Below are 108397 nucleotides of genomic sequence, written 5' to 3'. Positions count from 1 at the left end.
GCTCTATGGCCCAGGCTGGAGTGCAGTGGCGCGATCTCGGCTCACTGCAAGCTCTGCCTCCCGGGTGCAGTTCACGCCATTCTCCTGCCTCAGCCTCCTGAGTAGCTGGGATTACAGGCGCCCGCAACCATGCCTGGCTAATTTTTTTGTATTTTTAGTAGAGACGGGGTTTCACCGTGTTAGCCAGGATGGTCTCGATCTCCTGACCTCGTGATCCGCCTGTCTCGGCCTCCCAAAGTGCCGGGATTACAGGCGTGAGCCACCGCGCCCGGACTATTCTTGAACTTTTAAAATTCCAGTCTGACAACCTTTGTCTTTTTTTTTGAGACGGAGTCTCGCTCTGTCGCCTGGCTGGAGTGCAGTGGCATGGTCTTGGCTCACTGCAACATCCGCCTCCTGGGTTCAAGTGATTCTCCTGCCTCAGCCTCCCAAGTAGCTGGGATTACAGGCACGCGCCACCATGCCCAGCTAATTTTTGTATTTTTAGTAGAGATGGGGTTTCGCCATGTTGGCCAGGCTGGTCTTGAACTCCTGACCTTGTGATCCGCCCGCCTTGGCCTCCCAAAGTGCTGGCATTACAGGCGTGAGCCACCGTGCCCAGCCCAACCTTTGTCTTTTAAGTAAAGTATTATATTCACTTTTATTCGATGTGATTACTAATATATTTGGTTTTAAATCTATCTTTGTTCGTTTCTGTTTATCTTGTCAATTATATATACATATATATTTTTTTCTCCTTGTTTTCTTCAGGAGCTTTAATAATTATGTCGTTTATGGTTACTAGCTTGGAAATTCCATATATTATTTCTATGCTTTAAGAATTACCTTAGAAAATACCATGCATAACAAAATCCATCAAAGTCTAAAACAGTTATGTCAAAAGCGCAACACAGTGATTACGGTCGACAAGAATTTATTGTGCATTTAAAAATAAAAGAGTATAATTGGGATGTTTATAACATAAACAGCAAATGCTTGATGTGACAGATACTCCATTTACCCTGGTGATTATTATGCGTTGCATACCTGTATCAGAATATCTCATGCACCCCATAAATATGTACACCTACTAGGTACCCATAAAAATTAAAAATTAAAATTAAAAAGTTCTGTCAACATAAAAAGACATAGAGACGAATCGCTAAGTAAAAGGTTTTATTTGGGAATAATATACAAGAAGTAGAATTGCAATTCAGGACATACATAGACGCGTGGTGTCTGGTATGTCTAGAGAACAAATGAAAAGGTTAGAGTTTATTGGGTAAAGAGGAGGTTATGTGAGTTGTTTTTAAATAAGATTTACTTGGCTGAGCACAGTACCTCATGCCTATAATCTCCCAGCACTTTGGAAGGTTGAGGCAGGTGGATGCTTTGAGCCCAGGAGTTTGAGACCAGCCTGGGCAACTTGGTGGAATCCTGTCTCTTCTAAAAATACAAAAATTAGGCTGGGCTCGGTGACTCACGCCTGTAATCCCAGCACTTTAGGAGGCTGAGGCAGGTGGATCACAAGGTCAGGAGTTTAAGACCAGCCTGGTCAATATGGTGAAAGCCCCTCTCTACTAAAAATACAAACGCTAGCTAGGCATGGTGGCGAGTGCCTGTAGTCCCAGCTACTTGAGAGGTTGAGGCAGAAGAATCGCTTGAACCCAGAAGGCGGAGGTTGTGGTGAGTTGCACTCCAGCCTGGGTGACAGAGCAAGACTCCGTCTCAAAAAATAATAATAATAATAATAAAAACCCAAAAAACAAAAAATAGCTGGGCATGGTGGTGCATGCCTGTAGTCTCAGCTACTTGGGAGGCTGAGGTGGGAGGATTGCTTGAGCCTGGGAGGCAGAAGTCTCCCACTGCACTGCAGCCTGGGTGACAGAGCCAGACTCTGTCTCTAAATAAATAAACAAACAAACAAATAAATAAAATGTATTGGTGCTGGCAGTGTTTTACAAGAGCTGGAGAGTTCTGATTGGTGTGCGTCATTAGTTGCCAGGTAGGATTTGTAATCTCAGAGTAATGTTTAGGTCCTTGCTGTTTTGGATTGGGTTTGTGAGCCAATTTTGAAATAGGCAAGTGTTTTTGTATAAGCAGGTAGCTGGGCTTGTGTGACTCATGAAGTAAGCTGCAGTCTGGAAAAATTTCTTGTGAAATATTTGCCTGTTATCAGTCAGATTGTGTGTGAGAGCTCTCTCTTTATGGCCTTCCCCTGGCTTAATTTGCCAGGGTTTGACACAAGTGACCCTGTTTTGAATCTCACAGCTTTCGCAGTTCACACCTTTATTCATTCCCACGACAATAGAAAGTACTTAGGCTACTCTAGCTACATGTATTCACCTACTTTCAATGTGGATTATTGTTCTCTTGTATTTTTATTATCTCTTTCTCAGGCATGCGCCACCATGACCAGCTAATTTTTGTACGTTTTGTAGAGATGGGGTTTCTCCATGTTATCCAGGCTGGTCTTAAGCAATCCTCCTGCTTCAGCCTCTGAAAGTGCTACTACAGATGTGAGCCACCGTGCCCAGCCAATATTATTGCTTTTTATAATCAATATTTATTCACATTTGCCCCCATAATTCCTAAATTGCTTTCCATTCCTTCTTGCATAACAATATTTCCATTTGACATCATTTTCCTTATGTCCATTGATGAAACTCTACATTGGGCTTTTTTTTTCCAGTACATTGAAGCTATCATTTCATTCTTGACTTTTATTACTGCTATGAGAAGTCAGCTGTCAGTCTAATGACTACTTTGAAGGTAATTTATCCTTTTTACTTTTGCTGCTCTAAGATTTTCTCATTATCTTTGGTTTTTCTGCAGTTTCTCCATGATGGGTCTAGGTTAAGAGATTTGAGTCAATGGTTTAGGGACTTTCATGATCTTTGGAAATTGTTCGGCTATTGTTTCTTCTTCTTTTTGTTTTTGAGCCAGAGTCTCGCTCTGTCGCCGAGGCTGGAGTGCAGTGGTGCGATCTCGGCTCACTGCATCCTCCGCCTCCAAGGTTCAACCAATTTTCCTGCCTCAGCCTCCCGACTAGCTGGGATTACAGGCACGCACCACCATGCCCAATTAATTTTTGTATTTTTAGTAGAGCCGGGGTTTCACTATGTTGGCCAGGCTGGTCTCGAACTCTTGACCTTGTGATCCACCCACCTCGGCCTCCCAAAGTGCTGGGATTACAGGCGTGAGTCACCGTGCCCTGCTAGCTATTGTTTCTTCTAATATTGATGTTTAATTGGAACTCCAACTAAAAATATGTTTGACCTTCTCACTCTGTCCTACGTATCTTTTTTTTTTTTTTTTTTTGAGAAGGGGTCTCACTCTGTCACCCAGGCCAGAGTGTAGTGGTATGATCATAGCTCATTGCAGCCTCTACCTTCCGCCCCAGCCTCCTAAGTAGCAGGCATGCACCACCATGCCCAGCTAATTTTATTTTATTGTATTTTAGTTTCGTTTATTATAGTTTATTTAGAGATAGGGTCTTGCCATATTGCCTAGGCTGGTCTCAAACTCCTGGGATCAAGCAATCCTCCCACCCAAAGTACTGGGATTATAGGTGTGAGCCACTGCATTTGGCCAGCATTTAATTTTCATTATTGTACTTTTCACATATGAAAGTTTTATTTGATTCTTTTGAAAATCTATGTCATTTTTACAGGTCCCTATACATATCTTCTTCTTCTTCTTCTTCTTCTTCTTCTTCTTCCTCTTCCTCTTCCTCTTCCTCTCCTCCTCTTCCTCCTCCTCCTCCTCCTCCTCCTCTTCTTCTTCTTCTTCTTCTTCTTCTCCTTCTTCCTTCTTCTTCCTTCTTCTTCTTCTTCTTCTCCTTCTTCTCCTTCTTCTCCTTCTTCTCCTTCTTCTCCTTCTTCTTCTTCTCCTTCTTCTTTTCTTCTTCTTCCTTCTTCCTTCTTCCTTCTCCTTCTCCTTCTCCTTCTTCCTTCTTCCTTCATCCTTCTTCCTTCTTCCTCTTCTTCTTCTTTTCTACTTCTTCTTTTTTTGAGATGGAGTCTCGCTCTGTTGCCTAGGCTGGAGTGCAGTGGCACAATCTCGGCTCACTGCAAGCTCCGCCTCCCTGGTACAAGTGATTCTCCTGCCTCAGCCTCCCAAGTAGCTGGAACTACAGGCACCCACCACCACACCTGGCTAATGTTGGTAGTTTTAGTAGAGACAGAGTTTCACCATATTGGTCAGGCTGGTCTCGAACTCCTGACCTCATGTGATCCACCGCCTCGGCCTCCCAAAATACTGGGATTACAGGCGTGAGCCACCACACCTGGCCTCTCGATACACGTTTTAAGGAGATAAATTCAGCACTGACCTTTATGCCTCTTCCTTTCCATGTTTCCATGTTTTGAGGGAGGGGAAAAGTGACAATTTCTAAGTCTCGGGTTTTTAAACTTTTTAAATTGTAAGAATAAAACATAGATATAGAAAAACAAAACTATAACATAAAAATATAGCCAAATGAATTGTTACAAGACGAATACCTGTGTAACCAGAACTCAGGTCAAGAAATAGAACTTTGCTAGATAATCTAGAAGTTCCTCTGTGTTCCCTGTCCTCAAAAGTAACCAGTTCCACTCTCTTTTTTTTTATTTTTTATTTTTTTGAGACAGAGTCTCACTCTGTCGCCCACGCTGGAGTGCAGTGGCACAATCATGGCTCACTGCAACTTCTACCTCCGGGGTTCAAGCATTCTCCTGCCTCAGCCTCCTGAGTAGCTGGGATCACAGGCATTCGCCACCACACCTGGCTAATTTTTATATTTCTGTTAGAGACGGGATTTCGCCATGTTGGCCAGGCTGGTCTCGAACTCCCAACCTCAGGTGATCCACTTGCCGTGGCCTCCCAAAGTACTGGGATTACAGGCGTGAGCCACTGAGCCCATCCCTCTCCTAACTTTTATAGTGATCACTTCCTTGTGTTCCTTTATAATATTATTATCCATTTGCACATCCCTAAATGCTTTTGCCTTCCCTTTTTTATTACTTGACATGTCTTTTAAGTCTTTTAACCAACAAGAGTCCCTGACACTCATATGTTGATAAAAGTATTTGATTTTGCTATGCTGGATATAAAATATTTGCCATATCTTTTCTTGCAGTGAGTATGTAAAATATGTTATTCTATTTTCTTTTCTTTCTTTTTCTTTTTCTTTTTTTTTTTGAGACAGAGCGTTGCTCTGTTTCCCAGGCTAGAGTGCAGTGGCATGATCACGGCTCACTGCAACCTCTGTCTCCCAGGTTCAAGCAATTCTCCTGCCTCAGCCTCCCAAGTAGCTGGGATTACAGGAGCTCGCCATCAAGCCAGGCTAATTTTTTTGTATTTGTTTTTTAGAGATGGGGTTTCACCATATTGGCCAGGCTGGTCTTGAACTCCTGACCTCAAGTCATCCGCCCACCTCAGCCTCCAAAGTGAGCCACTGCACCCGGCCTGTTACTCTATTTTCTACTTACTATTTACAACTGTCAGAAGGTAAATGACAACCTGATTTTTGTTGCTTTTTAAGTCACTTATACCTCTCACTAGTGATACACATCTTTTTTATTTCAGAAAATGTTTTATTATAATTATAACATTTTAGTATTTGTTCTTTTCTTTTGCTTTGGCTTCATTCTTTAGAAACTTCTATTTATGTATTTGATCTTCTTGAACTGTCTTCTATGTTTGTCTCTTTCTCTCAGGTCTTTTTTTTTTTTTTTTGGTCACTTTCTTCATTTCCATCCAATTTTAGAAATGATCCTCATTTTGGCCTGGCGCGGTGGCTCACACCTGTTATCCCAGCACTTTGGGAGGCCGAGGCGGGTGGATCACGAGGTCAGGAGTTCGAGACCAGCCTGGCCAACATGGTGAAACCCCGTCTCTATCAAAAATACAAAAATAAGCTGGGCGTGGTGGTGGGTGCCTGTAATCCCAGTACTCAGGAGGCTGAAGCAGGAGAATCGCTTGAAACCGGAAAGCAGAGGTTGCAGTGAGCCGAGATCTGCCACTGCACTGCAGCCTGGGCGAAAGAGCAAAACTCCATCTCAAAAAAAAAAAAAGAAAGAAAGAAATTATCCTCATTTTTCAGTTAATGAGTTTGCTCCAAACAAAAGAAATTTTCCTCATTTTTACCTTCAGTTTCTCTTAAACATTTGTTGTGTTTATTCTTTGTGGTGGTCCTTTTAGTTTAGTTTTCATTTCTGAAATGATTTTTATTTGAATTATTTTCAGAATTATTACCTCATTTCCCAGATTTTCTGATTCTAACTGATTTTGTTCTTTCATATCTTGTATCATTTTGTTAATGAAATTTTAGCTCAGTCTGAAATAGCAAGTTCCAGTTCTGATCTCCTGTGGGCATGGCTTTCTGATATGCTTTTATTGTCTGGAGGAATGTTATTGTGTTCCTTATTCTCTCTTTTAAATTGTAACTCTTAGGGAATTCATGCTTGATACTTTTCTGTTGTTTTTTAAAAATTTTATTAATTAATTTATTTATTTATTGAGATGGAGTCTTGCTCTGTCGCCCAGGCTGGCGTTCAATGGCACGATTTCGGCTCACTGCAACCTCCGCCTCCCGGGTTCAAGCCATTCTTCTGCCTCAGCCTCCCAAGTAGCTGGGACTAAAGGCGTGTACCACCACGCCTTTTTGTATTTTTAGTAGAGACGGAATTTCACCATGTTGGCCAGGCTGGTCTCAAACTCCAGACCTCGTGATCGGCCCACCTCTGCCTCCCAAAGTGCTGGGATTACGTTTAATTTTATTTTTTAAGACAGAGTCTCACTCTGTCACCCAGGCTAGAGTGCGGTGGTGGAATCTCAGCTCATTGCAACCTCCACCTCCAAGGCTCAAATGATCCTCCTGCCTCAGCCTTCCAAGTAGCTGGGATTTAGTGCACCACCATGCCCATCTAATTTTTTGTGTGTTTGTAGTAGAAACGGGGTGTCACCATGTTGGCCAGGCTGGTCTTGAACTCCTGACCTCAAGTGATCCACCCACCTCAGCCTCCCAAAATGTTGGGATTACGGGCATGAGCCACCATGCCTGGCTGGTGTTGCTTATTATTTATTTATTTATTTAGAGATGGAAAGGAATTTTGGCTGTCGGTTTTAAGAGCTGTCACAGCGAAGAGTTCACTGGCCCCTTCAGGTCTTCCCTCGCGGACCACTTGCACTCCCCTCCTGTTGGTGTAGGAAAAGCCTCAACCCCTCTCTGCTGCTGCTGTCAGCATGGCCCTCTGTGTTTTTTTGTTTTGTTTTGTTTTGTTTTTCGAGATGGAATCTTGCTCTGTCACCCAGGTTGGAGTGCAGAGGCACAATCTTGGCTCACTGCAACCTCTGCCTCCCGGGTTCAAGCGATTCTCCTGCCTCAGCCTCCTGAGTAGCTGGGATTACAGGTACCTGCCACCATGCCCAGCTAATTTTGTATTTTTAGTACAAAATATTTATTATACTAAATATTTATTTAGTACAACAGGGTTTCGCCACGTTGGCCAGGCTGGTCTTGAACTCCTGACCTCGTGATCCGCCTGCCTCGGCCTCCCAAAGTGCTGGGATTACAGGCATGAGCCACCGTGCCCAACCCCCTCTGTGTTTTAATACTGGTTTTGAGGCTCTTCTGTTTTCAGATGATTTCAGATGCCCCATCACTTCCCTCGGCTGCCTCCTTCACAGATGCTCAGGTCCACCATGCAGGTATTGTGATGTTTATGATTGTTCTCATCTGCTTATATTTGGGGGCTCATGGGGACATTTCTTTTATTAGTTTGCTGGTACTGCTGTAACAGATTACCACAGCTGGGTAGCTTAAACATAACTTTATTTTCTCACAGCTCTAGAGGCTTTTCGTCACAGATCAAGGTGTTGGCAGGTCTGGTTTATCCTAAGGCCTCTCTCCTTGGCTTGCAGACAACTGCCTTCTTGCTGGATTTTCACACGGCATTTATGCTGCGTGTGCACATCCCTAGGGTGCCTCAGCATATACAAATTTCCTTTTTTAAAATAAGGACACCAGGCTGGGCATGGTGGCTCACACCTGTAATCCCAGCACTTTGGGAGGCTGAGGCGGGTGGATCACCTGAAGCCAGGAGTTGGAGACCAGCCTGGGCAACATGGCGAAACCCCGTCTCTACTAAAAATACAAAAATTAGCCAGGCATGGTGGTGCGTGCCTGCAGTCCCCGCTACTTGGGAGGCTGAGGCATGAGAATCATTGAACCCAGGAGGTGCAGTTTACAGTGAGCCAAGATCAAGCCACTGCACTCCAGCCTGTGTGACAGAGTGAGACTCTTGTCTCAAAAAAAAAAAAAAAAAAAAGATAAAATAAGGACAACAGTCATATAGGATTAGGACCCACCCTAACTACCTCATTTTAGCTTAATCATCTCTTTGAAGGCTGCACCTCCGAATACACTCACATTGTGAGGTACTGGTGGTTACAGCTTAAACATACGAATTTTGGAAGCATGCAATTCAGCCCATCACATTATCTCACGTAGTTTTGTTTGAATGCTGTCAACAAGCTTTTGGTTTTGCTGTCTGATTGCTCTATTTTTATTTGGGGATTTTGGAAGATTCAAAAACTACTGCTGGAGGCACAATTTTTCTAGAATCTTGGTGCTTCTGTTTTTGTTTTGTTTAATCAGCTTTATTGAGGGAAAATTTGCATGCAACAAAATTTATCAATTTTAAGTGTACAATTTGATGAGTTTTGACATACATGCAATCATGTAATTATTACCAGTGAACCTCGAAAATCTGAGAGCGGTCTCAGTTAATTTAGAAAGTTTATTTTGCCGCCGGGCACGGTGGCTCACGCCTGCAATCCCAGCACTTCGGGAAGCCGAGGTAGGCGGACCATGAGGTCAGGAGTTTGAGACGAGCCTGGCCAACATGGTGAAATCCCGGCTCTACTAAAAATAAAAAATAAAAAATAAAAATAAATAAATTAGCCAGGCATGGTGACGGGCGCCTGTAGTCCCAGCTACTCAGAAGGCTGAGGCAGGAGAATCGCTTGAAACCGAGAGGCAGAGGTTGCAGTGAGCCGAGATCTCGCCACTGCACTCCAGCCTGGGCGACAGAGTGAGACTCCGTCTCAAATAAAAAAGAAAGTTTATTTTGCCAAGGTTGAGGACATGCGTCCGTGACACAGCCTTAGGAGGTCCTGATGACACATGCCCAAGGTGGTCAGAGCACAGCTTGGTTTTAAACATTTTAGGAGGATATGAGACATCAATCAATATATGTAAAATGAACATTGGTTCGGTCCACAAAGGTAGCACAGGTCACAGGTAGGTGAGAGACAAACGGTTGCATTCTTTTTATTTATGGCTTTTTTTTTTTTTTTGAGACGCAGTTTCACTCTTGTCTCCCAGGCTGGAGTGCAGTGGCATGATCTCGGCTCACTGCAATGTCTGCCTCCCGGGTTCAAGCGATTCTCCTGCCTCAGCCTCCTGAGCTGGGATTACAGGTGCCCACCACGACGCCCAGCTAATTTTTTTGTATTTTTAGTAGAGACAGGGTTTGGCCATGTCTTGAACTCCTGACCTCAGGTGATCCGCCCGGCTTGGCCTCCCAAAGTGCTGGGATTACAGGCATGAGCCGCCGTGCCTGGCCATGGTTGCATTCTTTTGAGTTTCTGATGAGCCTCTCCAAAGAGGCAATCAGATATGCATTTATCTCAGTGAGCAGAGGAATGACTTTGAATAGAATGGGAAGCAGGTTTGTCCCAAGCAGTTCCCAGCTCGACTTTTCTCTTTACTTTAGTGATTTTGGGGGCCCAAGATGTGTTCCTTTCACAACCGCAATCATGATATACAGAACTTCCATCAACTCAGAAAGCTCCCTCATGTCCTTTTTTTTTTTTTTTTTTTTTTTTTTTTTTTTTTTTTGGAGAGTCTCACTGTGTTGCTCAGGCTGGAGTGCAATGGCATGATCTTGTCTCACTGTCCCACTGCACCTTCTCTCCCCACCTCCAGAGTAGCTGAGACTACAGCGCCACTGCGCCCAGCTAATTTTTGTATTTTTAGTAGAGACAGGGTTTTACCATGTTGGCCAGGCTCCTCTCGAACTCCTGACCACAAGTGATCTGCCCACCTCAGGTTCCCAAAGTGCTGGGATTACAGGCATAAGCCACTGCACCCAGCGCCTCATGTTGCCCAGGCTGGAGTGCAGTAGCACAATCTCAGCTCAATGCAACCTCCACCTCCCAGGTTCAAGCGATTCTCCTACCTCAGCCTGCCAAGTAGCTGGGATTACAGGTGTGCACAACCATGACCAGCTAATTTTGTATTTTTAGTAGAGATAGGGTTTCTCCATGTTGGCCAGCCTGGTCTCCAACTCCTCACCTCAGGTGATCCACCTGCCTCAGCCTCCTAAAGTGCTGGGATTACAGGCATGAGCCAGGGCGCCCGGCCACTCTTGCACTTTTGCAGTCTGGCTCCTCCCCAATCCCTGCCCCAGCCCCTGAAGGCCACTGTTCTGCTTCCTGTCCACAATAGTTGTACTTTTTCTAGAATTTCATATAAATAGAATCATACAGTATGTAATCTTTTATGTAAAGCTTCTTGTACTTAACATAGTGCTTTTGAGATTCATTCATGTTGTTGCATATATCAGTAAATTATTCTTTGTTTTCTGAGTAATATTGCATTTTTTGGACATCTTCCAATTTGTTTATCTGTTTACCAGTGGACAGAGAATGGGTAGTGTCCAGTTTTTGGCAGTGTGAATGAAACTACTATGAACATTCAAGGACAAATCTTTTTTTTTTTTTGAGACGGAGCCTCACTCTGTCGCCCAGGCTGGAGCGCAGTGGTGAGATGTTGGCTCACTGCAACCTCCGCCTCCTGGGTTCAAGCGTTTCTCCTGCCCCAGCCTTCTGAGCAGCTGGGATTACAGGCATGCGGCACCATGCCCACCTGATTTTTGTACTTTTAGTAGAGACAGGGTTTCACCATGTTGGTCACACTGGTCTCAAACTCCTGACCTCGTGATCTGCCCACCTCAGCCTCCCAAAGTGTTGGGATTACAGGCATGAGCCACCGCGTCCGGCCAATAATTTTTTTTTTTTAAAGGAAAATAAGTGCTAGTAAGACTGTAGCGCAATTGGAACTATCATACTTTGTTTATGGAAATGTAAATGGTGTAGCTGCTGTGGAAAAAAGTTTGGTGGTTACTCAATAAATTAAACATAAAATTACTGTATGACTCAGGAATTCCATATATATATATATGCTTTGTGCATATGTGTGTATATATATATAAATATGCTATATATTATTTTTTAAAGACTTCTTTTTCTTTAAGACAGAATCTTGCACTGTTGCCCAGGCTGGAGTGCAATCTTGGCTTACTGCAACCTCCCCTTCTTGAGTTTAAGTGATTTGCATGCCTCAGCTTCCCAAGTAGCTGGGATTACAGGTGCATGCCACCATGCCCAGCTAATTTTTGTACTTTTAGTAGAGCAGAGTTTCACCATGTTGGCCAGGCTGGTCTCGAAATCCTGGCCTCAAGTGATCTGCCCACGTCAGCCTTCCAAAGGCCTGAGATTACAGGTGTGAGCCACCATGCCTGGTCCACTTATATATATTGAGTATATACCTAAAAGAATTGAAAATGAGTGTTTAAACAAAAACTTGTCCACAAAGTTTATGGCAGCAATATTCACAATAGCCAAAAGGTAGAAACAACGCACTTCTATCTACTGATGGATCAACAAAATGTGGTACATTCATACAATGGAATAGTATTCAGCTAGAAAAAGAAATAAAGTATTGATGTATGCTACAGCATGGATGAATATTCAAAACATGCTAAGTGAAAGGAGTCAGACATAAAAGGGCTCATATTGTATGAAAGTATCTAGAACAGGCAAATTCATAGAGACAGAAAGCAGATTAGTAGCTTCCATGGCTGGAGGAAGTAAGGAATGGAAAAAAACTTAGAAGATATGTGGATATATTAGTTCGTTTTCACATTGCTATAAAGAACTGCCCGAGACTGTGTAATTTATAAAGAAAGGAAGTTTAATTGACTCACAGTTCCGCATGGCTAGGGAGACCTCAGGAAACTTACAATCATGACGGAAGGGGAAACAAGCACGTCTTACATGGCAGCAGGTGAGAGAGAGAGTGTGCAGGAGGAACTGTCAAACACTTTTAAAACCATCAGATCTGGTGAGAACTCACTCACCATCACAAAAACAGCATAGGGGAAACTGCCCCTATGATCCAATCACCTCCCATCAAGTCCCTCTTTCAACACATGGGGATTATGGGGATTACAATTTGAGATGTGATTTAGGTAGGGACACAGAGCCGAACCTTATCAGTGGCTTTTATTTTTATTTTTATTTTTGGGGGGGTGGTGATTAAATATTCTGGAACTAGATAGTGGTGATGAAAGAACACTGTGAATTCAGCCGGGCACGGTGGCTCACGCCTGTAATCCCAGCACTTTGGGAGGCTGAGGCAGGTGAATCACGAGGTCGGGAGTTCAAGACCAGCCTGGCCAACACGGTGAAACCCCGTCTCTACTAAAATACAAAAATTAGCTCGGTGTGGTGGCGGGCACCTGCAATCCCAGCTACTCGGGAGGCTGAGGCAGGAGAATGGCTTGAATCCGGGAGGCACAGGCGGAGGTTGCAGCGAGCCAAGATCGTGCCGCTGCACTCCAGACTCCAGACTGGGCAACAATGCAAGACTCTGTCTCAAAAAACAAAAACAAAAACAAAAAAACACTGTGAATTCACTAAGTGCCTCTAAATGTTATGCTTTAAAAATGCTTAAAAATGGTGACTTTTTATATTATGTATATTTTGCCACAATAAAAACATTTTTATTGCTTTCCTGGTGTTATGACATGGAACTTTTAACTCCCGCTCACCCATCCTTTATCCAGTTCTACCCGAGCACCACAGCCCTCTTACATCTTATGTCCCTGCTGACTTGGCTCTGTCTTATTAGCCCCATGGCTAAAGCTCTCATCCTGCTGGTCACCAACTCTCCTTCATTACCTTCTCACAATAGACATTTCTTATATCTTCAGGCTATCCACAATTGTGACCCCACTTGTAATCAAATCCACAAAGGTACAAAAGATACAAAAGGGAATCTGGCATACAAGAACTATAAGTAAGACCAGCTGGAATTGAGAAAGAGATTACTGTTCCCTGAACTCATTGCTGTTCCCTGAAGGGTGGAAGGTGGCCTTTTCCTTGGCTTCAGGGAGATATGTATTGTGTGTTACACTGAGTAGACCATGAACCAAGATACTTAGTGTGTGGCTTTTTTGGCATAGAAGTTTTTGGAATGACTATCAGCAAATAGCATCCCAGAAAGAGACTTTCAGTTCCAAATGATTTAATTGAAAAGTTCTACCAACTCATTCAGGTTAAGAATAATTCCAATCTTACATAGTAAACTTTCCCAGAGAATAAAAAGGCAGAAACAGTGACTTCTTTAATGAAAATATGATCACCTGTAATCCCAGCACTTTAGGAGGCAGAGATGGGTGGATCATGAGGTCAGGAGTTCAAGACCAGCCTGGCCAACATAGTGAAACCCCGTCTCTACTAAAAACACAAAAATTAGCTGGGCATGGTGGCATGTGCCTGTAGTCCCAGCTACTCAGGAGGCTGAGGCAAGAGAATCTCTTGAACCCAGGAGTTGGAGGTTGCCATAGGCTGAGATCATGCCACTGCACTCCAGCTTGAGCAACAGAGAGAGACTTTTTCTCAAAAAAAAAAAAAAAAGCAAAGAAAGAAAATATCACCTTGATTTCAAAATCTCTCAAAGACAGTATGAGAAAAGAAAATTACGGGGCAGTTGTATTCATGAAGGTAGATGCAAAGTTCTTATCTAAATCATTAAGGAAACAACTTTATTAATTTTTAGCCAACTAGATTATGACCAATTTGAGATATTTATTCCAGAAATGCAAGTTTGACTTATTATTTAAAAATCAGTTAATATGATTCCCCACATTAACGTATTAATTTAGAAAGAACCCCAGGATCATCTCAAAAGATACAGAAAAGATGATAGAATTTCAAATCCAATCATCATCAAGCCTCTTGGAAAAATAGAGATACAAGGAAACTTCTAAGAAAGGATATCCAGGGAGAAATTTAAGCGCATTTTTTGATGGGCACGGTGCCTCACACCTGTAATCCCAGCACTTTGGGAGGCTGAGGCAGGAGGATTACTTGAGCCCAGGAGTTTGAGACCAGCCTGGGCAATATAGTGAGACCTCATCTCTACAAAAAATTTTAAAAATTAGCTGGGTGTGGTGGTGCTTGTCCCAGCTACTCAGGAGGCTGAGTCAGGAGAACTACTTGAGCCTAGGAGTTAGAGGCTGCAGTGAGCCCTGATGGCACCATTGCACTCCAACCTAGGCGACAGAGGGAGACCCTGTTTCAAAAAACCAACAACACATTTTTTACTTAATGATGAAATGCCGAAATCTTTCCCTTTAAGATCAGGACCAAGGCAAGAAGGCCTGCTACCATCACTGCTAGTCAACAGTGTACTGGCTGCATCACTTGGTGACCAAAAAAGGCTCTATCATCTGCAATGCTTCTCGTTCTGTGCTAATAATAAAATGTTACTCCAGCTTCACACTAATAAAGTCATTCCAGTGTGAAGACACTGGTTGAGTCTGACATATTAATGTCACATGTCTCTTTCTGGAGGGTCATGTATTGTGAACTCTTTAGTGATAAATGGAGGTGAAGACAGGAGAACAGGTCTGGAGGCAGGGAACCTAAGGCCATTCCCGCTGACTTCTTAGAACTGAATCAAAAGGAAAACCCCGTCTCTCCACACCCAAGTAACAAAAGGATCAGAGGCTACTACCTTTGCACTGTGTCGCAGATGAAAAATAGAAAGTACCTCTGATTGGTCCCCTCCTGCAATCAATCAGACATTTGCATAGGGCGTAACTTTGTAACTACCTTTTAGTCTCTGATTGGTCCTGCCTTCTGCAACCAATCAGACTGGTTGTGGGCCACTCCTTCATTTACATAGGGTATAACCAAGTAACCAATGGGAAGCCTCTCGAGGGTATTTAAACCCCAGAAAATTCTGTAACCAGCACTCTTTGAGGCTTGAGCCTGCTCCCACTCTGTAGAGTGTACTTTGATTTCAATAAATCTGTGCTTCTGTTGCTTCATTGTTTTGTGGCTTTGTGCATTTTGTCCAATTCTTTGTTCAAAACATCAAGAACCTGGATGACTACCATGAGACAAGAACTTAGCTTAAATCCCTACTACACTAATAACAATTACTAGATTTCTCTACCTCTGTAAAGATTTCAATTGCTATAAAAACATTTACATTTCTAATATACAGCTTTTCTCTTATGGAGACGCTTTGGTGAGTGTAAAGATTTGACTTTCAATGGAAACATTTACCACACAGTAATATGTGTATGGCTTCATTTTTTCCATACTCTGCATTTATTTGGTTCCTTCCCTGTGAAGACTTTTTGAGTATCAGGAAGCATTGATTGAAAGCCAAACACCTCAATACATTTATCACATTAACTTAGTTTTTCTCCCATCTTGAATGGATGAGAATTAAGCTGTTTAAATTTATTATATATAAAACATGTATTAGGTTTCAGACTGATGTGAACACTCTGTCTATCAAGGCTTGACACTGATAAGTACATTTCTAAAATGTCATTTAATTTCCAATTGCAAATGTCCCCAGTGTTATCTCTCTTAGGTATTTCCTCTGTGGCCTCTCCGGGCGGCTACCTTGTGTTTTGAGGAGATTGCTGTGCTAGATAGAGGCTGTAACTAAGCAACTTGTCTTTACCTATATCTATGGGAAAATTAAGTTACATGTATGATACTTTGTTCAGAGATTTCTAGTTTACTAATTTTTTTTTTCTTGAGACAGAATCTTTCTCTTGTCTTCCAGGATGGAGTGCAATGGCATGATCTTGGCTCACTGCAACCTCCGCTTCCTGGGTTCAAGTGATTCTCCTGCCTCAGCCTCCCAAGTAGCTGGGATCACAGGTGCCCACCACCACTCCTGGCTAATTTTTGTATTTTTTGTAGAGATGGGGTTTCGCCATGTTGGCCAGGCTGGTCTCGAACTCCTGACCTCATGATCTGCACGCCTCAGCCTCCCAAAGTGCTGGGATTACAGGCGTGAGCTACTGCGCCCGGCGGATTTTTTTTTTTTTAAATGACAAAGACATGGCTTTAATGTTATCCAGGAGACAGCTGATTCACATAGGGTTATTGAACACTAGAATCTGATCTTGACTCTCTCATGTCAACAACAGACAAATGCATTACAATTTAGGGAAAGCTGTTTTCTGGGTACCTCCCAGGTGTTTGCAGAAGAAGGCTAGAATTTGCTGCCAGGCATCTACCTGGGCCTTAGAATGAGCCCTGGCTCCCCAACCCACATCATGTGTTTGTTCAGTAATTTGTGAAGGGAAGCTGGGCGCAGGGGGAAGTAAGGAGGCTCAGTGTAAAGCCCAGTCCCAGGGTAACAGATGATCTGGGGTTTTTCCTTTCCATGGGCCTGTAACCTTTCAGAGACTGTTTGGGCATACAACTCACTCTTCCAGTTATGGTCATCCTGACCAACAATGAAAAGGATGGGGCCCTGGGCCTTCTCTACTGAAATCATGCTGGGGTTCTCATACCCTCCTACAAGATCATTCCTTATATCCACGATGTCCACGAGGCCTGAGAAAGCTACCCTGATTCTCCTCAGGTCATAGCCCAACGGTGGAATGCTATTCTGCTTATAGTTTATGCCTCTGTTCCCACTGATCCCGGATCCATTGATGGAAACTGTGTCTGAGTCATTCTTCAAGAATGAGGCCATTGAGAGACAAATATCAGCTCCTAGAGAAATGCCCCAAGGCCCAATGCCTGGGCCTTTTACCTGGGGATGTTGACGCATGTAGCATAGGGCTTCTTCGAAGTACTCCAGGGGTATGTTGTCCACATTCTTGCGGAGATCTTCAAAGTTATAATAAGCTAGAGCGAACATGGCAAAGCCATGGCCAGCAGGGAGGCTGGCTCGATATTCCAACAGGCTCCCTCCAATACCAAAGATGCCAGTGATCCCTAGGAAGGGTCCAGGTCCTGGCGGCAGGAAGAGCGTGGCGCGCACCCGGCCCGCGCGCACCGAATCGCGCCGCACCCCCTGCGGGAGGAAGTCGCGCTCGTGCCGCGCCTGTCACAACAGCCGTCCAGGCTCGGGGTCGTGGCCGTCCAGCACCTCCAACTCCACGATAAAGGGAATCTATACCTCCCGCTTCAGAAAGCGCCAAAAAGGCTTCTTGGATTCCATGGCCCACAGCAGCCCCATGGACTCGAGCCCCACGAAGCTGCCGCCCAGCACGGGCGCGCGCTCCAGGTCCAGCTCGCCGCGGGCGTCGGCGCAGTAGCGCGCGTGGGCCCGGAAGAGCCCACCCTTCTCGTCGCGCAGGGACGCGCGCGCAGCGTGACCAGCTGCTCCGAGGCCAGGCCGCCCTTGGCGATGCGCACCGGCTTGTCCCGGCAGCCGCGGCCCGCGGGCTCCAGGGATCAGCGTTGCTGACATCTCGGAGCCGGAGCGGGGAATCCTAAGGTCAAGGTCCGAGGCCCGTCCAAGATCGTGGCAAGTGCGCCGATTGTCCAGAGGACATCCGGCGTCCCCTGGTGCCGGGAGCGGCCGGTGGCTGAGCAGTCCCAGAAAGCGCCTGGGACTTTAGACCAGTTAACCCGGCGCCCTGGACTCGTCTGAGGCAAAAGGAGCCAGACTCCTCTCCTGGGTCCTCTCCTTGGGCCCCGGGGAGCGCAGACTTTTTTTTTTTTTTTCCTTTTTTTCTTTTGAGACAGGGTCTCGCTCTGTCGCCCAGGCCAGAGTGCAGTGGCCGATCCATAGCTCACTGTAATCTCGATCTCACAGGCTCAAGCTATCCTCCTGCCTCGGCCTTCCGAGTATGTGGGACTACAGGCATGAGTCATCAGCCATCACGCCTGGCCTGATTTTTTTTTTTTTTAACTTGGAAAAAATATATACTTCACTCCCACAAAGTATTATTTTAGACTCCTGCCCCATTATTCCTAGAGAATTACAATTTCCAAGTAAAGTAAAAACAAAAAAGTAGTGAAGACAGAAGAGTATTTAACCATATCGCTGTAGAAAATTTTATTGAATATTCTAAGGCATGTACTTGTCCTTTTTGTGTCTGTTGGTAGAAAAAGAATAAACATTAAACTCAGCTTAGTATTTCCAAAGTAGTAAGAAACACTTTTGCACATAAGGATACTTTGGGAAACCTTGTTTCCCCCACTGTATTTACACTGAGTGAGTAACAAGGCTCTGTAAAGACGCAGGTGAATTGGTCACTAGCAGGCAAGGCAGACATCAAGCACTGTAAGAAATCAGAGACTGACTTCAAAGAAAACTCAGCGTTTACTGATAAATTGTGTTATTACCCCATCAATGGCTAGCCTTCATGCCATGAAAATGCATCCATGTTAATGATGTCACTGTCTTACCTAAATGCAGATGATAGCTGCCATGATATAGAAATGACATTGAACTTAAGGAAAACACTACACTGTGCAAAATCCTTGTTAAAACCAAACGTCATAAATGCATTTGAAGCAGAGTGTCTAAGCCACGTAAAATCAAACCCTTGATAGTTATTAGCTGGCCTTCTTCTATAAAGAAAGCTTTCTTTTTTCTTTTTGCTTATTTAATGGGGTACAATCAATTATACACATAATTGGTGGCATAGGGAAAATATTTCAAGTAGTTTTTAAACACTAGCTGTATAACTAAGAGGGACATATAAAAACAGGGATTGGCAAACTTTTTCTTTAAAGGGCCTGATAGTAAATACAGTCAATCTTCATTCACAGATTCTGTATTTGTGAATTCATCTACTTGCTAAAACTTTTTTATAAACCGATAGTCAATATTTGCAGCACCTTTGTGGTCATTTGTGGACATCTGAAGAGCGGTGAACATTTTTGAGTCCCTTAACAGGCATGTTCTCAGCCAAAGTCAAACAAAGTGATCCTCTATCTTCTTATTTCAGCTCTCATACTGTAAACAGGTACCCTTTTTGCAGTCCATTTAGTACCTTGGCCTCTCATATTTTTGCGCTTTTTTGCTGGTGATTTTGCTGTTTCAAAGGGACCCCAAATATAGTAGTGCTAAAGTGCTGTTGATGTTCCTATGAATGAGAAAGCGGTCATGTCTTATAGAAAAAATACATGTGTTAGATAAGCTTCATTCAGGCATGAGTTATGGAGCTGTTGGCCATGAGTTCAATGTTAATGAATCAATAATATATATTAAGATGTTTAAATAGAAACACAATAAGGCCATGCGCGGTGGCTCATGCCTGTAATCCCAGCACTTTTGGGAGGCCGAGGCGGGTGGATCACCTGAGGTCAGGAGTTGGAGACCAGCCTGGTCAACATGGTGAAACTCCGTCTCTACAAAATAAAAAAATCAGCTGGGCATGGTGACATGCATCTGTATTCCCAGCTACTCTGGGGGCTGAGGCAGGAGAATTGCTGGAACCCGGGAGGCGGAGGTTGCAGTGAGCCAAGATCCCACCACTGCACTCCAGCATGGGTGACAGAGCAAGACCCTATCTCAAAAAAAAAAAAAAAAAAAGAAAGAAAGAAAGAAAAGAAACACAATAAAATAAGCTTATGCATTCATTAGTTGACTAAAATGTGACCAGATGCTTACAGGAAACTAACCCTGTATTTCCCCTAGAAGCAGTGGAATGGTATTCACTAATTCCGTGTTTGCAGCAAGTTTATAGACCATAACTACTGTGAATAGTGAGAACTGACTGTATTTTAGGCTGCGTGGGCCATCTGGTCTGTGTAACTACTCGAGTCTGTCCTTGTAGCTCAAATATAGCAATAGACAGTACACAATCAAGCACGGCTATGTTCCAATAAAACTTTTATTTATGGACACTGAAATTTGACATGTATGATTTTCATACTTCACAAAATATTATTCTCCTTTTCATTGTTTCTACCATTTAAAAATACAGAAATGGAAAATTTAGGAACTGGCGTCCCCAAGTCTCCGGAGTCACACCGTCTCAAATCCCAACCAGCCACACCCAGTGAGAATCCCACCCAGGACCGCGCCAGGGACAGACTCGCAGCGCCGTCCTCGCTCACAGGGCTCCCTAGTTGGCACTATAGAGAGGCGGTCGCGGGCGCCCCTCTTTAACGCGCCAGCCATCTGTCCCCGCTCCCCTCCAGGCCCTGCCGCGCCGTCCCCAGGCGCTAAGGGACTCGAAGCGCAGCCTCGCTGGGACGGACCTAGCTCCGGCTCCGGGTTCACGCAGAGGTGGTGCTGCACCAGCGAGCGGACCCTTGAGACTGGCTGCGCCTGCGCACTCCGTGAGCGCGCCCGGCCCTCCCAGCAGCCTCCGCGCGCAGCCCTGCGGGGATTGTGGCCCGACCCGGCAGCGGTTCCCTCCGTTCGGGCATCGCTGTGCCTCGGGTTCGCGCCCCGAGTGAGCAGTCCTGGCCCGGAGCGTCGGTCCTGGTAATCCGTAGGAAAAGCACTGCGGCCCAGGGGGTAAGGAGAGGTAAGCGGGGCCACTGCAGTATCGCAGAGGGGCGGGAGCCCGCGCCTTAGGCCCGGGTGTGTGTGTCGTGGGCGTGACGGGACCGGGGCTGGGACGTGACGGAGTCTGTGCGGCTGACTTGGGTGCAGAGACTATTGTATGAGAGAAGGTTGTTGTGGCCGTGGAGTGCTTGACTGACCCCAGCATCCTCTGCCCACACCGGGCCCAGCTGTAGAGAAATGGCCCTTAGTCAGTTTCTGCGCGCCAAAGACTCCCAGCAGAAAGGCGCAGACTAGGCCGGACCAGGTGGCTCACATCTGTAATCCCGGAGCTCTGGGAGAGCGAGGCGGGAGGATCGCTGGAAGCCAGGAGTTCGAGACCAGCCTGGGCAGCAAAGCGAAACTCCCATCTGTACCAGAAATTTTAAAAATGAGCCGGGTGTGGTGGCGTGCCCCTGCGGTCCCAGCTACTCGAGAGGCTGAGGCGGGAGGATGGCTTGAGCCTAGGAGGAGGTCGAGGCTGCAGTGATCTATGATAGCACCACTAGTCTCCAGCCTGGGCAACAGCGAAACAAGGCTCAGACTCGACCTTGGGATAGGAATATTAGAACTGAACGAGCCCCGGCTCCCGCCCAGGCTTGCTCCTGGAAGGGACTCCCACACCACCTCCCCGCAGACCCGGACTCATGCACGTGCACTCACAGCTCTGAAGAGTCCAGCTGCAGGTTTCAGAACCACAGCATTGCTTCCAGGAAGCTATTGTGAACTCCAGTTCTAGCCCCGGGCGTCCATGACCCTGGCCTTTCTTTGATACTGGGAAGTGTTAACAACACCCTCTCTGCTATGTTACTCTGGTTATGTGTGGGTGGGCGGTGGGGGCATTGTGCCCTAATTTAACCATGCAAGGCTGGGCTGTAAGAAAAGCCTGGTCCCCTTCTTAGCCAGTCCTGCCCAACTCTTTAAGAAAAGAGGTCTGAGGGGGAGGAGGAATGAATTGCTGTTGCCTGTTTAAGTCAAGGTGGAGGCGAGTGGGTGTTTCTGCTTTCTTCTGTGAAATGCATTCTTATTTCTTAGGACATGAGAATATTTGTTTCATTCTCCATAAATGTCCTGTCCATTGAGCTGATACCTAGGTCCCCTCCTGAGAGCCTGTATGCACATACCCATTTGGTAGATGTTTTTCATTACTTCTGTGGGCCTTCTTTTAATTACTATATGTAAAGCTCTTAGAACAGTTCCTGAGACCTCGTTAGTACTTAATAAACATTAGCTATGTATTCTTAAGTGGTGATTTGGGGCAATTCTACATCAGCCTTCTATAGATGGGGGGAAAATGAAAATACTAAGCCAATTGTGATGAGTATTTCCTAGTAAAAAATAAATGAGCCAGATGCTTAAATAGTCTAAAACAGGAATTCTTTTTTTTTTTTTTTTTTTTTCGAGACAGGGTCTTGCTCTGTCACCCAGGTTGGAGTGCAGTGGCACAGTCTCGGCTCACTGCAACCTCCCTCTCCATGGTTCAAGCGATTCTTATACCTCAGCCTCCCAAGTAGGTGGGATTACAGGCCTGTGCCACCACACCCGGCTAATTTTTGCATTTTTAGTAAAGACCGGGTTTTACCATGTTGGCCAGGCTGGTCTCAAACTCCTGGCCTCAAGTGATCTGCCCGTCTCGGCCTTCCAAAGTGCTGGAATGACAGGCATGAGCCACTGCGCCCAGCCTAGAACAGGAATTTTTTTTTTTTTTTTTTGAGACGGAGTTTCGCTCTTGCTGCCCGGGCTGGAGTGCAATGGCGTGATCCCAGCTCACCACAACCTCCACCTCCCAGGTTCAAGCGATTCTCCTGCCTCAGCCACCCTAGTAGCTGGGATTACAGGCATGTGCCACCACGCCCGGCTAATCTTGTATTTTTATTAGAAACGGGATTTCTCCATGTTGGTCAGGCTGGTCTTGAACTCCTGACCTCAGGTGATCCGCCCGCCTTGGCTTCCCAAAGTGCTGGGATTACAGGCATGAGCCACTGTGCCGGCCATAGAACAGGAATTCTTAACCAGAAGTAATTTGAATTCATTTGAGGCTTTCAGGGGACCAGACACTCTTTGAAATTGTACATAAAATTGTTATAGATACCTGTTAATATGCCACTTTTATGGGGAGAAAATATGTAATTTAATGAGATTATCAAACATGACCCATTAAGATTCAGATCTACTGGCCTAGAATCAAAGTCTGTAACCTTTGAGAATGTTTTTCAATATTAGACACAAAATTAGTGTCTAATAGTAGGAAACGATTAAATAAGCCACACTCCATGTGATGCAGCTTTTTGCCATTAATAAATACTGTTAATTATGAGAAGAAAAAAAGCTTGTGATCGATGTTGTCTAAGCAATAGTTTTGAACAAGATGACTCACGAAACCTTTAATCATGTATGAATCCCTTTTGATAAGCTAGAGATTTATAAAACATTTTGCAAGGATTATACATAATATAAAACTAGTTTCTTAGTGGAGAAAAAAGATAAACTGTTGTTTACCACACTGTTCTGTCTGCTTTGGTATACTTTTACTGAATTTAGGAATGTTGCTTGATTGTGTTCATTCATAGAAGAATCTTGATAGTGAAAATAGCCCATCGTTTTGATGAAGAATAGTTAAAGAACTGATGGGTGTTACTTATTTGTGCCACAATGTTGTTTATTTTCCCAAAACCCATTCATGTCACAGGCTTATAGAATCACAATTTTCTTAACAACTAAAAGATATTCCCTCTTCACAACTCTGTTTTTAATTTTATTTGTATGAAAATAGTTTAATTGGCTGGGCGCAGTGGCTCACACCTGTAATCTCAACACTTTGGGAGGCTGAGGTGGGCGGATCACCTGAAGTCAGGAGTTTGAGACCAACCTGGCCAATATGGTGAAACCCTGTCTCTACTAAAAATGCAAAAATTAGCTGGGCATGGTGGTGCATGCCTGTAATCCCAGCTATTTGGGAGGCTGAGGCAGAAGAATTGCTTGAACCTGTGAGGCAGAGGTTGCAGTGAGCCGAGATCCTGCCATTACACTCCAGCCTGGGTGACAGAGTGAGACTCTGTCTCCAGAAAAAAAAAGAAAGTCCTGGTTTAAGCTGCCAACTATATTTAGTACTATTCAGAACAGATTTTTTCCATCCCCTACCACCCAGTCATCTTCACTCTATAAGAATAAAATTTAAGTTGCCCATAATCTCACCATCCAGAATAAATATTACTATTCTAATGTTTGTTTTTCCATTTTTTTCTGTGCACTTGTGCACATGTGTTTGTTTTCCAAAATAGAATCACAACAATTGATCATTTAAGGAGACAAAGACTCTCCAACACTTTGTTTGAAAAAGGAAAAAGAGGTTGGGCCTGGTGGCTCACGCCTATAATTCCAACACTTTGGGAGGCCAAGGCGGGCAGAGAGTTCCAGACCAGCCTGACTAACATGGTGAAACCCTGTCTCTACTAAAAATACAAAATTAGCCAGGCGTGGTGGTGCATGCCTGTAATCCCAGCTACTCGGGAGGCTGAGGCAGGAGGACCACTTGAACCCGGAAGGTGGAGGTTGCAGTGAGCCGAGATTGCACCATTGCACTCCTGCCCGGGCAACAGGAGCGAAACTCTGTCTCAAAAAAAAAAAAAAAAAAAAAGTATTTAATATGATACCTTATCAAAGCAAAATTCTTTAGCTGGTTTTATGATATGGAATGGTGTCCCTTTGGAGCTACTAGGGATGGAAAGTAACAGGGGCCTTGCTCTACTTTTTGATTTCTGTGAATCCTTTTTTGATAACATTATTAAGAAGAATTACATAGGCCAGGCGTGGTGGCTCATCCCTATAATCCCAACACTTTGGGAGGCTGAGGCGGGCAGATCACGAGGTCAGGAGATCGAGACCATCCTGGCCAACATGGTGAAACCCTGTCTGTACTAAAATACAAAAAATCAGCCAGGTGTGGTGGCATGCTCCTGCAGTCCCAGTTACTTGGGAGGCTGAGGCAGGGGAATCGCTTGAACCCGGGAGGCAGAGGTTGCAGTGAGCCGAGATCGTGCCACTGTATTCCAGCCTGGCGACAGAGCAAGATTCCGTCTTCCAAAAAAAAAAAAAAAAAAAAGAAGTAGAATTACATTTTCAAGCCTAGTTCTAACATTTATCAATGTTTTAAGAGCAATGCTGAAAAATCTCAAGAAGTTTTTAGAGAAAGGGACTACTATTAAAATTGTTAAAGATAATTTATCAGGAAATACCAAATTTTTAAATTGAAAATTATTGAAGATAATTTTTAAAATAATGGAATGAGGGGTATGTAATGTTTTTCACTGAATTTAGTGCTTACAGTAAGCCATTTTAAGTGCTTTATGTATTATGTTCTTAACCTTCACAACAACCCTATAAGGTAGGTACTGTTGATTCCTTAATTTATCTCTGAGGAAACTGAGACACTGAAAATTAATGCATCCAAATTCTCACAGTTAATAATTCTCAGAGCTCTGTTCATATCCTGAATCTTGATAACAAAGCCTGTATTTTTAATAACTGAGAGTCTGCCACCTCCCAACATTGTACATATTCTTTTAGTCTGACTCCCATAGCTAGTAATTTGTCATGAATATCTTCCTTCTTTAATTAATATGGCCCAATGCCATCATTAATAATTGCATAATATGCTATAATATAGTGGAACATCATTTATTCAACTTGTTGCCTACTGTTAGGTATTTGATTTCAGGTTGTCGTAAATTATTCTTTCTTTTTTGAGATGGAATCTTACTCTGTTGCCCAGGCTGAAGTGCAGTGGTACAATCTTGGCTTACTGCAACCTCCGCCTACCAGGTTCAAGTGATTCTCCTGCCTCAGCCTCCCAAGTAGCTGGGATTACAGGTGTCTGCCACGACGCCCAGCTAATTTTTGTATTATTAGTAGAGATGGAGTTTCATCATGTTGGCCAGGCTAGTCTCGAACAGCTGGCTTCAAGTGATCTGCCCGCCTCCGCCTCCCAAAGCGTTGGTTACAGGCATGAGCCACTGTGCCTGGCCAATAAATTATTATTTGTTGAACTCTCTTGCGATACATCTTTGTATACTTTTACAAATATTTCCTAATGATAAATTCCTAAAAGTGGAATTTCTGAGTTGAATTATGAGACATTTATAAAGTACTCACAATATGCCAGATCCTGTGCCAGTCCTTGGGGGAAATACAGTGACCAAAATGACATGGTTGGTATCCTTAGGTTGTTTGTTATCTTTCAAGATAGATAAGCCTATGCAAGAATAAGACTGAGATAGGTGAGGTAAAGGTCATTGAAGAAGTCAGGTGGCATGGCTTGAGAGGTCATGGGAAGGAGACAGCTGATTGTAGCAAGCATTGTCAGGTCACGACCAAATAATACCAAACTCATGGGGTTCCTATGGGGTAATGGATTTTATGTAATAAGCATGTGCCTTATAGTTTTTATTCTCATGATGTTGATGCAAATGAACGGGACAAGAAGATTCAGCAGCTCCTAGGAGGGCCTCATGGCTAAAACAACTCTTTCAGAAACAAAACAAAAGCTTGGTCAAGAAGTCATGAGAAGTAGCAGCAGTGAAACAAGGCATTAATTAAAGATGTTTAGCCATGTTTATATAGGCAGAACTCCGACATACATGAACACACTTAGAAATCATAGAGTCAGTTCAGATTTTGGGAGCTGAAATCAACAAAACCAGTAAAAACATAGCAGCTGCTTTTAGGATATTGAGTTTTTTTCTCCAAGTTCAAGGGATGACTACTTTAAAAACTATCTCTTTAACCTATTTAAAGAATGTTTTCCACTATGCAAAGTTAAAATATATATTTCAAGTATATATGGTCATGTAGAATTATGAAATAAATGTAAGCAAAAAGAAAATTAAGATCACTATCTATTGATGCCTGTCAGTGTTTCTTTGTGCTGATTTGTATGTATACTTTACAGATGTCCTCATAATGTTCATTTTATTTTTCTAAGAGATTATATATCTTGAATATTTTATATGTCCTTGTATATTTTCTAAAACTTAGCACTTAGAGATTAATACACACACACACACGTGCACACACACACACACTCTCTCTCTCTCTCACATCTATTTTGCTGTACCTTAACAGGATCATACTACTCACAACTGTTTGCTACTGCACTCTTCACTCAACAAACTGTACTGAACATATTTCCATATTTCCAGTTAAAGAGCTACATCATCATTTTTTAAATGGCAACAGTTTGTTTCACTCTATGGATGCTTTATGATTTATTTAATCTGTTTTCTTTTTTTTCACCTCCTGGGTTCACGCCATTCTCCTGCCTCAGCCTCCCGAGTAGCTGGGCTTACAGGCACCTGCCACCACGCCCGGCTAATTTTTTGTATTTTTAGTAGAGACGGGGTTTCACCATGTTAGCCAGGATTATTTAATCTGTTTTCTATTGAAGGACATTTAGGTTCTTTCCAGCTTTTTTCCATTATGAACAAGGTCAACATACTCTTACACATATCTTTGATCATATGTACAATTTTTTTTAATCCCCAAAGTAGAATTTCTGAATCAAAGAGTATGAATGGTTTAAATGCTGCTTGTACATACTTTAAAATCTATGCAGTCTGCAGTATACTGGTTAGAATGTTCATTTCCTCTCATGCTTGCTAATATGGGTATCGGTACTCAGATACCTGTTGGTGAGCTGATGTGTTATTTTTATTTATTTATTTTTTGTAAGTGAATCATGCATGCCAGTTTTCTCTCACTGGAATAGAAATTCTGGGTTTCAGAGACAAGAGCTAGAGTTGAAGGAAAGCTGACTCTGTGGTTAGATAAATGATTCCAAATGCAGGTTTGCTAGTCACAAACTGCATTTCTACAAGTGATTTTATTTCCTTTTTTTTTTTTAGATGGAGTCTTGCTCTGTCTCCCAGGCTGGAGCGCAATGGCGCAATCTCAGCTCACTGCAACCTCTGCCCCCCCAGGTCCAAGCGATTCTCCTGCCTCAGACTCCCCAGTAACTGGGATTACAGGTGTCTGCCACCACACCCAGCTAATTTTTGTATTTTTAGTAGAGACAGGGTTTTACCATGTTGGTCAGGCTGGTCTCGAACTCCTGACCTCAGATGATCCACCTGCCTCGGCCTCCCATAGTGTTGGGATTATAGGCAAGAGCCAACTCGCCCAGCCCAAGTGGTTTTATTTCTTTTCATGTGAATTTCTGATCCATTGCATGGATAGAATAGTTATTGTGCTAAAGAGCAATCCTGAGGATATAGTTAATATATATAAAACAGGCCGGGTACGGTGGCTCACATCTGTAATCCCAGCACTTTGGGATGCCGAGGCGGGTGGATCATGAAGTCAGGAGTTTGAGACCAGCCTGGTGAATATGGTGAAACCTGGTCTCTACTAAAAATCTAAAAATTAGCCAGGCGTGGTGGCGCGTGCCTGTAGTCCCAGCTACTCGGGAGGCTGAGGCAGAAGAATTGCTTGAACCCAGGTGGCAGAGGTTGCAGTGAGCCAAGATCATGCCACTGCACTCCAATCTGGGCAATAACAGTGAGACTCCATCTCAAAAAACAAAAACAAGAACAAACAACAACAACAACAACAACAAAAAATATATATACACACACACACACACATACATATATAACACCCAACATACGGGAATTCTTGATAAATAGGCATTTGTTACTGTCAAATGACCGACAGCATGAATCCATGCCTGTTCAGGCTAGGTTGTAAGAAAGAGAATGGCAAATGAATTCATTCCAGAAAACAATGTGGATGATTCTGATTCTGACTGGAAAGAGAGAGTGATGAGCCCAGAGGATTTTGAAAGTTGTTCTGGCTGCAAGCAGGGCTTCCAGTGCAGCAGTTTTGTGGTGGTAATGGCTGCCAGGCTTGGTCTTTATGAATTTCTCTCTTTGTGTCTGGTGAATCTAAACAGGCCTATGAAACTTTAAAGGAGGAAGATTGTGGTTTAGATGATACAGCCCCTTATCAGCCCTGGAATTAGCAAGGGATTAGACTCATCCAGACTCCCTCAAATTTCTCTCTCTCTCTCTCTCTGCCTGTGTGTGTGTGTGTGTGTGTGTGTGTTGGAGGAGCTGTGGTGGAGAGATCAGAAGAGAGGGGAAAGGTCATAGTAACTCAAGTCATTTGGGGATTTCTGAGGTCCATCTGATCTCATGGCCTTGTTTTCCTCTCCCTAGATCAGCCTCTGTGGACTCCGTGCTTCTCCTGGCAAGTAAACCCCAAGGAGGACTGACCAGTTTTTGAATTTCTATACCATGGCCCTTGTAAGTTTTTTTCTCCTTCTGGGAATACTATCATGTTAAGGTTCTGTGACCATTTTTTTATTCTGAAACTTCCTAACTATCAGAGCTCCATCCAAGAACCTTCTTCCAATTCTTCCAAATCCAGTGGCGGGTGAACCACAATGCTTGTCCTATGAACACTCTTTATTCTAGTCATTGTTCTTGTATTTGTTGAACAAATTATTCAGCATCTCCTATATGTGCTCAGTCTTCTGCTAAAAGCTGCGATGGAGGAAAAATGAAATCTCTTAAATATTTGACCATGGGCCCATTTAGCCACTCATAGGAAAACTGAACTTTGAGTTTTCCAAGTATGTAAGATAAGGGTCATGGCTGGGCATGGTGGCTTGCACCTGTAGTCCCACCTATTCAGGAGGTTGACATGGAGGATTGCTTGAGCCCAGGAGTTTGAGGCTGCAGTGAATATATGGATGTGCCACTGTACTCCAGCCTGGGTGACAGAGGGAGACTCCGTCTCAAAAAAAAAAAAAAGTTAAAAAACAAAAAGGTAAGAGTTACTGTTAGTTGACCTCAGCCTCAGTATATCATAAGATCTCATGCTCTGTGAGGCTTTTAGGACTCAGTAGGGGGTGTGGCTAGGTCTTACAGAGAGATCTGAGATCTTCTCTTGGAATTCCTGAGTTACACTCAGGAACAAGATTCCACTTTTGGTTGAACAGGATGTGCTGGTCTAGAATGACATCTTTATGATTCTGGATTATGCTGTATCAATATCCTTTAACTCAGGAACCCGGAAGGCATACAGTGAGGGATGGAAAGTGATAGCATGTGAGAAGGTAATCCAGGTACATAAGTAGTCATGTTGACTCCCAGAATTGAGGAGGATCTTAAGGTTTTGTCCAACCAAAATATCTAAGTATAGAAGAATGATTAAATCTCATATATGCGTTGTATAGACTATTATATAACCAATTCTTTTTTTTTTTTTTTTTTTTGAGACAGAGTTTTGTTCTTTCTGGCCAGGCTGGAGTGCAATGGCGTGATCTCAGCTCACCACAACCTCTGCCTCCTGGGTTCAAGTGGTTCTCCTACCTTAGCCTCCTGAGTAGCTAGGATTACAGGCGTGTGCCACCAGGCCCAACTAATTTTGTATTTTTAGTAGAGATGAGGGTTCTCCTGCTGGTCAGGCTGGTCTCGAACTCCCGACCTCAGGTGATCTTCGCACCTCGGCCTCTCAAAGTGATGGGATTACAGGCATGAGCCACTGCACCCTGCCTATACAACCAGTTTTTAACAGTTATAATTAGAAAAATGCTTATGATATGATCTGCTTCTAGGATAAACTTAGAAGACATTCTCTAATTGCATTTAGATCCTTTTCTAAGATAAAGATATTGTAGGGAGGGAGACTTTAAAAAAAAATCGGTTCTTTAAGAAGAAAGGGGCGGAAGAACTCACCTTCCTTGGGAATTGATGAGGGAGACATAGTAGGCAAAGGCTTATATACAGTATTTCATTTAATTGGAAAACTGATTTTTTTTTCTTTCCCAGGCATATCTAGATTATTAAGATTTGCCAGAGTATAAGAGTCTGTGTCTGTAGCAACAGGATCCTTCGGGAACCCAGGCACTTTGCTTCAGGCACACTCATTTCCTGACTCACTGTGTTGCAGGCTTCCAGCCCAAGCCTGTTTTCTTGCCATATGATCCACTTCCTGCAATATCTCTTCCCTCTTTTCTCCTTCTATCTTAAAATACATTTTCTTCCATTTCATTTATAATATGTGGTTTGTCATTTCAGCGATCAGTGATGTTCAGTGATGTATCCATAGACTTCTCTCCGGAAGAGTGGGAATACCTGGACTTGGAACAGAAGGACTTGTACAGAGATGTGATGTTGGAGAACTACAGCAACTTGGTCTCATTGGGTAAGGTTATCTGCTTCTAGGAATTTAGACTCTGTTCTCTGTAAATCAGCTTTTTCCTGTGGAAATTTCAAGAGTATCTTTTAGGAAGCTATCTAAATTTTTGCTCCGCTTTCTAAAGGGAACACTTTGAGCTTTATTTCATTGGAAGTGAGCACCTTCATTAAGCACATTCACCTTCCCCATCCTTAAGTAGCCCTTGGGCCTTCCTTAATAATGAAGGGGCTGGGTTTGAGATCTTTGTGATTTGTAGCTTCACCAGTGTCAAAGAAAACAAGTTTCACTTTGTGTTTGAATTCAGAATTGCTTTAGATGTTTTGTTGCTTGTTGGTATATTTTGTAAGGGAAATAGCTAGATCCTGTTTATTGAATTTGCTCTATCAAAATAATACATATGATTTATGTAGTGGTAAAATGGATCAACAGGATTTATTTACAATTCAAGGGAACTCATTACTTTCATTAATAAACAAACATATTCAGTTTTACCTACTTTTATGATTGAAAATTAAAAATCTAAGAATTGTGTTCATGTGTTTTATTGCACAGCAAGATGAGTATAGTTAATAATAATGTACTGTATATTGTATATTCCAAAATAGCTACAAGAGAGTATTTTTAATGTCCTCACTACAAAGAAAAGAAATGATAAATATTTGAGGTGATGGATATGCTAAATACCCTGATTTGCTAATTCCACAATGACATGTATCAAAACATCACATTGTAGCCTATAAATATATACAATTATTAGTCAAAAGACAAAATAATTATTAGTGAGTATATAGAAAAACTAGAACCCTCATACATTGCAGTGGGAATGTAAGATATTATAGATATGACCCTGTAATTCTTCTCTTAAATGTTTACTCAAGAGAAATAAAAACATGTGTCTATACAAAGATGTATAAGTATTCACAGCAGCATTATTCACAATATCTAAATAAATGGATAAATAAAATGTGGCATAGTCATACAACAGAATATTCATTGAAGGAATAAACTACTGATACATGTTATAGCATGCAAGAATATCAAAAACACTATGCTAAGTGGAAGAAGCCAGATGCAAAAGATTACATATTATGTGATTCTATTTATATGAAATGCCCAGAAAAGGCAAATCTATAGAGACGAAAAGAAGATCAATGGTTGTCTGAGGCTGGGAGTAGGAATGAGGATTGACTGCCAGTGACCAGCAGGGATATTTGGGGGATGATGGAAATATTATAAGTTTGGATTATGGTGATGTTTGCACAACTCTGTAAATTTACTAAAAATCATTAAATTGTACACTTAAAACAGGTAGGTTTTATGTTATATAAATTATATTGCAGTAAAGCTGTTAAAATCCAAGAACTTTACATTTAATTTAACATTGTTTGAATATCCAAGAAATAATAATACATGTCCTAGGAAGCTTACTTTTCCTCTCAGCAAAATAACAATAACCAGTAGCTAATGAAATATAAGTAGTGTTTGGTATATACTCTAGGCAATGTTTAGATACAGACATATATTAGTATAATCTTAATAATAATCATATAAGATAGGTACTATGATTATCCCTATTTTATAGGGAAGGAAAAGGTAGCATAGAAGTAACTTGCCCAAGGTCACACAACTAGGATGTGGTTCAGGCAGGATTTGCACCCAGCAGTCTGTCATCTCAACCACTATTGCCTCTGAAGAAGAAACACTTGCATGAATATAGATTTTAAAAAGATTTTTTCATTCCCTCTCTAGTCTCTATTTATTGTGTAACCTTAATGTAAATGTTTTTAAAACATCTTTCACGTATTTGTTTTGCCTTATTAATTACTGTTTTGACATATACTTTAACCAAGACTGAATCAAAGTAATTTTGATTTATTTTTTATTTTCATGTACCTTATATTCCTTTTCTTCTAAGCAGGATGCTTCATTTCTAAACCAGATGTGATTTCCTTATTGGAGCAAGGAAAAGAGCCTTGGAAAGTTGTGAGGAAAGGAAGAAGACAATATCCAGGTGAGGGCTAGTTGGGCAGGAAGAAGCCATCACCACAGGGAATCCCAGATCATTGGGGAAGAGGCACGTCCTTATGTTGTTTAGAAAGCCCTCTTGAAAGGTCTGTGGCCCAAGGAGGAAAGGTCTGTGACATGGGGAGCAAATTAAGGTCTTAGCTGGGGGATACTAAAAGAAGCACTTATTTGTCCCATTTACCACTCTTCTTTTTTATTATTGTTCTCTCTAGTTTTCCTCCTCCTTAATGGAGCTGAGGGGTAAGGTGGTGCTCTCTTTGGCTCACTGTTGACAACCATTGTATATTTTGATTCAGTTGCTTTCCTCCTTTGCATTTTTTTTTTTTTTCTGAGATGCAGTTTCGCTCTTATTGCCTAGGCTGGAATGCAATGGCACGATCTTGGCTCACTGCAACCTCTGCCTCCTGGGTTCAGGCAATTCTCCTGCCTCAGCCTTCTGAGTAGCTGGGTTTACAGGCACGTGCCACCACGCCCGGCTAATTTTTGTATTTTTAGTAGAGATGGGGTTTCACCATGTTAGTAGAGATGGGGTTTCGCCATGTTGGCCAGGCTGGTCTTGAACTCCTGACCTCAGGTGATCTGTCCGCCTCAGCCTCCCAAAGTGCTGAGATTACAGATGTGAGCCACTGTGCCCAGCCCCTCTTTTGCATTTATAGTCAGCTGAAGAATGACAAAGTTCATACATTTGGAAAGGAGAGCTTTATTTTTCATAAAGGATTGCAGCCTGCAAGGCGGTTATTCTGACAGACTGGGAAGTGTAGCCTAGGCTTCTGCCCAGAGACGGGCATTTCGAGGGAGGGAGAGGGTAAGACAGAAATGTATGCTGAATGTTAGCCAAGTATACATATTCAACAGGCTACAGGAGGAGCTGTGAATACTCAGGAAAGAGACTGTGCACATGCATATTAGGTTAACATAAGTCCTATGGCCACTTTAGGGTAGAGATTTAACATTTAAATACATTATAACTAGGACCTATGCATTAAAAGAGTAAATGTAGGACACAAGTCCATGATCTGTGTATCCTTGGGAGATCAGTCAAAACCAGTCCAAGGCTGGAAGTCGTTTATCAAGAAGAAGCTGTGGACTGGAATAGCTGTGATGTTGGAACCATAAAAACAGGAGTGTGGAGTGGTGGGGGAGTGTTCCGATGAAGTAAGCAAAAGGGTCTTTCAGCCTTTTATTTTCTCTAGCTGACTTTTGAGAAAATCTAATGATCAGAAAGGTGAAAGGGATTGGAAGCAAACGGGTCATGACCAGCCTTCTGTCCTGCCATGTGCCATGACTAGGAACTTAAAGTTTGGGGGTCTTTAGCCAAAAGAGGGTCCTTCAGTCTGTCGGGGTTTAGGACTTTTACTTCGGTCTTTAATAAATAGGTAGGTGGCCTTGGAGCTGGGCACTGTCATAGACACTATCAGTGCAGTGGTAAACAACCAATCAAGTTTCCATCCCCACTAAATTTACCTTGTAATAAGAGAAACATAATAACTATAAATAAATAGGAAATACAATGTCAGGTAATGAGAGTGCTATGAAGAAAAGTAAGCAGAGTAAGGGGATGGAGATATGTGCTGGGAAGACTATTTTAGTTATCAGAGAAGCCTTTTTTCCCCCAACATTTCTCATAAATTATTAAAGGGAAATAAAAGACTACAAAAATGATGTGCTTGATATTATAATCATATATGTTTTATCAGCAACTAAAGTTTCATATGAATTATTCTAGAAGATAGCTCCTAGTTCACAGAATATCATTCTTATTTGCTTTTTCTATCTATGTATCCATCTATCTTCACATTAAGAAGAAACATGGATATAATAGACTCTAGAGAGAATGATCTCATGATCTTTTGTTTACCTCGTCTGTGCTGTTTTCATCTCTCTTTGCAGCTCTTGTTTCAAAAGGTTTTTTTTTTTTTTTGCGACGGAGTCTCGCTCTGTCGCCTAGGCTGGAGTGCGGTGGTGTGATCTTGGCTCACTGCAACCTCTGCCCTTCCAGGTTTAAGCAGTTCTCTGCCTCAGCCTCTGGAGTAGCTGGGATTACGGGCGTGTGCCACTATGCCCGGCTAATTTTTTGTATTTTTTGTAGAGATGGGGTTTCACCATCTTGGCCAGGCTGGTCCTGGCCTCGTGATCCACCCACCTCAGCCTCCCAAAGTGCTGGGATTACAGGCATGAGCCACCGCGCCTGGCCTTTTTTTTTGAGACGGAGTCTTACTCTGTTCCCCAGGCTGGAGTGCAGTGGCGTGATTTCAGCTCACTGCAACCTCTGCCTCCCAGGTTCAAGTGATTCTCCTGACTCGGTCTCCTGAGCAGCTGGGATTACAGGTGCTTGCCACCATGCCTGGATAAATTTTTTTGTTGTTGTTACTGTTTTTTGTTTTGAGACGGAGTCTCGCTCTGTCACCCAGGCTGGAGTGCAGTGGCGCGATCTTGCTCACTGCAAGCTCCACCTCCCAGGTTCATGCCATTCTCCTGCCTCAGCCTCCCGAGAAGCTGGGACTACAGGTGCCCGCCACCATGCTCGGCTAATTTTTTTTGTATTTTTTTTTTTGGTAGAGTCGGGGTTTCACTGTGTTAGCCAGGATGGTCTCAATCTCCTGACCTCGTGATCTGCCCGCCTCAGCCTCCCAAAGTGCTGGGATTACAGGTGTGAGCCACCGCGCCTGGCCATGCCTGGCTAATTTTTATATTTTTAGTAGAGATGGGGTTTAACCCTGCTGCTGAGGCTGGTCTTGAACTCCTGACCTTGTGATCCACCCATCTCAGCCTCCCAAAGTACTGGAATTACAGGCGTGAGCCACCACACCCGGCCATAAAAGGTCTTTAAAAATGTTTTTATTCAGAGACATATGTTGTAATTTTGTATTTTGTTCTCTGTATATTCAGGTCTGGCTGAGGACACTTATTTTAGGGTACTAGTTCTTACTTTATAACCATAGGACCATTTCAGTGCCTACACTGTTTGTAATGTTCTATCTTCTGACTTAACCTTCTACCAAAAGAAAGAAAAACATGCTTTTTCCCTCTCATCCCTAATCTTTTTTTTTTTTTTTTTTTGAGATGGAGTCTCGCTCTTCTGCCCAGGCTGGAGTGCAGTGGCGCGATCTCAGCTTACTTCAAGCTCCGCTTCCTGGGTTCACACCATTCTCTTGCCTCAGCCTCCCAAGTAGCTGGGACTACAGGCGCCTGCCACCACGCCTGGCTAATTTTTTTGTATTTTTAGTAGAGATGGGGTTTTACCGTGTTAGCCAGGATGGTCTCGATCTCCTGACCTCGTAATCCGCCCACCTCGGCCTCCCAAAGTGCTGGGATTACAGGTGTGAACCACCGTGCCCGGCCTCCTAATCTATTTTAAAATTCACATTCAGGTAATTAAATGACATTTGCAATTATTAACACTCAAAATGTAATGCAGAGGTTCCAAGTGAATAAGATAATATCCATTTAGTCAGGAAGCATTTAGCCAAAATAATAACTGTTGGCTCAGAGTTAGACATTTTGAACAAGACCATGTATTTTTTTTTCTTTCTTTTCTATTCTTCCTTTAAGAAAGTTTGATTAAAGTATAAATAACATGCCTTCAGAAAAGGGGACAAATGACTTTCTCGAGGTGATATTTGAGAAGAGACATGAAGTAAGGGCTCAAGACATGTCATTTTCTGGGAAAAGAGCATTATGAGCTGATAGAAAAGGTCTGAGTGGGGCATTAGCCTTGCTAGTCTGAGGAATAACAAAGACGGCCGTTATGGTCAGAGCAGGGAAAGGGAAAGTAAGAAGTTGAGATCAGAGTTAGGCAAGGACCCGGTAATGTAATCACTAAGAGAAATTGAAAGCCACGGGCTGCTTGTATTCTAAAATGATTTCTCCGATTGAGTGCAAAAGCAGGAAGCACCAATACTGAGGCGGTTTCAGTTGTTGAGTTAGACAGGGTGGTGGTTTGGATAAGAATGGCATTGTTAGGAAGTAGTAAGAAGCTGTTAGGCTCGTGATGTGTATGAAGGCGCTGTCAAAAGAACATGCTGATAGGATTATAAGTGAACTAAGAACATGCTGATAGGATTATAAGTGAACTAAGTGGGAAGGAGTGATGTAAAAGGAGAAGAAATGGGTGTTGGCTTAAACAACTGGGTGAATAGAAGCAGAATTTACTGAAGTGAGGAAGATAAGAAGAGCAAGTTGGAAAGTTGACACTAAAAGTTTCTGTTTAAGATATTTTAAGTTTGAGATGATTATTATCTGTCCAGTTTGAGATGTTACGTAGGCAGTTGAATATGTACACCCGGAACTCGGAGCGATTACAGCCTGGTTTATGTTTGGCTGTCTTTATGGTTGGAATTTACATTCATGGGTCTGGATGTGACCAACTAGGGAAGGCAGGCAGGTAAAATAAAGCAGATAAGGAGAAGCGGCCTGAGAACTGACTCATGGGTCACTCCACCCTGTAGACCTTTGAAAGAGAGAAAGAGGGACAACAAAAGAGATAAAGAAGGAGCAGCCATTGAGATAAAATAAAAATAAAGGAAATGTTTCACCATGGAGGGAGTAGAGAATGAGGACTGAGAATTGACCCCAGGTTCCAGCAAGACGGAGAATCCTGGTAAGCTTGTCAAGAAAGATTTTCAGTGGAGTCAGGATGAAAGCCCGAGTGGAGTGACTTGATGTGAGAAGGGTTGGTGAGGCAGTAACGAGAATGAGTATAAGACAACTCTTTGGAGGAATTATGTATGAAGGGAAGCTGGGAAATAGGGTTGGCAATTACACTGGGGATATGGGTTAAAAAGCGGTGTATTTTATGACATTAGGGCATGTTTGTGTGCTCATGGGAATGATTCTATCGGCGGAGGAAATCAGTGCAGTAGAGAAAGGTCATAATTGTGCAGTAGAGAAAGGCATAATTGTCCTTGAGACTGGAGTGGGAAAGGATCCAGTGAGTAAGGGGGAATAAAAGGGAAAACAGTGTAGTTATGTGTGCAGGTAGGTTGCTCAGGATGGTGGAGAGAAGATAGCATATTCTTCTGTTGCTGTTTTCTCAGTGAAATAAGAAAGAAGATCAATAGAATGTGACAGCATCAATGGAATATTATTAGCATTCAGTATGGGCTTATTCAGGATGTGATTAAAATTGATTCTCCGAAGTACAGTTCCTTAGATGTCAGGTTTTACTATTTTCAGATCTTTGTACATTATCCCTGGGTTGAAATGCAAATAGGACCACCCTGGAACCAAATCTTCTATATCCCAGAACTTCTTGTATCAACAAAGTAAGATGGTTGATACAGTGCCCAAATAGAGTAAGTCTAAGTGATTTATATGACATTTTCAGTTTAATTAAAGGTGGTTCTCTGCAAAGAGGAATCACATTTATGATTTTTTATATTTATATATTTTTACCTGATCAAAAAAAGACTTTCCTATATTCTCATCAGAAGTGTTTAATAGACTAGAAATCCTTTGATCCAACAGATTTAGGACTGGTAATAGGTCTGTTAGTCATAAAAAAATTGGTCGTATATTTTATGTACATACCATAAAAGTATTATTTTAACTTAGAACATTCAATGTATGTTTGCCAGTATTTTTGATAGTGTCCAAGTCTTCCTTTCCATGTCTCATTGTATTTCATTTTTCATCTAAATCACACACATAATATGAAGTCTATTATTTCCAGTTTTATTTATTTTTAAAGTAGAATAGGAACCAAACTTGCAGTATGAGTACAGAATACGTCTTGATTGTTATGTTTTCTTTCATTTTTTACTATTGTATTTCCCACACTTAATTTTCGACAGCTGAGATTTTTAGCAATCTGTATTTATCACCAGTTTTCCAAAATGTTCAATTTTGTTTTCATAGAATCAATTGTTTTCTCATTGTTATTCATGAGTTTACACTCATGAATTTATTTAATATTTATTAAATTAAATTAGATACTTTCAGGAAAAAAGTGAAACGCGCCTAAATTTGTTTGGAACATACATAGTTGCCTCTTGTGAGGTGGGGTGCTTTGTCACCTGGGCCTGCGACTGTGGCTGTATCCCCAAGACATGACCAGCCACTGACCTGTCTCTGATACCCTAACCTCTTGTCTGTTGCCTCCTCTGGAGATAAACAGTAGTAGTTGCTGTCTGGCCTTGGAGAGGTAACCTGAGGGTTAAGTTTATCTGACCACTTTGAACACAGCAGTTACCCTGTGTTTTGCCACTGTCTCCACACCTGCTTCTTGCTCAGCAACTTCTTAGTATGACCACCCTTGGTGGGGCACCGTTAGCTTCTGTGCAGGAATCTCTTCCTTGTGATTTGGTGTATGATTTCTTCAATATACCCAATGCTAAATACTTCGTGAGTGTTTCTAAGTTTTCCTCATAAAGGTTATCCATATATTTTAAGTTTTTGTAAGTATTATGAATGAGATCTTTCCCCTCATATTTTATTGTTACATGTATATTCAAAGGATATTGTTGTTTGTATTTTGATTTTATATCCTGCTACCTTTCTAAATTTTGTTGCCATTTATAATATTTAAACCTTTGAGTTTTCCAATTAGACAGGGATATCCTTTGGAAATAGAGTTTTACTTCTAATTCTTCTGCCTCTGATTTTTTTTTCTGATTTTTAAATTATGTTGACTAATAACTAATACTACATCATTAATAGTAGTGGTAATGTTAGGCAAGCTGCCTTTTTGGTAAGATAATATATACTTTATCATTTAGGGAAGTATCATTACTGTTTCACTGAGCTTTTTTAAAAAAAATCAGGAACATGAAGCGGGAAGATTGCTTGAGCCCACGAGTTAGAGGTGGCAGTGAGCCGTGATTGCACCACTGCACTCCAGCGTTGGTGACAGAGGGAGATGCTGTTTCTTGGGAAAACAAATTCAGGAACAGTTCTGGTCTTTTTTTAGTTACCTTTTCAGCATCTACGGAATTGATTGTGTGATTGTTTTTTTTCTCCTTCACTCTGTGGTATATTGAATTGTCTTAATAGATTTCCCCGTATTGAACCATTGAAACATTCTTTTTTTTTTTTGAGATGGAGTTTTGCTCTTGTTGCCCAGGCTGGAGTGCAGTGGCGTGATCTTGGCTCATTGCAACCTGTGCCTCCTGGGTTCAAGCGATTCTTCTACCTCAGCCTCCCAAGTAGCTGGGACTACAAGCATGCGCCACCACACCCTGCTAATTTTGTATTTTTAATAGAGACAGAGTTTCACAATATTGGCCAGGCAGGTCTTGAACTCCTGACCTCATGATCCACCCACCTTGGCCTCCCAAAGTGTTGGGATTACAGGTGTGAGCCACTGCGCCCGGCCTAAAACATTCTTATAATAATAAGACCCCTTGGGTCTTATTTATAATAATAAAGACCCTTGGGTCTTTCAATGTGCTGTTTTATTAGATATTTAGAATTTTTTCCTCAGTGTTCAGAAAATTGGTGTGTAGTTTTCTTTTTGTGAGCAATCTTTATATCAGTATCACTTTATGAAAACAGTTTGGAAGTCGAAAAAGAATTTTGATAGCCTGTCTTTAAAGCTTAGATAAGTTTTGTAAAGCTTTATTCTTGGGAAAAGGGATGGTAAATCTGATCACATTCTCTATTTGCTCTATGGGAATCGATCTATATAAACATTTTATTAACATCTATCTCTTCCATGATCAGTTTTGATAAATTATATTTTTCTTAAAAATTATCCATTTTAGCCTGGGCACGGTGGCTCATGCCTGTAATCCCAGCACTTTGGGAGGCTGAGGCGGGTGGATCACAAGGTCAGGAGTTCAAGACCAGCCTGGCCAAGATAGTGAAATCCCGTCTCTACTGAAAGTACAAAATTTAGCCGGGTGTGGTGGCATGTGCTTGTAATCCCTGGGAGGCTGAGGCAGGAGAATCGCTTGAAGGTGGTGGGGCGTGGCGGGGGGCCAGCGGGTGGAGGTGCAGGTTGCAGTGAGCCAAGATTACGCCACTGCACTGTAGCCTGGGTGACAGAGTGAGACTCTGTCTCAAAAAAAAAAAAAAAAAAAAAAAAAAACCACAAGTTATCCATTTTAGCTGTGTTTTCAAATTTATTAGCATAGTCATCTGTCCTCTGTATTCATTATCATTTTCAGTTTGTTCTTTCTTATTTCTATGTCTGTGCTTTCTTGCTGTTTTCATTATCTTAACCATGGTTTACATTTTGTTGATTAAAAAATTGGTTTATGAGGCCAGGCTTGGTGGCTCACGCCTGTAATCCCTGCACTTTGGGAGGCCGAGGCGGGTGGATCACCTGAGGTCAGGAGTTTGAGACCAGCCTGGCCAACGTGATGAAACCCGTCTCTAGTAAAAATACAAAAAATTAGCTGGGCGTGGTGGCGTGTGCCTGTAATCCCAGCTACTCGGGAGGCTGAGGCAGGAGGATCGCTTGAACCCGGGAGGCAGAGGTTGCAGCGATCCAAGATCGCTCCACGGCACTCCAGCCTGGGCAACAAGGGCAAAATTCCATCTCAAAAAAAAAAAAATTGGTTTATGCTTTATTAATTCTGTTTCTGTATTCTAGCTAATTCTGCTTTTATATCGGTTAATATTTTTCTTCTGCTTTGCTTCAGCTTAATTTTATTTTCTTTTTTTGAGTGAGACTTTTAATGATGTTTTTCACTTTTATTGCTGTATTTTAGTTTGTAAATTTTCTTATAAGCACTATGGTTATGTTTTACAGATACTTATATGCAGGTTTTCAAAATGTAGGCTTAATTTTTTTCTTTTTTTTTTTTTAAAGAAACAGAGTCTTGCTCTGTCACCCAACCTAGAGTGCAGTGGCATAGACAGAGCTCACTGCAGCCTTGACCTCCTGGGCTCAAGCACTTCTACCTTAGTCTCCCAAGTAGCTGGGACTATAGCACACACTACCATGCCCAGCTAATTTTTTAATTACTTTATTTATTTATGTATTTTTTTTGAGACGGAGTCTCACTCTTTCACCCAGGCTGGAGTGCAGTGGCGCGATCTCGGCTCACTGCAAGCTCCACCTCCCAGGTTCATGCCATTCTCCTGCCTCAGCCTCCCGAGTAGCTGGGACTACAGGCGCCTGCCACCCCGCCCAGCTAGTTTGTGTGTGTGTGTGTGTGTGTGTGTGTGTGTGTGTGTGTGTATTTTTTGTAGAGACGGGGTTTCACCGTGTTAGCCAGGATGGTCTCGATCTCCTGACCTCGTGATCCGCCCATCTCGGCCTCCCAAAGTGCTGGGATTACATGCGTGAGCCACCGCGCCCGGCCAATTTATTTTTTTTAGAGATTAGGTCTTGCCATGTTGCCCTGACTGGTCTTGAACTCCTGGGCTGGAGAAATCCTCCTGCCTTGGCCTCCTCAAGTGCTGGGATTACAGGTGTGAGCCACCACACCTGGCCTCCCATTATTTTCAAAAAAAGAAAAGTACAGCCAGGTGGCCTGGCTCATGCCTGTAATCCTAGCGCTTTGAAAGGCAGAGGTGGGAGGATCACTTGAGGTCAGGAGTTTGAGACTAGCCTGGCCAACATGGTGAAACCCTGTCTCTACTAAAAATACAAAAAAAAAAAAAAAATTGCCAGGCATGGTGGCACATGCATATAATCCCAGCTACTCGGGAGGCTGAGGCAGGAGAATTGCTTGAACCCAGGAGGCAGAGGCTGCAGTGAGTTGAGGTCACGCCACTGCACTCCAACCTCGGTGACAGAGTGAGACTCTGTCTCAAAAAACAAACAAATAAGCAAAAACCAAAAATATTGTTTCAGATCTTATTTTCCTATTGACCTAAGAGTTATTTAATATAGACTTTTGAATTTTCAGGCAGATTTTACTTTTGTTTAATTTTGTTATTTCCAGTTTTAGTAGAAAATGTCTATATAATTTCAACCTTTTTTTTTTTTTTGCTAACTCCTAGTTGTGTGCCTAGATTTCAACTTTTTAATAGAGACCACCTTATCATAATTGAAAACCTCATCCTGTTTCTCTCTCATACACAACTCATTCAGCATGTAGATTTTCCTCTGGCTGTTCCTGTTGCTGGCTTGCCATCCTCTGGCCTACATGTAACGTGACTTTTGTTAGCAAGTCCTTCACATTCAGATGACTGCAGCATTTGAACATGCACATTACTTTTTTTCACATTTCTGAGTTACAAGCATATCCTATCTTTTTGTGCCATGAATTTCATAAGAACTTCAATAAGATAGAGACGTGTTTTCCTGTCTGAAAAATCACTGATACACGTTTCCTAAAAAAACAGGAATGGTCTTGACTATGAGGGAATGGAAAGGAGAAAACCTGAGCAATGGGAGGAAAGAACAAAACCAGTTGAACATTTGTCAAATGAATGAGTAATAGAATAAGTTGAAGGGGAGATTGAGTAGGTAGAACTCCTCAATACCTTTGCTATGGTGTAGAGACAAAGAAAAAGTTACCTATAGCTATGTGAAGGGGCAAATGGGCAGTGCACTGCATAGGTAAGGGCATAAGCAGTGGCGGATGCGTAGGAATATACAGCCACCTATTTCCATTCTTGTATTTAGCTGGGCTACCCTGGATGAATAAAGAGAATATTTAATCACTGTAGTAAGGCATGAGAAACTAGAGGCAGAGAGATACATTTAGAACAAGTATGTAGCTATGGGAATTAAATGAGTAAAACCTATTATATGCTTAGCATTTATTACTTAATGTAGAGTTAACTAGGGATTGTTTCTGTCCTTGAGGAGGTTTATAGGTAAGAATAGGCAGTATAACAATTGGAGAAGTTAATAAATATATAATTTTTAAATTGAGAGCTATTATAAAGGCAAGGAATAGAGAATAGCAACATGGATTTAGGTACTATCAATAGGGTCAACCTTAAAGGAAATGACTTTTAATCTAAGATCTCAGGATGAAAGGAGTCAGCCATGCAAAGAGCCCAATCAGGCGATTTGTGGGAGACAGAACAGACTGTGAAGAGTCCTAAGAGATGGAAGTAAGTTAGGATGTGTGAGGTCTGCAAGGAGGCCTCTCCAGGGAGCAGTAAAGGGAACACTGGTTTGAGATCATGTGATATATAGGTAAGCAGAGGCCTTCTTAACCACAGTGAGCTTGACTGGATTCTAAGAATGAAGAAAGATGAAAAAAATTTAAGTATAGATTCTCAACCTCTCTTCTTCATCAGAATTATCATGTAGAGAATATTAAATATCCTTCCAGGACTGCAGAGTCTGATCCAGGTGGTTTGGGTGGTGTCTAAACTTCAGTGTTAGTAACAAGCTACGTGGTGATTCTGATCCACACCTCAATATGAGAACCACTGACTTAAAATGTTTACTTAATCACCAATCTTGCTATTTTGTATGAACTCTCATTTTTCCTGATGTTCCCTTTGGCTTTTTTTTTTTTTCTTTCCAAATTGTATAACAATATTTTAGAGTTTGGTTGAGGATTACTTTTGTTGTCTTTTATTTCTACATTAGAAATATTGCTTCTTTTAATAAAAGAAAACAGCATGTGTTTGCTTTCTTGTTTTATTTTAGATTTGGAGACCAAGTATGAGACCAAGAAGTTATCTTTAGAAAATGACATTTATGAAATAAATTTATCCCAGTGGAAGATAATGGAAAGAGTTGAAAACCATGGCCTTAAGGGTCTCATTTTAAAAAATGATTGGGAATCCACAGGAAAAGTTGAAGGACAAGAGAGACCTCAAGAAGCATACTTCAGTAGTGTGAAAATGCCATCTGAAAAGGTGTCCTCTTACCAGAAACGCACATCTGTTACTCCACATCAGAGACTTCATTTTGTCGATAAACCCTATGAATGTAAGGAATGTGGGAAGGCGTTCAGAGTGCGCCAACAGCTTACTTTTCATCACAGAATTCATACTGGTGAAAAACCCTATGAATGTAAGGAATGTGGGATGGCCTTCAGACAGACTGCACACCTTACTCGACATCAGAGACTTCATTCTGGTGAAAAACTCTATGAATGTAAGGAATGTGGGGAAGCTTTCATATGTGGTGCAGATCTTAGAGTACATCAGAAAATGCATATTGGTGAGAAGCCCTATGAATGTAAAGAATGTGGGAAGGCTTTTAGGGTACGAGGACAACTTACTCTGCATCAGAGGATTCATACTGGTGAGAAACCCTATGTGTGTAAAGAGTGTGGAAAGGCCTTTAGACAGTACGCACACCTGACTCGGCATCAGAAGCTTAATAGTGCTGACAGGCTCTATGAATGCAAAGAATGTGGGAAGGCCTTTTTGTGTGGCTCTGGTCTTAGAGTACATCACAAACTTCATACTGGTGAGAAACCCTATGAATGTAAGGAATGCGGGAAGGCCTTTAGAGTGCGACAACAACTAACACTCCATCAGAGAATTCATACTGGTGAGAAACCCTATGAATGTAAGGAATGTGGAAAGACCTTTAGCCGTGGTTATCATCTTATTCTCCATCACAGAATTCATACTGGTGAAAAACCTTACGAATGTAAGGAATGCTGGAAAGCCTTTAGTCGCTACTCACAACTTATTTCACATCAGAGTATTCATATTGGTGTTAAGCCCTATGACTGTAAGGAATGCGGGAAGGCCTTCAGACTACTTTCACAACTCACACAGCATCAGAGTATTCATATTGGTGAGAAACCTTATAAATGTAAGGAATGTGGCAAGGCCTTTAGATTGCGCCAAAAACTTACTCTACATCAGAGCATTCATACTGGTGAAAAACCGTTTGAGTGTAAGGAATGTAGGAAGGCCTTTAGACTTAATTCATCCCTTATTCAACATCTGAGAATTCATTCTGGTGAGAAACCCTATGAATGTAAGGAATGTAAGAAGGCCTTTAGGCAACATTCCCACCTTACTCATCATCTGAAAATTCATAATGTAAAAATCTAAGAAAGTCTTTTCAACTTCTGTGTTATAGAACATTCTATGAATGTAGTAATTAATCTCTTTTGCTCCATACATGCAACTGACTTGGCATTAGAGGTTTTATACCATTAAAAGAGTGTGATAATGTATTGTATTCCATCATCACTCAAACCTGAAACTTCAGCACATTTGTTCTAAAAACTAATCCTGTTACAAGAATGAGAAAGACATTTACCATCATCCCTATCCCATCACTTTGTGTCATACTGGACAAGAGGCTTAACTGCTCTGTGCTATAATTTTTTAATTTATGACATGGTCGTATAAGAGTGCAGCAATGTGACACTCTTTCAATCAAGAGGTGGAATTTACATCCCTCTGTTGTATACAGGCAGACTCTGTGACTGCTTCGCCCAGTAGAATATGGTAGACGTACTGCTGTGCTGGTTTCTTGACTCAGACTTTACTGGTAGGGTTACTTCATCTCATGAAATGGGAGAACTGTCTTGTTACAAAGTCTGGCTACTTTGCTGAAGAGACCACATGAAGAGGCCCTGAAACTACGTAGAGAGGGAGAGGCACCTGCTGAACCCTGTCTTCTTGACATCCACCAAGATACCAGACATTTGAGTGAAATTTTGGATCCACCAGACCAGCCACCAGCTAAATGCCAGTGAGTGACTTGGTAACGTGAACCGATGCCATGTAGAATGGAAGAATTGACCAGCTGAGCCCCTGCCCAAATTTCTGACCCACAAAAACATGAGATATAATAAAATGGTTGTTGTTTTAAGCCACTAAACTTCCTTTTATTATCATACTTAATATTTCTTTTTAGATAATTCATACTAAAAGCTATGGGCATAATGAATATAGAAATGCCTTCCACCAACATTTAACCTTAATTGAACTTGAGATATCTTATTCTCATTAAAATATTGAAAGTAAGGAATTCCTTTCCAGTTTGTTCATTAAAAAACAGATATCCTAGACCAGGTGAGGTGGCCCATGCCTGTAAATCCAGCACTTTGGGAGGCCAAGGAAGGACGATTGCTTGAGGCCAGAAGTTCGAGACCAGCCTGTGCAACGTCATGAGACCCTGTCTCTACCAAAAAACTTTAAACATTAGCTGGGCATAGTGGTGCATGCCTGTATTCCTAGCTACTCGGGAGGCTGAGGTGGGAGGATCATTTGAACCCAAGAGTTGAGGCTTCAGTGAGCTGTGGTTGTACCACTGCACTCCAGCTTGAGTGACAGAGCAAGACCCTGTCTCAAAAAAAAAAAAAAAAAAAATCTACAATCAGCATTCTCTGGCCCCAGTCAGTATTAAAAATTGACAAAGGATAACATGAAACTTTGGAAATTAAAAGTCACCTGGATTATAAAGCCCCATTAATTTTTTTAATTACTTCATTGTAGTTTTTTAAAAATGCTAAATTGTGAATTTAGCATTTTGAGGCAGTCCCCTCAAATTGGCTCCTATGTCCTTTTATCATGACCACTCCAACCTTTGAGCTTTTTTTTCCTGAACCAAATGCATTGATTAGTTATGGAGCATACTAGAGCATTATTAACAAATAAAGGAAAAGAATGGAGTATTTACCTTGCCTATCCTTTACAAACTATATTTCAAGACAACCAAAAGTTGGTGAAGGAAAGTTGTTTATTATTAGAGAATTCCAACTGGTTAAAAGGTCAAAGGAGGCCAGGCGCGGTGGCTCACGCCTGTAATCCCAGCACTTTGGGAGGCCGAGGCGGGTGGATCATGAGGTCAGGAGATCGAGACCATCCTGGCTAACACGGTGAAACCCCATCTCTACTAAAAATACAAAAAATTAGCCGGACGTGGTGGCAGGCACCTGTAATCCCAGCTACTCAGGAGGCTGAGGCAGGAGAATGGCGTGAACCCGGGAGGCGGAGCTTACAGTGAGCCGAGATCGCGCCACTGCACTCCAGCCTGGGCGACAGACCGAGACTCCATCTCAAACAAAAAACAAAAAAACAGAACAAAACAAAGGTCAAATAAATGATAGAATTTGAAAACTACACTCTTTAATTTTACAAAATCATGGATTTTCGTGGTGATAGCAACGGATGCAAAGACCATTAGGTGAAAAATGGATAGGAAGCTTATAATGCATGGAGCAGAATGATAGGACACTAATCTACATTAACATCTCTAAATGAGGTCAGCCAGATGAACTTGATGTGATGAAACGGATACACACAGTGGACACCTGTGAAGTTTTCTTGGCCCCCCCCCACAAAACTGAGAAGTACAAGTTAGTCTCCAAACCTAATTACCAGTTTACAGGAAACATGGGGAATAAAAGAACAAATTAACAACACAAAGAAGCAAACAACCAAATGCACAATTTGGGAAATTCTGCAGAAGTAATGGCCTAGTTTTTTAACCAATACATGTCAAAAAAAAAAAAGACAAAAATGGAATCCTACATGTTAAAGGAGACTTAAGAAACGTATCCTTCAAATACAGTGTATGGAGCATTTTAGGATCCTTGTGTTAAAATGCGATTGGGATTTGTTTTAATCAATCATGGTGAGACAGGCAGACATAGAAATGATTGTCTGAAGGAAGAAATTTATACTCAGATCCCAGAAACGGGAGGCGTGGCATGGCATGCAGGGTCACGTAAAGAAGCACCCGGGTGTATCAGGAGGCAGAGGGGGTGAGGGCAGAGCATGGCCCAGAGCTTTTATTGGGAGTTTTCATGGGAAGGAATGGACAAGGCAGGGGTAGGCACGCTGGTAAACTTAGGATTGGATAGTTTGAGTAATTTTGTTGGGCTCTGGGCTCTGGGGGTGATTCCTAGTTGTCCAGTTAGGGCAGGGGAATATTGAATTGGTGTATGAGAGTTTGATAAAGGAGATAGTTGGGAGTATGGGCTCTGGATTGGTTGGTTTGTATATGAAAGGCATGCTTGCAGTGGAGTTTATCATCTATGCATTAGCTTGCCCTGGGAGGGGCAGTCTCCAGGATCAAGGCCCCAAGTGGCCAGAGCATCAGGAATACAGAAAATAAAGAAAACATAGTCAATACAAGATTTGAAGGAATAAAATGTCTCTACATATTGTACAAATGTAAACATGGATTGGTTACTAAATGATACGAAATAATTTATTGTTCATATGTTAGGCATGACTATGGCATTATGGGTATATGTGTGTGAGTCCTTAAGTGTTAGAGATTCATACTGAGGTATTTAAGGCTGAAATGTTATGCCTGTGATTTACTTTTAAATACTTAAAAACAAAAGGTGGGAGGGATAGATGAAACAAGATTAGCAAAATGTTGGTAAATGTTTAATCTGGATCATTTGGTACACAGGGTTCATTGCGCTGTTCTTACTATCTTTACATATATTTTAAATTTTCCATAATAAAGTTTTTTAAAGTAGAAAATCGAGTTTGGGCCAGACGTGGTGGCTCATGCCTGTAATCACAGTACTTTGGGAGGCCAAGGTGGGTGGATCATTTGAGGCCAGGAGATCAAGACCATCCTGGCCAACATGGTGAAACTCTGTCTCTACTAAAAATACAAAAATTAGCTGGATGTGGTGGCACGCCTGTAGTCCCAGCTACTCGGGAGGCTGAGGCAGGAGAATCGCTTGAACCCAGGAGGTGGAGGTTGCAGTGAGCTGAGATCACACCACTGCACTCCAGCCTGGCAACAGAGTGAGACTCCATCTCAAAAAAAAAAAAAAAAAAAGAAAATCAAGTCTGAAATTGTAGACTATTTAGTAATGAATGATCACATGTTGCCTACAGATAACTTGGGGGAAATCACCAACCAAAGCTCTGCTTGGTAGAAAATTTAAAGCAATGCATTTAGAACATCTGGATTGAGAAATAAGTATTTGTCTTATTCACCATTCTGTTCACACACCTACAGTGCCTGTCACATAACAGGCAATTTATGGGAAAAGATAAGGATTAACTTAAGCCAGAAATTTTTAAAAACTAAGGTGAATAACAGCAAGTAGTTTATATGATCAAATAAATTAATGGAATAGTTAATAAAATAACAGACTAAGGATATTCTATTTGAAAAGAACATTAATATAGAATTGGCAGTTATTGAGGGAAAAACATGACTCACAGCTTTATGTATGGAAAAGGTGAAATAGCTACATAATGAGATATTTTTAAAAATTTGTTACATATTACTATATACATATATTTATACATATATTTCAATGTTTCAGTATTACTATATACATATATTTCAATATGTTTCAATCTAGAGAAACCTAAATGATAAAAGTTGACTCCAGATACCAAAAAAACCCTGAACTAATCCATAAATAAAGGGAAAAATGTACAGTTATGATTTTGTTTTTTAAAAACTAGAATCTATAGATTTACAGGCAGTAAAAAGCTTTAAAGAACATATAACCCATAACAAAATTTTACTAGATCATTATATACGGCAAATATCCCAATATAAAATTAGATGAGGATAAATACCTCCTGAAAAGCAAAATGTGGGCCAATTTTACTTAAGATACATGTAAACATTCGCAAAAAAGTATCAGTAAATTGAACTCAATCGTCTATTAAAACAATTATAAAACATAAAATGATTTACTAGGAATACCCTGGGGCCTGGCCTGTTCTCATTTAAATATGTATCCAGATTTTAGGTTTCCTGACTTGAACAATGCAACAATGTTATAAAAAATGACACGATTCAGTCACAGTATCTTCTAGATGGTTTCTATTCTCATTTATCTTAGTTACATTGACTTTACAAAAGGAATGAACAATACATATAAAAATAGGAATTCAACACAAAAATTATTACCTTTTTTCTTAGTCTGTTTTGTGTTCCCATAAAAGAATACTGGCTGGACGTGATGGCTCATGCCTGGAATCCCAGCACTTTGGGAGGCTGAGGCGGGTGAATCACTTGAGGTTAGGAGTTTGAGACCAGCCTGGCCAACGTGGTAAAACGCCATCTCTACTAAAAATACAAAATTAGCCAGGCGTAGTGGCGCATGCCTGTAATCCCAGCTACTTGGGAGGCTAAGAAAGAATTGCTTGAACCTGGGAGGTGGAGGTTGCAGTGAGCTGAGATTGCACCATTGCACTCCAGCCTGGGCAACAGGAGTGAAACTCCATCTCAAGAAAAAGGAAAGAATACCACAGACTGGGTAATTTACAATGAACAGAAATTGGCTCGCAGTTCTGAAGGGTAGGAATTCCAAGATTTAAGAGGCTGGCATCTGATAAGGACCTTCTTGCTGCGTCATCTTATGGCAGAAGGGCAGAGAGGGCAAGAGGGAGCCCAACTCATTGCTGCATCATCTTATGGCAGAAGGGCAGAGGGGATGAGAGAGAGAGAGAGGGTAAGAGGGAGCCCAACTCATGTTTTGATAAGGAACCCACTCCTGTGATAATGGCATTAATCCATTCATGAAAGCAGAGTCCTCATGGCCCAATCACTTCTTAAAGGTCCCACCTCTTAATACTATTGCTTTGGGGATCAAGTTTCTCCCTAAAACTTGGGGGTGAGCATTGGAGGACACATTCAAGCATAGCGTGCTTTCTCTGGCCTCCCAAATTCATGTTCTTCTCACATGCAAAATACATATACTCCATTCTGATTGCCCCAAAGTCTTAACTCTTTCCAGCACAAACTCAGAAGTTCAATCTCATCTAGATCAGCTATGGTGAGACAAGGCATGATTTATCCTGAGGCAAATTTTCCTCCAGCTATTAGTCTGTGAAATCAAGCAAGATATTTACTCCCAAAACAACAATGGGACAGGCATAGCCTAGACATTCCTATTCTGAAAGAAATAGGGAAGAAAAAGGGGATAACTGGTCCCAAGTAAGTCCAAAACCCAACAGTGCAAACAACATTAACTCTTTTTTTGAGACGGAGTCTCGCTCTGTCACGCAGGCTGGAGTGCAATGGTGTGATCTCGGCCCACTGCAACCTCTGTCTCCAGGTTCAAGCGATTCTCCTGCCTCAGCCTCCCAAGTAGCTGGGATTACAGGCATCTGCCACCATGCCCAGCTAATTTTTGTATTTTTAGTAGAGATGAGGTTTCACCATGTTGGCCAGGCTGGTCTTGAACTCCTGACCTCAGGTGATCCACCCGCCTCAGCCTCCAAAGTGCTGGGATTACAGGCATAAGCCACCACACCCAGCCAAACAACATTAACTCTTAAGGCTCCAGAAGACTCTTCCTTAACTCTGTGACCCACTTGGACACACTGGGGTGGGGGCTGGTTCTCAGACAGCCTTGCCCCCATGGCTTTGCTGGGCTTATGCCCAGAGCATCTGTCACAGGTTGGAGTTTCACACTGGTAGGTCTTCAGTTCTGGGGTCTTGGGGATGGCCTCACTCCATTAGGCACTGTCCTAGTGGGGACTCTCTGCAGCGGTTCTGCTCACGGACAAATCTGACTGGGCCCCCAGGCTACCCAAGGCATCCTTTGAAATCTAAGTGAAGGAAGCCATGCCCCCATGACTCTTGCATTCTGCACTCCTGCCAAATTAGCACCACATGGATGCTGCCACCACAAGCTTACAGCTTATGCCCAGTGGCAGGTTGAGCCACACCTGAGCCAGCAGGAACCAATGGCTGGCGCAGCCAAGGGCACTCTACTGGCATGTGGGAAGCAGAGTCATGAGGCAGCACGAGCCAGTGAATGCTGTCTGAGATGGAAGGGGCAGCCTCAAAGAGCGCCAAAATGCCTTCGGGGTCATTCTCCCACTGTCTTGATAGCTCCTGGCTTCCTTCTATTCATACTAATCTTTACAGCAGTCTCTGGGGATACAACCTTGGTTTTGCGCTCCTAAACACATAATAAATGACCAGGCTGCAAATTTTCCATATCTTTTTGTTCTGCCTTCCTTTCAATTATGTTTTATCTTTAAATCATTTCTACCTCTCACATCTTACTATATGCAGTTAAAAGAAGCCATGTAGCTCTTTCAGTATTTTGCTTAGAAATTTCTTCCACCAGATATTAGTTCATTGCTCTTAAATTCTGCCTTCCAATAAAGCCCAAGGCATGGACACAAATTCAGCCAAATTCTTTGTTAATTTCTAATAAGGATGGCCTTTATTCCAGTTTCCAATACTTGTTTCTCATTTCCAGCTGAGACCTCATCAGAATTGCCTTTGCCATCCCTATATTTATCAACATTCTGATCATAACCACTGAAGTAATCTCTAAAAAGTTTCAGACTTTCCATACAGCTCTTCTGAGCCCTCACCAGAATCACCCTTTAACATTCCACCCACAGCAATAGTCTTTTTCTGACATCCAGTTCAGAACTTTTCAGCTCTTACCCATTACCTAGTTCCAAAGCCACTTCCACACTTTCAGGTATTCATTATAGCAACTGCGTACTTTTCCAGTACCAATTTTCTGTCTTAGTCTGTTTTGTGTTGCTGTAACAGAATACTACAGACTCAGTGATTTACAGCAAACAGAAATTTATTGACTCATGGTTCTGGAGACTGAGAAGCCCAAGATTGACAGGCTGACATCTTATGAGTGCCCTCTTGTTATGCCATCTCATGGCGGAAGGGCAAAGGGGGTGAGAGAGAGAGCAAGCCAGCAAAAGGGGCCAAACTCACCCTTTTATAAGAAACCCACTCGTGATAACAAACCCATTCCTGTGGTAACAGCATTAATCCATTCATGAGGGCAGACCCCTCATGGCCTAATCACTTCTTAACAGTCCCACCTCTTAATATTGTTGCATTAGGGATCAAGTTTATCCCAAAAACTTGGAAATGAACTTTGGGGGACACATTCAAACCACAGCACCTTCCACAAAATAAAAGTAAGTATTGCCACAACTCTTTATTTTTAACCAAATCTCTGTAATGTCACTCTATTCATAGATTAAGATTTGTACCTCCAAGTCCAGTTTGCTCAGATTGGGCAGATGTCATTAATTAGTCATTAATCATCTAGAATAATACATCTTGTCCACCCAAGATTTCAAATGGTTTTTAATTTGTAAACAGTAAAATGTAACACGAAGAAGGCTATTTTAAGTGCTATAATAAAATCAGGTTTTGCTAATAGGACAATGTGTTTCTCCTCTTAGGTAACATTTTCATATGAACAGAGGTCTTCTGGAGACAGTACATTTACTCAACATTTCTGAAACTGTGTTCCACAGAACACTAGTACTTAATCCTACTTGAAGGACATGATTTTCTGAAACATGTATGAGAGCTCTGTATACTATATTTCTTGGGGGAAAAAGTCACATTAAGTGCCTATCAACGTGAAAGAAAATGGAGTTTTATTTTATTTAACTCAGTGTAATTCAGACTTCACCATAGAACTCCCATTCCCAATACCTATTGCAGATATGATTCTACTTTGGCAGATGCTGCCATAACCAAAAGGACTTCGAAGATGAAAATGTCAGCATTATGGCAGATGTGTGGTTACTTGTATGGTGAGGAAAGCAACTCCCATCATGCTTTGTAACCAGCTGCTTGCTTTTTTTGAATGATGCTTTTCAATAGAATAGAAAGCCCACTAGCCCTATCTTTTATACATACACTATATGTATTTAAACTTTCTTATTGATCAATATTTAGGTGATAAGGAATTTCTCGCTATGAAAAATACCTTATTGAATAGGTCTGTGTTTATTACTGTACATAAGCAAGAGTTTCTCTAAGGTATTTATCAAAAGTAGGATTGCTCAGTCATAGTTAATATTTACTTTCAACTTCACTAGATACTGTCATAGAAGTAGAGAGCATCAGTATGCTCCCAGTGCACAATCCCTTCAACCAGTGAAATATGTTTTCCTTATATCCTTACTTCTGGTATGCAAAGTAATATTTTCCTGGTTAATAGTGAGTTGAGCATCTTTTCACATCTGCATATTGGCTAAACACTGTAACTTGCCAATTCATGTCTTTGCCTGTGTTCCTTTAAAAAAGCTTTTAAAATATAAGAATTATAAGATTCTTAAAAAATACAATTCTAGATAGCAGTCCTTTGTTATAAATGGACTTACCTTCTCCCATATTGTATTTATGTTGATACCGTCATATGAATACGTTAAATGTGGATACAATCATAGCTTTCATTACTACCTAATAATCTTTTAAATTTTATTTTTTACTAGACTCTTGGTTTTCTAGGCAATCAGGTGTGTCAACTGCAAATAGATATAATTTTGTTTTTTTCCTAAATATTTATAGTGATTATTTTTAAAATTATTGTTATTGTAATAGAGTCTCCAAAACAAGGTTTAGTATTCGTGGTGATAGCAGGCATCTGGTCATTTTCTCCAATTTAATGAAAATTACTTGGTGTAATGTTTACTCTAGGTCTGAGATAAATAGATTTTGTAGCTCAGTTGTCTCAGTTCTTGTTTAACTTTTTTTTTTTATTAGAAATGCCTGCTAAATATAGTCAGATGCCTTTTTGGCTCATTGATATGATGTTTTTCTCCTTGAGTTTGTTAATGTGACAAGTTGTACTGTAGTCATTAAGGCAGGTATGTTAGAATGAACCAGAATGTTCATTCATGTATGTTAGAATGAGCAAGAATGAACAAATAGACCAATGGAACAAAATAAAGAGCCCTGAAATAGATCTCTCTCTCTATATATATGTGGTTGTCTAATTTGTGATAAAGTTTCCTCGGCCATGTGGTTGGGAAATGGTGGTCTTTTCTATAAAAAGCACTGGATCAGTTGTGTATCTGTTTTGATAAAAAATTCATCTTGACCCTTACCTCACACTATACATAAATCAATTCCAGATGCATGAGTGATCTAATCATAAAAGGTAAAGCAAGAAGGGCTTCAGGAGAAAATGTAGAGTATCTTTCTAGCACTGGGGTAGCAAAACAAATTTTTTTCTTTTTTTTGAGAAATTTTGAGAAAAAAGCCAAATTTTAAATGATGATATTAAATTGTTTAAAAAACCGGCCGGGCGTGGTGGCTCACGGCTGTAATCCCAGAACTTTGGGAGGCCGAGGTGGGTGGATCACCTGAAGTCAGGAGTTCGAGACCAGCCTGGCCAACATAGTGAAACCCCGTCTCTACTAAAAATACAAAAAAAAAAAAAATTTAGCCAGGCATGGTGGCACGCACCTGTAGTCCCAGCTACTTGGGAGGCTGAGGCAGGAGAATCGCTTGAACCTGGGAGGCAGATGTTGCAGTGAGTTGAGATTGCGCCATTGCACTCCAGCCTGGGTGACAAGATGAAACTTCGTCTCCAAAAAATAAAAATAAAAAATTGTTTAAAAAACCAAGTGTGCTGGATATCATTTGTTGTTGTTGTTTTGTTATAAGTATTCTTCTGTGCCCCATGCTCTTTTTTGTGCTACAGAGGCTGGAAGCCTCAGCACTACAATTTTTAGACCCTCTTGCCTCTAGAATTCCAGATGTGATCTATGTTCTTCCAGTGAGATAAACTCATGCAAGATCAGGAAGACAGAAGAAAGCAGAAAGCAACAGCTTTCTCCTTCACCAGTGCTGATGGTGTGAGGTTTTGCAGCAGCTTCTGATAGTGCCTTTGCCATGAAGGTATTTCACAAAAGTTGAGATCATAAATTATACGATATTACCACAAATGATTAAAACACAAGGTTTGGTACATGTTGGGCCACTTTCTCAATCTGCAAACTTAATGTAAAGTACAGCCACAAGATATAGTTTTGGAATAAATGAAGGCTCCAGAAATATGTTGAGAAATAACATAGATTTAATTCCTGCTGAGGCATCTTTAGTTTTTATGATTTCAAATTTACTAAAATCATACATATATGATATATGTATGTGTGTATATATATACACACACACAAATATATATATGAAAAAAATTGAGTAGTTGGAATTACAGATGTATATCACCATGCCTGGCTAATTTTTGTATTTTTTTGTAGAGTCGGGATTTCCCCATGTTACCCAGGCTGGTCTTAAAACTTCTGGGCTCAAGCCATTTGCCTGCCTCAGCCTCCCAAAGTGCTGAGATTACAGGCTTGAGCCACCGTGCCTGTCCATGACCTGTTAATAAGAACAACAAAAAGGTTAGAATGACAGGTTTTAGAGGTACAATGGAAGGGTTTTTACAAAGGACACTGCTCTGTGTCAAATGATGGAGCATTTGACACGTGGGTTTTTTTTTTTCTACTAAGAGAAACTGTGGATGTCTGAGAGGCAACTGAAAACATTAATAGTACAGATTCAGATACTGAGAAAAGAAATGAAACTCTCTGAAAGAAATGCTCTTATTCTGCATGATTCTCATGAATTGAAGGTCCAAATCGCTTTTTTCAAACTGAACGACATGAGAAAATAAACAATCTGAAGAAAATCCTATTTCAGAAGGTCAGTGAGCATGATATTGGACCAAGTGCCCGATCATTTGACACAGAGCAGGGCCCTTTCCAAAAATCCCTCCATCGTACCTCAGTGCAGTCAGGCGTTAATTCTCTGGTGCTGTTGGACAAGGAAAATGACCTACAGTTAGTTATCTTCACCAGCAGTCTCCTCACCAGAGAGGGTGTGAAGAATTTAGCCCCTAGTGTCAGAAGGCCTCAAAACTTAGTCAAAACAAGGCCAAGTGCAGTGGCTCAAGCCTGTAATCCCAGCACTTTGGGAGGCTGAGGCAGGCGGATCACTTGAGGCCAGGAGTTCAAGACCAGCCTGGCCAACGTGGTGAAACCCCGTCTCCACTAAAAATACAAAAAATTAGCCGGGCGTGGTGGCAGGCACCTGTAATTTCAGCTACTCAGGAGGCTGAGGCAGGAGAATCCCTTGAACCTGGGAGGCTGAGGTTGCAGTGAGACAGTATTGTGCCACCACACTCCAGGCAGGGTGACAGAGCAAGACTTTGTTTCAAAAAAAAAAAACTTAGTCAAAACAGAGAATATGGAGGAGCTATTTTAATAATTCTTTTTATTGTTTTTTTAATGGAGTGTTGATTTCCTTACATAAATTTCATTGTAAACATGTACATAGGACCGTGATTTTGAATTAAAAAAATACTTTGGGGCTTCGGCCTTCTTAGTAGTTTGTTTTGTTTTGTTTTTGTTTTTGTTTTATACCGGTCTTGCTCTGTCACCCAGGCTGGAGTGCAGCTGCACGATCTTGGCTCACTGCAACCTCCGTCTCCCTGGTTCAAGCGATTCTCCTGCCTCAGCCTCCCGAGTAGCTGGGACTACAGGTGTGTGTCACCATGCCCGGCTAAATTTTTTTGTATTTTTAGTAGAGATGGGGTTTCACCATGTTGGCCAGGCTGGTCTCGAACTCCTGACCTCACGTGATCCACCCGCCTGGGCCCCCCAAAGTGATGGGATTATAGGCGTCAGCCACCGCGTCTGGCCACCTTCTTAGTAGTTATAAAGTAGCTCAGATTTTTCATTTATCTCCTATTTCATGCATATCCTATTCTTTGCAAAATGAAACAAGATTGCCGAGGTATTTTCAAATATCTTCCAAAGTTTTATATTCTTAAGAACAAATTCTTTCATGTATTAACTAATATATCAAAGAATTTGGGATACAGAAGATGCCTCAGGGTGGTCCCTGGTGGGCTTATCCCATTTCTTTCCTGAAGGAACACAGGACAGGACAAATTCAATCTCATCTGAGACAGACCTTTCCAGTTAGTCTTTTTCTTTTGAAACGGAGTTTCGCTCTTGTTGCCCAAGCTGGGGTGCAATGGCGGATCTCAGCTCAATGCAACCTCTGCTTCCCGGGTTCAAGGGATTTTCCTGCTTCAGCCTCCTGAGTAGCTGGGATTACAGGCGCGCGCAACCACGCCCGGCTAATTTTTTGTATTTTTAGTAGAACAATACATTCACAACTGCAGGAGATACGAGAGACACACACACACACACACACACACACACACACACACACCCCGAGACACACACACACACACACACACACACACACACCCGAGACAGAGTGGGAGAAAGGGAGAGCGCAGTGAGCACGAGCGACCTTTCTAGGTTTACGTCCTGCTCCAGGTTCTGGTGGGCTTTGAGAGTATTTTCATTGCATGCCTGATGTATGCCCACAACTTGCTTGGGTGTATGCAATGAGTAACTGGTAGGTGTTTAGTACACGTATTAGGCACATGCTGGTGCCAAAACTTCTTTCTAAATCCTCCGCTGCTGAGCCTGGTGGCTCACGCCTGTAGTCCCAGCACTTTGGGAGGCTCAGGCGGGAGGATCTTTTAAGCCCAGGAGTTCGACACCGGCTTGGGTAACATAGGGAGATGTGGTCTCTATAAAAATTTAAAAAATTAGTTGGGCGTGATGGCGCGCGCCTGCAGTCCCAGCTACTCTGGAGGCTCGGGTGAGAGGGTCGCTTGAGCCCGGGAGGTCGCGGCTGCAGTGAGCGCTAACTAATCACGCCACTGCACTCCAGCCTGGGCGACAGAGTAAGACCCTGTCTCAAGAAAATAAACAAACAAAAGTCTTCCTCAGCGACAAAAGCAAACGCAAGCCCGAGCTCGCCTCAGCCCCACGCAGCCTGGAGGGCTCCCCCGTCCCGAGCGCGTCCGGAGCTCCGGCGCCCGCGCACGCGCACGCGCACTGCGCGCAGCCCGTTGGGGCTGGAACCAGACCCTCCCATCGGCGGACTACATTTCCCACAGGCCTCCGCTCGCAGTTCTTTCCGGCTTCCCTGCTGGTGTCGGCTCCGAGAGGTGAGTTGGTCGCTTGCACCGAGGCAATGGGCGCGGGGGTGGCGGGGGGGCGGCGCAGACCTCGGTGTGAGCCAGGAGGCAGTAGCTGTGGAGTTTGTGGCGCTGACTGGGCGCCGGGTGCCCTGTTGCGTCCTCTGCCTTCCCGCTTCAGAGCCGCCCAGGTCCAGCGGCCCGGAATGGCTCCGAGTTAGATGCAGGAACCCCGGAGTGAATGAAGGCCCCCAAACAAAAAGACGCAGTCTGAAGAAGAACTGCAGATTGCACAGCTTTACCCGAGCTCCCTCCCATGGAAACTGCGGGGAACTCGGAGACAGATTCCAGCCCCGTCTTCGTGTACCTGGCCTTTCTCTCTGATACGGGAAAGGGTCAGCTTTATTCCAGGCTCCCGGTTATTTCCATCGGGTTTTGCGCGCAGTAGACGGAGGGAGCAAGTGCGCTAGCGGGGGTGTGTCCTGATCAGCCAAGGCCGGCTCCAGGAAAGGCCCGAGGTCTCAAGATTCACGTCTCCTTTCCCAATCCTGCTGTTCTTTAGGAAGGCAACGGGGAGAGGAGGAAATGATTGCTGTTGCATATAGACAAGTCAACATCCAGATGAGTTTGTGTTTCCTTTTTGTTCCATGAAGTGTAATTTTTATTTTTCTGGGCGTGGGGGCATTTGCTTTCCTCTTCTGTGGAGTGAAAATCAGCTCGGACTGAACAATGAAGCAACTCTGTCATTAATCAGGCTAGGAAGGAAGAGACAGATAAAAACCCAGTTGCAAAATTAATAGAAAACATGATTTCTCCCCAGGTGGTGCAGTAGTTGTAAAATGGCATAATGACTCCCTCTTTCAGAGATTACAGTTTTCTTACCAGTGATGTTCTAGACTTGCTTTGCTGTTTTCATTTTATTACTGGGGATACCCTCTTGATTACACTCATGATTGCATTCAATATCTCATTAATCCCTGCCTCTCCTAATCTCACCTCGGAAACAGCAGCCATTTCAGATCGCAGCTGTCATTAGATCCTCCTTAGGATCCTTCAGCTGGAACTCAACCGTTTACGAAAGAGCTTTTCTCCTCTCTCTCGTCCATCCTATTCCAACCCGTCCTGTGGAATTTTCTCCCTTTCTGCCAGTCAATAGATATGATTTTGTCAGACTATGCGGGCTTGTTCCAGTTAATCTTCAGCTGGTTAGGCTTTAACCCCTGAAATGTCCTGTCCACTGACCTGGTGCTTTGGCCTCCATTCCCAGTGAATGATGGGGTGATGAGGGTAGATTCCAATTCCTACCCCTTTCCAGTAGGGTTTTTTTTTTTTTTTTTTTTTGAGATAGAGTCTGGGTCTGTGTTTTGAGACGGAGTCTGGGTCTGTTACCCAGGCTGGAGTGCAGTGGCACGATGGGCTCACTGCAACCTCCGCCTCCCGGGTTCAAGCAGGATTCTCCTGCTTCAGCCTGCCCAGTAGCTAGGACTACAGGGATGAGCCACCACGCCCAGCCTCCAGTAGATATTGACAGGAGCATTTGGCAGTAATTTAGTTTCTCTTATGAGCTGCCTCTTTCTAATCATTTGGATGGTCTGGAAGTAAACCTCCTGAAGAGAAGCTAACTGCAGAGCTTTATTTTGTTACTTAAGTGTTTTTTTTTTTTTTTTTTTTTTTTTTTTAGAGACAGGGTCTCACTCTGTCCCTCAGGCTGGAGTGCAGTGAAGTGATCTCGCTCCCTGCAGCCTGGACCTCCCTGGCTCAAGCGATCCTTCCACCTCAGCCTCCTGAGTAGCTGAGACCACAGGCACGTGGTCCCACCCCCAATTTTAAAATTTTTTTGTAGAAATGAGGTCTCCTTATGTTGCACAGGCTGATCTTGAACTCCTGGACTCAAGGAATTCTTCCACCTCAGCCTCCCAAAATGTTGAGATTACAGGCGTGAGCCACCGCGCAGAACTTTCATTCGATGGTGATTAGTTGAGGAGTTTACAGTTTAGATGGAATTACACACTAGGTCTCTCTGATCCCCACCGCCCTGAGTTCAAAAGCAGGGAAAGGAGGTGGTTTGATTGGCGACAGGATCTTTTCTGCTTTTGAGGCTTTTAAGGAGTGACAATACGATAGGGTTTTTAGTGGAGAGGTCTGTGTTAACAAGGGAAGGGGTTATTAGAAGGGAAGGGAAGACAGTAGAAATTCGGAAAGTGGTTTGAAGTTTTTGACAGCATGAGTTTGTTTCAGGCCACGTATTTATCAGGTCTCATGAGATGCTGTTTAGTACAGTGACAGTCGTATGGGTTATGGAGCTAAAGTAGGGGGGTTCTAGTCCTCAACCTGCCACTTAGAGCTGCCTGAGCTTGGGGCAATTTATTTAATCTCTTTGTGCCACAGTTTCATCATCTGCAAAATGAGGATAATGATAGACCTTGCTATATAGGATGACTCTGAGTAGAGGAATTAATATATGCAAAACCCTTAGCTAATGCTTGGCACATAATTAAGTGCTCAGTAGATTTGTTACTGTTAGGTTGTAATTTAGTGCTTTTCCTCATCACCCAGATCCAAAAATTAGTATCCTATCACATTTGTTTTATCTATGTACCCTCCTTTTGTAAATTGTTGATAATCAAGAAGGATTGCCTATCAAGAGCAGGGCTGCGAAGAATTTTTTTTATTTTTATTTTTATTTATTTTTTTGAGACAGAGTTGCTCTGTCACCCAGGCTGGAGTGCGGTGGCACGATCTTGGCTCACTGCAGCCACCCGCCCCAGGTTCAAACCATTCTCCTGCCTCAGCCTCCCAAGTAGCTGGGGTTACAGGCATGCATCACCATGCCTGGGTAATTTTTGTATTTTTAGTAGAGACGGGGTTTCACTATGTTGGCCAGGCTGGTCTTGAACTCCTGACCTAAGTGATCCGCCTGTGTTGGCCTCCCAAAGTGCTGGGATTACAGGCCTGAGTAGAATTTTAAAAATAATTGTGGGAAGAAACATATGTAGTATTCTTCATCTTTATTAATATAGCTGACTTTTATGAAATGCTTATTTACTACTCTAAGTGCCTTATATGTAGTATCTTATTTATTTCTCATAACAGTCCTTTCAGGTAGAAACTGTAGTTCTCACCATTTCATACGGGGAACTGGAAAGTAACCTGTCTAATATGAAGAAAAAAAAGCATATATTGGTAATTACAACAGTATACCAAATATCGTCATTATGCGTACTTAAAAAAAAAAATCTGGCCGGGCGCGGTGGCTCACGCCTGTATTCCCAGCACTTTGGGAGGCCAAGGCGGGCAGATCACGAGGTCAGGAGATCGAGACCATCCTGGCTAACACGGTGAAACCCCGTCTCTACTAAAAGTACAAAGTTAGCTGGGCATGGTGGCACGTGCCTGTAGTCCCAGCTACTCTAGAGGCTGAGGCAGGAGAATGGCATGAACCCGGGAGGCGGAGCTTGCAGTGAGCTGAGATCATGCCACTGCACTCCAGCCTCAGCAACAGAGCGAGACTCCATCTCAAAAAAAAAAAAATACAAAAATTAGCTGGGCGTGGTGGCATGCGCCTGTAATCCCAGCTACTCGGGAGGCTGAGGCAGGAGAATCACTTGAACCCAGGAGGTGGAAGTTGTGGTGAGCTGAGATCATGCCCCTGCACTCCAGCCTGGGTGACAAAGCAAGACCTTGTCTCAAAAAAAAAAAAAAATTCCTTCCTGCTTTATTCAGCAATCTCATGATGAAGGGAAGAGATATCAATCTGATGATGGCGCACACTGTCAAGTTTTGTCCAGATTATACTGAAGCTACAGGGTCTTTATGGAGGTAACTGGGTTTCATACAGATGTATGCCTTACAGTTTTTATTTTAATGATGTTATATGCAAAATGAGACCGGTTGGTCAAGGAGACCCAACATCTGCTAGAGGGCTTCATAGGCATCTTAGCCAAAAGGACTGGTTCAGAAGCAAAATAAACCTGTTTGTCAGGAAGATGTGAAAGGAAGCAGCATGGGGCTGCCTTCAGTGCTTAGAAGACATCAGTCGGGGACTTTTTGCCATTCTTTTCTAGGCCATACTCCAACACACATGGGCAAATTAAATCATAGAGTTGGTTCATGAATGAGAAGCCGAAGCAAAAAAGCCACTCAGAAAAAACAGCATCTGTTTTTACAGTATCCTTAGCTTTTTTTCTCAGTTAAAGGGAAGACTGAAAGAAAAACTTGAGCCGGGAAAGTCTTATTTGAAGTATTTGGGTATTTCAGGCTCACACTCTGTTTAATGTGGTGGTGCGTGTTGCTGGCTGTGACTGTAAACATTTTAACTGGTCCTGCTAGGGAAACATGATTTTTTTTTCTGTCAAAATAGTTTCACACTACACATGCTGGTATTTTCTTTTTTTAACACACTGGCTTCACCCATTCAAAATTAAGGCAACATCATTTTTAATGGTTGTGTCATTTTCAATGGTATGAATAAACAACAGGTTATTGAATCATTCCAAAATTAGGTTCTTTTCAACTTTAATCCATTATAAACCATGCTGTCAGCATAGCTCTGCATAATCTTTTTTCTTTTTCTTTTTTTTTTTTTTGAGACACTGTCTCCCTCTGTCACCCAGGCTGGAGTGCAATGGCATGACGTCGGCTTATTGCAACCTCCGTCTCCTGGGTTCAAGCGATTCTTCTGCCCCAGCTTCCCGAGTAGCTGGGATTACAGGCACCTGCCATCATGCCCGGCTAATTTTTGTGCTTTTGTAGAGACAGGGTTTCACCATGTTGGCCAGGCTGGTCTTGAACTCCTGACCTCAGGTGATCCGCCCATCTTGGCCTCCCAAAGTGCTGGGATTACAGGCGTGAGCCACTGCCCCGGCCATAGCTCTGCATGATCTTTATGTACAGATACAAACAGTCCCTTTAGTGTCAGAAGTGGAGCTTCTGATTCAGAGTTTACAGGATTGAAATGCTGCTTCACATAGCTCTAAATGTGGACCGACCTAGTGTCGGTGTCCCCACGACCTTGCTACTATAGGGCATCATCAGTCTTTTAGGTCTCGCAATGCAGTCATTGTAAAAAGGTACATTTTGTTTGCTTTAACATTCATTTTTTTTCTTTTCTTTTTTCTTTCTTTCCTTTTTTTTTTTTTTTTTTTTTGAGACAGGGTCTTACTCTGTTGCCCAGACTTGAGTGCAGTGGCATCATCTCAGCTCACTGCAACCTCTGCTTCTCAGGCTCAAGCCATCCTCCTGCCTCATCCTCCTGAGTAGCTGAGACTACAGGTGCACGCTACCATGCCCGGCTAATTTTTTAAATTTTTTTGTAGAGACAAGGTCTCGCTGTGTTGCCCAGGCTGGTCATTTTCTTAATACCGAGCTTTAGTATTAAAATTATTTTTTGACAGATAAAATTATATGTATTTATCATGTACATCATGGTGTTTTAAAGTATATATACATTGTGGAATGTCTAAATCTGGCTAATTAACATATGAATTACCTTTTACGTAGTTACCATTTTTGTGGTGAGAACACTTTACAGGTCTTAGCTTTTTTCAGTAATACAATATATTGTTAACTATATCACCATGTTGTACAATAGATCTCTTGAACTTATTCCTCCTATGTAACTGAAATTTTGTATCGTTTGACCAACATCTCCTCAACCTTGCCATTTCCCCCCACCCCCAACTACCCCAGATTCTGGTAACTACCATTCTACTCTCTACTTCTATGAGATCAAGTGTTTTTTTTTTTTTTTTTTTGAGACGGAGTTTCGCTCTTGTTGCCCAGGCTGGAGTGCAATGATGCGATCTTGGCTCACCACAACCTCCGCCTCCCGGGTTCAAGTGATTATCTTGCCTCAGCCTCCCAAGTAACTGGGATTACAGGCATGTGCTACCATGCCTGGCTAATTTTGTATTTTTAGTAGAGACGGGGTTTCTCCGTGTGGGTAAGGCTGGTCTTGAACTCCCGACCTCAGGTGATCCGCCCGCCTCGGCCTCCCAAAGTGTTGGGATTACAGGCGTGAGCCACCACGCCTGGTCGAGATCAACTTTTTAAGATTCCACTTATGAATGAGATCACGTGGTGTTTATCTTTCTGTTTCTGGCTTATTTCAGTTAACATAACGTCCTTCCAGGTTCATCCGTGTTGTCACAAATGACAGGTTTTGTTTCTTTATCATAGCTGAATGGTATTACATTTTATTACATAGCAGATTTTCTTTGTCCATTCAAACATTGATGGACACCATGTGTTGGCCATCGTGAATAATGCTATAATAAACATGAGAGTGCAGAGATCTCTTTGACATTCTCATTTCATTTCCTTTGGATATATATAGTAGTGTGATTGCTAGATCATATGGTAGTTCTATTTTTAATTTTTTGAGGCCTCTCCATACTGTTTGTCATAATGACTGGCTTCCCAAAATGTTGGGGTTACAGGCATGAGCCATCATGCCCAGCCTGTTCAGATTTTTTATTTCTTCATAATTCAATCTTGGTAGGTTGTATGTGTCAGGGAATTAATCATTTATTCTAGGTTATCCAATTTTCTGGTGTATGTTTGTTCATAATAGTCTCTTATGTTTCTGTTGTATCAGTTGTAATGTCTCCTTTTTCATTTCTGGTTTTATTTGAATATTTTCAATATTTTCTGTTTTCTCTTGGTTAGTATAGCTTAGTTAGGTTTGTCAATTTTGTGGGTTTTTTCTTTTTTCAAAAAAACAACTCTTAATTTTATTGATTCTTTCTATTGGCTTTCTGGTCTGTGTCATTTATTTCTGCCCTAATCTTTATTATTTTCTTCCTTCTAACTTTGGGCTATACCTGGATACTTACCTTTCCCCAGGTTTGGAAAGTTTTTTGCTACTCTTTTTTTCTCTTTCCTCTTTCTTTTTTCCTTCCTTCCTTCCTTCCTCCTTTCCTCCCTACCTCCCTCCCTTCCTTTCTTCCTCTCTTTCTTTCTCTTTCCTCTCTTTTTTCTTTCTTTCTCCTTCCTTCCTTCCTTCCTTCTTTCCCTCCTTCCCTCCTTCCCTCCCTCCCTCCTTCCCTCCCTCCATCCCTCCTTCCTTCTTATCTCCCTTCCTTTCCTTTCACCTCACTCTGTTGCCCAGGCTGGAGTGTAGTGGCATGATCATAGCTCACTGCAACCTTGAACTTCTGGGTCTCAGTGATCCTCCTGCCTCAGCCTCCCATGTAGCTGGAACTACAGGCACATGCAACAATACCTGGCTTATTTTTAAAAAATTATTTGTAGAGAAGAGTCTCACTATGTTGCCCAGGCTGGTTTCAAACTCCTGGACTCAAGTGATCCCACCTTGGCCTCCCAAAGTGCTGGGATTATAGGCATGAGCCTCTGTGCCTGCTGTTATTTCTTTAAATAAGCTTTCTACTTGTTTATCTTTCTCTTCTCCCTTTTTAGCTCCTACTGCTCAAATATTTGCTATTTTGATGCTGTCCCATGAAGCCTATAAACTTTCTGCATTTCTTTTCATCCTTTTTTCCATCCAACTGTATATTTTTAGATAACTTGTCTTCAAGTTTACAGATTCATTCCTCTGCTTGGTCAATTCTGCTGTTGATGTTCTGTCTTGCATTTTCAAAATTTCCTTCATTGTATTTTTCAGCTCCAGAATTTATGTCTGATTTTAAAAATTATTTCAATCTGTTTAATTTCTCATTCTGATCACATATTGTTTTTCTCACTTTTTTAAGTTCTCTGTATTTCTTGAAGTTCACTGAACTTCCTTAAAACAGTTATTTGAATTCTTTCTTTTTTTTTTTTGAGACAGAGTCTCGCTCTGTCACCCAGGCTGGAGTGCAGTGGCGCGATCTCGACTCACTGCAAGCTCCGCCTCCTGGGTTCACGGCATTCTCTTGCCTCAGCTTCCCGAGTAGCTGGACTACAGGCACCCACCACCATGCCCGCCTAATTTTTTTGTGTTTTTTAGTAGAGACGGGGTTTCACCGTGTTAGCCAGGATGGACTCGATCTCCTGACCTCGTGATCCGCCTGCCTCGGCCTCCCAAAGTGCTGGGATTACAAGTGTGAGCCACTGCGCCTAGCCTATTTGAATTCTTTATCAGGCAGTTCAGACATCTCCATTTCTTTAGAGTCAATCACTGACACTTTATGTTGTCCTATTGGCAATGTCATGTTTCCCTGACTGTTGTTGATCCTTGTGACCGTGCACTGATGTCTGCACACTTGAAAGGACTGTGTATTTATTCCAGTCTTTGCAGAATGAGGTTCATCTGGGAAAGCCCATCAATAGCCCATCCAGTGATTCTGGGCAGCCTGTCTGGTTTGGTCCTTAAGGCTGGGGCTGCTATGGTGGGTATAGTGCTGGGATGCTCCAAAAGGCTGGAACCACATTCTCTGGTGTTGCACATAGCATGCCCCAAGCCCAGGGCCACTCTGGCTGCTGCAGTGCCGGGGCATGCTCAAAGCCTGAGACCACTGTGACTGGTGCCATACTGTTATGTGCCTGATTGCAGAGGCCACTGAGGCCTGCCTGTTGCTAAGGGCTGTTGGAGCCCAGGGCCTCTGATGTCAGCCTGATGGTGGTGGCAGCCTGGAGATGGAGTTCATCATGCAAGCCTGAAGCCTGGGCTGCATGATCTTTCCTGATGCCAGAGCAGGTCTAGAGGGTCAGTCTGTGGCTACTGGCCTGGAGTCTGCGGTTGGGAGTCTCCCTGTTGCTGGGTTTTACTATGGCAGGCCTGGTATTAGGGAACAGGCAAAGTTCTGTGCTCACTTCCCTGACTTTTCCCCAAGTGGGCAATACCTCTGTCTACACTGTGCTGCCTTGAGCTGGGGGAGGGGTGACATGGGTAATGTCGAACTGTCCTTCCTGCACTCTTCAGTGCTTCTTTTCTTATTATTGTGCTACCACCCAGTACTGCGATCTCTCACCTGGTTGCCTTGGCTATTATGAAGGCATTTTTGTTCATGGATAATTGCTCAGACTGATATTTCTGTAGGTGGACCATAGATGGAAAGAACTATTTTGCTATCTTCTGAGATTTAATATTTTTTGAAAGATTATTAGCTGGGCATGGTGGTGCCCACCTATAGTCCCAACTACTTGGGAATCTGAGGTGGGAGGATTGCTTGAGCCCGGGAGGTCGAGGCTACTGTGAGCCAAGATCATGCCACTGTAGTCCAGCCTGGGTAACAGAGTGAGACGCTGTTTTTGAAAAAACAAAACAAAACAAAACCTACTATTAGTTATTCCTCTTTTTTTTAGTGAATTGCTGATGATCGGCTTTCTCCTGGTGAAGCAGAAATCCTTGCTTCAGAGACAAATACCTGAGTTGAAAGAGAAACTGGCTTTTAGGCTGGATGTGGTGGCTCACGCCTGTAATCCCAGCATTTTAGGAGGCTGAGATGGGTGGATCAGTTGAGGTCAGGAGTTCAAGACCAGCCTGGGCAACATGGTGAAACCCTGTCTCTACTATAAATATAAAAATTAGCCAGGCGTAGTGGCAGGCGCCTGTAATCCCAGCTACTCAGGAAACTGAGGCAGGAGAATTACTTGAACCCTGGAGGCAGAGGTTACAGTTAGCCATGGTCGTGCCACTGCAGTTCAGCCTGGGTGACAGAACAAGACTCTGTCTGCAAAAACAAACGAACAAACAAAAAAAAAACCAAAAAAGGAAAAAAAGAAACTGGCTTTTTAGTTAGAGAAATGTAGATTCAAAACAAATGTCTGCAACTTAACTGATTTGACCCTTGGGCATTAGTTTCCTGAGCTATTAAAAGGAGAGCACTACATTGCAGAACAGTACCGAGGACAACTGACAATGTGTATAAAGTACCCAACACATAGAGGGGTGCCATACTGTTATGTGCCTGATTGCAGAGGCCACAACAATGAATGTTGTTGACCAACTGCAGGAATCATGAATCCCTTCCATCCCCAGCTTGCACACTAAAAGGAAAGTGGGGCTGGGCGCGGTGGCTCATGCCTGTAATCCCAGCCCTTTGGGAGGCAGAGGTGGGCGGATCACCTGAGGTCAGGAGTTCAAGACAAGCCTGGTCAACATGGCAAAACCCCGTCTCTACTAAAAATATAAAAATTAGCTGGGCGTGGTGGCGTGTACCTGTAATCCCAGCTACTCAGGAGGCTGAGGTAGGAGAATCGCTTGAACCCGGGAGATGGTGGTTGCAGTGAGCTGAGATCGTGCCATTGCACTCCAGCCTGGGTGACAGAGTGAAATTCCGTCTAAAAAAAAATTAATCAATAAAAGAGAAGGAGTGGTGAAGGATGTCATGGTATGGGAGGCCCTGATTGGAAAACTGGAGTGGCGAGCTTTCCTGGCTGGGGAAGGCAAGGGTAGCCTCACATTGGCAGAAGCTGCCAGGTTCAGTCTGTGTGGTCTTTTAGTTGCTGTCTTTAGGCAGTTCAGGCAGGATTCTAGGGGCAGGATTCAGGGCCCTTCTCAGTCCTGAAAAGTTGTCCTAGAGTGAGGAGGAGCTGCTCAGAACAAATCTGAGTAATCCAGTGTCTGGACCAGATCCACATTGCCAGAGAGCGACCTGGTCAGAAATCCTCTTGCAGAAGTAGCTAGGCTTCTACACGAAGTTCATCATTTGTCACCTATTTCTTCAGAGCTTGTATTTCTTTCTTTCTTTTTTTTTTTTTTGCTCTTGTTGTCCAGGCTGGAGTGTAATGGCATGATCTCAGCTCACCGCGACCTCCGCCTCCTGGGTTCAAGCGATTCTCCTGCCTCAGCCTCCCGAGTAGCTGGGATTACAAGCATGTGCCACCACACCCAGCTAATTTTGTATTTTTAGTAGCGGCAGGGTTTCTCCATGTTGGTCAGGCTGGTCTCGAACTCCCGACCTCAGGTGCTCCAACTGCCTTGGCCTCCTAAAGTGCTGAGATTACAGGCAAGAGCCACCGCGCCCGGCCAGAGCTTGTTTTTCTTTAGACTCCCTATACTTTTCCCCAGTTATATGTGGGTATAGGATAGGGATGGGCATAGTGGTGGGTAGTAGTTTGGAAAAGCCAATGGAAGTAGTTTGGGAGAAGGAATGGAAGAGAAAAAAGTTTTCATATTTATGATGTACATCATTTTGGGAGCTCTGTGGCGCAGCGTATTTCATGGTTTATTTTTCTTCTTTCAGCTCTGGCTTATCAGGACTCCGTAGTTCTCCAACAGAGAAATCTTGAGAAGGACTGACCAGTTTTTGCAGTTCTAAAACCATGGCCCATGTGAGTTAATGTTTCTCTGTCCTTTTCGAAATACTGTCAATTTCTGTATCGTGTATATAGATTCATTCTTTATTCTGAAACTTCCTGCTTACCAGAGCTTCATCCAAGAACCTGCTCCATGGCTGGGCGCGATGGCTCATGCCTGTAATCCCAGCACTTTGGGAGGCCGAGGCGGGCGGATCACTCGAGGTCAGGAGTTCGAGACCAGCCTGGCCAACATGGCAAAACCCTGTCTCTACTAAAAATACAAAAATTAGCCGGTGTGGTGACAGGTGCCCAGGAGGCTGAGGCAGGAGAATTGCTGGAACCTGGGAGGTAGAGGCTGCAGTGAGCCAAGATCACGCTATTGCACTCCAGCTGGGGCGACAGAGCAAGACGCCGTCTCAAAAAAAAAGAACCTGCTCCAGTTCTTTTCCCTCCTGTGAGGATTGGGACAGATAGCCCAGTATCCTATGTGGCTATCTCTCCTCCACTAATGTTGAGCATCTCCTACCTACAAAATCTGTCAATAGCCGTGAGAAAGCGGAAATGAGATGCCTTGAGAAAACTGAAGGCATTCTCTGCAGAATGTCCTCCTGTTAACATCTTCCAGTGGAACCACTTTTCATTTTAAACCTTAAACTCCAGAAAAAGTATATTTTTCTCAGCACAGTGATTTTTGTCTTAGTTTTACATAGGAAAAATAGGTGTCCCCAATACATAATATGACATTTTTTTTTTGAGACAGAATTTCACTCTTATCACCCAGGCTGGAGCGCAGTGGCATGATCTTGGCTCACTGCAACCTCCACCTTCCGGGTTCAAGCGATTCTCCTGCCTCAGCCTCCCAAGTAGCTGGGATTACAGGTGCCCGCCACGATGCCTGGCTAATTTTTGTATTTTTAGTAGAGATGGGATTTCACCATGTTGGCCAGGCTCGTCTTGAACTCCTCACCTCAGGTGATCCACCTGCCTCGGCCTCCCAAAGTGCTGAGATTACAGGCATGAGCCACTGCACCTGGCCACAATATGACATTTTTAAAACGTTTTTGAAATTTTTTATGGAGGAATGACATATATACAAAAAAATATACAAACCATAAGTGTATGGCTGGATGAATTTTCATAAATTGAGTACATCTATGCTATCAGGTCAAGAAAGGAAATCACCTCAGATGCTTTCAGTCACTCCCCACCCACCCACTGCCCAGGGTAACCACTATCTTGATGTCGAACACTATAATGTAATTTTGCTTATTTTTGGAACCTTGTTCAAGTGGGGCAGGTGTGATGGCTCATGCCTGTAATCCCAGTACTTGGGGAGGCTGAGGTGGGCAGATCGCTTAAGCTTGGGAATTCCAGACCATCCTGGGCAACAAGGCAAAACCATGTCTCTACAAAAAATAAAAACCTAGCTGGGCATGGTGGCACACCTATAGACGCAGCTACTCAGGAGGCTTAGGTGGCGAATGACTAGAGCTCAGGAGGTGGAGGTTACAGTGAACCGAGATTGCACCATTGCACTCCAGCCTGGATGACAGAGCCAGACCCTGTCTCAAAAAGACAAAACAAAACAAGAACTTTGTTCAAGTGGAATCATATAGTTCAATACAATTTTTTTTTGAGACGGAGTCTTGTTCTGTTGCCCAGGCTGGAGTGCAGTGGCACGATCTCGGCTCACTGCAATCTCTGCCTCCCGGGTTCAAGTGATTCTTGTGCCTCAGCCTCCCAAGTAGCTGGGATTACAGGTGCCTGCCACCATGCCCAGCTAATTTTTGTGTGTTTTTGTAGAGACGGGGTTTCACCATGTTGGCCAGGCTAGTCTCGAACTCCTGACCTCAAGTGATCCACCTGCCTCGACTTCCCAAAGTGCTGGGATTACAGGCATGAACCACCATCCACCATGACGCCCAGCCTTTTTGTTTTTTGACACAAGGTCTCACTCAGTCACCCAGGCTGGAATGCAGTGGCATGATCCCAACTAACTGCAGCCCCGACCTCCCAGACTCAGGTGATCCTCCCACCTCAGCCTCCTGAGTACTGGGGACTACAGGCACATGCCACGACTCTTGGCTAATTTTTAAAATTTTTTTGTAGAGATGGGGTCCCACTATGTTGCCTAAGCTGCACTCGAACTCCTGGGCTCAAGTGATTTTCCCACTTCAGCCTCCCAAAATATTGGCATTATAGGTGTGATCCACCGCACCTGCTCCAATACAATGCTTTTTTTAAAAAACAAAAATGACATCCAGGAAGAATCTTGTTATATCCCAAATACAGTTGTTAGACCAATGGAACCATCTGTAGATGTTTTGAAATCTGTATAACTATCATTGAAGGGCATGTGTATACCTGGTGCTGCTAGTGACTGAGGAGGTAACAGAGCACCATCCTGAGTATCAGCCATTCCTGCTATTACGTTCTTGTTGGAAATACTTTTCCATACTGTGCTTCACATGTAGCCCTCATTTTTGTCTAGTGTAAAATGAGTTCCTAAAAGATTGGAAAAGTATTGAAGAAAACTGTGGAGAAAGAAACAAAGCAAATGAGAAAAATGAATTTAGTAAAAGAGATGATTAAAATACTAAAAGCAAAAGATGTTGTGTGTGTACTGACCCACTGTGTCCCATAGTTCTATATTGGAGGAAAATGTGCGAAGCTAGTTGGAGGGATGGAATTGACATATAACTCATTATAATGCTCTGATTTAACATAATGGGAGGCCGTGTGTAGTGGCTCATGCCTGTAATCCCTCCTTTGGGAGGCCATTGCTTGAGGCCAGGAATTCAATGTTGCAGTGAGCTATGATCACATCACTGCACTCCAGCCTAGGCAACAGCCTGGGCAACAGAATGAGACACTGTCAAAAAAAAAAAAAAAAAAGAAAAGAAAAAGGAAAGAGAGCAAAGAAAGAAAGAAAGAGGAAGGAAGGAAGGAAAGAAAGTAAATAGAAAATAAAATGATGGGAAAATAGGTACCTGGTTAATTGTTAGAATGTCTGATTTTCAGGAATGGATTACTGACTTTAAGTGGGAGGTCCCTATTTTGAGCTTTCCTTAAGATCTGTGATTTGATGAAAGAGAGAATTTGGTCTTGTCTGACTGCTTATAGGGAAAACTCTAAACTTCTCCACAGATATGAGTTTTTCAAGTATATAAGATAGGATTTAGTGTTGACTAACCTTAGTTTTTATGTATGTTGAGACCCTATACTATGTAAGGCTTTTAGGTTTAGGTAGATTGGGTAGGGATGTAATTGGGCCTTATAAGGTAAGGCCTAAACTTTCATGTGTGCCTTGACACCTTTGTCAAGACCCTAAAGGCCTAACCATGAGTTCCCCTGCTCTTACCCGATATGCCCACACCCAGCAGGAAAGGCTTCCTACCCAGCTAGTTCTCCCATGAGCTGGACCAGTTACACCCCTCGTGGTCCTCAATCTAATGGGTTTCACCTCCCTGCTAGCCTATGGAATTATTCAAACAAGCCAATCACATACCACTACAGGAACCAGGGAACACCTCACCTTGTTATTACTATAAAGGCTGCCTCCCACACCCGTGCTTGTTCATGCTGTTCTTGAATGCAATCCCCTTGTGCCCCTGCGTGATGTATGATGTCCTCTCTCAGGCTCTGAATATATGCATCTAACAAATTACTGTCAATCTCATCTGTCCGGTGTGGGCTATTTGATTGTCTTGTACTTTTTAGGGCAGGGATCCCTCCTTCACCAACAGGGTGAATAGGATGTGATCAGAATAGGACTGTAAATAGATACCTCAATCAACGGAGATTTCCTCCTGCGGAGAAGAATGCCAGGAACGAGGTCCATTGTGTATTTTTACAGGATGTGCTGGTCTAGAGCAGGATTTCTCAACCTTGGAACTATTGACTTTTTTTTTTTTTTTTTTGAGACTGAGTCTTACTCTGTCGCCTAGGCTGGAGTGCAGTGGTGTGATCTCAGCTCACTGCAACCTCCGTCTCCTGGGTTCAAGTGATTGTACTGCCTCAGCCTCCTGAGTAGCTGAGATTACAGGCTCCCACCACTACACCCAGCTGATTTTTGTGTTTTTAGTAGAGACAGGGTTTCACCATGTTGACAAGGTTGATCTCAAACTCCTGACCTCAAGTGATCTGCCCGCCTTGGCCTCCCAAAGTGCTGGGATTACAGGTGTGAGCCACTGCACCTGGCCTGAACTGTTGACATTTTGATGGAGAGTCTTTTATTGTAGGGAGCCGTCCCGTGCATTGTAGGATGTCTAACAGTGTCCCTGGCCTCTACCCATTAGATGCCTGTAACACTCACACCCTTTCCTCTGATTGTGACAACCAAAATTGTCTCCAGATATGGCCAGATGTCTTTTGTGGAGCAAAATGACTCCTCATTGAAAATGATTGATACAGGGGGCCAGGCGCGGTGGCTCACGCCTGTAATCCCAGCACTTTGAGAAGCCGAGGTGGGCAGATCACGAGGTCAGGAGATCGAGACCATCCTGACTAACATGGAGAAACCCCGTCTCTACTAAAAATACAAAAAAAATTAGCCGGGCGTGGTGGCGGATGCCTGTAGTCCCAGCTACTCGGGAGGCTGAGGCAGGAGAATGGCGTGAACCCGGGAGGTGGAGCTTGCAACGAGCCGAGATCACGCCACTGCACTCCAGCCTGGGCGACAGAGCGAGACTCCGTCTCAAAAAAAAAAAAAAAAAGAAGAAAAGAAAATGATTGATACTGGTGTCCAGGGGATATCTTTATGATATCTTCATGATTCAGTATCCTGTAACTCAGGAACAAAAAACCGATGTTCAAGAGATGATAGATGGTGACAAGCAAGAAGATTATTCACATCCATAAAGATTACATATTGTAGACGTTGAGAATTGGGGAAGACTTTCGATATTTTATTGAATTAAAATATCTAAAGAAAAAAGAATCTAATATATTAAAAATGTAGACTGCCATGGAACGAATTTTTGAAAGTTTACTAAAGAATTGGTTATAAAAGGGAAAGTGTTTATAATAAAACCCGAGTTTGTGATGAATTTGAATCTATCTTCTTGGATTTTGTAGCACATGTGGGATAAATTTTTATCAATGTTTTTAAATGATCATTAAAGGGAAAAGAGAGCCCAAGACCTCATATTTCTTTTTTTAAAATTCTTAAAGTTTTAAATTTCTTTTTTTGTAGAGACAGGGTCTTCCTAATGTTGATCAAGCTGGTCTTGAACTTACGGGCTCAAGTGATCCTCTCATCTGGGCCTCCCAAAGTGCTGGGATTATAGCCATGAGCCAGTGCACCTGGCCTCAAGACCTCATATTTTTAAAGAATTTATGGTGGAGGCACATAGTATTCAAAAGGCTTGTGTGCACTGTTTCATTTAATTAGGATTTTTTGGGTTATGTACTCATTTCTAGATAAGTTTGGATGAAAATGTAATCATATCTGTAGCCACAGGACTATTCAAGAACATGTAGGCTCAATGCTTCAGAAATACCAATTTTCTTACTGGCCCCTACTCATGTCACAAGTTTTCAGCCCAATGCTGTTTGCATGCTATCTGACCCCTCTCTGCAATGCAATCCTCAATCTCCCCTCTTTCCGTCTTAAAAGTATTTAATTTATTTTCACAAGTAATACCTGAGTTTGTTTTTTCAGGGTTCAGTGACATTCAGAGATGTGGCCATAGACTTCTCACAGGAAGAATGGGAATTCCTGGATCCTGCTCAGAGGGACTTATATAGGGATGTAATGTGGGAGAACTACAGCAACTTCATTTCACTAGGTAAGGTTATTTATCCCAAATGATATTAGCTTTCTCTACTGCCAATTTCAGGACTATATTTAGAAAAATTATCTAAAACTACTTTCTGTTCCCAAAGGAATGATTTAAGCTTTGTTAGGTTGGAACTAGGCCTCTCCATTTCATCATGTCCAGTCTGCTATGCCCTTCAGACTTCCTTTAGACTCTGTAATTCCTGATTTCCTTAGTATCCAAAGGGATGGATTTGAATATGGCAAAAGCATTGTTCAAGAAACCAGACTTCACCTTATATTGGAGCTCAGAATTGACATAAATGCTTCACAACATCTGCAAGTAGAATACCTAGACATAGGGGTTCAGAGTTTCTCTAAAAATCAAAGGAATCTGTAGAACATAGTGTGAGATGGATCCAGAAAGGTTATTTAAAACTCATAGCCGGGCATGGTGGCACGTGCCTGTAATCCCAGCTACTCAGGAGACTGAGGCAAGAGAATCACTTAAACCCAGGAGGCGGAGGTTGCAGTGAGCTGAGATCACGCCACTGCATTCCAGCCTGGGCGACAGAATGAGACTCCATCTCAAAAAAACCTCAAGGCCAGGCATGGTGGCTCATGCCTGTAATCCCAGCACTTTAGGAGGCCGATTCGGGTGGATCACTTGAGGTCAGGAGCTCCAGACAAGCCTGGCCATCATGGTGAAACCCCATCTCTACTAAAAATACAAAAATTAGCCAGGCATGGTGGTGCATGCCTATAATCCCAGCTACTTGGGAGGCTGAGGCAGGAGAATTCCTTGAAGCTGGGAGACTGAGGTTGCAGTGAGTTGAGATCGCGCCACTGCACTGCAGCCTGGGTGACAGAGTGAGACTCTATCTCAAACAGAAAAAACCCTGAAACACATTCTGTTTCCTATAATAGACATATGCAGTTCTACCTACTTTGTAATTGAAAATTAAAATCTAAAAGCCTGGCATTTAACATTGAATGAATATCCTAGAAAAGATCTGAGAATGTCTCAAAAAACCTTTTAGTATGCACTCATCAAAATGATAACAGTAAATAGCTAATAGCTAATACATATATTATGTGTACATGTTAATAAACATCACCATGTATTTGGGCTTAAACATTATTCTAAGCATTGTTCATTATTAATTAACCCTCACAACAACTCTATGAGAAGATATTATTATCTTCATTTTATTTGAGAAAACGTAGACACAAAAGGTTAATAATTTGCTAGGTAACACAGAGACAAAGGCAGGATGTGAAGCCAGACAGTCTGGATCCAGTCTGTGTTCTTCCCTCTACACAATACTGCCTTTCAACAGAGCCTGTGTGAGGTTAAATTATATTAAGGCCTGTTCTTGACCAGATGGTTAATATAATGGCCTTAGTATACTTAATTTAACCTCACACAGGCTATTCCTTATGACCCTCAAGTTACCTTAATATGAGCATTCTTCAACTCCCTTGCAATTCTTCGCTCTTAGGCTTTATAAAGTGCATATTGATCTGTAGTTAATTATAAATTTAATCAAATCTAAATCTAAAGATTTTCTGGTGTATAATTCCATGTCACATTTTTCTTTTAAGCAGGACCTTCCATTTCTAAACCAGATGTGATTACCTTATTGGATGAAGAAAGGAAGGAACCTGGGATGGTTGTGAGGGAAGGGACAAGAAGATACTGCCCTGGTGAGTGAGGGCTGAGCAGGCATTGAGAAATCACTACTGCAGGTAATAGCTAAACTGATTAGGGTGGAGGCACACCCTTGAGATGTTGGGGTCTCTCTTCAAAAAGCCCCTGGCCTATGGAGGCAGGGCTTGGGACTTGAAGCAAATTAAGATCTTTTAAGCCTGGACTAGCAAAGGAACTTTCTATTGATCTTGAATGCAACACTGTTTCTCATCTTTCATATTTCTATCCCACTTTAAAGAGAAGAACTATTCCTGGTAGAAGAAAAAATAAATAAATATAAGAGCAGAAATCAGCAAAATACAAAAGAAAGAAATAAAATTAATAAAGCCAAAAATTGATTTCTTGAAAAGATCAACAAAGATGGTAAACACCTAGTAATTTACATTCTGTCTTTTTAAAGAACATAAATTACTAACATCAGGAATGAAAGAGGGATTTTCACTTTAGATCCTATAGCCATTACAAGAATAATAAGAGGCTGGGCGCGGTGGCTCACTCCGGTAATCCCAGCATTTTGGGAGGCCGAGGCAGGCTGGTCACTTGAGGTCAGGGGTTCCAAACCAGCCTGGCCAACACAGCAAAACACTGTCTCTACTAAAAATACGAAAATTAGCTGGGCATGGTGGCGGGCACCTGTAGTCCCAGCTACTCAGGAGGCTGAGACACAAGAGTCGCTTGAACCTGGGAGGCAGAGGTTGCAGTGAGCCAAGATCACACCGCTGCACTCCAGCCTGAGTGACAGAGTGAGACTCTACCCCCACTCCAAAAAAGAATAATAAGAGAATGCCATGAATTACTTTATGCCAGTAAATTTGATAACTTAAATGAAATTTTAAAATTTCTGGAAAAGTACAACTTACTGGCACTGACACAAGATAAAAAAGAAATTGAATACCCTTATGCTATTAAAGTAATTGAATTCATTATCAGAAATCTTCCACGAAGAAAATGCCAGCCCCAGATGGTTTCACTGGTGAATTCTATTAAATATCTAAGGAAGAAATAGCAGCAGTATTATACAAACTCCTTCAGAAAAGGAATGCATTTTATGAGGCCAACATAACTCATACCATAACCCAAGAAAGACATTACAAAAAAAGCATAAACGCATATCTTTTCCATACATAGATACAAAAATTTTAATAAAATATTAACAAATCAAATATAATGATATACAAAAATGATGATTAAGTAGGATTTCTTTCTACCTGTTAATTCACCATATTAACAGAAAAAATGAAAGACCGTATGATCATTGTCTTAGTTCATTTTCTGTTGTTTATAACAGAATACCTTGAAATTCAGTAATTTATAAGGAAAAGGAATTTATTTCTTACAGTTTTGGAGGCTGAGAAGTCCAGCCTCAAAGGGCTGTGTCTAGTGAGGGCCTTCTTGCTGGTGGGGACTTTGCTGAATTCCGAGGCTTTGCAGGGCATCACATGGCAAGGGGGAACATGCAAATGTGCTAGTTGAGGCCTCTCTTCTTCTTATAAAGTCATCAGTCCCAATCCTGTGATAACCCATTAATCGATTAACTCACCAATCCATGAATAGGTTCATCCATTCATGAGAGCAGAACCCTCATGACCCAGTCACGTCTTAAAAACCCTACCTCTCAATATTGCCGTTAGGAATTAATTTTCAACATGAGTTTTGGAGGCAACAAACATTCAAACCATAGCAATCATCTTCATAGATGTAAAAATAGCATGTGACAAAATCCAACATCCATTCATGATAAAAACCTCTCAGCAAACTAGAAATTGAAGGGAACTTCCTCAATCTGGTAAGGGGCACCTATTTAAAAAATACATTGTAAACTATAAAAATCCATTATCAATAAGAAAAAGAAATGAGACATAAAGATCAAAAAGGAAGACATAAGTCTGTATTTGGAGATGACATGATTGTGTACATAGAAAGTCCTAAGGAATCAAGACAACAACTGTTCGAAGTAATAATTGAAAAAATCACAATAAGGTCACAGGATATAAGGTTAATATTAAAAAATCAGGCCGGGTGCAGTGGCTCACACATATAATCCTAGCACTTTGGGAGGCCAAGGCAGGCAGATCACTTGAGGTCAGGAGTTTGAGACCAGCCTGGCCAACATGGTGAAACCCCGTCTCTACTAAAAATACAAAAATTAGCTGGATGTAGTAGCACACGCCTGTAATCCCGCTATTCAGGAGGCTGAGGTGGGAGAATCGGTTGAACCAGGGAGGCGGAGTTTACAGTGAGCCGAGATCACACCACTGCACTCCAGCTCAGACGATAGAGCAAGATTCCATCTCAAAAAATAAAATAGATAGATAGATAGATAGATAGATAGATCGATCGATCGATCAGAGCTGGGCATGGTGGCTCATGCCTGGAATCCCTGTACTTTGGAAGGCCGAGGCAGGTGGATCACCTGAGGTCAGGAGTTCAAGACCAGCCTGGCCAACATGGTGAAACCCCATCTCTACTAAAAATACAAAAATTAGCCAGGCATGGTGGTGCAAGCCTGTAGTCCCAGCTACTGGGGAGGGTGAGGCATGAGAATCTCTTGAACCTGAGAAGCGGAGGTTGCAGTGAGCTGAGATCACACCACTGCACTCCACCCTGGGTGACGGAGTGAGACTCTGTGTCAAAAATAAATAAATAAATAAATAAAAAGCAAAATCAATTGTGTTTTTATATACTAGAAGCAAAAAAAAAAAAAAAAAAAAAGGAAAATTAAATAACAATTTATGGGAGTGCTAAAAAGCATAAAATACTAAGAAATGAGTTTGATAAAACATATGCAAGACATCTACGCTAAAAACCATAATTGCTAAGAGAAATTAACGCCTAAATAAATAGAAATATTCATTTTTGGAATGGGAAGACTCAGTATTATAAAAATTTCAATTTTATTAATTCAATATAATTCCAGGCATAATCCTAGCAGACTTTTTTTTTTTGGTAGAAATTAGCAAGCAGATTCTAAGATTTATATGAAATAACAAATGACTTAGCATATCCCAAGCAACTTGAAAACATAAGAACATATTACAGGACTTAGATGACATGACATCAACATATTTCAAGATTTAAAATTACCCGGGTGTTGGCATGGCACGTGCCTGTAGTCCCAGCTACTCGGGAGGCTGAGGAAGGAGAATCGCTTGAACCTGGGAGGCGGAGGTTGCAGTGAGCCAAGATCACGCCACTGCACTCCAGCCTGGGTGACAGAGTGAGACTCTTATCTCAAAAAAAAAAAAACTTCAGGATTTATTAAAACTACAATGATCAAGACAGTATGTTATTGGCAAAGATCAGTGAACAAAACAGAACAGAGGTCCTAGAAACATACCCTGCCACACACACACACTTAAAGGGTCATTTATTGTTTGACAAAGATGCCAAAGCATTCCAATGGGGAGAAGAAAGGCTTTTCAACAAATAGTACTGGAATAACTGGGGAAACAAATAAACCTCTCAACCTTTACCTCATACCAAAATTAATTTGAGATGGTTTTTAGACCTACATATAAAAGCGAAAATCATAAAGTTTTTAGAGGGAAACAGGACAGTGATGAGTATCCCAACTTATGACATGGGAGTAGGCAAAGGTTTCTTGAGTGAAAACAATAACCATAAAAATAAAAAATCAGACCGGGTGCAGTGGCTTACACCTGTAATCCTAGCACTTTGGGAGGCCAAGGCAGGCGGATTGCCTGATATTGGGAGTTTGAGACCAGCCTGGCCAACATGGTGAAACCTGATCTCTACTGAAAATACAAAAATTAGCTGGGCGTGGTGGCATGCACCTGTAATCCCAGCTACTCGGGAGGCTGAGGCAGGACAATTGCTTGAACCCAGGAAGTGGAGGTTCCGGTGAGCCGAGATCGCACCACTGCACTCCAGCCTGGGTGACAGAGCGGGACTCTGTCTCAAAATAAATAAATAATTAATACATTAGACTTTATCAAAATTGAAAACTTTGTCTCATCAGAATATACCAATAAGCAGATGAATGGGTAAGTCACAGACTGGGAGAGTAATAGTGGTCAAACATATCTGACAAGGGACCAGTATCTAGTATATACACAACTCAGTGCTAAATGATAAGTAGCCCAATTAAAACTGATTGAAAGGCACACCAATACCATGAATAGACTGAGCAACAGTAAGGAATAAACTCTTGATACATGCAACAACTTGGGTGAATTTCAAGGAAATTATGCTGAGTGACAAAATCAATCACAAATGGTTATGCACTACATGACTTTATTTATGTAATATTTGCAAAATCACATAGAGATGGAAAAACAAATTAGTGGTTTCCAAGGGTAGGGGTGTAGGGAGGAGAGGATGGTTCGGGTTAGAAAGGGGTAACACGAGGAAGTCTTGCAGTCATGGTACGGGCGAGTATCTTGATTGTGGTGGTGGTTTTGCCAGGCTACCTGTGATAAAATTGCATAGAGCTATGCACATAAACACACATGAGTGCACATAGAACTGGTGAAGTCTAAGTAAGCTCTATGGAATATACCAACATTAATTTCTTTCTTTTTTTTTGAGACAGAGTCTCGCTCGCTCTGTCACCCACGCTGGAGTGCAGTGGCAGGATCTCAGCTCACTGCAACCTCTGCCTCCCAGGTTTATGCAATTTCTCCTACCTCAGCCTCTCAAGTAGCTGAGATTATAGGCCCGTGCCACCACCTAATTTTGTATTTTTAGTAGAGAGGGAGTTTCACCATGTTGGCCAGTCTGGTTTCGAACTCCTGACCTCAGGTGATCCACCCACCTCAGCCTCCCAAAGTGCTAGGATTAGAGGCGTGAACTACTGCGCCCAGCCCCATTAATTTCTTGTTTTGAATATTGTGCTATACTTGCCTACGATGTTAACACTGGGAGGGGCTGGGTGAAGTCTACACAGGACTTTTCTGTACATTTTGTGCAACTTCCCATGGATCTATAATTATTTTAAAATAAAAAAATTTTTTTAAGGATGCTGTTGAGGGGAATGGGGAAAAGATTTGACAAAGAGAGGGGCTACTCTTTTTTTTTGATCGGTGACTACAGTTTCATCTCTAAATCTGTGTCATCTTAAGCTGCCATAACAGAATACCATAGTCTGGGTGGCTTAAACACCAGATACGTATTTTGTCACAATTCTAGACGCTGGAAGTCCAAAATCAGGGTGCCAGGTTCTGGTGAAGTCTCTCTTCCTGGCTTGCAGGCAGCTGCCTTCTTGCTGTGTCCTCATATGACACAGAGAGAGAGAGGTCACTCTCTTCCTTTTTTTTTTTTTTTTTTTTTGAGACAGGGTTTCACTCTGTTGCCCAGGCTGGAGTGCAGTGGTGCCATCACAGCTCACTGCAGTCTCGAACTCCTGGGCCCAAGCAATCCTCCCGTCTCAGCCTCCTGAGTAGCTGAGTTTACTGGCACATGCCTCCACACTTAGCTATTTTTTAAAAAAAATTTTGTAGAGACAGAGATCTCACTGTATTCCCTAGGCTGGTCTTGAACTCCTGGGCTTAAGTGATCCTCATACCTCAGCCTCCCAAGGTGCTGGGATTACAGGCGTGAGCCACTTCCTCTTCTTACAAGGCCAGTAATTCTAGTGGATTAGGACACCACCTCTAGGCCTCGTTTAACCTTAATTACCTCCTAAAAGCCACATCTCCACATACAGTTAGTTAGGGCTCAACATTCAAATTTTAGGGGAACAGAGTTCAGTCCATATTTAGGACCCAGTTTCTTTCTAGCTTCTGTTATGATTAGGTTGATATGTCTTTCATTGGCTAGAAATATATTCCTTTATTTATTTGGCAAATACTTGAGTGCCTAGTCGGAACTAGGTGTTGTGCTGGACACCAGTGGAGCAGATGTGAATGAGACTCATGGGTCCCAGCAATCATGTTGCTTACATCTTAATAGGAGTAAGGACATTAAGTAAACAATTACATCAATACATAATATTAGGTAGGGACAAGTATTAAGAAAAGTAAGAAGGGCCAGGTGCAGTGGTTTATCCCTGTAATCCCAGCACTTTGAGAGGCTGAGGTGGGAGGATCACTTGAGGCCAGGAGTTGGAGACCAGCCTGGCCAACATGGTGAAACCTGTCTCTACTGAAAATACGAGAATTAGCTGGGCATGGTGGCACACGCCTGTAGTCCCAGCTACTCGGGAGGCTGAGGCAGAAGTATCGCTTGAACCTGGGAGGTGGAGGTTGCAGTGAGCCGAGATCGCGCTGCTGCATTCCAGCCTGGGCGAGAATGGAAGTTGGCAAGTAGAGATAGGGATGTTTTAAATAGGGCGGTCAGGACATTTTGAGGAGGTGATACTTGAGTAGTGACATGAAAAAAGAGCCCAGGCCATATGAACATCTAAAGCAACAGCATTCCTGGCAGAGAACAGCAAATACAAAGGCTTTGGGTAAGGAGAGGGGAGCTTTGTATGTTTGAGGAACTGCAAGAAGCCCAAGATGATTAAGATGCTTATTCAAAAGGTAAGTGAAAAGTGTAGAAACAAGATAACGTTAGGCAAGTGCAAGATCATGTAATGGTTTGTATATCATAGGAGAAGGCATTTGACTTTTTTTTTTTTTTTTTTTTTGAGACGGAATCTCTCTCTGTCACTCAGGCTGGAGTGCAGTTGCACCATCTCAGCTCACTGCAATCTCCACCTCCCAGGTTCAGGCGATACTCCTGTCTCAGCCTCCAAAGTAGCTGAGATTATAGGTGCCCACCACCGCGCTTGGCTAGTTTTTGTATTTTTAGCAGAGACAGGGTTTCACCATGTTGGCCAGGCTGGTCTTGAACTCCTGACCTTGTGATCTACCCGCCTCAGCCTCCCAAAGTGTTGGGATTACAGACGTGAGCCACTGTGCCCGGCTTTTTTTTTTTTTTTTTTAAAGACAGGTTCTTGTTCTGTTGCCCAGGCTGGAGTGCAGTGGTGTGATCATGACTCACTGCAGCCTTGAACTCCTGGGTTCAAGTGATCCTCCCACCTCAGCCTCCCAAGTAGCTGGGACTACAGGCACATGCCACCACCGCTGGAAAATTTTTGTATTTTTTGTAGAGACGGGAGTTTTGCTATGTTGCCCAGGCTGGTCTTGAACTCCTGGGCTCAAGCGATCCCCCCACCTCAGTCTCCCAAAGTGCTGGGATTACAGGCATGAGCCGCTGCACTCAGCTGCATCTGACTTTTTTTAAGTGTGGTAGAAAGCTGCTGGAGATTTTTGAGCAGGATTTTTTTTTTTTTTTTTTGAGATGGGGTCTCGCTCTGTCGCCCAGACTGGAGTGTAGTGGCACGATACCTGCTCACTGCGACCTCCGCCTCCCGGTTCAAGCGATTGTCCTGCCTCAGCCTCCCGAGTAGCTGGGATTACAGGCACATGCTATCACGCTCAGCTAATTTTTGTATTTTTAGTAGAGATGGAGTTTCACCATGTTGGTCAGGCTGGTCTGGAACGCCTGACCTAGTGATCTGCCTGCCTCGGCCTCCCAAAGTGCTGGAATTACAGGCGTGAGCCACCACACCCGGCCTACATGAGCTGATTTTTAAATAGTTACCACTCTACAGAGAATAGATTGAATGAGGGCATGATGGATAGTTGGAAGACCCACTAGGAGGCTATTTCATTTGTCCACATTGAAGATGGTAGTGGTTTTGCTGAGAATGGTACTAGTGGGAGGTTGAGAAAAAATGTTAGATTCCTGATAGGTTTGCCCGGTACATGCTGGGCTGCTCTTCTCTGAATACTTCCCTTACCGCGCTTGTACTGTAACAGCCTGCACTAGGCTGCCTCCAGTAATGGAAACAGCATCCCATCCCCAGTGTGGGTAAGGAAGATCTTTTTTTTTTTTTTTTTTTTTTGAGATAGGGTCTTGCTCTGTTGCCTCTGGCTGGAGGGCAGTGACATGAACATGGCTCACTGCAGCCTCAACTTCCTGGGCTCAAGTGATCCTCCCACCTCAGCCTCCTGAGTAGTTGGGACTACAGGTGAGCACCACCACACATGGCTAATTTTTTTTTTTTTTTTTTTTTTTGAGACAGAATCTCGCTCTGTCGCCCAGGCTGGAGTGCAGTGGCACAATCTCGGCTCACTGCAAGCTCCGCCTCCTGGGTTCACGCCATTCTTCTGCCTCAGCCTCCCAAGTAGCTGGGACTACAGGCGCCTGCCACGACGCCCGGCTAATTTTTAGTATTTTTAGTAGAGACGGGGTTTCACCGTGTTAGCCATGATGGTCTCGATCTCCTGGCCTTGTGATCCGCCCGCCTCGGCCTCCCAAAGTGTTGGGATTACAGGTGTGAGCCACCACGCCCTGCCCACATGGCTAATTTTTAAGCATTTTTTGTAGAGACAGTGTCTCACTGTGTTGCCAGTTTGGTCTAAAACTCCTGGCCTCAAGGGATCCTCCCACCTTGGCCTCCCAAAGTGCTAGTATTACAGGTGTGAGCCACTGCACCCAGCCATTTTTGTCTATTAATTGATGTATTTTGTGCATCTACATTTCACTAATTTTCTTACATATTTGGGTTTAAATCTGCTGTCTTCCCAATGTTTTTCTGTTTGCTTAATATGTTCTTTCTTTTTTCATTCTTCTGCCTTTTTTGGATTAATCAAGCATTTTTATTCTAGTTTTTCCTTTTATAACATGAACATTATACATACATTTATTTTTCTTCTTGTGGTTGCCTTAGACATTAACAAATACATTATTTACTTATTGCATTGAACCTGAAATTAGCTTCTTTATATCTTTTTCAAAATTGTAGGGATCTTAATAGAATTTTTTTTTTTTGAGACGGAGTCTGGCTCTGTCGCCCAGGCTGATGTGCAGTGGCACGATCTCGGCTCACTGCAAGCTCTGCCTTCCGAGTTCACGCCATTCTCCTGCCTCAGCCCCCCAGATAGCTGGGACTACAGGCGCTCACCACCACGCCTGGCTAATTTTTTTGTATTTTTAGTGGAGATGGGGTTTCACCGTGTTAGCCAGGATGGTCTCGATATCCTGACCTTGTGATCCACCCGCCTCGGCCTCCCAAAATCCTGGGATTACAGGTGTGAGCCACCACACCTGGCCGGATCTTAATAGAATTTTTTAAAAATGTATTCATTTATTTTTAGAGACAAGGTCTCACTCCATCACCCAGGCTGGAGTGCAGTGGTGTGATCATAGCTCACTGCAACCTCAAACTCCTGGGCTCAAGCAATTCTCCCACTTCAGCCTCTTGGGTAGGTGGGTCTACGGGTACACACCACCATGCCCGGCTAATTTGTTTTATTTTAGAGATGGGGGTCTCACTGTGTTGGCCAGGCTGGTCTCAAACTCTTGGTCTCAAATGATCCTCCTGTCTCGGCCTCCCAAAGTACTGTGATTACAGGCGTGAGCCACTGTACCCAACCCTTAATAGTATTTTAATTCCTTTTATGTGTCCTCAGTTTTTTGTGCATTTGTTGTCATATATCTTTTTTTTCTTCTTTTTGTGATATGCAGTCTTGCTCTGTTGCCTAGGCTGGAGTGCAGTGGTGGGATCCTGGCTCACTGCAACCTCTGCCTCCTGAGTTCAAGTGATTCTCCCACCTCAGCCTCTAGAGTAGCTGGGACTACAGGCATGCACCACCATGCCAGCTAATTTTTGTAATTTTTAGTAGAGACGGGGTTTCGCCATGTTGGTCAGGCTGGTCTTGAACTCTTGATCCCAGGTGATCCGCCCACCTCAGCCTCCCAAAGTGCTGGGATTACAGGCCTGAGCCACTGTACCCAGCTCTGTTGTCATGTATCTTAATTCCACATTTTAATCCCCACAGGGCATTAATTTCTAATTGTAATAAGTAGTGAATTTTTTTTACATTTGCCCACACATTTACCTGTTACAGTGCTCCTTATTATTTTCTGCATTGCATTGCTTTTATCTGGAACCATTTTCTGTGTACCCGAAGAACTTACTTCGTATTTATTTTATTGTGTCCACTGGCAATAAATTCTCTTAGGTTTTATTAGAAAATATCTTTATTTCGTCTTAATTTTTAAAGGGTACAAAATTTTGTCTTTATTTTTGTGGAGAATAGAATTCTGAGTTGGCAGTTATTTTCTCTTAGCAAATATCCCCTCCTTGTCTTCTGGCTTTCATTATTTCCATTGAGTAGTAGTTTGTCACTTATATTGTAACTCCTTCAGAGATATTGTTTTAGAGATATTTTTTCTCCTTAGCTGCTTTTAGATTTTTTTTAACAGATTACTGTGGTGTGTCTAATTTTATATTGCAGTGAAATGTAAAAATCCCAGTTATATTGTGGTGTAGTTTTGTAGTGTGGTGGATATTGTGTTGTCATCTGCCTGAAGTATTTAGGAAGTTGTGTTTTTTTTTGTTTTTTTAAAGACAGGGTCTTGCTTGGATGCCCAGGTTGGAGTGCAATGGCATGATTTCAGCTCATGGCAGCCTCACCCTCCTGGGCTCAAGTGATCCTCCCACCTCAGCCTCCCAAGTAGCTTGGACCACAGGTGCACACCACCACACCCAGTGAACTTTTGTATTTTTTTAGAGATGGGGTCTCCCTGTGTTGCCCAGGATGGTCTTGAGCTCCTAGCCTCAAGTAGTTTTCCCTCCTTGGCTTCCCAAATTGTTGAGATTACAGGCCTGAGTCACTAGGCTCAGCTAGGAATTTTTTTAAATCTTGGGTTTGATGTCTTTTGTCAGTTTGGGAAAGTTCTGGTTACTGTATCTTCAGATAGTGTTTGTTTCTCATTTTTGTTCTTTTCTCTGCGTGAGTTACACATATGTTAGACACTTTAACATTGTCCCATGTATCTTTTATGTTCTTTTCTGTTTTTTTTTTTTTTTTTGAGACAGGGCATGGCTCTGTTTTCCAGGCTGGGGTGCAGTGGCACAATCTCAGCTCACTGCAGCCTCCACTTCCCAGGCTCAAGCACCACCACACCTGGCTACTTTTTTGTGTGTGTATTTTTAGTAGAGACAGGGTTTCACCATGTTGGCCATGCTGGTCTCGAACTTGTGGAGTTTGAGTTCAAAGCAATCCACCCGCCTTAGCCTCCCAAAGTGCTGGGATTACAGGCATGAGCCACCGCCCAGCCTATCTATTGTTCTTTTTTATTCCTTTCAACCTTGATATCGTCTTCAAAGCCATGTCTCTATTCACTAGTCTTCTCTTGTGCTAAGTCTAACCTGTTGTTAAAGCTATCCGTTAGATTTTTAATTTTCATTTTAACATTTGTATTTATATTATATATATTATATATATTATATATGTTTATATATGATATATATTATATGTATATATTATATATATTATATATGTATATATATTTTATATATATATATATATATATATATTTTTTAAGACAGAGTCTTGCTCTGCGACCCAGGCTGGAGTGCAATAGCACCATCTTGGTTCACTGCAGCCTCCACCTCCTGAGGTTCAAGTGATCCTCCTGCCTCAGCCTCCCGAGTAGCTGGATTATAGGTGCATACCACCACGCCTGGCTAATTTTTTGTATGTTTAGTAGAGATGGGGTTTTGCCATGTTGCCCAGGCTAGTCTCAAACTCCTGAGCTCAGGTGATCTACCCACCTCAGCCTCCCAAAGTGCTGGGATTACAGGCGTGAGCCACTGTGCCCAGCCTGTAAGTTCACATTTTCAAAGGGCGTTAAAGAAATTATTAAACTGGTATATTATTCTGAGAAAATATGAATTTTTTTAGTTCTAGAGAAGAAATTATGTTCTTCCTTTTTTTTTTTTTTTTTTTTTTTTTTGAGACAGAGTTCCCCTCTTATAGCCCAGGCTGGAATGCAATGGCGTAATCTCTGCTCACTGCAACCTCCGCCTCCTGGGTTCAAGTGATCCTCCTGCCTCAGCCTCCTGAGTAGCTGGAACTACAGGCATGTGACACCACACCTGGCAAATTTTTTGTATTTTTAGTAGAGACTCGGTTTCACCACGGTGGCCAGGCTGGTCTCGAACTCCTGACCTCAGGTGATCTGCCCACCTCAGCTTCCCAAAGTGCTGGGGGCCCTCCTCTTCTTCTTGAATAGAATTTTCCACTGAGATACAGAGTCAGAGCCTTGACAAAAAAAATACAAGCCAGCTTAAGTTCCACCTCTTGTTTCTGGGATCTCTTGGGGAGGAACCAGTTGGTGTTATTTCCTCTGAGAACTGCTTCTTCCAAAGCAGGTACAGCACTTCCTACAGGAGGTCCCAGAAGGTTGCAGCACAGGTGGGATCAAATCCTGACTCTGGAGTTCGAGATCAGCCTGGTTAACATGGTGAAACCCTGTCTCTACTAAAAATACAAAAATTAGCAGGGCGTGGTGGTGCATACCTGTAATCCCAGCTACTTGGGAGGCTGAGGCAGGAGAATCGCTTGAATCCAGGAGGTGGAGGTTGCAGTGAGCCAAGATTGTGCCACTGCACTCCAGCCTGGGCGACAGAGTGAGACTTCATCTCCAAACAAACAAACAGACGAAATCCTGACCTCCCTGACTGTCCTGGTGAGACATCCTTCAGAACCTCCATATCAGGGAGTCAGCTGGTGTTACCCTGATACACAGGAGCTGGGCATTCTGATCTCATGAAGGCCAACCTAGACTAAAGGGGTCAGCTTCCCAGGTTTATCAGTGATAGCTATGTATTTGTATATTTGTGGCTTGAACACCTCAAACAGAAGTATTGACCCAAGTACCTACCCAATCCTTTTAAAATGTACTTAAAAGCCAGTTACACAATTTCATTTAAAATGAAATGTCAATCCTTAATTCAAATCCCTGTAGTATTATTACATGGCATCCAACTACTTATTTTTCTGTTCTGTAAGCTTTGCCTATTCTAGGTGACTATCTGGTGACCAAAGAAAGCCATGAGAAATTGACTTTTCAAAGGGAATATGTGTGGGCAAAGAGAAAGAAGACTTTTTTTTTTTCTCACTCTGTTGCCCAGGCTGGAGTGCAGTAACATGATATTGGCTCACCTTAACCTCCACCTCCCGGGTTCAAGTGATTCTCCTGCCTCAGCCTCCCGAGTAGCTGGGGTTACAGGCATGCACCACCACACCCAGCTAATTTTTGTATTTTTAGTACGACAGAGTTTCACCATGTTGGCCAGGCTGGTCTCAAACTCCCGACCTCAGGTGATCTGCCCGCCTTGGCCTCCCAAAGTGCTGGAATGACAGGTGTGAGCCACTGCGCACAGCCTGATTTCATTTTTATACTCAAAGATTAACTTGGAGTATTAAGTTTTATAAAATGTTCTGGGCCACTTTAAATATAATTGAGTGCTTTCTCAAGTTTTGATAATCTTCAAAATAATTTTTGGAGTGGGTCTTTGATTACTTTTTCTTTTTCTTTCTTTCTTTTCTTTTTTTTTTTTTTGAGATGGATCCTTGCTCTGTCACCCAGCCTGGAGTGCAGTGGCGTGATCTCGGCTCATTGCAACCTCTGCCTCCTGGGTTCAAGTGATTTCCTGCCCCAGCCTCCCGAGTAACTGGGACTGTAGGCACCTGCCATCACACCTGGCTAATTTTTGTAGTTTTAGTAGAGACGAGGTTTCACCATATTGGCCAGGCTGGTCTCGAACTCCTGACTTCAAGCAATCCACCCTCCTCGGCCTCCGAAAGTGCTGGGATTACAGACGTGAGCCATTGTGCCCAGCCTTGAATACTTTTTCTATACTTTGTTAGTAATTAGCCTCGGTTGTCATAGTAGTCCCTTATAATTTTCAAAATATTCTGTTTTGTTAGTTATTTACGTGTGCCAAGAACTATATTATTTCTACAACATCACCCTACTTGCAAGCTGACAAGTTAGCTTGCTGTAGTGTCATGGATGCTGGCAGGAAACACATGCTCTCAGTCAAAGACAAAGGATTTGATTGCTCTCAGCACAGCCTTGCCTGCAAGTTCCTCCTTGCCTGCAAGTTCCTCCTTGCCTGCAGGTCCCATGAGGCTGATATGGATGGGTCTAGATAGTTCCTGAGCATGCAGTGAGCTGCCTTATAGAAAAGGAACACTGAGCTTAACCCAAATCATTCATCATGGGCAATAAGTGTACGTAGCCTTAGCTTGGAAGGAGACATTACCTTTATTATCCTGAACAAGCAAGCGAACCTGCATATTGATCAGAGAGAGATGTTATCTCTACCTTGCAAGGCTGTTAGTTATAGTATAGAAACATTCTTGAAAAGATATCCCAGAACAAAGGTAGGTAGTGCTTCTGCCAACAAGATGTACAAAAAATGTGAGAGCGGCTGGGTGCAGTGGCTCACACCTGTAATTCCAGCACTTTGGGAGGCTGAGGCAGGTGGATCACGAGGTCAAGAGATCAAGACCATCCTGGCCAACATGGTGAAACCCTGTTTCTACTAAAAATACAAAAAATTAGCTGGGCATGGTAGCACACGCCTGTAGTCCCACCTACGCGGGAGGCTAAGGCAGGAAGATCACTTGAACCCGGGAGGCGGAGGTTGCAGTGAGCTGAGACTGCGCCACTACACTCCAGCCTGTCGACAGAGCGAGACTGTCTCAAAAAAAAAAAAAAAAAAAATGAGAGCTCTATGGGGAGTTGTCACTGAATAGCTAGTGGCCATTTTTTATTTTGTTTGAATGCTTTCCTTTTTCTCTTATTATCTTAGCCATTGGTTATGTTCCACTGATTGTTTTTGTTTTGTTTCTGTTTTCCAAACAACCTGGGTTTTTTGTTTGTTTGTTTTGAGACAGGTTGTCGCTCTGTCACCCAGGCAGTGGCATAATCATGGCTCATTGCAATGTCCGCCTCCCGAGCTCAGACGATCCTCTTTCCCTCAGCCTTCCGAGTAGCTGGGACTATAAGCAAGCACCACCATGCCTGACTAATTTTTTGTAGAGATAGGGTTTTGCCATGTTGCCCAGACTGGTCTTGAACTCCTGGACTCAAACAATCCTCCGGCCTCAGCCTCCCAAAGTGCTGGGTTTACAGGCATGAGTCATCGTGCCTGGCCAACCTGGATTTTTTATATGTCTTTCATTTCTGTTATCTAATTAATGAAATTCTGCTTTCATTTTAATCTATTTTCTTCATTCTTTGTTCCTCAGTATACTTTGTTGTTCTTTTTCTAACTTTTGAGTGGGATACTCATATATTTTCCTTCATTTCTATTGCTCTAAGAATTTAAATGTGTCTATAAAATTTCTTCTAAGATCTGTAGCTATATTTCATAGGTTCTCTATAATGTAGTATTTTTCAATATTACTGTTCTATATTTAGGAAAGAGTTTTAAAATCTGAAGTGAAGATGTCTTTTGGTTTCATGATTTTGTTTTTTCCTATTTTGTCTCACAGTGATCACAAACTATTCTTTGGGTCATTTCACCAGTTTTACACATTTATACTGTAGTCACAGAAAAAAATTCTCCTCCTTTCCTATACCATCTCAACCCATGTCTTTGCTTACTTCATTCAGCATTTTAGATTTTCTTCATGAAAGTACCCCATCTGGATCATGATCTTCGAGCCCACATCCAACATAGCCTTTATTTTTACTCTGTTGCATTCAGGTGACCCCAGATGCCCTTCCATTTTTGATAGTCATTCTGCTGTACTTGCCATTTACCATGACTTTTTGCTCAGGATTTCATAAGCCTTTCAATGTTAGCATGATTGAAAAAAAAAATACTTTAGTTGCGTTGGCTACATGGGAATGGATAGGACCAGACATGGGAAGGATATAAAGGAACAAAAGTTTTGTTTTGTTTGAGATGGAGTTTCACTCTTGTTGCCCACACTGGAGTGCAATGGCACAATCTTGGCTCACCCCAACCTCCGCCTCCCGGATTCAAGCAATTTTCCTGCCTCAGCCTCCCGAGTAGCTAAGATTACAGGCATTTGCCACCACGCTCAGCTAATTTTGTATTTTTAGTAGAGACGGGGTTTATCTCCAAGTGGGTCAGGCTGTTCTCGAACTCCCGACCTCAGGTGATCTGCCCCCTCGGCCTCCCAAAGTGCTGGGATTATAGGTGTGAGCCACAGTGCCCAGCCAACAAAAGTTTGAGTAAGTGTAGCATTGATAAGTCATAGTATAAATTCTAGCAGAGATAAGTAAATCATTACAATATGGTATAAAATAGCAGTCCCTACCTTTTTGACACCAGGGACCGGCTTTGTGGAAGACAATGTTTCCATGGACTGGGGCAGGAGAAAATGGTAGGTGGTTTTGGGATGAAACTGTTCCACCTCAGATAATCAGGCATTAGATTCTCATAAGGAGTGTGCAACCTAGATCCCTCCCATACACAGTTCACAATAAGGTTCACGGTCCTATGAGAATCTAAAGTCACCGCTGATCTGACAGGAGGCCGAGCTCAGGCGGTCATGCTCGCTCACCTGCTGCTCACCTTCTGCTGTGCAGCCCGGTTCCCAACAGACCATGGACTGGTCTGTGGCCTGGGGGTTGGGGACCTCTGGTATAAAGATTAGAGGCAGATATACATATTAATTAATGATTATATAATTATGAGAATTAAACTGGTAATATCTATTATGTATTTGGGATTTGTTTATTAATGGTGACAATAGAGATTGTTTCTGCCCTGGGGGTAATTCAAGGATAACACTTAACTAACAGATTAACTAAACTAACAGAATAATATGAGAAAATTAATAAACATATTATTAAAAAATTGGAGAAAGTGTTATAAATATGAAAAAGAATGTGCATGGCCAGGCGCAGTGTCTCACGCTGTAATCCCAGAACTTTGGGAGGCTGAAGCGGGCAGATCATCTGAGGTCAGGAGTTCGAGACCAGCCTGGCCAACATGGTGAAACCCTGTCTCTACTAAAAATACAGAAAAATTAGCCGAGCCTGGTGGTGGATGCCTGTAATCCCAGCTACTTGGGAGGTTGAGGCAGGAGAATTACTTGAACCCAGGAGGGAGAGGTTGCAGTGAGCTGAGATTGTACCATTGCACTCCAGCCTGGGCAACAAGAAACTCCATCTCAAAAAAAAAAAAAAAAAAAAAAAAAAAAGAAGAGTGTGCTGAGATATGCTAAGATAGAGTGTTGCTATGGTTTGAATGTTTGTCTCCTCCAAAACTCATGTTGAAACTTAATCCCCAATGGGTGGGACCTATGAGGGGTGAATGGGTCACAAGGGCTTTCATGGCTTAATGGATTAATGAGTTATTATGGGAGTGGGACACATGGCTTCGTAAGAAGCAAAAGAGACACCTGAGCTAGCACACTCAGCCCCCATTACCCATTGATGGTCTGTGCACTGCCTTGGGACTCTGCAGGGTCCTCACCAGCAAGAAGGCCCTCACCAGATGCAGTCCCTCAACTTTGGAGTTCTCAGCCCCCATAATTGTTAAGAAACTCCTTAATCTGTCAGAGTAGAGTAGAAATAATAATAATACATTCCTTTTCTTGATAAATTATCCATTTTCAGATACTTCGTTATAAGCAACAGAAAATGGAGTAAGACAAGCGTAAAGTGCATAGACTTAAATAGGGCCAACAGGACTAGCCTTTGTGAAGAAGTGATTTTGATTTGAGGCTGAGAATGAAAACCAGCCAACCATGCAGTGTCAGAGGATTCCTCAAAGAAGGAGCAGCCTGTGAAGAGTCCTATTTATTTGGAACAGTTGTGGGGCATTTTGTGCGTTGAAAGAGGCCAGTGTGCTATGAACAGAGAGAATAAATGGGAGAAGAGATTTGTTGACAAGCAGCAGCTTTATTATTTATGCTCAGGTATTTATATTTTATTCTAATGGTAAAGAGATAGCATTGAAAACATTGAAATAGAGAGACTCAAATATTGATCAGCATCCCAATAATTTCTTGGAGAATATAAACAAGAACAAAACAATTACTTGCCGAGGACTTTGTCCTATAGATGGTTTCAGTCAGTTAAAAACACCTCTGCATAGTTTAAACAAATCTCTAGGTGATTCTTATCCACACTTAAAACAGGGCTTCACTGCTTTGACTTGCTTTCCTAATCACCAGCCCTTCCTGCACTCCTGGACTCTTTATTTGCTGTGTTTCCCTTTTTCAAAATGATGAGAGTGCAATCTGTCCCATGGTACACATTAGCAAAATAGTGACAAAAGAATTGTGTATAATGTAGAAGATGATTGGCTCATGAGTAATTTTCCTAGTCCAGTGGAGCTAGCTTAGTGGAGGTATATTTATAATGTTCAGTAGGAAAGACAAAGGCCTTCTACATGATGCTTTATTATCAGGAGCCCTTTCACCCCTGTTTTAAGAAAATTAATAATCAATGTCTGCAGCCAGGGCTCCCTCCCGAGAGGAATGTACCATCAACCTTGCGTGGCCTCTTATCTAAAGACAGGCTGCACTTTACTTTACTCCCACCTTAATGATGTCCTCACTGGCTCCGGGCTTTATTTTCTGTGCAGTGTCTCAGGACCTGAAGTCTAGCATTGCCTCTTTATTTTTGTGCATTTTAATACACATGAAGTGGATTTTAGCCATGCTGAGCTGTCTTTTGCTTTATCCCTTTAGATGTCAACTATTTTATTTGTTAGTGTTCTACTGATTAAAGATGCATAGAATTAGCTGGGCATGGTGGCTCACACCTGTAATCCCAGCACTTTGGAAGGCTGAGGCGGGCAGATCACCTGAGGTCAGGAGTTCGAGACCAGTCTGGCCAACATGGTAAAACCCTGTGTCTACGAAAAATACACATAAAAATATTAGCGGGGCTTGGGGGTGTGTGCCTGTAATCCCAGCTACTAGGAGGGCTGAGGCAGGAGAATTGCTTGAACCCGGGGGGCGGAGGTTGCAGTGAGCCGAGATTGTGCCACTGCACTCCAGCCTGGGTGACAGAGCAAGACTGTGTCTCAAAAAAAAAAAAAAAAAGCATAGAATTAAGTGGTCCTGCTCCGGGCCTATTTTTCTTCTGAACACAGTAATTTTTAGTGTGTACTTTTGTAGAAGATAAGGTTTTTTAGGTACACATACGTAAGACTGTGGCAGAAATGTCTATGTTTGAGAACTGTCTAATCCATTCAACTTGTAACAGGCATTATTTTAGGTGCCTTTTATTTCTCTATAGAAGTGGTTTTTTTGTTTGTTTTTTCTTTCTGGAACAGGAAAACAGTATGTATTTTCTTTCTTGTTTTCTTTCAGATTTGGAGTCCAGATACAGGACCAATACTTTATCTCCAGAAAAGGACATTTATGAAATATATTCATTTCAGTGGGATATAATGGAAAGAATTAAAAGCTATAGCCTTCAGGGTTCCATTTTTAGGAATGATTGGGAATGCAAAAGCAAGATTGAGGGGGAAAAGGAACAACAAGAGGGATATTTTGGGCAAGTGAAAATTACCTCTGAAAAAATGACCACTTACAAAAGGCACAATTTTCTTACTGAGTATCAGATCGTTCATAATGGAGAAAAGGTGTATGAGTGTAAGGAGTGTAGAAAGACCTTTATTCGTCGCTCAACACTTAGTCAACACCTGAGAATTCATACTGGTGAGAAACCTTATAAGTGTAAGGAATGTGGGCAGGCCTTTAGACAGCGTGCACATCTTATTCGACATCACAAACTTCACACCGGTGAGAAACCCTATGAATGTAAGGAGTGTGGGAAGGCCTTTACAGTGCTCCAAGAACTTACTCAACATCAGAGACTTCATACGGGTGAAAAACCCTATGAATGTAAGGAATGTGGAAAGGCCTTTAGAGTACATCAGCAACTGGCTCGACATCAGAGAATTCACACTGGTGAGAAACCCTATGAATGTAAGGACTGTGGAAAGACCTTTAGACAGTGTACACACCTTACACGCCATCAGAGACTTCATACTGCTGAAAAGCTCTATGAATGTAAGGAATGTGGGAAAGCCTTTGTATGTGGTCCAGACCTTAGAGTACATCAGAAAATTCATTTTGGTGAGAAACCCTATGAATGTAAGGAATGTGGAAAGGCTTTTAGAATATGCCAACAACTTACTGTTCATCAGAGTATTCATACTGGTGAGAAACCCTACGAATGTAAGGAATGTGGGAAGACTTTTAGATTAAGACAACAACTAGTTCGCCATCAGAGAATACATACTCGTGAGAAACCCTATGAATGTATGGAATGTTGGAAGACCTTTAGTAGTTACTCACAGCTTATTTCACACCAGAGCATTCATATTGGTGAGAGACCCTATGAATGTGAAGAGTGTGGAAAGGCCTTTAGACTGCTCTCACAACTTACTCAGCATCAAAGTATTCACACTGGTGAGAAACCTTATGAATGTAAGGAATGTAGAAAACCTTTTAGACTGCTCTCACAACTTACCCAACATCAGAGTATTCACACTGGTGAGAAACCTTATGAATGTAAGGAATGTGGTAAGGCTTTTAGACTTTATTCATTTCTTACTCAACACCAGAGAATTCATACTGGTGAGAAGCCCTACAAGTGTAAGGAGTGTAAGAAGGCCTTTAGACAGCATTCACACCTTACTCAACATCAGAAGATTCATAATGGAATTTAATAGAAGAAAGCCTTCAAATGTATATGATGTTACAGAACATCAGAAAATTCATTTTTGAGAAAATGTGTTTCATGCTCAATTCCAAGCATAATAAATTTTATATTAGAGAAAGAATATGTTGATTTAAAAGCCTTCCAACACCATTTAAACGTGGTTTATCTTCAGCAAATTCCTATGAGAGAATAATGTAATGAATGTAGGAAAATCTTTAGCCTTATCTGTCATTATCTCCCTTTCTCCACTTGATTACCAGTTTGATTTATTGGACAAGATACTAAGCTTCTGTGCCTCATTTTGCTGACTTGTAAAATGGTAATAATAGTACTTATATGTATTAGTTATTTATTGCTGTGTAATAAATTACCACAAACTTAGTAGCATAAAATAACATACAATTATATCTTATAATTTGGATCAGGAGTATAGGCATGACTTAGTTGGGTCCTCTGCTTCAGGGTCTCTTGCAAGGCTACAGATTTCAGCCAGGGCTGAGGTCTCATCTGAAGGCTCAACTGGGGAAGGATCCACATCTAGACTAACATAGTTGTTACCCAAATGTATTTCCGTGAGGCCTGTTGCATTGAGATTCTCAGTTTCTAGCTGGCTGTTGGCTGAATGCTGACTGCAGTTCCTGGCCACAATAGCCTCATCAACATGGCTGCTTGCTTCATCAAGGCATGCAAGCCAAAAGGGAGGAGAGTCTGCTAGCATGATGGAAGTTACCATCTTGTATAATCTAATCATGGAAGTAACATTCCCTCACCTTCTACTGGTAGAAGTAAGTTACTAGGATAGCCCACACTCAAGAGAAGGGGATGATACAAGAGTGTGAATAAGTCCTGGAGACAGGACCATTGGGGGGCCTGTTTAGAGTCAGCCTGCCACACTGTGGAATAGGATTGTTGCAAGGAGTAAGTAGTTAATACTTGGAGGAATCACAGTCATATAGCATGTATTCTGTAAATATTATCTATAATTATTATTATTGTCATTAGTATTAGTGAATTCACATAAAAGGAAGATCTGTAGACATAATAAATGTAGAAATGCCTCCTGTCACCTCTCAGAAATTATTAAACATAATTTATTCTAGGTAAAATTTAGATTGTAGTGAATGTAGGAAGTTCTTCAGCACTTGAGCTGCATTAGAAATTTCATGCCAAAAATGAATTTCTTGAATGTGAGGTCACTAGTAATACAGCTGTTGAAGAATTAGAGGGAAATAGGAAACGATTTTCCCATAATTGCAAAAAGGAAAAGGCTTACAATCCCTGTTGTCTGACCACAGTTTAAAATTAATTAGAAACTATCAAAAATGTGGCTTAAAAGAAATTAACCACCTAGGAATTTAATATTGTTGTGTATATTTATGTGTGTGTATAAAACTCCTGTGGGAAAGAAACAAAACATCATTCTATAAGTCAGTATACTTTTTGATGCTCAAAATGGCATATCTTCAACCAATAGGAGTTGTTTCAAGTTGAGTTTTTGATGTGATCCCACCAATAATTTGATAGTTTCCTTGATTGTGGCTGCATAATTCGGTAACCTATGAAAGATGCTAGAGCACCAATTTATAATTTTTTTTTTTTGAGACAGGGTGTCACTTTGTCCTCCAGGCTGGAGTACAGTGGCACAAGCATAGTTCACTGTACCATTCCTCCTGGGCTCAAGTGATTCTCCCATCTAAATTTTTTTTTTTTTTTTTAGAGAAAGGGTCTCACTATGTTGCCCAGGCTGGTCTTGAACTTCTGGGCTCAAGTGATCCTCCCTTCTTGGCCTCCAAAGGTGCTGGGGTTACAGGCATGAGCCACCGCACCCAGCCCAACTCATTATTCTTGAAATCAATAAATCAGAGGAAAAATTGTCACTGAGTTTCCTTTTCCCATGTGAACCAAATTTCAGGGTCACCAGAAGTTCATCAAATTCAAATGGATTTGGCCTGGCACAGGGGCTCACACCTGTAATCCCAGCACTTTGGGAGGACAAGGTAGGTGGATCACTTGAGGCCAGGAGTTTGAGACCAACCTGGTCAACATGGTGAAACCCTGTCTGTACTAAAAATACAAAAATTAGCCAGGCATGGTGGCACACACCTGTAGTCCCAGGCTCAGGTGGGAGGATTGCTTGAACCCAAGAGGCAGAGTTTGCAGTGAGCTGAGATCGTGCCACTGCACTCCAGCCTGGGTGACAGAGTGAGACCCTGTCTCAAAACAAAACTTTTTTTTTTAGTGGGTTTTTCTTTTATAAAGAAGTCTAATAAATCTAGAAGGAATTATAGGATTAGAAAAATCACCATTTTCTAGACCTTAATGGAATAATGGGTCCAGAAAACACGATCTTCAATGGGCATTACAACTAATAGGTGAAATATTTTATAGCGAGATTTTTATGGTGGATCTATCAAGCTGGCCACCTCTGAACCCTTTGATCTGTTTTAACCTTAATAAAAATGGGTCTATCAGACAACACACACACTTCCTGACATAATGCAATAGGAAGTCCACACCACCATCTACAAAGCCTTATTACTGGAATAATAAACGGAAAGCAGACAGGGACTAGATGAACAGTGTATGGTCATCCCTTGGTATCCATGGGGAATTGGTTCCAGGATCCTCCACTGATGGTAAAATCTGAGGATGCTCAAGTCCCTTGTATAAAATGGCATAGTATGTATTTGCATATTACCTACTCACATCTTCCTGTATACTTTAAATTATCTTTAGATCACTTATACCTAACACAATGTAAATACTATGTAAATAGTTGTTATACTGTATTTTTCAATTTGCATTATTTTTTATTGTATTTTCATTTTTATTGGTTTTTTTTTTTTTGAGTATTTTCTATTTGAGGTTGGTTGAATCTGCACATATGGAGGGCTGGCTATAAAGGGCACCACAAGGAAGAAGCCAAACAGATCCAGAATGTGTGAAATTCTACAGAGCAAATTACCTGATTTCTTCAACTAACAGGTAGCATGAAAATACAAGGGGAAGGGCAACCATTAACAGATTAAAAGAGACTTAAAGAGACATATCAACTAAATTCAGTACGTTGGCATTACTTGGACCTGGTTTGAACAAAACATAAAAAGCCATTTTGGAGACAGTGAGGGAAGTGTGGACATGGACTAAATATTAAATGATGTTTACATATATTAATTTGGTTAGGGATTATGTCAATGTGATTATAAAAAATAAAAGATCCTATGTGTTAGAGATACATACTATGAAATGAAGATAGACACATTTGGATTAAAATATTTCAGCAAAAGAAAAATAATTGGCAAAGAGAGCCGGAAACTAAATTGGCAACATGTTGATAATTTAAGTGGAGTGGTTTGTTCATGGAGATTTATTGTTCTAATATTTCTACTTTTGTATGTGTTTGAAATTTCAATAATAAAATGTTTAAAATCTAAACCAAAATTATAGACTATGTAGAAATGAATGACAGTGAGATGCCTGCACATCTAACCTTGTCAGATATTATCAAAGTTCTGTTCAGTGAGAAATTAATGCCCTGTAATGTGGTAAGGAAATCTTATTTGTGGATACAGTCTTCGTCTTCTTCACTTACCCACAGCAGCAACACCAGGCCTGTCACACAGATGAATGTGTTGAGGGAATGAATAAGTATTTCCATCAAGAAAAGGGAAACAACAAAATAAAACCAACCCAAGTAAAGAACAGCCAAGTGGCCAGGTGTGGTGTCTCATGCCTGTAATCCCAGCACTTTGGGAGGCCATGGCAGGCAGATCACCCGAGGTTGGGAGTTTGAGACCAGCCTAACCAACACTGAGAAACCCCATCTCTACTAAAAATACAAAATTAGCCGGACATGGTGGCGCATGCCTGTAATCCCAGCTACTTGGGAGGCTAAGGCAGGAGAATCACTTGAACCCGGGAGGCGGAGGTTGTGGTGAGATGAGATCACGCCACTGCACTCAGCCTGGGTAACAAAGAAAGAGTCTGTCAAAAAAAAAAAAAAAAAGGAACAGCCAAGTACAGTAGAAAGTAGAAATTAAGAGAATGGAGAATATTAGACTTGATTCAATGTTAATAGTGATTAGATTTTGGCAGTTATAATCAAGGAAGAGAAAATGAAAGATAATACATTTAGAGTATTAATGATGACAAAAGAGACACAACTCTAGATTATATCAAGAAGATTTTTTAAATTATAAGGCAAACCTAGGCCGGGCACAGTGGCTCATACCTGTAATGCCAGCACTTTGGGAGGCCGAGGTGGGTGGATCACTTGAAGTCAGGAGTTCGAGACCAGCCTGACCAACAGAGCAAAACCCCATCTCTACTAAAAATACAAAAACTAGCCTGTCATGGTGGCGGGCACCTGTAATCTAAGCTACTGGGGAGCCTGAGGCCGGAGAATTGCTTGAACTCAGGAGGCAGAGGTTGCGGTGAGCCAAGATCACGCCACTGCACTCCAGCCTGGGTGACAGAGCCAGACCCTGTTTCAAAAATAAATAAATAAACATAATATGGTAAAACTATACATGCACACATGCACAAACATGTATATTCATTCCAATACAAGTAAAAATGTAGGATTACATTTTTTCCCCAAAAGGAATATGTTTTACAATTAACTCACTGTATAACCCAAATAGATTAACAAAAAGTGTGTGTGTGTGTGTGTGTGTGTGTGTGTGTGTGTGAACTCTCTGTTTAAGTAAAAAATCTGATACTTATAAAAACTTTAAGGAATAGATAATCCTAAAGATTTTACCAATTAATTCTGCACAGGTAAAATAATCCTAATAAAACTTAGATGAAATAGCTTCTGAAAGCAAATTCTAGACCACCTTCATTATGAAGATTCTATTTTTCACAATTGGGTTTATTTAGAATTTATTACAAAATCTATCTTTGCTAATAGGTCAGTGTTTCTTTTCCCAAGCACCAAATACCTCCAGAAGGCCTGTGTTTGACCCCTAAATTAAACATTCTCCAGAAGTTTGCTTCAAGGAATACTAATTCTTGATGGTATTTGAAAGAAAGATTTCTTGGGAAAATAGGCAAATAAAGCAAAACATAAAACATTTACTTTTGGCCAGGCACGGTGGCTCACGCCTGTAATCCCAACACTTTGGGTGGCCAAGGCAAGCAGATCACTTGAGGTCAGGAGTTGGAGACCAGCCTGATCAACATGGTGAAACCCTGTCTCTACTAAAAATACAAAATTAGCCGGGCGTGGTGTTGTGCGCCTGTAATCCCAGCTACTCGGGAGGCTGAGGCAGGAGAATTGCTTGAACCCAGGAAATGGAGGTTGCAGTGAGCCGAGATTTTGCCATTGCACTCCAACCTGGGCAACAAGAGTTAAACTCAGCCTCAAAAAAAAAAAAAAAAAAAAAAAAAAATCTACTTTTGAGGAATTCAAAATATACATGATCAGTTTGTCAAAGATTTAGTAAAGACATTTTTATTTAACTGCGTGTATCTCAAATTTATCGTGGAATTCTCCAGATATCGTGGAGTTCGAATATCTGGAATAGGAACAGCTTTGGTAGATGCTACCCTAACCACAATGAATGTCTTCAAGGGTGTAATTTTAGACATTATGGTGAGTGGTTGTGTTGAGGGGGCATAAGTCAGGGCAACTTTTTGCAGCTCACATCATGCTCTGAAAGTAGCTACCTGCTTTAATGGATGGTTAGTGCTTTTCTATAGAATGGAAAAGATTCCAGCCCGATCCTTGATGTGTTTGTATTAAACATGCTTATATATTATATTAAACAATGATTAAGGACATAAGTGAGTTTCTGTGGTAATAAAGATGCTATATTGAATATCATTTTGTGTATTTTCTGATTTCCTTAAAGAGTCAGGAATCTAAAGTATTACCTAGATATAAAATTGTTCGTTATAGGCTGTATACACTTTCAGCTTCACGGCTTATTGCCAAATTGTGGCTCCACCATTGTTCCAGTTTTGAATCCCTTTGATCATTGAATATGAGTGTTCATATTTCCCTACCTCTGCTATAAGTTTCAATATTTATTACACTGGGCCAGGCACGGTGGCTAACACCTATAATCCCAGCACTTTGGAAGGCCAAGGCAGGAGGATTGCTTGAGCCCAGAAGTACGAGACCAGGCTGGGCAACATGGCAAAACTCCTCTACAAAAAATACAAAAATTAGTTGGGTGCGGTGGCATGTGCCTGTGGTCTCAGCTACTTGGGAGGCGGAGGTGGACGGATCACTTGAGTCTGGGAAGTCGAGGCTGCAGTAAGCTGTGATTATGCCACTGCACTCCAGCCTGAGTGTTGGAGACCTGGTTTCAAAAAAAAAAAAAATTATTACCTTGATTACAAGTGAGTCAAGCATCTTTTCATATGTGTTTATTGGCCAGTCGTGTTTACTGTGCTTTTTAATGATGCCTTTGCTGTATTTTTTTTTTTTTGGCATTCTCATTTATTGATTTTTCAGGATTCTTAAAATAGTTTAGTATCGGTCAGGTGTGGTGGCTCATGCCTGTAATCCCAGCACTTTGGGAGGCCAAGGCAGGTGGATCACCTGAGGTCAGGAGTTCAAGACCAGCCTGGCCAACATGGTGAAACCCCATCTCTACTAAAAATACAAAAATTAGCCGGGCGTGGTGGTGCGCACCTGTAATCCCAGCTACTCAGGAGAGGCAGGAGAATCTCTTGAACCCGGGAGGCAGAGGTTGCAGTGAGCCAAGGTCGCGCCACTGCACTCCAGCCTGGGTGACAGAGTGAGACTCCGTCTCAAAAAAAAAAAATTTTTTTTCAGGTATTGATCATTTTAGGTATTAAACATTTATAACCTGACCTCAAGTTATCTGCCTGCCTCGACCTCCCAAAGTGCTGGGATTATAGGCATAAGCCACCAGTTCTGGCCTCTTTTTCTCCCCAATTCTGAAGCTTCACCACAAAGCAGTCAGAAAGCAGGAACAGTAAGCCAGGAAATGAGGAAAAGAACTGAAAAGGCAGAAGCCATCCATATTTTATTTCCTCCTCTGCCATCTTACCACACTCCTTCCCCTTCCCCCACAGCACGGCTGAACTAAGGGAGAGCAGAACCCTCATCTGTAAAAAATGCTTAAGGTTTCTTTTTCTTTTTCTTTTCCTCCCTCCCTTCCTTCCTTTCTTCTGTGGGGAAAAGAAAGAGAGATCAGACTGTTACTGTGTCTATGTAGAAAGAAGTAGACGTAAGAGACTCCATTTTGTTCTATACTAAGAAAAATTCTTCGGCCTTGAGATGCTGTTAATCTGTAACCCTAGCCCCGACCCTGTGCTCGCAGAGACAAGTGCTGTTGACTCAAGGTTTAATGGATTTAGGGCTATGCTTTGTTAAAAAAGTGCTTGAAGGCAGTATGCTTGTTAAAAGTCATCACCGTTGTCTAATCTCAAGTACCCAGGGACACAATACACTGCAGAAGGCCGCAGGGACCTCTGCCTAGGAAAGCCAGGTATTGTCCAAGGTTTCTCCCCATGTGATAGCCTGAGATATGGCCTCGTGGGAAGGGAAAGACCTGACCATCCCCCAGCCTGACACCCATAAAGGGTCTGTGCTGAGGAGGATTAGTGAAAGAGGAAGGCCTCTTTGCAGTTGAGATAAGAGGAAGGCATCTGTCTCCTACTCGCCCATGGGCAATGGAATGTCTTGGTGTAAAACCCGATTGTATGTTCTATTTACTGAGATAGGAGAAAACAGCCTTAAGGCTGGAGGTGAGACACACGCGGCAATACTGCTCTTTAATGCACCGAGATGTTTGTATCAAGTGCACGTCAAGGCACAGCACCTTTCCTTAAACTTATTTATGACACACAGACCTTTGTTCACATGTTTTCCTGCTGACCCTCTCCCCACTATTACCCTATTGTCCTGCCACATCCCCCTCTGCGAGATGGTAGAGATAATGATCCATAAATACTGAGGGAACTCAGAGACCAGTGTCCGCGTAGGTCCTCCCTGTGCTGAGCGCGGGTCCCCTGGGCCCACTTTTCTTTCTCTATACTTTGTGTCTCTTTCTTTTCTCAGTCTCTCGTTCCACCTGAGGAGAAACACCCACAGGTGTGGAGGGGCAGGCCACCCCTTCAATAATTTACTAGCCTGTTCGTTGATAACGAGACTGGTGGTGCAGAAGGTTGGGTCTTGGTGTTCACCGGGTGGCGGGCATGAGCCAGGTGGGAGGGTCTCCAGCGCCTGGTGCAAATCTCCAAGAAAGTGCAGGAAACAGCACCAAGGGTGATTGTAAAGTTTTGATTTGGCGCGACAGGTAGCCATTCCAGCGCAGAAATGCGCAGGAAAGCTTTTGCTGTGCTTGTAGGCAGGTAGGCCCCAAGCACTTCTTATTGGCTAATGTGGAGGGAACCTGCACATCCATTGGCTGAAAGCTCCGTCTATTTGAGGCTGACTGAGAGCGTTCCTTCTTTCTGTGTTGCCTGGAAACGGACTGTCTGCCTAGTAACATCTGATCGCGTTTGCCATTGGTCGCCGTTTCCAGAAGACTGGCGCAAGCTGGGTCTGCAGGTGGCCTCCAGGTGCACAGTGGGAAGTGTGATTTCTCAGTCTGGGGCTGTTCGGCCACGTGCCTGCCGGACATGGGACGCTGGAGGGTCAGCAGCTTGGAGTCCTGGCCTTCAGTGTCCGCGGTGGGAAATCGGCTATTGCCACAGCGGGAACTGGGACTCAGGCTGCCTCCCGGCCCTTCCTCATCAGTCCACCGGACTCGTGGGCGCTCGCACTGGCGCTGATGTAGTTTCCTGAGCTCTGACCCGTATTGTCTCGAGATTAAAGGTAAAAACGGGGCTTTTTCAGCCCACTCGGGTAAAACGCCCTTTGATTTCTAGGCAGGTGTTTTGTTGCAGAACGCCTGGAAGGGAGGGAGTGACCCGCAGGTTGAGGTTTATTAAATAAAATACATTCCTGGTTTATGTTATGTTAATAATAAAGCACCCCAACCTTTAAAAAATCTCACTTTTTGCCAGTTGTATTATTTAGTGGACTGTCTCTGATAAGGACAGCCAGTTAAAATGGCATTTTGTTGTTGTTGCTAACTAAACCAATTTTTAGTTTTGGTGTCTGTCCTAACAGCAACAACTTCTCAGGCTTCATAAAATCATATTTCTTGTGGGAAATTTCTGTGTAAGGCACAGCGAGTTAGTTTGGAATTGTTTTAAAGGAAGTAAGTTCCTGGTTTTGATATCTTAGTAGCGTAATGCCCAACCTGGTTTTTACTAACCCTGTTTTTAGACTCTCCCTTTCCTTTAATCACCTAGCCTTGTTTCCACCTGAATTGACTCTCCCTTAGCTAAGAGCACCAGATGGACTCCATTTTGTCTCTTTCACTGGCAGCCCCTTCCTCAAGGACTTAACTTGTGCAAGCTGACTCCCAGCACATCCAACAGTGCAATTAACTGATAAGATACTGTGGCAAGCTATACCACAGTTCCCAGGAATTCATCCGATTGATTATGCCCCAAAGCCCCGCGTCTATCACCTTGTAATAATCTTAAAGCCCCTGCACCTGGAACTATTAACTTTCCTGTAACCATTTATCCTTTTAACTTTTTTGCCTACTTTATCTCTGTAAAATTGTTTTAACTAGACCCCCCCCCCTTTCTAAACCAAAGTATAAAAGAAAATCTAGCCCCTTCTTCGGGGCGGAGAGAATTTTGAGCGTTAGCCATCTGTTGGCTGCCAGCTAAATAAATGGACTCTTAATTCGTCTCAAAATGTGGCGTTTTCTCTAACTTGCTCAGGTACAACATTTGGAGGCCCCAGCGAGAAACGCCACCGGGCGAGAGCCGGGCCCGCTGTGTGCTCACCTGGAAGGACAGCCAGCTTGTAGGGGGGAGCGCCACCTGAAAAAAAATTTTTCAGGTCCCCAAACAGTGACCATCTTCTGGAGGATTGCGGATTGACTACCATGTGGGTACCCACAAAAATTCCACCTCTGAGT

The 108397-nt window shown here is 42.4% G+C and overlaps 2 protein-coding genes and 1 pseudogene across 8 annotated transcripts; 2 read left to right on the top strand and 1 right to left on the bottom strand.

Moving 5' to 3' along the window:
- Positions 1 to 16280: 16280 nt before the first annotated feature.
- Positions 16281 to 17548, bottom strand: LOC129019554 (peroxisomal succinyl-coenzyme A thioesterase-like; annotated as a pseudogene).
- A 2828-nt stretch (positions 17549 to 20376) lies between these two features.
- On the top strand, positions 20377 to 47721 carry ZFP82 (ZFP82 zinc finger protein). 4 transcript variants are annotated; one of them, XM_054462345.2, is made up of 5 exons: positions 20377 to 20567; positions 28795 to 28881; positions 30661 to 30787; positions 32700 to 32792; positions 44310 to 47721. In XM_054462345.2, exons 2-5 carry the CDS (start codon positions 28873 to 28875, stop codon positions 45677 to 45679), a joined length of 1599 nt encoding a protein of 532 aa, XP_054318320.2. In that variant the 5' UTR covers positions 20377 to 20567; positions 28795 to 28872; the 3' UTR covers positions 45680 to 47721. The 4 variants fall into 4 exon arrangements, with proteins under 4 accessions (XP_054318320.2, XP_054318321.2, XP_054318316.2 ...); XM_054462341.2 differs by having other exon boundaries at positions 20385 to 20567; positions 32697 to 32792; XM_054462346.2 differs by lacking the exon at positions 32700 to 32792 and having other exon boundaries at positions 20378 to 20567.
- An 11570-nt stretch (positions 47722 to 59291) lies between these two features.
- On the top strand, positions 59292 to 101876 carry ZFP14 (ZFP14 zinc finger protein). Of its 4 annotated transcripts, none has more exons than XM_054462339.2 (5): positions 59292 to 59340; positions 70437 to 70524; positions 76154 to 76280; positions 77858 to 77956; positions 97076 to 101876. In XM_054462339.2, the coding sequence occupies exons 2-5, from the start codon at positions 70516 to 70518 to the stop codon at positions 98440 to 98442; spliced, it is 1602 nt and encodes a 533-aa protein (XP_054318314.1). In that variant the 5' UTR covers positions 59292 to 59340; positions 70437 to 70515; the 3' UTR covers positions 98443 to 101876. The 4 variants fall into 4 exon arrangements, with proteins under 4 accessions (XP_054318314.1, XP_054318313.1, XP_054318312.1 ...); XM_054462338.2 differs by having other exon boundaries at positions 77855 to 77956; XM_054462337.2 differs by lacking the exon at positions 59292 to 59340 and adding an exon at positions 64559 to 64581 and having other exon boundaries at positions 77855 to 77956.
- The last annotated feature ends 6521 nt before the right edge of the window (positions 101877 to 108397 follow it).

This window comes from Pongo pygmaeus, chromosome 20 (assembly GCF_028885625.2).
Source record: "Pongo pygmaeus isolate AG05252 chromosome 20, NHGRI_mPonPyg2-v2.0_pri, whole genome shotgun sequence".
NCBI classification, from domain to species: Eukaryota; Metazoa; Chordata; class Mammalia; order Primates; family Hominidae; genus Pongo; species Pongo pygmaeus.
The sequence above is the reverse complement of the archived record's forward strand: the minus strand, read 5'-3'. Positions and strand labels throughout refer to the sequence as shown.

Coding starts and splice junctions, on each gene's coding strand:
- ZFP82 (XM_054462341.2), top strand. Junction 30,788..32,696: donor CAGCAACTTGGTCTCATTGG/GTAAGGTTATCT, acceptor TTTTCTTCTAAG/CAGGATGCTTCATTTCTAAA. Junction 32,793..44,309: donor AGGAAGAAGACAATATCCAG/GTGAGGGCTAGT, acceptor GTTTTATTTTAG/ATTTGGAGACCAAGTATGAG.
- ZFP14 (XM_054462338.2), top strand. Junction 76,281..77,854: donor CAGCAACTTCATTTCACTAG/GTAAGGTTATTT, acceptor TTTTCTTTTAAG/CAGGACCTTCCATTTCTAAA. Junction 77,957..97,075: donor GACAAGAAGATACTGCCCTG/GTGAGTGAGGGC, acceptor GTTTTCTTTCAG/ATTTGGAGTCCAGATACAGG.